The sequence below is a fragment of the Salarias fasciatus genome (genome assembly GCF_902148845.1).
Source record: "Salarias fasciatus chromosome 7 unlocalized genomic scaffold, fSalaFa1.1 super_scaffold_4, whole genome shotgun sequence".
NCBI lineage: Eukaryota > Metazoa > Chordata > Actinopteri > Blenniiformes > Blenniidae > Salarias > Salarias fasciatus.
Window position 1 is genome coordinate 14,170,994 of NW_021941229.1, and position 116,086 is coordinate 14,287,079.

The following is a 116,086-nucleotide window of genomic DNA, read 5'->3' on the forward strand; positions in this document are numbered from 1 at the left end:
CCTGTATTCTGATCAGTTTCCATTTGTGACATCTTAGCAGTTGTTCCACATAGAGATCTTGAATGCCGAGGACCTCGTCCTGCATGACAATTGTTAATCTTACCAAGTTAGTTGCTGCGTGGGAATTGCAGCAGAGGCTCCCCTATGAATCCCGTGATCTGTCCATGTGTCGAAATGTAAGCAGACAAGACAATGAATCTCTTAACTTTCCCAGTGGAGATTGAGCACATCGCATGACAGTCGCTGCCTTTGGTGTGTGTGAGTGTAGATAATGTTTGAATGTGATCCGGCGTGAAGCTTGGACACTGCTGAAATGGTGGAAATGCACCATATCTGTAAAGTCCATTACCATAACACTGATTCCTAAATGTCTGCCTGGTTTTCACATTCTGAGAGATCGACAGACTGGCGTGTGCATGACTCTGATCATCTGTCTCAGCCTTCTGTCTCACTCTCTGACATGATGATAAAATATGGAAAAATATTTTGAATCGCTGCTCTGGTTTGTATTTCAAACATGCACACTTCATACTCCATGTTGGAATCCTAGAAACCAATGGGAAAAATATAGAACTTCACTCATGTTTTTTGTGGGTTGACATGGTTTCAGGACGGGGGTATTAGTTGAGCGATTACTCTGGGAAAATTTTGGCTTGGAAAGTACCGTTTAAATGCTTTACACGCAGAATGACACTGATTAATGAATCCCATCATCTGTCACAGCTCAGTAGAAATTGCTTTAGCATTCAGAAGGAGGGGAAACTCTGCCAAGCAGACAGCTGCGTGTGTTGCTGATGTAAGCAATTGAATTTCACAGCTGGTGACTAAGATTCAGACAAACAGACAGCGGACGCACGCTGCACGCACATGTGGCTGCGCGCTCTCGTCGACGCGCGGCCCCTGTCCTTGATCAACCTCTGTCTCTCGTTCACACACACGCGCACACACACACACACACAAGCACAGATTCAAATCAGCCATCTGTGAGTCTTCCCTCTACTCATTTGCATAATCTATTCATGTATTCATGGATTTGCCCCAGCATAAACCTGGGGGAACCCCAGGCCCCCTGGTTACCAAAACAGTACTTAATAACTAGATCACACAAACAAAAACGCGATGATGTACTGTACATCAGCTTTCCCGGACCACAATCCTCATTCCTGCTCCTTTTCGTCCATATGATGAATTGTTATGAAACTCTTAGCCTGGTGATCTTCAGAATGCTTTTCTAACTGTTCAAGTAATAATTTAGGCTGTGTTTATTGTCCAGATGAGCGCCGTCGGTTCACAGCGCTGTTCAGTTCAGAGACATGATACAAAGATATGATCAGTGAAAGTTGCATAGTGGTTTCACGGAGGGATCAACTCCAGCAGCCCGCATCCTAAAGTTGGATAAAGAGGCATCAAGAAAGAAAAAGTGTGGAAAAGTAAAACATTTTTAAGAAGTTTTTGCTCTCGTCCTGCTCACCGACGTGTCCCCACAACGCCAGACTTTAGAAATGTTCAGATAAATGGATATGAGAAGTTCTCCCCAGGAAACGAGAGGACAGACAAGAATGAAAAGAAATACAGAACAAGTATTTCAAAGTTTAATTTAGTGACAGCCTCTGACTGTCTTTCATAGACTGTACTGCAAATGAGCAAGAAACAGGCGCCTGGATTTCTGTTCTTTCATTGAGATTCACGTACCGTTGGTCAGGGGGAGCTTTATGAGTTCCTTTTAAAAAGGTTTCAGCATTTTCATCTGTCTTCACTCTTCAGTTACTCATGTAAACTGATGCAGCAGCTTGCATTGTTGGTTTTGGTCTTCCAGATTGGCCCAACAGAGCCACAAGAGTTGCTTCAAATGGCATTTAGGTTCTGTCGTTTCACTCAAGAGCATGTGAAAGGAGTAACGGTAAAGGAGTACAGATGTAAAACCAATCCAGAGATTCTCGGGTTGCTGATGTTCTCGCTTGTTGAGATCCCGACTCGAGCTGCAGAATCCTGAGCTGAGCTGAAGTTATCAAGGGGAAAACCAGAGTTCTGACCATTACAACGGTGTAGTGTGACTGTAAAATCTGCTACATTCTTCAATTCTGGGCAAGAAATCAGATAAACAAGCTGCTCACCTCGACAATATGTTCTCCAGCAGAAGTGATAAGAAGATGCTGTGTGTTTCCTGAGATTCTGATCTGTGTGTTTACTGCCTCCTGCTGGCCTCTCTTTACCTCTGCTGTGTTGTATTGCATATTGAGAGCCTTGCTTTATGCTATGTTGAATACATTTAAGGCTCTACTTATTCACCTTCAATCTCCAGACACAAACAACACGCAGGTGTTTTTTTTAAAGGTTATGCAGCTCAGTTTGAAATATGTCTCCTTCACAGTTTGGCTTTCAGATCAATATTTGCAACTTCCTCTCACAGAAACCAGACACACATCTGCAGTGTTTAGTAACAGCAAGATGTACAGCCTGAAGCTGTTTCTCTGACCAAGAATGGGAAATTGCTTTTTAAGATTGCTTGTTTTGTCAATACATGATAAATAAGTTTCATTTTTTTTGCTAGTGCTGAACTTGTAAAAATACATCTTTGGAAGATCATTGCAGTGCCTGTTGTTGGCCTTTTTATCGGTCATTGCCAATTCAAACTGTGCGTAGACGAGACGGTTTTGGCAGCGAGAAGGATGCTCGTATTTGCTCAGCAACACAAGCTGTCCGAGGCATTGTCATGAATAATCACTGTTCTCCAAATTTAATTATTTAACGGTGAAAGTGTCAGAAGCAAATGTTCACTCGCAGGCTGAAGCTCGGCGAGCCAGGTTTGCTCCCGGCTCTCTCGTCTTCTAACTTTTTCTAACATTTTTCTATTTCTCCATGCAGGTGTCAGAGACTCTGGTTGTGCGTAACGGTGACTTCCTGGTTCGGGACTCGCTGACCAGCGTCGGGGACTATGTCCTGACCTGCCGGTGGGATAATGAGGTGCTGCACTTCAAGATCAGCAAAGTTTTGGTCAAATCCAATGAGACAAAGGTACTTTTACTTGGATATCTCACGATATTTTCCATATACTAACACTGACTCTCATCCAGTCACATTTGTTAGAACTGTTGCATAAAACAAATGTGTGAGTCATTATGGAATCTGAGTTTAGCCTTTATGTGTGTCTGTAAGCTAACATGCATCGGTCTGTTTGGAAAAAAAGGCCTATTATTCTTGTTGCCCCTAATGATTGGGGTAATTACTTGCAGAGGCTCATTTGGTGCAGGTGTGCCTCGTTGGCCAGCTGTGCCTCTGTGAGTCCCTCCGTCTCACAGCCTTAATTCCTGCCCGTCTTTCCCATTTCTTATGTGCATCCAGCAGTCCAGATGACTTGAAGAAGCATTTTACGTATTGAATGCAATAAAAGAAAAACACAAAACAACCAGTTAAAAAAAAAACTGACTCCATAAATCTGTTGTAATGTTCTTCACAGGTGCAGTATATGTTGGAGTCCGACAGCTTCGACTCGGTCCAGGAGCTGGTGCGGTTTTACATCGGCCAGCGCAAACCGGTCTCCAGTCCAGCACCGTCCACATCTACTGTCCGGTCAGCAGGACCCTCCCCCTGCGCTACCTGGAGGCCACCTTCGCCCTCGCCAACAGCAAGCAAGGCTCCGCCTACTCGCCGTCCAGCCAGAGAGGGGCGTACATCAAGAGGCGCAGCGTCACCATGACGGACGGGCTGACCACTGAAAAGATGATACCTCACAGGTGAGTTCCCAGTTCCTGACGCAATAAACACCGGGAGCCAGCATTAACAGACTTTTCTTTGCAGTCTTCGTCTAAAATGTCGTTGTTTCATTGTTGCTTTATGTTGCATATATGATCAGTGACTCAGACAGTCCCAGTCCAGTTGAGACTCCAGTGGCAGCACCAGAACCTGAGCCGGATCCTGTTCCCCACTGCAGGTTGTGTGTGTATGCGCGCGTGTGTGTTTTCCACCAGTGTTAATCCCTGAACATCTGCCCTCCTTATTGCTGCAGCTTCCTGCCTTCACAAACACCATCGCACCGCCTTTCCCCTTGTTACTGAGCACCTCGTCCACAGAGCGAAGTCGCACTCGGCTGCTTCGGCACCGGATCACTCAAGTTTCAACAGAACGACGCTGCTTGAAACTTGAAGGTGGATCTGCAAAGTGGGAGCAGAGAAATGTGTCGTGTGTGGTGGGTTTAGGCTCTCATCGGCATGCCAGACAGTATTTTGGCACAATTGCTGAAATTGGATCATATTTCAGAAAAATGTGTTTAAATTCATGCGTAAAGTTAATTTTCTCTGCCATTTAATGTGCGTGTGATTGCTGTGTCACCATGGCTCATTATGACTTCATGTGACCCAAAAACGATCAAAAGAAAAATTAAATCTACATGATTTATCTATAAATCAACACTCATGACTTTTGAATTGGAAGTTTTTATCATCGCAGTAGTTTCTCAAGAGATCACGCTGCGCGACATGTTCCTGCTCCTGCTTTGAAGTCCCACATGTGTTTTTTTTTAGACTAGAAATCCCCGAAATGTGAAACGTGTGTTTATTCTGACAGTCACACCAACGTGAATCTCTCCGCCTTCTCTCACCCTGAAGTAATTCACAGTTACATCCCTGATCACGCCTTTCCTGTCATCCGTTTGACACCCTAGACTTCACTCCTTTCGAGGGGATTCCTTCCCAGAAGCTTGAAAGCTGGACCAAAAACGATTGGTGACATTGTCTAAATTTTTTGTCATTTGCAGCCCATCGACAATCCACCACCATAAAGATGCAATGCGAAACTGTGCGATGAGCATGGACCAGATTCAGGAGTACCGCTGCCCTCTGTCCCCCGTCGGCGAGGCACAAATATCTCCTGCATATTGTGCGAGTAAGTGCCTGATCCTCACGCATACGCCGAGCAAACACTCTCTCAGTCCTCTCTGAGATATTCAGGCTGCGTTTTCTTTCCTCAGTCACCAGACAGCGAGCGCACTCAGGTGGGCGGGTGTTGGCCGTCGTCCCCCCCTCGCCGGTGATGCGCCGCTCCAGCGATCCGCAGCTCAGCCCGTCAGCCGGCAGCAACCCCGCGGAGCACCCGGCGCACGGCTCCCACTCGGCGCACTCGTCGCCCGCCCACCATCAGAGCTACCAGGCACACTCTTCAGAAACCGCGGGGAGCTACTGCGACCTCAGGCCCTGCCCCGCCGGGCCGCCCAAACCCCCCACCAAGAGCTACGTGGAGCGACTGCGGGTGGAGAAGGACGGCAGGAGGCGCGAGGAGGAGGGGGAGGGTGTTCAGCACTCCACAGTGGAGACTGCTTCTTCCTTCAGGCCGGCCAGGTAAGAGACACACATGATGGACGTGACTGTACTTTCAAACGTGTCAGCCTGAACAGATGTCTCAGGTTTTGGGGGAAAAAAAAGCAACTGTCAGGAGAATTTAAATCGGCATGGTGAAGAAAATGTTCAAATGGGCATGTTATCAAAAAATATCATGAAATATCGCCGCTGCACGGAGCTGTGAGGAGAAGAAAACCGGACCATATCAGTTACATCTGCAACTTCCATGTTTCTGTTTTCCCAGCTGTCCCCACGGTTTTCTTCACAGTCATATTTTGTTCGAAAGTCGGTTCCGCTGCCGATATTTCGTCACACGGTGCAAAAAATAAATGTGAGTGAGGTAGTTTTGACAGGCACTGCAGTACAGCTGTGAGTGAACAGAGACCGGGAAAAAAAAAAAAAAAAAGACCTGAGTAAACAACTGATAATCCTGTGGGAAATGGCCCGGGGCAGGCTTTGTGCTGTGGTCAGACACACAGCAGATACTGTATTTTATTGGGCTCACGGCGCCGAGGGAGGACACAGCAGATGAGGCTTGTAAAAGGGAAAAATGGCCAGCGCGGGGAGCTGGCAGCAGCGATAGCGCGGGCGGCACCTTTGGACCGTCGCGCATTTTCTGTGAAATTCTGGTGCAGTGGGGATTATTGCTGAATCGCTGCGAGCTCTGCTGGGGAAATTGGCAGTTAAAGGCAGGGGGGAAAAAAAAAAAAAAGCCACTGATGCTTCGGGCAGCGATGGCTGGCACGTCTCGTCCTGTTTAGCAGCTGATGCTGTGGCGGCGCAAATGGAGCCAGGCTCACTCTCCAGCAAGAGCGATGTTATCTACTGGTGCACTGGGAGCCGCGGTTAGCTAATGGGAAGTAAACGCAGTGGAAATGCAGTTTCTGGTGATTTAGAAACAACTTCATGAATAATTTTTTTTTATCCACTAAAAAACCAGTAGCTGAACAAATGTTTTGTTTTGTTTGAGTTTAACAGCTCAAATCAATAGGAGCCACATTGTCCATTCAGATTCACCAAGTAGAAATTTGTATTATTACTTTGTAAAGTTGCCAGTATTTTCCAGTAAGGGCTTTGTTTTTAATTTTACTTGAAAATCCCCGTCCCGGTGGTCCTCGCCGGTGCTCATGTCCGGTTTTCCATCTAATGCGCTTTAATCTTCCTTGTGCAGGTACGAGTCTTGCCTTATGCCAGCTGAGAATAAGCCCTTGGAGATGTCTGTGCTGAAGCGAGTCAAGGAGCTGCTGGCCGAGGTGGACGCTCGGACTGCGGCGAAACACATCACCATGGCGGACTGCACGGTACGCACCGAAACGCTCCCGTGCACAGGAAAACTGAGCGACAATACTGCTGTGATACACTCAGCTGATCGTATTTCTCTTCGCTCTTTGGGAAAGGTTGCTAGAATATTTGGTGTGACCGCTGAAGTGCAAAGGATGATGGGAGTGTCCTCAGGGCTGGAGTTACTGACACTACCGCATGGACACCAGCTGAGGCTTGACCTGCTCGAGAGGTACGACAGTCCACCTCTGCGCTTTAACACACTCTGTCATTCATTCTTTATATCTACGGTCATCCTTTTAGCAACATTCTAATTCATTTGAAGCCTTTTCTATGAACACTGCTGCTGTTTTCCCCTTCAGATTTTACACCATGTCCATCATGGTGGCCGTGGATCTCCTGGGCTGCACCGGGAGCACAGAGGAGCGGGCGGCCCTGCTCCATAAGACCATCCAGTTAGCAGCAGAGTTAAAAAGCAATATGGGCAACATGTTTGGGTTTGCTGCTGTGATGAGAGCTCTGGATCTTCCTCAGGTGAGACGGACTAAAGATCCCATTATTAGCAGTAGTTTCCATTGTCTGGTTGAGCACGAACTGCTTCTTTTTATATAAATCAGTCATAATGTTTATTATATAGTGTAGGAAATACAAGCTCAGCATAGGATTGAATGTCACTGTGGAGTAACTTGTTCATCAGCTGAGGATTGTGAGGAAGTAATGCATAAATACTAAGCGAAAAGAAACTGGGGGGGGGGGGGGTGGGGGTGGGGGGTTCCTCAGAAACGTAAACCCACAGCAGCAAACTAAGAAATCCACAAAAAGGCCTTTCACTTCTGCGATTGAACTGAAATTGTGAGACATAGCAAGAAACTCGGCATCTTATTCTCTAGACTGTGGAAACTCCTGTATCAGAACCGTGTTTTGCTGAAGTGCGACAAATTTCTGTGTGCATGTTCGCCTTTGCAGATTTCCCGCCTTGAGCAGACGTGGGTCACTTTACGCCAGAGACACACAGAAGGCGCCATCCTGTACGAAAAGAAACTGAAACCCTTCATGAAAAATATGAATGACGGCAAAGGTGAGACCCTCACTGGTGTCACACAGATCTGTGTGTCACTGTGTGATTATTTTCTCTATAAAGCTGGACACCATTTTTCCCCCTCTTCTCTCAGAATCGAGCACCCTGTCCAACACGTCTTTCCCCCACATCCTTCCCGTGCTGTCTTTGCTGGAGCGGGGCTTGGCTGTCGGGGAGACGCTGGAGCCCTGGGAGAGCGCCGAGGTGGGAGTGGATGTGGTCATGTACCACCTGGAGGCAGCTCGTACCATCGCTCATCATGGCGGCATCTACAGAAACAACACAGAGACCAAATTGCAGGGTGAGACGTTCGTGTTTACCTCAGAATGATCTGAAAGCCGATCGATTAAAAAAACAGTCTGTTCCCTCACGAAAATCACACAATTACCCAAAGAAAAGAACATTTTCTAACAACACCATCTTCAGTTTCAAAATCTTCAATTTACAACCAATTGTCACAAATATTTCAACGGAATTTGTCACTTTTTCATCTGAATATTTGGCCGTAACTGCAAAGCTTGGTAAAGATTTTCTATTAAAATACAAACTATTGACTCTTAAAAAGAAATTAGCCATGTAATGTTGTGTTATATAAGAGCTTCAGATGCTCAAGTTATTTTCCTTTGTTTAAATTATATGACTTGTCAACATGGATTTCAAGAAAAGGCTAATTTATGCATAAAAAGGGTGAAAAAGTCTTTAAAAGTCAAAACATCATAGGGAAAACTGCAGTGCTTTTCTCAAACATGCATGAAATAAACAACACGCATCACACTAAAGGTGACTGGTATTCACCATCATGCATTTAGCATTATTCAGTTTTGAGTTTTCCTTGTTAATCGTGGTATTACCCTGAGACGACCACGTGAAAAAATAATTGATATAGTTACTGATGATGTTAACGTGAAGGATTTTTATTGCTATGAGTTTAAATCACTCACCAGCCTGTTGAAAAGTGTCCGTCCAGGGAGGACCTGCGCTCATGTTCCACCACAGTGTTTCACAGAATGTGAAATATCTTCCCTGTGCTCCTGTACAGCACATTAGAGAGCACGCCCATGTGGTGTTTTGCACTATATCTTGGAATATGTGAGCTTTTAGCCATAATAGCTTCTGCTACGATGTGATGACATGACATGATGGACTCCTCCGCAGCCGTCGATGAGTGAAAAATTGCAGAAAAAAATTCAGCAAATTGAATTTTTCAAGTAAACCTTTGCAGACATTGTAGGGTTTCCTTGAATTTGCATTAATTGCTTGACAAGGTTGTAATTTTCTGTCGTGTGTGTGTGGTTTGTGTGTGAACTGTATTGATCCTCAATACTTCACCACTGGTTCTCACTTCGAGGCCATTACTGCTTTATTGAACTGTCTGTCAATAGTTATCAGTTCACGTCTGTGTTTTTTTTGTTGTACTCTGCTATCGACCACTCTGACCTCAGGTTGCCTCTTTTTCAACACGTCCATAAACTAAAGGGCCACTTTTGCCATGTAGTTATAATCCAAATGTCCAGATCTTGCTCGGAAACCGTCTTCTGCGACTGTATTTCTTTTTATGGAGAACTGAGGCGGATTGCTTTGTAGAAAACTTGGGTTGATTTCCCTGCAGGCTTATTGCGATCAGAGCCTAATCGTTATATTTGACCATGAACGATCAGCGTAAGTGGCGCAGTAATCACACCTCAAAGCTCCTTCATCCGGTTCTTCATCTGCTCAGTTGTTATCTCATGTCTTACAAATCGAGTTTCTTAAGTGGCCATAAATGCCAGAGAACATCTATTCTGTGACATTTTTTTTTATTTGTTTTGTTATCTGGTTTGCAGCAGTTTTTTTTTTTAAATAGAATTTGAAATATATACATTTATTATCCGTTCAAGACAAAGTCTTACTGTTAAAATAATGCAGTCATATACTTGTGTGCAGCAACCTGTGTATTGAAATACTTATTAAGCTTGATGTTAAATAATATCTAGCCGACTTCTTTGTTTTCCTGCTCATTGCTGCTTCACAGTGGAGTAAACTTCCCATCTTTTCCCCTGCAGGTTTTCAGGAACGAGCGGAGATACGCGAGATCTTCCAGACAGAGTTCCAGATGCGTCTGCTGTGGGGCAGCCGCGGCTCCGAGGGCAGCCAGTCGGAGCGTTACGAGAAGTTCGACAAGGTCCTCACCGCCCTGTCGCACAAGCTGGAGCCCCCCGTGCGCCACAGCGAGCTATAGCCCCCGCCCCGATGACGGGACTCTTGGCTTTGCACTTACCGCCCGGAGGTGGTATGGTCTTGTTTTCCATCGCGAGGGACGACGGACGAGAGTCCAGCCCGAACACTGACAGAAGCGAGGGGAGACGAAGAAGGCAGCTAAAAGAGGACATTCAGCAAGGAGCGAGAATCCAAATACGAGAGCCTCACTTGAAAACGTGTTGCACTCACTGTAGACTCAGAATCCAGTTTCTTCTGTGGAACTCGACGCTCACTGCTTAAAATATTTAAATGCAAAAAGGAGAGGAGAGAGGCGAAGTGGAACAGATGGTAGGAGAGAGAACGGTGGTCAACTCTTCCAGTACAAGCGCCGACACGTGTACGGTGAGCCCGGAGGGCCGGACGGAGCCGGAGGATCTGACTTTGCTCCTGCAAACCACAGAAAAGCAACTCCTGTCGCACACTGTAGCCGGAAAAACGACAATAACCCCACATAGCTCATCTATAGATGTTTAGTCTGTGTGAGTGAGCGTGTGTGTGTGTGTGTGTGTTGCTCAGTCCATTTACGTTCCTTCATTTTTGTACATCATCAATATTTCTTGTTTTTTGGTTTTCAGTCCTGTTTATTTGTCCCAAATCGAAGAATCTCCACTCATTGCGGACATTGCTACTTAAAACTGGTGAGGATCTGTCAGTGCTCATTGCGAGGGAGCCCTCGCTCATAAAATCTCATTAAATATGTATCGAACAGTCCCATTGAATCTCATTAAAAATGTATCAGGCATGCATTAATAAATGTATCAGAACGAAACATTTGCAGAAGTAATGCATCGACTTCAGTGTGAGGGCTTTGTGAGTTGGTTAAATTGTTAGACCAAATTGCACAAATTGTAGCTTGAAAACAGCAGACAAAATGTGAAATTTGCCCTCTGAAATTGAGCTAAAGCAATGTTTCACTTAGTGTAGAGGCGTTTCTGATCATGGTCTGGTCCGCTCTCAGGTTGAGCATTCGAAGGAATATTTCAAATGGATCGATGCATGGAGCTGTAAATGTTACACCAACTAAAATGTTGCTTTAATGATCATTTAAATAGAAAGCTGTCAAACCGAAGAAAAACGTGCAACAGGCATCTTTTATATTTTGATTTTTTTTTTTTTCTGTTGTCAGATTGAGAATTATTAAAACTGACAGAGATTGTCCTCTGATTGTATGTTCTCGCTTTATGTTCCAGCAATAGAGCTAAAATTGCCAGAATACTTTTTTTTTTTTGTTTCAAGGAATTGCTTTTTGGTTGACCGGTCAGTGTTACTACTGTTGCTGTATTAAGAGCGTAGAAGCCTGAGAGGGCTGAAGCCATCTGTCAGAGATATGCAATCATATCAATAAAGGGGCTGACATCCCCGAGGAGCAGAACACCCATCCAAGATACTGTTGGAATTTCAATTTTTTTGAATTGTGGGTTTGCCTGGGAGCTTCAGGAGGGGCTCATCATTCTTTTTTTTTTTTTTTTTTGAGAAGAAACCTTGATGAAAAGGTGTAAGCGGGTGGTAAAATCTAAACAGTTTTTTATTAAAACTCACATTTTCAGAAATGGATTTACTGTGAAAGGAAACACAAAGAGGAAGACAAAGAGGCAGACAATCCCACACTCTCGTTTAACCTCAAATGCATTCATGGCAAATAGGAAAAATCCGGAGAACTCAGAGACAGCCCATGCATACAAAAGAGGAACATGAAGACACGGACCCTCCGAACTCCGAGAACCTGGGACGTAAACAATACAGTGACGGCTGTGTAAAATATCAAACAGTTCTGAAAATGTTACTTTCTTTGTCAAAGTTGCCCACTGGACATCCTAAAATTAATATTTATAATTTTCCAGCATATTTTTTTCTTGTCTGGGTGTCAGCTGTTAAGGTCAGAGTTCAAGGGAGCAAGGATTCATGTGCCACTTCATGCTGTGGTCCAGCAGGGGGCGTGCTCTGGTCAGCAAAAAAGAAAAAAAATCACTGAATTGTAAAATTGAAGTCTTGAAATGAAGAAAGTGTGTGTTTTGAGACCAAGAGGATGCCTACTGGTTTAGGTTTGATTTCACTGATGGAGATGATGGAGGGATTTGTTTTTACTTGTCCTCTGCTGAGTGATGTACAGAAATGCTCCGACTTTCACAGAACTGTATGAAATGAGTTTGAAAAGCAGAAAAACGTGAAACGCTGAAAGACTGATCTTGTGTTTTTTTTACGTACTGTACATAGCAATTCACTTTTTTTCAAATAAAATGATTGCTTGTGTCAATGAAATTCAGTCTTTTTTTTTAATACGTTGAAAATTGACACCATACACACAACAGTTTTAAAACTGCAAAAAAGAATTCACTAATAATTAAATAATCACTTCATTTTGATTTTTAATTCTAAATATGTTCCAATTTCTTTCAGGAAGTACAACAATAAAAGACTGAAACAAACAGTTTCTTCCCATAAATTACAATGAAGAAAAAAAACAGCAGTGCAGTTCAGTGTCTACTTTTTAAATACTTTTTATTTATTTATTGAAAGATACCTTTTAGGATACAAAGTGAACATTTTACACGAACAGTTAGAGATGTCAATATGAACATGTATCTCATCCATTAAAAAAAAATCTGGTGCAATGTTGACTAATATCCAGTAGGGCGCAGCATTTCGCTATCAAACGCTGAACTGTCACATCTTTAACCTTTCTCCAACAGTCCAGTCAAAGTTCAGTCAGATTAGAATGGTTACCCTCCCAAGTAGACACTCTGCTTTGTTTTTGCATTTGTTGCACAATCTCATGATCTTACTCACTTGATCTGCATCAGTAGTGCTTTAATGTTCAGCATCCTGAACTCACTAAAGATGTGTTTAATCGCTGAAGTGTCTCATGGCTGCACAGAGCATGCGTGTTGTGTGTGAAGCACCTCACATTGTTTTGCAGACAGACCCATGGTGTTGGCAGCAGATAGGAAGAAAGACAGATGGTGTGTGTGTTGTGTGTGTGTGTGTGTGTGTGTGTGTGTGTGTGTGTGTGTGTGTGTGCGCGCACAGATGCTGCAGGAAGACTGCTGTTGCTGCTTACTTCCTGCATGAAGGGAGCAATGTATGTAGCCCAGCAGCTGTTATCCTGAGGGGGGTCAGGTTTATTCCAGGTAAAAAAAAAAAAAAAAAAATTAAAAAGGGGCGGGTGGGTCCTGGGAAGAAAAAGAGAAAACAGCGGAATCTACTTTTGTGATCATACAAAAGCTCCCTTGTTGCTGGACAGAAAGGAAAAAAACAGAGGAGAACACAATAGAGTCAAACAGAATAGAACGTCTCCTCATCCACAACAATAGAAAATTATTAAATGCTCCAGTCTTTGTCTCCTTGTTGCATACAGTTCCACAGGCGTAACATGTCATGGATGTAATCTCTAAGAGGATTCTCCCTGCTTGGTATCATGCTACATGTTAATTTCAGCTCTTTATATTCCTGACTGCAGCACACCCTGGATCTCGGAGGCCTGCCTGCCAGTGAGCCAGCCATCCACCCAACCAGCGTCAATTCACCCCTAATCTCTCCCCCAGTTCTTCCATAGCTAATCCGTTGTGTTGGTCATTGTCATCTGATCATGTGTGACCTTGGCTGCTCTATAGCTGCTCTATATGGTGACGGGCGGCGTCACATCGATATTTGCCGTCCATCTCCAAGCAGATGATGGCAGAGCTGATGGCGAGGGGGGTGTTAAGGATTTAAAAACTCGGTGCTGCGGTTTCTGGAAGAATTCAAAGTTTTAAATGTACCATAGTGTGAGACTTTCTCATCAACCAAAATGACGTCCATGTTTTGTGGGCTATTGGGGACGACTGAATTTTGGATGAAGTTTTACTGACAGAAGATTATCAAAAAGAAAATTCACTTTCAAACTTCACATGTGACCAGCGCAGCACTTCAAATCAAGAATAGTCAAATAGAAATGTTTAACATGAGGTCTTGTTTCTGTTTTTAGTTGGTGTGAAGTTAAAATATTGTAATTGCAATGGTGTACACATTGCGTTTTCACATCAGCTTCACAAAAATATTATTAACTCTGAATGATTCATACACTTTCAATAATTTCCCACACCACATAGATATAGTTTATTTATGTAAACCACAGGAAAAAATGTATTTGTATGTAGTGAACTCATGCGTGGAGCCTGAAAGATCACTCTGATTTGCCACATAATCAAATAAAATCACATTCCATTGACATACAATACAGTTGTGACGCTCCATTCAGACAAGCTTGACCCAAACTTCAGGGAAGCTTAACAAATATAACATGACATGCAGTGGTGGTGCGATCATTCCTGGGTAACTCCCTTTATAACCATGAAACTTATAGCCGGCCTTCGGAATCCCACCCACACCTCATCTCCAGCCTCCCTCTGAGTCCTCCCCACGATTGTTTCCACCAGTGTAGGAACCCCTCGTTCCAGCAGGGGACTCATCACGTCTTCATTATTTTTTCAAAACTTCCACTGCAAGCCTCCTCCGTCACAGAACACCCTCATCTTTTCCCTCTAGCCTCGGCGTGCACCCACGCCTCACGCTTCCCCTTGCACCCGCCAGGCCCCTGGTCGATCCGTCTATCTGCCCCTGCACTGACTCCTCATTAACACATGAATAAAGACAAGGAAAGGCCTGCTACGGCTTGGACGCCAACAGAAGGCAGCAGATTTGCAATTCAAACCTCAGGTCCCTATACCCTCCCACCCCCCACCTCATCCTTCCTCCCGGCCCTGCATAGTGGGACTGGAACTGTCACCAGTATGATTGAGGATGTATGTAAGACGGGGGAGAGAGAGGGATGGAGGGGGACAGATGTGCATTCACACACTCATGTCATGGCTATGCACACTTTTATATAAACACACACTACACAAAGGCAGGCACGCATGCATATGCAGAACCGTACGGGTAACTTTTCACTGTGGTGCATTTTCCAAACATCAGGAGGAAAAGCGCTTTCAGAGAATTTGGCTCAAAAAGCAAGTGCAATGAACTATCTCAATAGTCTTTGAGAGTAATTTAATGAAAACATAGGATAGGTCAAAAAAGAAACTATAGTTAAAATGTCTAATGTGATATGAAACTTCTCTCACAGACATTCAAGTGTCTGCCAGGAAAACTGATCCATTTACTGAACTGCTCAATGAAGATTTTACTAACTTCAACTCATGATAACAACAGTGAAAGGAATAATTTACTCTTTTTTTTGTCAAAAACATTCAATGAATGACAAAATGAGTATTGAGGAACACATAACTGTGAAGATGTTTATATTTAGGTGGAAACATTAAATATAAATGTTTGCTTGATCTGAGTTAAACCAGTATAATTGAAGGACACGTAATTTGTTATCATATGTTTTGGTCCAGAATGTGTAAGCCATCTTTGATGTCAGTCATTTGATTTGCTATTTATTTATTTAATTCCAACATGTGGAAAAAAAGGAAAAGAAAAAGGTGAAATACATTTTAATGAATAAAACAAATACCAAAATTAGACAAATCTAAATTATACATGTGGATTTAGTTGTGAGCAATGTTGTTGTCTTGCCATGTCACAGAGCTTAACAGTGTTTTATCACCTATCTGTCATTATTGCATGATTAGTTATGGTGTTATTCATGTCAGGAAAAAAAACACAAAAAAAAAAACCCATCATCAGTGTAAATATAACTGGAAATCTGAGCTTCTGAAAGAGCCAAGTTCAAATTGAGGTAAGTTAAGACAAATGATCGCCCACATTTATATAAAAGACTAAATTAACCAGAGAATGATCAAACAAACACTATGAAAAAATATGAGTTGTTTTTGGCAAGGCAAGGGAAATTTATTCATGCAGCAATATTCAGATATAAGGTAATTCACAGTACTTTACAAGGGAATACATTAAAAGAAGACAGTTAAGAATATGATTTTTAAGTGTTTAAGATTATGAAGTACATTAAAATGTGATCAATAGAAACATTATGAGAAGAAAAAAGTAAATATTTTAGTAAGATAGTGGTAATAAAATTAATAAAATCTGTTGTTTATTGAAAAGTCTGAGCAAATAATAATGTTTTAAGAATTGATTAAAAATAAGTGAGTGTATCAGCAGTCCTGAGGTGTTCAGAGAGTTTACTTCACAAGTGAGGAGAGCTGCTTCATCTTGTTTGCTTCTGACTCTGAAAACGGAATTATTGTTTCTCAAATTAAAGTCTAACACAAATAAAATACAATAAATATGTGAAAGCATGTTTTTCTTTCTCTTGCATGATTGAATTGGCCATTTAGTCTAATATTATTCATTAAACGAACTATTAAATCAACTATAAACTGTTCTTCACATGCCTGTTTCATTTTGGCGAGATTTAATTAATTCTTACGTCACTTCCGGTTTCTCTGATCACTTCCTGCTTTCGCCGGCAATATGGCAGCGCCCACAGCAATCCGTCTGGAGTTTGGGTGAGCGACTTTGAAAGCGATTCCTGAAACGTTTAGCTTTACCTACACGCACCGGTTTGAGGGCCATACGGGGAGGGGGGCTTTGTGAAAGTATGAAGGCTCGAGACTTCTGGAATTACATGTTTCTTAGACGGACTGCCAGCATCAGTCTGGAGAGAAACACTGAGCCTGCTGGCATTTCTTGACTCATCTGGACAGATTCTGAAAGAAAAACTGGTCAAATGTAAACGTTGTCAGCGTGTAATCATGTTTTCCTGCCCCACAATAAAAGAGAAGATGGATTATTGTGCTGTGATCTCGTTGTTTTGGGTCATTGAGGCAGTTAAAGCTGCATGTGGGTCTTGATCAAAGTTTGGTCTGAGTAGCATCTTTACACAAGTGTTATTGATTGTTTGTGGATCAGCTGTTGACTGTATCTTTTAAATGAGAATACAGGTGGTATAGTCACTAAATAGCAATGGCTGTTTATTGTCAGTCAAACAGAGAATATATTCTATAAATGCTTTACAAAATTAGACGATAATAAAATGCTCATATAGCTATTTAAAAACTTTCCTGACAACAATTTGTTTGGAAGTGTTTATTTGATATGTATTTTATAATATTGTAATTGTATTATATCATGTTGTATTATTTTTGAAGAAAATCAGTAAGAAATGAAGTTTAAAAAAGAAAATATAGATGTGTGGTTTTCAAGTTCTTGGCATGAGTACTAATAACATTATTATTAGTTTACTTCTCTGACACCAGTTCAACTCATGCAGCTTAAAAGTTTCTCCTGTATTAGAATCAAAGGGGAAAATAAAGAGTATTTTTGGAAGAAATGCATACATGTAATTTAGGAAAGTATCAATTCTCAATATTCGGTTACAGGTTGATTTTTTTGTTTTTTTTTAATTCAAGGGCCTGCTGCATTCATTTGCAAATCTGTATTATTATTTTGTTAGAGGAGGAGCCGAGCTGCTTTTTGATGGTGTGAAGGAGCATCAGGTGACACTTCCAGGCCAGTCTGATCCCTGTGAGTATCACCTCTTCATCCATCCATATGTCTTTTCATCAGTTCACAAAGAGGCCGTACATTAGCAACTTCAAAATGAGCCCTGTTTGTGAGATTTATTTGAGCTGTGACGCTGATGACGTCCAAAAATTCATGACATTTTAAGAGGACGCTTGCAGTAATTTAATGATTGGTTTGCTCAAACTCGCCATTATTTTCCATCATTGGTCACCTCTTTTCAGTGAATAAAGACAGTCATTGAGATTTGAGTAACAGAGTCAAACATCTCTGAAATTGTTGTTGTATTCCTTCTTTTTCTGCTGATTCTTTAAACTTGCTGTGAATATCTATTTGGAATGTCTTGATTTATGAAATGTGCAATGTGTAAGTGCTCATGGCCTTTTCAATGTGACACACTTGTGAATCTTGTCTGTGATTGGCTAATACTGTAGAAGATGTAACCACCAGAATTACACACGCAGTAGGTGGGGCAAGCAGTGACCCCCCCCCCCCCCCCCTAAAATTTTCCCTCTTGCAGCAATTTCCTAAAACCATTTAGGTCCTTTTTGCCTCCATAGTGTGCACACAGCACCCGATATTGACAAAAAAACCCACAGATTTATCGAGATTTTTTTCAGATTTAGTAAAAAAAATAAATAACTGAACTAACACAAAGCCATTAGTGTTCATTACTGTAGCTTTGTGCTTCTTTGGAAGTTGAACCTTTGCCCCAGTCTGAGGTCCAGAGCACTCTGGAAAAGGTTTTTGTGCAGGATATCTCTGTATGTGGCTGCATTCATCTTCCCTTCTATTGTAGCCAGTCACCCTGTCCTGTCCGGGCAGTTCCTTCACCCTCATCTTTCTCATCTGTTCTGACATGAGCTGTAAAGTCTTAGATAAAGACAGGTGTGTGTCTTTTCTAATCAAATCCAATCAATTTAATAATTAAACACAGCTGGACTCCTGTGAAGGTGGAGACTCATCTCAAATATGATCAGGAGAAATGAACACCTGAGTTAAATATAGGAGAGTCACAGCAAAGGTTCTGAATTCTCTTGATCATGTGAATTTCTGTTTTTCTTTTTTCATAAATCTGCAAAAACGTATACAATTCTGTTTTTCTGTCAATGTGGGTTGCTACATGTAGATTATTGATTAAAGTACCTAAATGATTTTAGCAAATGTCTAAATATAATTGAGTGAAAGTTTTGAAAGGCAGATCTAAATACTTTATCACTCCCACTGCATATGGAAATGAAACTATTTTACTCTGCTTTCTTAAAGTTTCTGACTTTTTAAATGAATACTAAGGAGTCTTAATGGTCTTGAGAAGCATGCCTGTTTAAACTCGCATCAGTAGCTACACAATACAGTTGCAAGAGTTTAATTAGAAACACTGCTGTGCCTCGGGGTAAAAAAAAGAGAAACATTTTAACCTTCTTAATCTTTCCCAATGTTGGTTTTTCATGCCAAGAAGACATTTGTAAAATTAGCACACAGTTGCAGCTCTGGCCGAGTGTTTCTGAATTGGAACTCAAGTGTAGCTTCCCACAAACCGACGCTCAGATTTTGTACATTTTAAACATTAAACATGTTTCAGACCACAAAGGCTGTGGACTCCGTCGCCATCTTTGATTCTGTAAAACACTTTTTTAAGCAGTCGTTCTCACCAATCAACAGAAACGAGCCTTTAAAGTAAAACCTGTCTGGTGTGCTCTCAAAGATATATTTGAATTTTCATGTGCCAATCTAATTCAGTCTTTTCCTGTGATTCCTGCGTCAAATATTTATATTTTTTACAATGTGGAAAGCTGCATTTTTAACAACTTAACATTTAGAATCACATCTGATCATTGACATGCAGAGTGGTGTAGCGGTTAACACCCTTGCCTCACTATGAGCTTGTCTCTGGTTTGAGTCCAGGCTGTGCTTGCATGTTCTTTTTGTGTCTCACATTTCCTCCTGCAGTCTCCCACTTGCAATTGAGGTTAATTGATGACTTTAAATTACCCATAGGCATGGATGTGAGTGTGTGTATTTTTCTGTCTCTCTGTTTCCTCTTCAGATTGTCGACCTATCTGAGGTGTAGCCTTATTTTGAACGAAGTTGTAATGCACCCCTGAGTTGAATAAAGCGAGAAAGAATGATTGTTAGGCTAAAATTTATGCATACAGCAAGAGACTCTTCCAACCTCCCCACATACTTAACTTGGAAAATAACCTCCACCAGTGAGCATCATGCCACAAAAAGGTTTCGTGACACGTTTGAGCTAATTTGCTTTGTTCAGCAATGTTTTCTTTTGTTGCCTCCGTACATGTATTAACATTTTGTCACGTTGACTAACACGTTAACCTCTATAGTTTTTTCTTGTTTTTTACATTTGAGACACTTTTTGAGGATTGTTCAAAAGGTCTAATATGCCATTTAGATGTACACAGATGTGTTTCAGGCATCTGACTAATCCAAGTGGAGAAAGCAAATATTTTAGCAACAGGACTGTGATTTCATAAAAAGTCACCTTTTTGTCATTGGAAATTCTGTACGTTACATGAAAGCTTTGTCCTGTAACTCACCTGAAATGTATCGGTTTGCTTGGTCACTGTTCAATCCTGATTTTAGGCTTTGCTTGAACACTTCACATGCTGCTGTAGATGAGCCATGCCCACCACTTCCCCGTTCGCCCTCTCTGTATCGTTCTTTCAATCCATCCTTATCTCTAACATCTCTGGCCGCATGCTGCTTCTCTTAATTGACCCTCTTAAGTCTTTTCCGCTTGTAAAAGCTGCCCAGTGGCTTCACTGATGTGAGGAGTAATAAGAGTAAAAGGACATTTATGTGTCTTCTGTGAGTTGCAAGAGAGAAAGGACTGGATGACTAAACTATTTCTGCTGAACTGGCACTTTATTGAAAGAAAAAAAAAAAAAGATGTTTCCCGTCACTGGAGTCAAAGAGTCTTGATTTTATGGAAAACATCTTGAAGAAAATAAAGAAAAGAGAGTGTTGTGAAACACAGCAGCAGTGGGGTTAAAATATATATGTGTGTGTGTGTGTGTGTGTGTGTGTGTGTGTGTGCCACAGTGAGAGAGCACACAATCAAAATATACGTCTTTGGTGTTTGACCACACAAAGGCCGTTCATGCACGGTGCTGACGTTACCACGACTACAAAAAGACAAAAGTTGACCACACCGGGGAATGTCAGCCTGATATGACCTTGCAGCACCAGCTGACCTTTCTCTCTCTCCCTCCCTCTCTCTCCCTGTCTGCGTCGATAGGTCTAGCCATACACTGCCCATATATAATTTCTTTTTTTTTAACGGTCTGTGGACATGCGCGTGGTGAATTACCGTTTCCTGTCGCCGCTTTGCTCATACTGATCTTGATTTGAGTCGCGTGTTGCCCGGCAGGTCTGCTGATCCTGAAAATGTTGCCGTGAACTAATTTAGCCTTACACATCGTCGTGTGTGTGTTTGTCGGACTGTGTGTGTGTGTGTGTGTGTGTGTGTGTGTGTGTGTGTGTGTGTGTGTGTGTGTGTGTGTGTGTGAGGACGGGGGGTGCGGTGTAGGCAGATATAATTGGTTCTGAATCCTTCGTATTTCTTTTTGACCCCAGCCGGTGATTGATGACCCTCGACTGAAAGGCTCCACCCCCTCTCTTTCTCCATCCAGCGCTCCCTCTCTCAGTGACCCCCCTCTCCAACAAACAAAAAAACTCCATGCTCTGAGGATCATGCCATTTTTTCTTTTGCCCCTCACATCACCAGAAAGATGGATAGTTCGTCCCCCTCGCATGAGCGTCATAATTGTGGAGAAGCAAACGAAGGCAGAGGGGGATGAAGAAACGGCTGCACGCACAAAAGGAAAGCGGGAACCGTTTTGAATTGACATCAAAATGGCGCCTTTTCTCTCCCCTCCCTCCATGTCGGCTTTCCTCCCACGCAACGCAGCCATACCCAGCATGCAATAGGATCCAGTGACGCACTTTCCCCTCTTGCCCGTCCGTGTGTTCCCTCATTTTCTTTTCTCTTCCTACCTGGATTCCTAGTAGAACGGCTTCACTTCAGTCCCGCGTCTGTTCTCACACGGCGCCCTCTGCACCTTACGCCCCGACGCTGTTCTCCGAGCGTGACACGGCTCACTTTTATGAAGCCTCCCTCATCAGTTTGTGTCGGTTTACCGTGAAAAGCTCAGCAGTGATTGATGGAAATTTGACTTGATATAAACCTGCGTGTGGCGCCGAGGTGAAATGGTTCTTGTTGCGTGTTTTCAAGGAGAAATTTAAAAGAGGAAGAAAGAGATGAGGGGTGCACAGCAACTTTTATTAGGGAGGGAGAGAAAGAGAGCGAATGAAAGAGTAAATGGTTGGGCAGATGAAAGAGGGAATAAGGGGTAATGGTGGAGAAAAATACCAATAGTCAAAGGCAGCAGCAGTGCAAAGAAAGGAGTCACCACAAAGAAGGAGTTATGACTGCTGGAGTGATTAGTTCTGTTTTTAGCCCCGCAGAGGTGCAGGTCAATATTCACTGCCTCCTAGTGTGTGTGTGTGTGTGTGTGTGTGTGTGTGTGTGTGTGTGTGTGTGTGTGTGTGTGTGTGTGTGTTGTGAGGGGGAGGTGTGTGCCCCTTTTTATATGGAGTCTTGCAACCGTAGACAACTAGCACTATCATTATACCACTGAGCAGGCAGACAGCACTACAATTAACCAGATCACCTCCAGACACACACACACACACACACACACACACACACACACGCCATATCAGTCATTCAAGTAGTTCGTATTGTATCAAATAGCATAATTTGGTTTAAAGCATTACAAGCTCTGACTTACAAAATTCATAAAGTGTCCAAAAGCACACACAGATAATTCAGTTCATGCTGCTATACACAGAATTAAAAGATGGGGGTGTGGTGCTCCTCGGTGCATGTGTTTAGTGCATTGCTATATCACCACGTAATATTATAAACATATTATGGAGACATTAAAAGTCAATTATTGTTTATTTCCTCGCAGATATTTGAGCCCAGCTCTGTGTCTGAAACACTCAGTTAATGTTTTGTGCACAGGTGATATTTTCAGCCCTCTTTACGGGGCTGAAAGACGGTGTTGATGTAGGAAATGAAAATATGGAGTGTAAACCTCTATACATTATAAATTACTGTGCCATGCCCATGACCTACGGGTCGTGCAGCTGAAAAACGTTGGTTCAGAAAACCTCACAATTTACCAGAGATATGTCTGCAGGGATCAAACTTATTTTGTGGGCCTCGTGAAGCAGGTTTTGGACTAATTATAGCAGAAGACAGGACTCTTCTAAACATCCTGAAGAATCCTTGTCATAATGTACATTACAGGCTTATATACAGAGCTATGTAATAATAAAGGTTAAGAACTAAAGCAAAAACAGTGATTTAAAATAATTGTACACCAAAATGTGCAGAATAGGAATCACACAAAGATGGCTACCTTTAAAAATGCAGTCAAAAATGCAAATAAATTGTTGCAAATTTTTTGGTTGAAATAAGTCAGGACTGCAAGCAGTGACAGCTTATATGTTACATCTGAATCGTCTGCACCGTTTTACAAATGATTTTACGAGACACAATATATTTGAAATTGCATCTGCGCTTTGTAAAATTGCTAAATGCACCAACGACAAATCCAGTTCCAGCTGCTCTGTGATCGAGCAGCGTCTCCCTCCGTGCTCGTCCTGAACACGTCGGAGGCGAGACCTGCAGCCTCCGCTCCGCTTTAATGTAATTTTCACTCCGGCTTTTCACGGGGCTGAACCCCGGGGTCTCCGAGCGCCCCGACGCCTACCTGCTCGCGGCTTCCCCGCTCCTCTCACACCTGGCTCAGGAGGACTCGCTGTCGTCCTCTCGCCCTCATATCTGCTCCATCTGCTGTCGCTCTCTTCCTCTAATAATTTACCTTTCCTTTTATTTTCTCTCGTTTCTCACACATTTCTGTCCCTTCTTCGTTCCTGTGTAACCTGCTGAAGGAGGCCTCGTCTGTTCATTTTGTCCGAGTGTGTACGTGCACGAGTGTGTGTGGCTGCAAGCAAACCTGCTGTCGAGTCACGCTGATGTGTATCGAGCAGATAGATGATTTCACCACCAACATATAACCAAGAGGAGTCAGAAGAGCAAACCAGCTCCATGTAATTCATGTCATCTGTTTTTGTTGCTTTCACACAGTATCTTGTTTGCTGCTGTTTTTTTTTTTTAATATGACCTCACACATTAACATGAATACACACACACACACACACACACACACACACACGCTCAAAGGCTCTCACACCACCTTGAATTTCTCCGATAAGCATAACTTTAATATATTCATAGTTAGTTGTTTCGCGGGGATTTATCCTAAAACCCCTCATTGGCGTTGCCTTTGTGGCTGTCAGTCGTCACGAGCGAGGCTCAGCCTATTGTTGAGACAGGGTCAAGCTGACTGTTCAAGAGGTCAGACTCATAGAAAATTCAAACTTTGCTGATATTGAAGCTCAGATGAAAAAGCGGCGCATTTAATGGCCGACAGAAAAATATAATTAAACAAAGGTTTCTTCTAATCCTGCACTGAAATTGAGACTTGATTTTAACACTCTGATTTTCAAGTTTTTTCTTTGATTTTCAGACATATCTGTCCCGCTACTTATATTTTTTTTAACACTCCGACCTTTTAGAATACCACAATCCTCAAGTCCTCGTGTTTTCTTCACATTTCACTCTGTTTATCCATTCATCCAGGCACGTCGCTGCATTTCGTTTCTATTTCAAGGTGAACTCTATCCCGCCTGGCCACTGGCATCAGTCTAGCCTCCCCCAATTTCCAGTGTCCCGTCCCCGCCCCCCCACGCACACACTCATAAATATACATGCATAGACGCACACACTCGTATACACACACCCTGTCCCGCCTGGTGCTTCTGTCGCGTCACATCGACCGAGCAGGGGGCTGGAACCGTGCACCTTGACCCCTGACCCCTGACCTGTGACCTCCGTTGTCTGCCTGCGTATGGGCCGTGTGTGTGTGCGTGTGCGTGTGTGTGTGTGCGTGCGTGCGCGTCTGTGTGCTTGTGTGTGCACGTCGACAAAAGACGTAAATCTGTTTACACAGTCACACTGTGGGGACCTGCTGCCATTTTAAAGAACAAAAAACCTCTTCCTGCTAATGTGTATCAATAAATGTGAGCCTGAAAGCCGGGTTTACGTTAGCGGTCAGCAAGTTTAGGATTTCAAGGAGATGAAGGTAAGCCAGTGTCCTCTGCTTTGTGTGTGTGTGTGTGTGTGTGTGTTTTCCAGGGGACATGAAGCAGCTGCTGGTCTGGATTCAGAGAAACCTGCTGAAGGAACGGCCCGAGCTCTTCGTCCAGGGAGAGTCCGTGTGAGTGCACTTGACACACACTTGATCCGTGCAACAGCAGCATCAGCCCTGCAGGATATGCCGCGCATTATTCTCGTACCTGCAACCAAATCCCAGCAGTCATGCACGCGGGTGATATGTGTCCAAATATCTTAAGCCGTTCTCGATATGTAGAGCTGCGAGTATTTCTCCTGCAGCTAAAACCTGCTGAAAAAAAATAAAAAAATAAATAAAACAAGACTCTCCTTTAGGTTATAGGTTTCGGTAAGATGATTACCTGTGTGTAAGTGTATGTGCGCCTGTGCATGTGTGTGTATGTGGGGGTTCAGGACACACAGCAGCCTTATAGGACTGGCTGACTTTTACGGCTGCCTTTGTGCAGGACTATTTATAGCACCATCTCACCAATGAAAGGAGAAAAAGCCAGCCTACCTATAAACCTTATGGATTAGATGTGTGTATTTGTGTGTACTTTATGTTGGCAGCATGCACGGCTCTTTTTGTGCAAACGATCATCAAGGTGTTGCTTCATTATCTTTTTAAAAGGTGCACCGGCGCGGCGTGTGATTTAGTTTATTATCTTTACCTTGTCCTCTTGTCTTTTGTCTTCTGGGCGTGCATACGCGCTCGCAGGTTCTCTCTCCTGCGCTGCCCTTTCTCATTGACGTCACAGAGCGTCCACGAGCCGGTCAGAGACACTGTTAGGGACATCCGTACACGATTCAGATGCTATCTCACCACTATGGGACTTCGAGTCACCTCCTCTTTGGAAAATAAAGCACGTATATGTATAAGGTGTTCCTCGTAACCCGCTCCTATTATCTCCATTACCCTCCTGCTTTCCGTGTTATTTTTGGTCCCACATTAATTTTCAGTGACAGGGCGTTCAGCTGTTTGGCTTCAGCCGCTCACGTCTCAGAAAAATGTCCTCTTCTCAGTTCTTGTATAAATGATCAGTGTGTATGTGAACGAGGAGGACAGTGACCATTAATTTTCAGATCAAGCAGACCCACAAAAGCACAATTTTTGATGTAAAATGAACTTTAACTTGATATTACTACATATAGCTTTAACAAATATACACAGGTGTCATCTCAATTGTAATCCTTCACTTTAAAATATCAGTTTTTTTTTTTTTTAACTCATGTTTCTGGACTGCAGTTAACAGTGACGAACACACAATGAATTCCAACATTTTCTATAATTATTCTTTAGCAAGCTGTTTGGTTTAAGGAACATACTTTTTTTTTAATAAATTGACAATTTTTAATTAACGACCTTCAATTCAACTTCCAAAACATTTCATATTTTCATTTATCAGCCCAAAATTGTTTTCAGTTGTTTGTTTATTTGGATCAACTTTAACTTTAGATTTATCCAGATATCTTTCCACTCTTCTAAAATTAATTCTTAATAGCTCATCTTGTATTTTTTTTGTTGTTGTTGCTTTAAAGCAACAGGAAAGGTTATCTTGTCATATTTTATGGGTGAAATATGATCCTTAATAATTTTATATGCTTTTTATGCCTTTGTTGCCATTGTTTTTCAAATGTTTATGCAGTGAGTAATTGCACTTGCATCTGTGTGTGTGTGTGTGTGTGTGTGTGTGTGTGTGTGTGTGTGTGTGTGTGTGTGTGTGTGTGTGTGTGTGTGTGTGTGCGTGTGCGTGCTGGGAGACAACTGAAATGGTGTGTTTTCCCACAGGAGGCCGGGGATCCTGGTGCTTATCAACGATGCAGACTGGGAGCTAATGGTGAGAACTGAGAGTCACGTCCACTGTCAGATGGCCTGTGTGTGTGTGTGTGTGTGTGTGTGTGCGTGCGTGTGTGTGGTCTTGCATGTGTGTTTATTCCGAATACAATCAGCTTATTTTAATTTCAAACTCTTTCAATACATATTCTGTGCGTTCGCTGTTGCATGATTTCTGAACATGTTTGCACAGATTAATGAAAACATTTCAACCAGGAGGCCGGCTGTTTATGAGAGAGGGAAGGTTAAACCTGCACGTTCACCGACGCTGCAGCTCTTCATTTTCTCTGACTTAGTTAATGTTTCATATGATGTGGAAGCAGCTGCAAGATAAGTTTGTCCTTGGGGTCTCGTATTTGAGCACATTTTTACACACGCGCACAATCTAAATGCTTCAATTTGAATGGATTGATTCAATTACAGGACTCAACACAGGATGTAAATGAAATGAAAAGTTTGTCATTGATTGGACCCCAGTGGGCGCACAGGAGCAAAACACACATTCATATTAATAAACAGAGATATTTCTCCCTTGACTTGATGCTGGAATATTGTGTTTTGTTTTCTTTTTTTTTTTTTTAACCTCAGGGGGAACTGGACTACCAGCTACAAGACCAGGACTGCATTGTGTTTATTTCTACTCTTCATGGAGGCTAACAAAAAAATAAATAAAATACAAACAACATAACTACAGCATAAAGATGTGGCCCCAGCCTCTCCTCCAAATCCTCTGCACGCTTCCTTATTTCACTCCCCCACATCTCAGCAACACGCCATCCCATTGGACGCTGCTGCAGCGTCAGCCTGCGCTGTGGAGACGCAGAGGATTGATGATACTCCACAAGAAGAAGTGAAAATTCAGAGAAGATCACCAGGAAAAACGTGTGGAAATATGTGAACTGGTCAGGTCATATGTTGTATGTCAGAAGCAGCCTGAAGTGCCCGTGTCAATTTGTAATAGTAGTTTATTTACCTTATCTCCTTAACTTCTGTCAAAATGACTACACATTATTTGAATAGCTTTGTTTTTTATGAAGTAGATAACTATAAAACAATTTTCTTTACCATCCCTCCCACAAAGGATTACTGAAACTGCATGGAAACATTGCATAAATTATTCAATACACACTATCTTTGTGGTTGTAATCTGGGGCAAGTGTGTATTAATGTGTTAATATTGAAACTGCAGAGAAAACTGAATTACAGTAGGGTTATTCTGAAATTATGCTTATAGTAAAACATCAGCTACAGATGTTTACATTGGAAAAACAGTGGCAGTGACAAGAAATGCCTAATTGTCTTTTTTTGTTGCACATTGTAGTATCCTAATTATAGTTATAATTTTCTGTATTGTTTGAATTGGGTAGTTTTCAGTCCTATACATGCCCCCCCCCCCCCCCCCCCCCCCCCCATTTTTTTATTTCTGTTTTTTCTGCATTGAATAAAAAAATATTTTGGAAAAAAAAAGGTTTTTTTTTAACAATTTACACTTTTCATTAGTTTCAGAATGCTTCAGGAATAATAAAATATTTTTATTTTTTGTTTTATGAGAAATTATTTTCATGAAATTTAGGAATAAGCGCGTAATTAAAAGAATTAGCTCGTCCACAAACGCACATAGTATCTGGTATGATCACCACTAATAATAATTTAATTTTGTTGTTGTTGTTGTTGTTATTCCCTGGACAGATACAGTGATACTTTTAAAATAGTTTTTGTTTCTATGAGAAACTGAAGCCTCGTCCTGCTAGATGTCTCCAGCAGCTCTGGCCTGACCAGCCCTGCGTCCTGCCGCGCGCCACGCACGGCCTTCCCAATCTCTCCTAACACAATTAGGATTTTACATCCCGCTCGGATAATTCGTGGTGATGGTTTCTATCTGATCGATTCAGGCGCAGATCTGTGATCACACCGCAGTTTTAGGCTGCTTAGACGAGACTTCAGGGAGATTTTTTTTTTTTTTTGAGCCGTCCTATGGCCACACTCAGCTGGAATATTTATAAGGAAAAGGGGGGTGTGCAGGGTGCGCGCGCTTGTGAGTTTGTGTGTGTGTGTGTGGTGGGTGGGGTGTGATCTACAGGACCACTGCGGGAGGTCGAGGTCTTGCCTCCGGGCTGCCCTCCCCTGAACGCCCGGGGCGACCTAAAACCTTTTCTCGGTTGTGGAGTCCGATTTGCAACGGGAAACCGGCCTATAATGGCGAGCAGAAAGGAAATGCTAATGAGGCCGGGAGGGGGGAGAGGGGTGGGGGGTGGGGGGGAGCACGCAGCTCCATGTCAGCCTGTGCAGGCCCACATCAGGAGAGTGAGTCTCACACATTTCAACAAAGTGAGCAAATCACCAACTTCTCCTGTCTGTTGCATTTTTGCAGGACATCTTCATTTCATTTCTTCTTTTTAATTCTTTTAATGTACCAAAATATCTGAACTTGGTATTATATTGATTTAAAGTTGTAGCTTTTTTGGAGGTATTTTAAAGCATGTGTGCGGAACTTTTTTTTTCAGCTTTTCATTTTACTCATGAATGAAGCCAGATTTTCTTAAATTAACGCCCAAATCTGACTTTTCACTGTCAGGTTTTGCAGCAGGGCTGTGCAGCATCCAGCATTCATAAACACTTTGTACATGTTGTGGTTGAGCCCATGCACACTGAAGCTCAACAGGAGAAATGGTGCATCACGACTGCTCAGTCACAACTGTGGGAATTTTTTTTATTTTTTATTTTTTAAGAAACAAAAACAAAATGTGCACCTGTAGCAATAATACGATTTTATGCATATCTGCGTTTTTGTAACATTAATTTTTTGGTGCTTAAAAGGACCAAAAAGTCGTTACTGTAGCTGTGCACCCGGAAATTTAGTATTGTAGAACTTTTCTTCATATTTCAAGTGTTCTATTTATAGTGCTGGAAAAAAACTGTACTGGTGTTTTTTTCTGCTGCAGCCACAACCTGTTAAAGCTTCAAACAAACCAAGAGTTTGAGACAAATCTACAAGAAACTATTAAAAAAAAGGGAAAAAAAACAAACATAATTTAAGTTAAACATGATAAATAAAATTAATTTTAGGGGGCAGACATGCTGTTATAAGCCCATAATTGAGAGAATATGCCTTTTCGTGGGTATAAGTCACTATCAGTGCATCCAAATAACCTGAATTCTTCTTAAAATGTAAAGAAACGCAATAAGACTGTGGCTCCCCTCTGCACTGCTATCAGTGTGTGGTTGTAATTTCCAAGTCTTTTAATACGAGTATAATAAAATCTTTGTCTTCATGAAGAGAAAAGGACTGCAACGGACACAGAAGCATTTCTGCCAGAGTAAACATGATGCACTAATCCCCTGGATTTAAGAGAGGTTAGCCTTTAATGATCGACAACAATACACACATTGGCTGTGTGTGTGTGTGTGTGTGTGTGTGTGTGTATGTGTGTGTGTGTGTGTGTGTGTGTGTGTTGAATTAATCAGTGCATCACTAAGTGAGAACAAAATGAGAGCAATTAGGAAATTTTAGCGTATTTGAAAGAATTTCAGTTTTATATCAAAAGGCTGATTAATGTCTGATCAACTGTTCAGTAAAGATATTATCTATTTTGGGAGCATTTAAATGATATTATTTCATCCAGTTTTTTTTTCTTAAATAAAAATGGAGTTTCACTGCATCATATGATAAAATTATATTTTGCAAAAACAACAGTGAAAAACTATTGGTAATAAAACTGACCCACTTGGTCTTGAAGTGATGCTCACTGACTCCAGCATCAGTCATCAGTCCATTTTTTTTAAATTAATTCACTAATTGTGCTTCAACACTATTACAGGGTTTAAATCAGGTATTGATTTCGTTTTTGTTCTAAACGAATATGATAATATTTTAAGAGTTTTCCTACAGAAGGACACAAAGTGTACAAAAACCGTATTTTTTTTTCACTCAAATGCAACTTTGACAAAATACATTTTATGCATTAACTGAACCGATTCCATCTCGTTTTCCTGCTCCTCCTATGAGGCGATATACACGATCCAGTGTGCATCATCTCATCCACAGCGAGCCTCTCAGCTGCATGCAGGCCTCAGTCTGTGAGCACTCAACTCACTGCTTTCTACTATTTGCCAAACACAGTCGATACATCAATGCTTCTCGTCGATATTTGCCATTTAAAACAAACACTCTTGATTAGATCTTCGACAAAGTGTAAATACCAATCGGGCCAACCAGGACGCACACCCCGAAAAAACACATTACATGAGGCAGAATAGGGTTTCCTCCACTTTATTGGCCCAAGACGTCCCGCATCCTTATTCCTCCTCTCCATATCATGCAAATCGTGATTTGAGATCTTACCTGAAATGAGACAGTTACAAAACAAAACCCAAAAAAAAAAAAAAAAAAAACGGGAGTGAAAAGGCCTTCCTCTCGCCTCTTTTGTGGTTTGGAGGCCTACAATCTGGATGTGGCGCTCGGCCAAAGACAGCAGTGATGAATGTGAGTCTGCAGCAACAGATGTCCATACACAATTCTTGGGGTTGAATTTGAGTTTACTCAAGAATTGCGTTTGGACAATCAGTCGCTAAAAGACTCTGTACGTCCCCTGCCCGAGATGAAAAGAAGAAAATTAAGCATTTGATTATTTGAATCACAAATGTGGACGCGGGACAGTTATTGTATAGGCCCCTGGGTGCACCTGCTACGGCTGCTCAAATGCCCTTTGACTGTACTGTGCTGAAGCGAAAAACTGTTTTCTTCCTTTACGCCCCCCCCTCCCTGCAAGATAGGTAGTTGCACAGCTCTGCATTATTTCTGACATTCCCACTGCTCAGCACCACCTCTTGGATTCACCTTTCATTTGGAAAAAAAAAGCAGCCTTTCTCCCCCCCTTCTGTGCAGCCGTGCTGCTGCTGCTGCTGCTGCTGCAGGAGGAGATTAAAACCAGAAGATGATTTCTGCGGTGACAAGCTCCCAAAACAACCTGTGCAACTTCCTCTGCCGCACAAATCCTACAATGTCAACTGGAAACTCGTTTCCTCTGTTGATCATCGCATCACAGGCGAGATCACCCTCCTCTTTGGCAAATGTTTGATAAAGCTAGAGAGGAGGCTGATGTGGCCACCGTCACACCGTGACTCGCTCTGTTCCTAAAAAGCATGCATTTTGCCTTTTACTACTTTGTTTCACGGCTGCAGTCTTCTGTCCACGTCTTTGCACTGGTTGCTAGTTGTAAAGTTAGTCTGTCCTTATCTCTAGGCCAAGATGGCTGAATGGCCATTGTCGTTAAAAAAAAAAATGTCATCTTCCCTTTTGGTTTCCCCAAGAATCTCACTTTAAAAGTGTTGGAAAAGGGAGTGTAAATACAGATAAAACACCAAATCTAGACCTCGTTTTTTATCTAAAAGTCCGGAGGTGGAAATGCCGGGAAAACGCCATTTCTGCACCTGTATGGTGTCATCGATTTAGGGGAAGACTCTTCTGGTGCCTCAAGATGCACAATGGCTTTCCACGGATGTTAAATTATAAGAAAAAAAAAAAAACATCTCCCTCCTATAGAACCTCTTAGATCGGTCGAGTTCTTTCCTCTGGAGTTAAATAGCTGACGATGAAATGGGGAGAAGAAAAAAAAAATTAATAAAAGGAAACCCCTTAGTTCCCGGCGGTGCGTCCTTGGTTCAGTTTCCCACCGCGACGCGCGCATCTCCGCTCCGTCCAGAAGCCCCCGGCCGGCCAGCCGCGTCGAGGGGCGACAGCAAAACCAGAAAGAAGCCGCGGAGCATATAAGGGAGCTCCAGTCCGGACAGACGCTCCTGCCTTCCTTCCTCTCATCCTTCCTCCGCGGGTCTCTGGGACCGACTGGCTGCAGGTCTCTCTGCTCTGCTGCCTTTTTCTGCGCGCCGCTCCAACAATAAAGCGCTGCGGCCGCGGCGCGCGGAGGAGTGGAGAGTGGAGAAGGTCCTCGCTTGGTACTGAATTTGAATAACACCACGGGGTGATAAATGTCCATTGTACTGCTTAAGTAATGAATCTCCGCTGTCCTCTATGTCACACACACATGCGGGCGCGCGCGCGCAGCCCGCGCGCACACACACGCATACACACGCGCAAGCCAGCAGCTGCGATGAGGAACCAGCAGCCCCTCTTAAAGACACAACAGCCCTATTTTCTCCCCAAAAAGAGATTACAATCCCGACACTGTTTACTCTCTGACCGCACTGCATGACGTTTAGTGTTTCTCTTGTGCCCCCTCTCTTGTGTGAGCAAACTAGTGCAACGCTGTGACCAGGCACTCGGACATAAAGCGATGCCTTCAGCGCCATGCGCAGCCTTTCTGCCCCAGAGCAGCAGCAGCGGCCGCTTACTGTAGGCCTCTGTGCAAAGTGTTGATGCTCATGTGACAGCCGATTGATGGGGCGACAGAGGGCAGCTTGTCTTACGCGTCAAATATCGTCATTTGTATTGCACATTTTATACAAAAAGAAAAAAAAAAATCAAAAGAGATAACAACACAATGCAGTCATCTTCTTTTTTTTAATGCTGGAGCAATCCAGCGCCTTGCACATAAAACTCCAGTTGTGTTGTAAGAAGCAGTTGCACAAACTTTAGATTATTAAATTCATATTCTTGAATGCATAAACTTAGAGTAACAGACACTGTGACAAATGAGATCAAGTTTGTATTTTTTTAAATCATTTAATTGACACATGGCTTTATAGTCAAATTGCAACACAGGTTTATGTCTTTAAACCATTTGAAAGGTTTATCAGGGGACTTGGGACTTTTTACGTTTATGTGTATAAATTACATAAGTTAAATAGGTAGGATTCACATGGCTGGAGGTCTGGGGCTTCTCACTCTGAATCAGTCCATCCACATGGAGTGCATATCAGCATTTTTAAATCCTGCGTTTGCGCTGCAGCTTTTTGATGCTCACAAACGTTCTCTCTCTCTCTCTCTCTCTCTCTCTCTCTCTCTCTCTCTCTCTCTCTCTCTCTCTCTCTCTCTCTCTCTCTCTCTCTCTCTAATAAATCATCCTGACTGATCCCGCCCCGGGCGCAGGGGGTCCTCCTCTTTAAAGCTCAATCCGTTTTTTCCCTTTTCATCCCTCTGAAGAAGCCGAGTTAACCTCTGCTGATCCACACAGCCAGAGCCCCTCTCAGCCCCAGCCTGCCTCTTATTCATTCAACCAGTCACTCATTCATTGCTCTTTTTTTGGGGGGGTGCTGGTGGTGAAAAGCAAACCCTTTCTATCTCCCCTCTCTCTCTCTCTCTCACTCTCACTCTCACTTTCTCCCTGTTTGCCTTTTCATGCCTTGACTCTTCCAGAGCCTGGAAGAAGTCAAGAGGGCCTACTTTCACCTCTACGTCCCACACTGAAGCTTCACAATGGAGTAGAGCTCTCTCAGTTTGGTCCTGGCACTGTTTTTCCTCCTTGAAAACCTAATTAAATACAACACAAGATCACAGAAACATCTGCAACTGTCGGCTACTCTCAGTTTATACTGTGTATTGCGCTGCCGTGTTGAACAAGTGAAGTGAGCAACATAAGATCACAGAGACATCTGCTACTTTCATATGTGCTGAAAGAACCCGTTGCAAATGATAGGAAGATCCCAGTGGTATGCTCAGACTTTTGAGTTTTAAGGAAGCAAAAGCTTATGCACATGCAGCACTTTTATAAAAAAAAAACAACTATCAACCATCAGCATTTGTTGAATTAAGGCCTTTTAGTGGAGAAGCTTTCATGCTGGATGTTAGTCTTGGTGGTGTATAGTAGGGGTGTGTGTGTACACACAGAAACAGTGGGGGACCGCTGCACTTCATGCCGGGGCCACTGTGCTTCCCTCCATTCACAAATCAATGTTTAACCCGCTGGCTAAAAGGCCTGGCAGGGGAGAGGGAGGCCCAGCCAGCGAGGTGGGCCGTGAAACCATCCCGTCAAGAGATGGAGAGGAGCGAGAGGACAAAGGGAACAGGGGAGTCCTGAAAATAAACCTCCTCTGGTGAAGGCATCTCCTTCCCACTGCTAGGGCACGGCTGCAGAGGATGGAGAGCAGAGCGGAGGGGTTAGAGGGAGAGAGAGGCAGCTCCGAGGCAGGCGATGTCACCGAAATTTATAGTGGGAAGGCTGTTTTAAGGCAAGCCGGGATGAAGAGTCAAATGGACAAAGAGGTAAATGGGGAGCAGAGTTTGTAAAAAAGAACCCCCCCCCCCCTCACTCACCCCTCCATAAATCTACCTGCTGGTGCATTGTATTATCTGAGAGGGACCCTTATGAAGGAGCAGCTAATTTCACTCAGCAAGCATGAAAAAAAAAGCAGCACTTGTTTGTCTTTACTGGATGCTCGCAACATTTAGTGGAGAAAAGGTTACAGATAGATGGGAAATATGCACAACCAAGGGCATTAGAGAGGAGGCAGGAACCCACGGCGAGGCACAGAAATGTTTCCAGTCATGGGGTCGTGGCGCACAAGAGGGACAGTTGTAGCTTTCTGCATTCAGTCAGTATCACACAGCCTTTTATAGACGCATCGATGGATCCTCCACGCACTGAGACTTTACATGCTAATTGAACTCAGTTGGAAATAAGGCTGCCCTATTGATGTTCAGTCAGGAAAACAGAGGAGTCATTTGATATTTGAGTAACTAAAAGTCAGGATAGAAGTTGAGTTGATACATGGCTCTTGTTAATTAGAAGAAAAAAATGTTATTCAAAACAAGTTAAATTGTAAAAACTCAATAAATAGGTCAAATTACTACAAACACCTACGTTCAGTTGCATGAACCTGATTACAAAAGTTTATCTAACGATGATGGTGAATCAGAATTTAACTTTGTTTTATCTTTATTGTAAATTTGACCATGAGTACAAGACAAGTGGAGAATATAAGCATAGTTTTCTCTGGTTCTGGTGTTGAAAAAAGTATCCAAATTCTAAAACAATCCAGCAAAATAAATATGCATATAAAAGAGAACATGTGGACATGATTGAATGTCAAATTACAACAGGTAAACCATTTAAACAAAATGGCGTATTTGTGTTAGAACGGAGAGTGGAGAGTGTTGTGCTAAAACTCAAACATTCAGTGCTCAGACTCACAGTGTGTTACAGTTCTACCAGATTTTGATTGTGAAACAAATACAAAAAAAAAGAGCAACTGGAGTAAAGACCACAAGATTCAAAGACTGTTTTTTCAAACTCTCCACTCAAACGGATACACTCTCCTTGCCCTCTGACACACACACACACACACACACACATAACACGCACACATTTCCCCCCTCTAAGCATGCCACTGCCTAAACATCCCCCTAAATTCTTTGACAGTGGCTGCACTGTTGCTTGGCAACAAAGAGACAGACAGCGTCATCCGGGGGGTAACGGAGAGGATGAGGAGTCTGAGCGAACCTCCACATTACGCCCAGCAGATCAGAGGCTGCTGCATAACATGCTTCCAGCTAACACTTGTGATTGTTCGCTTTTTGCAGAACTGAAATATGAAGACATCAAAACCATATAAGTTATGCAAATTCTCATTTAAAAAGTGCATAACATAAACCTTAAACCATAAAGAAGACGAGTGACAGAAACCTAAATATCTCATTACTGACATTTTTCCTGCTGGAAACACCTCACACCACCCTGAGGTTCACTGTCACTGTCGCTTTGCTCATCCTCTATTGAATATTTCTTAAGCAGGTACTATATTCAACCAAAATATAACAATAAACTCATCAGTTTGTTGATACTTGGTTTAGTATTCATTGCAACAGATGTGGTCATACCTGCATCGCTGACCTCTTCCTCTCATCGTTTCCTTCGTTGGAGCCTGAGCTTCGATTTCTTTGTGCTGACGAGGTCTCGCTGTGTAAAGACTGGACTTGATGTAAAGAGGTCATTTTTTTTTTTACCGAAGCAATTCTGTTTAAGTGCTTGAGTCAAACAGCAATACTGGCCACCTGGGGGATTAAAAAAGAAAGGAGAGAAAACAGCCCACTGTCCTGGAAGTCAATTTATCTATACTGTCAGCCCCACAGCTCCTCTTCACACTGTCAGCGGTGATCAGAAACATGACACCTGTGAGGTCAAGTATTTCAACATGACACTTAGGCATATAGATACTTCTGTGCAAATTTGTCACACAGGCTGCCGAAATTCTTTTCTTAAACGCATTTTTCTGTTTTTGCAATAGCTATTCTTTATAAGCTTCCAATGCATGTTGCTTAAAATCAGTTTTGCCGTGCACTGCTTCAATGTTTGTGTCAAATTGTGATTCCAATTCAAACCACATCTCATGCATTTACTGTTTGATCAAACAAACCTTGACGTGCTGGAGCTTTTAAAATAGAAAAAACAGCATGGATTAAGAAAAACAACAACTCAAATCAGCTGTTAAGTAGCCTAAAAACATGCCTGATTGTTTTTCGGGGTGTGAGTTGCGGAAAGTGGATGGTAGCATCTTCCCTCCTCAGGTTCTTGTATCCCCTCTTCAGCTGAAGAGTTTTTATTATAGACGGGGTCGATCTCCTTCTGAAAGTAAACACTCTTACATGTTTATCTGCAGGGTGAAAGTCATTCATATTTTGGTGGAAGCAATTTTACAACAGATTATTTTTATTCACAGCAAATCCACAGGCAACAAAAACATGATCAGAGGAAAGTGGAAGCCAGGTGAAGCCAGGCTTAAAAATGCAGCCCATCCTGTCATTTTCATCTCCATTCTTATAAATACAGCTACAGTATGTGAAGGCCATGTGCATGTGTTTTAACTCATTTATCTTTCCTTTATCTTTTTCACGAATCACACTCTGGATTGTTTGAAACTAAAGTGAAAATTCTACATAATTAAAAACAGTCTGGAAAGAGTTGATTTTCAGAATCAAAAGATGATTAAATCTGGTTCTAGGGGGATTGAGCTTTGGATGGATTTGCAGAACATGTCCATAAAACTGTGTTTATCAAGAAAAACTTCCAAAAAAAATGTTTAATTTAGCCTTTTTAATGTGGCTTGTTCAGGTTTTCTTGGTATCAATTCATTACAAGCCGACCAAAACTTAAATTTAACAGGTTAAACATTCAGACCATTATTTCAGCAGCTGCTCTACAGGGACTATTATACACAGTAATATGAAACACACAGGTCCTTGATTTGTGAAAACATTACACCCCTGAGATACATGCAGGATGACATGGGGAGGCTGGGGGCGGGCTGCCGGAGCTGCTGAGTAAGAGGGTATGTGCCACGACTCAGACCCTGAGTGACAGGTATTGACCTGCCCAGCCAAAAGACGTCTCTGTGGGAACGCTATTGATTATCGCCACGGCAATAAAGGTCCCGGAAGCTTGTGAGAATGTCACCACTCTCTGCTTTTGCCCACCAGCCCCGGTCCCAAACACATAAACACAAAGACAAGAAACACTCTGGCTCCGTCACATCCTAACCTACAGCCGCTCATTCTCTCACTCGGACTGAAGCGCTCTGAGCGGGTGGAGAACAGATGAAAGAGAGATTGGTGGCTCAGTGGCTGCTGGGACTTGGGTTTGTGTGAGTGTACAGATGCATGAGTTGTGGGCCCCCGATAGACCCCCCACTATGCTTTAGGGGCCAGTTCTCCAGGATTTCAGAAAAAGCAAAAACGTTTACGTCCCTCTGACATTTCTTCTGTCATTCCGGCGCACTGGAGGCAGAGGCCGTTACACTTTTGTGTCTCTGCAATAAAAAACGAAAGGTGCTTTTTCTTGATGAAGTTGGGTTTTATTAAACTTGAAATGAGTGAAGTAAAGCTGCGCACATGCTCCGTCCGTTTTCTCTGCAGCCACGATCTGGTCAAAACAATGCAGGGTTTCCTTTTTGTCTTTTTTCGCTCTCCTTCCTTCTCCCTCTGACCCCGGTTCGCACACCCCCACACACAAACACCGTCCCCACCCTTGACCTCGCAGTGAAAAGTTAGCGCGCCCGAGGTTGAACCTTCCCAGATCAGCTGCAGCCGCAAGCGCTGAGAAAGTGCCCCTGACATACGTCTATGGGTGCGCGCGGGTGTGTGTGTTTGCGTGTGAGCGTGGCAACACTCGGGGTGTCATGAATAGCAGAGATTTGACCCTCAACCCTGTTGACCTGTCCACACAAACGGCCCCTTTAACCCAAGGCCGCCATTGTCAGCCTTGACTGCCTTCGCTCATTCACAAAGCCCGCCAAAAGGCTCAAAATTCATTATATACCACTTTGCTTATTATTTTGCACCCTCTGTTTTCATTCTCTTTCCTCTGTTCCCATCACTCCCCTTTTTTTTTTGCAGCCTGCTTTTTCCAGCTCGACTCCTGATCTTGAATTTCACTTGTGCGTTGAGCTGAATTTGAAAATGGAACCAGCTGAGAAAGAAGTCAGAGCCTTAAACTGGAATACCTCCTGATAGTTTTGAACAACATGATAACTTGCTAAATGGGTTAATGTGAAGGCCTCCAACCCCTGGTGGCTGAAGCAGTGCCTGAGTCCAAAAAAACCCCCAAACTCAGTGCGAGATGATATTATCTTTATGAAGCTTCGACAGCAGCAGAGGTAAAAAGGGTGACGACATGGTGATTAAGTAGAGGGAGAAGTTATCATCACCCTTATCATCCTGGATGTGAAATACTTTGATAAAGGTATGGCAGAAATATGAGGATGTCACATTAAAGGTGTATTATTAAGCAGCAGGGTAATTATGCTGAGTGGTTCCTTCAGGTGCGTTAAATTAACCTCGTAATCGTGCTTAAGTGCAGCGTTTGATAAAAACTAAATGAGCTATATTCCAAAAACCAGAAGATCAGATCAGAGGCCTCAGGGCGAGCCTGAATGAGGATCCTTCTCCTGAATCAAAAGCGCCCCCTGCTGGTGAGACTGAGAAGTGACAGAAAACGATTGATTCAGATAAACTGCAGGATCTCTTTACAACTTGATCTGCTAAAGATATCCTCAAATAATGGAACTGTTTCATCTACGTAGGAATAAAAGGGACACTACTAGGACTCCTTTTCAGACATGTCACATTTGTTTATTTGTTTTTATTTGATGAAAATAAAATACTTTCTTCACTAAGTCATTCACTCATCTGTTAACTGGAATCAAGGTGAATTTTGGGGTATTTGTATTTTTTTGTGAGCATATTAAAATAAGGAACCTTGCTCGTTTTTAAGTCCGATTTACAGCGTGCTCTACATTGCTCCTTTTAAAATGGAAAATGGATACAAATATTTCCGCGATTTGGAGTGATATGTAGTAACTACTTTAACTTATCGTATACTTCATTAAAATGGACATTTATTCACAAAATAAATACTACAAAAAATGTGTTTTATACTTTGTCTGAGGACTGGACTGTGAGCATACAGGTAAGTCCATGCAGTCTTTCCCCACTGGGGGTGCTGGAGAAACCCCAGCTGACTGGATGCAGGGAGCTCAGCACACTGAACCTCAACACACTGCTTCATTTTAGAGTCATGATGGACCTATAGATGCTTGAACTGTCAGAAGAAACGTGCCAATGCTTAGACAGGGAGAATATGCAAAGTCCATCCAGACTCGGACCAGGGGTCTTCTCACTGTAAGGCCAGAGCTAATCACTACACCACCAGGCGACAAGACGTCTGTAATTCCTTGAGCAGTTTTAGTGAGTTGGACACTAGATGTGCACTAGAACTGCAGTTTCATCAGCATTTCTGTTTTTACTGAAGATTTAGACATTATTTATGGATGCAGTTAAGCTTTTTATGTGTTCTCTTGTAACTTTTTATTGTTGGATTAATCCTGATGTGGTTTGCTGATGGGATATTTCCTGCTTTCTTCCCCTGTGATCAAAACTTGGCTCAGTAGTCCATTTCTACACAAGCACTTCAAATCACGCCTCCTTTTCTTTTCTTTCTTTTTTTTTCAAATCGAATCTAAATCTAAATCCGGAAGATGAATCGTAGCAGTGTAGGATCTGGGCTGGATTAGTTGTTGGAGGAAAAACAGGCTGTTCGTGGAGCGAGGGGGGCAGAGGAACTGGGAAAAGCCCTTCTCTTCCTCCCGGACTGCTGACGCGGACGGAGGCGACGCGCTCGAGCTCCGTGGACTCTCTGAGTCTTTTTTTTTTTTTTTTTTTTTTTTTTTGTGCGCACAGTCCTCCACAGCCATGTTGCTCCACTTTCTCCTCGCCTTGGCCTCGTTTTCCCGGGCTGGCTGCTACTTTTCGGAGGAAAAGTTCCCGGAGGAGTCGAAAATGCAGCCTCCCACCGTGGTTATCGCCATCATAGCCCGGAACGCCGCGCACTCCCTGCCCTACTACCTCGGAGCTCTGGAGAGACTCGACTACCCCAAAGACCGCATCTCGCTGTGGTGGGTTTCCTGCCTGCCTGCCTGCATGCCCCGGCAGTCTGTTGTCCCCCTTTTTATCCCGCTATAGCAGCCGTTCAAAAGGTCAATGGCATTTAAATGAGTTTGTGAAAGCGGCGGTGTGCGCCCCCTCCCCTGCGCCCTGTGCGCCCCTCTACCCAGAGAGCACTGCTTTGCATTTTTTTCCCCTTTTTTAGGAGTTTATCTCATACTTTTGGAGCCTCTTTATAACTTCTAAATTCACTAAACTTGTATGTATAAACGCAAGACTTCAATCTGAGCGGCCCTGGTGTGATTTCAGCGGACTGTTCCTCTGTGATGTGTCATGAAGTGAGACTGATCCCACTTGAAATGAAATGCAGGAAATCGATACACAAGATTCTGCTTGAGGTCACGATTCTCCTTTCTGTACTTGGATTCCTGATGTTTGCGTCTATCTAATTATTTGTGAATTGTAAATGTCTCTGTTTATCTTTTGTATTTGTCTTTCATTAGTTCACCTATTTCTGTAAGTATCATATATCATTTATTATTTACTTGTCGCATAAAAGACAAGTGGATATAGGTTTCCATTAATGTCAAACAAAATTTTTATCTTCTATACTGCTTTATCCAAATCAGGCAGATTCCAGGTAAATATGTGAATACATAAAGACTAACAACCACATTTACACCCAAAGGCAATTTAAAATCACCAATTAACCTCAGAGGCATGCTTTGGAACTGTGGGAAGGTACTGGAATAACACAGACACAGGGAGAACATGCACATTGTACACAGTTGGGTCTCCAAGCTCAGAGTCAAAGCAGGGGTTTGAATCCCGCTGCTGACAGGTTACCACTCAAGGCCTTTGACTGCTTCACCTGAAGAACAGCTTTAAATGAGTCACACTTTTAAAGAAAACTCATTGAAACAGTTCAAATTTACTGCATGTTTAATTGAAATGATCTTCCACTGACTGCTGGATAACCAGCTCTTCTTTGTAAGTAAAAAAAAATTGTCTAATGCCAACATGAAATCGAGAGTTGCCTTCAAAAAGTGCAGAACAGAGTAGCAGCTCAATCACACAAACATGTGGTATGTTAAACGGCATGTTAGGGTCAACTAAAGTGAGTAAACATCACAATTCCAGGAGCAGCTGGTGGGTTTTCTATGCTTCTGTTCTCTTGTTGGCTAAAAAGTCAAAGTTAATTACATCTTTTAATCTTTGTGCTCAGTTACTTAGTACTGTAGCATTTCATAAGTATAAGTTGTTGGAAAGAGGTTGATTAGTTTTGATCGCTTTAACATTTTGTTTTCTGTTTCTCCCAGGGCGGCCACCGATCACAACTCAGACAACACCACCGCCATCCTGAAAGAGTGGCTGACTGTCATGCAGAAATATTACCATTACGTTGAGTGGAGACCAATGGATAAACCCATGTAAGTCCAGTAATTCAACAGACTCTATCTAGTCCAACATTTTGCGGGTTTGATCTGGATAAACTGTCCTGATGCAAGAGATTAAATGAAGATACGAGCCAAACTGACCCAGCACTCTTCAGTAGGTGCTCCCATATGAAAGAAAAAACTCCAGTGAGATATTTTTCTAACCTATTTCAGGACCACAGAGATCCTTAGAAGTTGTGCTTTAGTGTTGACAAAATGATTTAACTCCTCGGTTATGCAGTGGACATTTATTCACAAGCACATATCTGCAGCATGCATTCTGAAACTGGTTTTTCACACATCATTATGCTGTCTTTTCATTGGATCTGCCCAACTGAGAGCTGGATTTTATAGAAACGTGAATTGAATTCAACAAAAGTGGTTTAAAAAGTTTGCAGATCGTGTGTTGACTATGATTCAGCACAAAAAATGCAAATGATCTCTGCGAAGTGAGGAACGATGCTGCAAGTCTCCGCTTGATCTGGGGGGATCATCAGTGGAGATAATGTGCTCCTCTCAATTATTCAGTGTGACTGAACTCAGCTACGACTAACGACTGTTAGTCCGTAATTCTACACATTCCACGTATCTGTCTTAGAATTGTTTGCATGGTAACATCAAGCTTATATGATGTATTTTTTAAAACTTCATCTTGTGGATTGGTGGCATGTCCGAGCATCATAAGAATTATGCTTTTACATCTCTTTTTGTGCAGTTTTTTAATACAACAAATTCTGTGTTTTATGTGGTCTGCATTGTGGTCTGCAAGCTTTAGTAGAGATTATATCATTTTAAGAAATGCATCTCCCTTCAGAAATAATGCAGCCTAACTCAGTTATAGGTTTTAAGATGTGAGATAATGGAGTGCTTGATTGATATCTGTGTTGTCTCTTAGATCCTACGCGGGAGAGCTGGGTCCTAAGCACTGGCCCAACAGCAGATATGAATACGTGATGAAGCTGAAGCAGGCGGCACTCAACTTCGCCAGGAAACGCTGGGCTGACTACATCTTGGTACGTTACAACGCAGCCTCTCTTGTGACAGCAGTGTGAGATTCACATCAATGACTTTCTTCATTCAGAAGATGAAAATGGTCCCGTCTTTTCATTTGTTTCCGGCAGCCATTGTTCTGTTGAGAAAAGACTCCGCAATCCCTCTCAAGCTCTGATTTCTTTCTATTGTCTTCTCTGTTTCAGTACGCTGACACAGACAATATCCTCACAAACCCAGACACTCTCAACTTGATGATAGCTGAAAACAAGTCAGTCATCGCTCCCATGTTGGACTCTCAGGGCGCCTACTCCAACTACTGGTGTGGAATCACTCCACAGGTCAGCCAGGCTTCTGAAGCATGAAGGAGTCGTCTTCTGCTGGAAGTGCAGGATAAAAATTGTAATTGAGCAGAAAACACAATAGAAGCTTCATAAAAGTGTTTCCTTTTTTCTGTGTGTGTCTTGTCAGGGATATTACCGCCGTACAGCGGAGTACTTTCCCACCCGTCACCGCCACAGACTGGGCTGCTTCCCGGTGCCGATGGTTCACAGCACCGTGCTGCTGGATCTGAGGAAGGAGGGCATGAAGAAACTGGCTTTCTTCCCCCCTCATGACGACTACTCCTGGCCTTATGACGACATTATCATCTTTGCCTTCTCCTGCCGGGCTGCCGGTGTGTGTTCTGTCTGTCGATGATCGGGCGTCCATGTGGTGTTTCATATTTGCGGTCTCTCTCTGCTCAGAGATCCAGATGTATCTGTGCAACAAGGAACGCTACGGCTACCTGAACGTCCCCGCCAAGCCTCACCAAACCATAGAAGATGACCGCCTCAACTTTGTCCACGTCCACCTTGAGTCCATGAGTAAGTACAGAGAAACAAACTGCACATTTATGAACGTTTTCTCCAGCCGACGCCTGCACGTGTTCATGTTGTGTTGATTTGTGTTGATTTCTCCCCACGCCTGCTCGAAAAGTCGATGGCCCCCCCATGCAGCCGTCCCGCTTCGTCCACATGTTCCCCAAGCAGAGAGACCTGATGGGATTCGACGAGGTGAGAAAAGTGAACTTTCTTTCATCTCAATGTGCCTTTTTTTCCCCATCATGAACTTCACGTTACATTATATAACTTAAAAAGATGAAAGCATTAAAAGTATTCAAGTTATTACTATAGTTCAACCTCAGTTTTTCAACACATTTCATTCCTTCAAAGCCAGATTTGAAACCATGGTGTTGCTTTCAAGCGTCCGTATTATCTCTTTCTCCGCCTCCATTGTTTGTTGTAATTACTTTCCTCTTTGCCGTTTTTGCTTTGACAAACGTTCTAACGCCCGGTGGTGGCTTCCTGAAGGAAATATCCCAAGAAATATCAAAGTTTTTACAATTTGGACAGTATGAAGTGCTCGTTCACAGAGGGTCGCATTGATTGATTTGTGCTGCTGGTTGTTGCTGAGGAACCTGTTTTCAAACTGAATTTCCATTCATGCATTTAAGAGTTTGAACATTGTTTGTGAAACAATTTGCTTGAAACCAAAGTTTGATCTTAACTTCTTTCCATTGCCGTTGTTCATACTGTAAAGTGTTTTTCATGATGGATTTAATTTAAGAAATCCCAGAGTTGATGTTAAACTTGAAGTCCTGAAAGCTTTAATAAATATTTCACATAATTCTTTCTTTCTTTCTCTTCAGATATATCTGATAAACCTGCGGCGCCGTCCTGACCGAAGAGACAGGATGCTGTTCTCCCTGAACGAGCTGGAGATTGATGTCAAGGTGGTCGACGCTGTCGACGGAAAGTGAGTTTATGCTTGGAAAAAAAAAATTATGTTGTCAAATCAGAATTTTAAGTATTTTCATAGCAATATGGAAAGCAAGCATAGTTTTTTTTTTCCATCCCATAATGTAATTACTTGAGTACCACACATTTACCACACTGTTTTTATGCCTTGGTGATACTTGTAAACATAGATTTAGGCATTCTTTTGTTTGTACATTTACTTTCAGTTACTATATGTGGCATTTAAATGCAGTGTATGTCTTATTCCTGCTTCCTCTGTTTTATTGGTGTTGTTTTTACATGTGCTAATTCTACCGTATTCAAAACTGCATTCAGATTTCATTTGAAACTGATTCTAAATGAAGCTAAGTATACTTTATTTGTTAGCACAAAAACAGTTTTCTTTTTTGGGAGCTGGAGTAAATAAGCTTTTTTTTATGTTGGGCACTGGGATTAAGAATACTTCATGTTATATTGTTGTACAGGATTTTACTACATTCTAACCACTGTGCGTTTTTGTGTGTCCGTGTTCTTGCAGTGCGCTGAACAGCAGCGACATTAAGATTTTGGGTGTTGACTTGCTGCCAGGCTACTACGACCCTTTTTCTGGACGCACTCTGACTAAAGGAGAAGTGGGCTGCTTCCTCAGCCACTATTTCATCTGGAAGGAGGTTCGTGGATCTTCATCATCATGAGCATTCATCACTCAGTAGTGACGCATAACGTGGGATTTATTGTCATGATGTGCTCTCATTTGTAAAACAGTTTAGTAGTGTGTATGACTATTTCCTCCCGAATCCTCAGATGGTGGACATGCAGCTGGAAAAGGCGGTCATCTTTGAAGATGACGTTCGCTTCCAGGCCAACTTCAAGCGCCGCCTGACCAGACTGATGGAGGACGTGGAGCAGGTGGAGTTGGACTGGGACATCATGTAAGACGGAACAAATCAGTTCTCAAAAAATGTTTTGACATCACCTGCTCATAGTTTGAAAGTACAGGATTTCACCAAAATTTCACTACCTCACGTCAAACTGTGGTGTCAGTACAGTTGATCCTGATGTGCAGCTGATAAAAGCTCTTATTCACCTCTTTCAATAAGTGAATGAAAATGCTTTATCCCCAGGTGTGTTGAGGGGATAAAACACCCACTTCTGGAAACGCAGTAAATCACACAGCTTCTTCACTGGGTTGAATGGCCTCAGGGTGCAAATTCTTTCTTCTCAGCTTGTGTGTGTGTGTGTGTGTGTGTGTGTGTGTGTGTGTGTGTGTGTGTGTGTGTGTGTGTGTGTGTGTGTGTGTGTGTGTGTGTGTGTGTGGTTTCATTTAAATTCACATTCTCATCACTGAGTCCAAACTTCAGACACATGTCAAACCCGTTTTGTCTCTGCTGTTGGACATTCACTCCAAGTGAAGCAGAAAATAGTTTCAATTAAAATGTACATATTTTTGTTATTCACACGATCTTTGTGTTGCTGCAGCTATTTGGGCAGGAAGCAGGTGAACCCTGGGAATGAGGAGCCGGTGGAGCACGTGCGGAACCTGGTGGTGGCCGACTACTCGTACTGGACTCTGTCCTACATCATCTCCCTGCAGGGAGCCCAGAAGCTGCTCAACGCTGAGCCGCTCTCCAAGATGCTACCTGTTGATGAATTCCTCCCCATCATGTACGACAAGCATCCAAAGTACGTATGAAAACGACAGTACCAACAGAACTGTGCTTCGTTCCTGCTCTTAAACAGGCTTATATGTACACAAAGCCAGTGACTCCCAATGTTCTCTTGTTTGGAAACCCTCGAAAGTTCTTTGAAGAGAGTCTATAAGCTCTGATTTCCCAAAACAACTTCCAGCCCTGTAATGTCCATATAAAGCTAAATACGGACCTCATAATTGCTAAAAACACTCTTTGGAAGAAGCTGTCTAAAGTTGAATGCTCATGCTTTATGTTTAGGTTCAGCTAACTTTTGTGTTGCGATTTTAGATTAAAGACCTTTAGTTTTTTTGAACCGTGGTTTTGTTTTTCCAAAAGAGGCGACTTTATTATGGAGCGCGTGTCAAGCTGAAAATAATTTGCTTTGCTCTCCTTCTTATTTTTGAGCTTCATTGCAGTGTATATGTCTGGAATTGGTTGTTTCGGTTTGTAGACTGACACTTTTTTTAAGCACACACTTAAACATTCGGCGGGGATTTTGATTTGATTGTTGCAGACTTGCGTTGGACTTAAAAATACAATTCTTTTGACATTTTCAGCCACTCTTGCTGTTTAGCAGCACGCACTGCAGCATTGGTGGTTCAACACGCTGCGCCCACTCGGACTCAAATGTTGCTGGATTTCATGTGAAGCTGCAGCAGACGCATCGCTTCATTGTTCTTTATCCATGAGTGTGAATTCATGAGTTTAAAGTGAAGCCAAGAGTTGATCCGTCTCTTGCTCCCCCTTCTCTCATGACGAAAGTATAAAAAAACGATATAATTCACCTGAAATTTCCACTAATCCTACACATTTCTTCTGATGGCGTAAAGAGTCAAAGTGGATATTGTCGTGTTAGTAAGCCAAGAGCAGAGCTGAATAAATGTTGGGCTTTGAAAGACACCGATCTCAGACTTCTGCTGGAAATATTGGCTGAAATATTATATAAAGACCGTTTCCAGACGATGAATCCAAATGATCTTCTCCTTTTCTTTTTGAGGCTTATATTTTTGTCGAAGCTTCTTAAAATGCTTTGATAGCTTCGTGAACACTTGCCATGAAATCTGGACGACACATTCGTGTCTGTCTCGACATCATTCCAGTGATCCATGGTCGTCTGATTTAGTGCCACCATCAGGTCTTCATTTCTGCAGAATTTTAACTTTCCATCAGTTCGTTTTACAGCCTGATACCAGTCCTTTATACGATGCTTTAGCTGCATTTTTAGCTTGATGGTATCATGCAAATTTTTGTCATTAACTATTTACTTTCTAAACACTGTCATGTGTTTTTGAGCACGTTTGCGTTTCAGCGGCGTCAGCAGTGTTACTCAGTCCTGCACTCAGCTACTTTTTTCCCCCCAAAATCCTGAAGTCCTTTTCTTCTTTAATGAAGAACAAACCTTCTTAAAAACAGCAACAGGAAGGATTTTTTTTTTTTTTGCACAAAACTTTCTGAAAAGGTTCACAACTGTTTCCATTTGTCCTCGTCCTCCAATGAAGCCTCTTTTATTTTGAAAATCCTTTAGTTCAGAGAATGTCGTTGTAGGCCTCTGTGTAATTTTTGGTCATTTTTGCTGTGGGTTGTGAAATATTGGCTCATTTCATGGAGGAGACCTTTTATTTCATTTCTAATTTTTATACCCCAAGACCTACATCACTGCCTCACCGGCAAACGGTTCTGGGCTCCACAACTGTAAGAAACGAAACGCACCTTGTGCAGAGAGATCTGCAGACCAGAAGGCTTGGCAGCGTCTCTGTGCTCCATCATGTGTGGAAAACTGGCTTAAAGCCAGCCCACTTTCTCTGTTTTCTCTGTGTGTGTCTCTCACCTCTGTGATTCTAATTTGATATGCTTGACTACACCACTAAGAATGCGCCGAGCCTGCGCCCCACACCCGGGTCCTTCTGTCGCCCCTCATGCTAAGAGTAGCTGAACTCTGCTTCTGTCCCCGATCTATTGTCAAAGCAGTGTGTTCCAGATAAACCAAATAGAATTTATGATTACTTTTTGGGCTGAAAAGCAAAATATGTCAGCGTGTTTCATCTTTAGTGGAGTTTCTATCCAGCACTCAGGAATCTTGACTCTACTCAAGAGATAAAAAAATGTATTTTTTTATTTATTTTTTTGTGATTAGAGCATTGCGTGAGTAAACCCTCCACTTCTCTCTCTGCAGTGAGGACTACATGTCCCACTTCCCCAACAGGAACCTGCAGGCCTTCAGCACGCGCCCCCTCCTGGTGCAGCCGTGCCACTACGCCGGCGACCCCCAGTGGGTGAGCGACACGGAGACGTCGACCCTGTGGGACGACGACTCGGTCAGGACCGACTGGAGGGGCTCCCACAAGACCCTGAAAGGGGCTGCGCCGGCGCCCGAGATGCTGTCGGCCGCCTACAGGGATGAACTCTGACGCGGCGCAGGCGTGGCCGCGGTGCGCCGGCGGGGTCGAAGGGCCAAGAGGTCAGAGAGACAGATGCTGCCTGGAGAAACGGTCTCAGACTTGATTTCAGTGTCACGCCATGCGCCTTCTCTCAGACTGGACTGACTGTTTCATCGGAACGTTGTAGCAAATGTATGGTACAAGATGATTCGTGTGGGCAAAATAAACCCAAGGGACTCTTTTTTATTATTTTTTTTTTACTTTTATTAAGGCTGTCTGTTGGAGATAGTCATACAGATGTCTGAGCATTTCAAAGGCACGAACTTGCACAAAGGAGTTTTCTGAGAACAATCAAACTTTTTTCTCTTTATGCAGAGAAAAGCGGATCCAAACACACGATCATGTGGATCTAAATGTATTCTTGTCGTGGCGATCGTGTGATTGTGATGATTACGTGTTTTGCAATGTTCATCTGTTTTTCCAAAATGAGGCGACGTTTCAGGGACTTTTAGTTTATCTGTTGAATACAGACTGAGGCTCCAGAAGCTGCACTGCTCGCTACACCGAGTTGAATCTCAACAATCTGGACAGCCTGTTTTTAAAGTTTGTTGTTTGTTTTTCTTTCTCTATGCATGTTAATGTTTGTTAATTTTTACAATCCTCAGTGTACGACAGGAGCTGTTAAGCCATGATAGATTGATCATATTTATGTTGACATCAACAGTTTCATTGCTGAACTACCTGTCAGCCATGTTGGATATACAGCAACTGTATAGTCAGTGACACTGACACCTTGAATGTTAGTTTAGCCAAGTGTTTTTTACAATAGTTTATTAACGAATTCAACTTTAACTCTGTAGCTTTAATTTGAAGAGACTCACCATTTTTCAGCATTTCATCGTGATCAATCGTTACATTATAGGAGAGATAAGGGTAGGATGAGGATAAATGTTTTAATTCAACTTTGGTGACCAACTGCTTGATTTGATCTCAAAGCTCTCATAAAGACTGGGCCAGGCCTCCTCTGGGGGGCAACAGAGAGCTGCAGGGGACATGCAGCAGCAGGATAAATCTGCAGCTCATTTCCTACTAGTATTTTTTTTTGTTCGATCAAATCGATTAAACATGAGATAAATTATGGATCCCAGCAGCTGTTAACAATTATCTTGTAATATGCAAAACATGAAGACGTCCAGCATTAACCTATAAGTAGCTATTGAGTGTGAAGCAGTGCAGTCTGTTATCTTCCTTTGAAAACATGTGGATGTTACTTTTTTCCAGTTACTGACAGATGTAGCATTTTTACAAACTCACGTCTGTGAACAGAGCTTTACTGCAAGTTATTTAATAAATTAGTCAAAGGACTAGTTAATTGTTTAGAAGAAAAAATCATCTGGTTGATTGCATTTGTTTAAAATTTTCAGTATAAGAAAATTGACATTTTACTCCATCATAAACTACAATTACACTGACCCACGTGTGTAATAGTTAATACTGAACTTCTAATGCAACGCAGTAGTTATTTGTGGATTTAAGCCACTCCAAACCTCGATTTATCATAAGAATCCTTAACAATCGGTTTTGTTCTGTCTGTTGAATTTTCTAATTTATTTGTTGAGTCTTTGAGACAATTCAGTGATTTGAATTACTCAGTTGAAGCAGTTCTGCCTCTCTGTGTCTTTGAGGAATAAAAATGTAAAACAATGCAACTACTCATCAAACTGTTCCAATGGTAATAAAGAAAGGGTTAACATTATTTTTTTATGATTCCAATGTGCTTGTGGACATTATTTGAGTGAACTACAGATGTTGGAATGACAGTGAACCAACACAAGAGGGGGCCATTTTTATTTTCTAAACAGCCAAGCATCACACTCTCCTCAATTGCTGGCTGCATCATTTGCGGATTTCTTTTAATTGTAAACGTCACAAAGAGTGTTTAACACAGTTTTGACATGACTCTAAACTAGATTAAACAAAGTGTGTTTTCCCGAAACAACGCGTGTAAACAGCTCTTTACATGTAAGCTCGGTGTATTACCCTGAGGAAGACTCGATTGTGTTCTTTGTGAAATTTCACTCAACAAAATACATGTTTGTTTGAATTCGTACTCCTGCTGACATCCTCTATCATGGAACACGGTCGAGTTAAGCCGGTAGAAGCAGCCACGTAAACCAACACCTCCATTAGTTTCTCTGAGGAGATTCACCACTTCCTAATTCCCTTCACACATAATTCCTTTGAGTAAAGGGAGTTTATTGTTTACAAAATGTGCCAAGCATTACATTAACTCAATGTCATGATATATATCCATCTATCCATTGTTTATCTAATTTAGGGTGCTTGACAGGATCCAAAGTCTGACAAATTGAAGGTCACACACTCACATTCACACCAACAGTCCATACAGAAGAAGAAGCAAACTGGGCTAATTTCATGTCTCCACTTCTAATACACATGCACTGACACAAATAAATTGAATATACCCCAAACAAAATCTCTTATACAGTAATTCGGACTGAAAAAACACAATTTATTATCATTTATTATACATTTTTGCATGCAACCACAGTTATCACTACTACCTATTTCGACATGAGTCTGTTTTTTCTTTCATGTTTTTTTTTGCAGCAGTTCTTGTTGACATTATCTTATTGGATGCAATAGTCTGGATAGTTAAAAAGTCTGTTTGGGGTTATTTTTGTCACCTCAGGTGTGTTTCTTTAAGCAGAAGCAGTTCTTTTTCATTTACAACGGTTTCTTTTGTCATGTTTTTTCCATGGCTGTACTGTAATCACTATTTTTAATGTTACTTGATTCTGTGCTTTGTTTTCCTTTTTTCTTACAAGTGAGGAGAAGTGTGAAGTACTGCAGTACAGATACTTCACTGCAGTTCATGTAGGATTTTCATGTTCCTGTTGTGTCCTTTTGGGGGTTTTATGTTTGTATGTATTCCACATTTCAGTTTGATTCCATCCAAGAAGAATTTTTTCAGTTTTGGCTCAAAGAAGAGACGTGTTTAGTAGAAACATCTCTTCAAAACATTCCTTTACCAGGTTTTCTTTTATCTTCCTTTATGTCTACTTCATCCAATCTAATGTTTGAGGGGAATGAGTCCCATCTAAAATGCTTGTCGGTGTGAATGTGAGAGTCCAGCGGTGACTGTTTGCTCTGTGACACACACTCGGGTGAAGTTTTGCACTTACTTATTTTCTTGAATGCAGACAAAAGAGAGATTACTCTGAATCATGCACCCTAAATCTTCACAGCCTGTAGTCTTTCATGTTTGCATGACCTAATATCTCTGAGATATCTTGCCACTGATCAGAATGATTGAACGCTATCTGCAGATAAGACACAGGCTACAATATACTGCTGGTGTTAAAAGTCATGCCGCCTCTGCCTGTGTGTGTGTGTGTGTGTGTGTGTGTGTGTGTGTGTGTAGAAAAAGCTACTACTAGATCTCATAAAAATGTCTTGAGAGAGACAAAGTTCACAGGCTTTTGCAATCCTACTTTTCTTAATCAAAAACCTGAAGGAGGGAGAGAGAGAGAGAGAGAGAGAGAGAGAGAGAGAGAGAGAGAGAGAGAGAGAGAGAGAGATCCAGCATTCATTCAGCCCCAGCCCAGCTCCAGGCTGTGCGAACTAGAAAGAACCTCCTCTCACGGGAGGGTTCGTCAACACCACTGCTATTGGCTGAGGTTAGGAGGTGGGAATCTTTAGGTCAACTGAGAGCTGCAGGGTGCAAGGTTTCATAATGGTTAGAGCTTTCTCTTCTCTTCTCTTCTCTTCTCTTCTCTTCTCTTCTCTTCTCTTCTCTTCTCTTCTCTTCTCTGTCCCGATTCCTGGATCACAACAACTTGCACAAACATGATGCAATCATCTATATAAATCTTATGGTCTGATTCTGCCTGGTTAGGCTGCAGGCCCTCCAAGGGTTTCCACAGCAGATGGGACCACGGCACACCCATCTAATGCTCCATCTCTCAAATGCTTACTCAACAACAAACCGGCATTTTCAGGGTTATACAGTTTTATACTACGTGAACAATTTTTACAGAATATAAAAAGCCATTTTCCTTTATGCAGACTTAATCAATACAGTCCCATTTCTGTACTTAGTGGTTTTACAAGTTCTAGTAACTATTAAAGAGAAATGTTTCCAAATATTTACTGCAGTTGCATGCATGCATGATATAAGACGACAGATGGATGGACAAAGTGATAAATGACTGTTGAAGAGAGCAATGCAACATAAGGGACAATTCCAACCTAAATATAATATTTGCAGTGGGACATGATGGAGTCATTTACTGTATATTTATGCTGTGATGAGCAGAGAAGCGGCTGCTGTGCAGCGGACTGCTGCTCCTATCCTGAATGCATACGTACACATAACCTCAGCTGCAGGAGGAGGAGGGGCGAGCGCAGGAAACTAGTCAGCTCTCCTGATCTGACAGCTCCTGAGCTGAAGCAGAGCTGCCCCTGTTCTCTACCACCTTCTCCCCCCTCGCTGCCAGCAGCGCTCGGTCTTCCTCGCGGACCCCAAACCCACTTTCACTTCCGGGACGCGGCTTTGCGGACGGATCGGACTGTAAGTGAACATGTGTGCAACAATCTACTCTCGCGCTGCGACGCGACGGTTCGACTTGCAGATCTGGTAACTTTTTGCAGATCCTGAACAACCTGCTGTCAGTGGTCGTTTGAAATGTTTTGTCGCTAATTAACTTTGCGATTTAACTTCATGTGAGCGGAAAGTGTCGGCGCGATCAATGCATGTGCTGCTGTTTTGAAGTTTCTTTATCACACATTGTTGACGTTTATTGCCTTTCTTGTCAGGATCCTTCTTTTCAGATGAGTTTATTCAGATAGAGGCTGAGTTCTAACTTTGCAGTGCGCTTTGCAGCCTGATCCAGGTCACATGTTTCAAAACAACTTTTAGGATCCGGTTCTGTTGTCGTCATTCAGGCCTTATAAACACACACACACACACACACACACACACACACACACACACACACACACACACACACACACACACACACACACACACACACACATGGGGCACAAAGAAACAAAACACGGGCACGGGAATTGTTTGTTGATCCATTACGCCACTCTTCTAAAGACGGATATTCTTGAGTTTAAATATAGATTATATTTATACAGCAATGCACTGCAAGCAACACTTTTATTAAATGTCCACTTGTTGTTTTCAGTATCAACATGACTTACTTTGAGGTTCAAGCTGCAAGCAAGTCCAGTTTCAGTGGACCTTTCATTCAGCATTCATTAATATTTCACGTGTAAATCTGATCAAACTCATAAATCTGTTATTGATCACAGCTTCAGAATAGCCTTTCTTGAGTTAATGTTCCTTCTAAACTTATTCTGCTATGAACAAAGGCAACAGGTACATGCAGCAGTGTTTTTATCATTTTGAGTAATGTGCTGCAGAAATGTCCTCTGGTTTAATCCGCTGCACCTGTTGCATTTCAGAAATCTTCCACAAACAGCACTTATCTCAGTTTGCATTCATTGTCTTGGAAGAAGTTCAGGAGTTTCCAGATAAAGTCACCTGGCTGGTGAAGGGTTCTACAGATAGAACATGACCTGAAGGAAAAGCTTTGCAGATATATATATTATAAAGTCTGATTTCTTTTCCATCCAATCTATTATATTTGTAACTAGTAATTTAGCATATTTTTCCAAAAGATCTTACTGGAGCTGACCTGATCTTTTCCTGCTTCACTCCCTTACTGGTTCTACCCTTTGGGACGACTGTTAATAATTGACTAATAATTGTCTCAGCGAGGACAAGGACTGAAGCAGATAACTGAAAGAATAAATAGCGCTGGGGAATGGTCAACATTTGTTTCTGACAATACTCAGTTTGTGCTGAGTCTGTTCTTCTTTCTTTCTTTTTTTTCTTCATGTTCTTTTGAGGTTTTCAAAACTTCAATCAAAAAAACGTAACAATTATAATTATAATAATCGATTGAGAACCGTTGATCAACAGAAAAACATTGTCGTTCCAGCGCCTGGTCCTCTTTATCTCACCAGGAGTATCTGATAAATCTGTGCTAATTTTGATCTTTGAATCTCAATTTGAAAGATTTTCCATGTAAATTTTACCTCGATTATCATGACACTCTGAACAATACCAGATGTGATTATATTGTATCCATCGTTGTGTTCTGTGACCCCTCTCAGAGGCCATGGCCTTTCTTGGGAGTGCAGTTCGGCGAGTGGCGTCGGCGGTGCGGCCCCCTCTCTCACCGCTGTGCCGAACGAGCACTCGGTCCTACAGCTCAGAACACACCAAAGAGAAGAGTGTTCCCTATGAGAAAACACTGAAGCAGGACGCTGGCGCTGCCTCGGGTCCCACCAAGCCTTTACCCAGGTCAGCTTGAAGCCACTGTCCTACAGTTGTATTTTTTTTTTTTAAGGATGCGGCAGTAACCTGTCAGTTCCTGCCGACAGGTCGGCCGATGTGGTGGTGATCGGGGGCGGCAGCCTGGGCTGCCAGACCGTCTACCACCTGGCTAAAATGGGGATGACCAACGTGGTCCTGCTGGAGAGAGACAGACTGACCGCCGGGACCACCTGGCACACTGCAGGTAACACAGGATACCAAGTGAAGACTGAGTCCGTATTTGATTTTTCTCCTGCATGGAAGTCAAATTCCCTTATTCCTGCTGCTGTCCTTGGTGCTAATCTTTGTGTTTCCTGTCCGTGTCCCAGGCCTGCTGTGGCAGCTCCGTCCCAGTGACGTGGAGGTGGAGCTCTTGGGCCACACAAGAAACGTGGTGAGCAGAGACCTGGAGGAGGAGACGGGTCTCCACACGGGCTGGATCCAGAACGGAGGACTCTTCATCGCCTCCAACAAGCAGAGGCTGGACGAGTACAAACGTCTCATGTCGGTAAGGCCGCAGGGAGCGGCCACGAGCTGCTGGAAGGCTTCTGTTTACGTGCACAGGCTGAAGCGTTGAGCGGTTATGAAATGTAAATAAAATAGGAGTTCCTAATGAAAAGGTTTTTCTAGGAGGAGAAGCAGAGAAAGCTGTGCAAAGTACAAAAAGTGATTGAATTCAGAGGAGGCGTGACGGTGAGGCAGAATAAAAGACGAGCTCATTCCACAATGATTTTCCTCATTTCCATTTGATGCCCCTTTGTTCAAACTGCACTCAGCAGCACAAGAGAAAAGTGACTACTTCTGAATCTAACAGTGAAGTCATACCAAATCGATAAAGTAAATGAAAAAAGAAACGCTCCGTATGCGTCTGCCAGTAGATGTACCGACGGTTTCTGTTTCTAAAGCAGAGTAATTTTGTCATTAAGTCAGTGAATCCTGTAGTCACAGTTACCTCAGAACAGGCTCGCCCTGTCAGGTTTTTACGCTTTTGTTTTATTCAGCTACTGAAACCCTGCAGTGTTTTTTTTTTTTTTTTTTTTTTAATAAAAAGTTATTAATGTCTCAACATGAGCGTGAAAGGCTTTGTTGACCTGGCTTACATGTGCTGCAGGTTCAAAGTTCACTCCAGGTATTACTTTTGTACTGTCCAGCCACAAAGCAGCAGCCAAACATTTCCTGTCTCAAAAAAATATTAATTATACGTGACGTAGCTGTTTTTGAATGAGTCAGCTCTCCACCTCCTGCAGCCACACCACGTTTCATTTCAGTTGACATTCAGGTTTTATTGTGAAACATTTGCACCTTCTGCTCTTTTTTTTCACTTTTTTTTTTTTTTTTTTTTGAGGAGAAAATTTTGAATGTAAAATCAACCATGCCTCCTCTTTTGCAGCTGGGCAAAGTTTACGGCATTGAGTCCCATGTCCTGTCCCCGGCGGAGACCAAAGACGTTTATCCTCTGATGAACGTTGACGACCTGTATGGAACGCTGTACGTACCGACAGACGGCACCATGGACCCAGCGGGAACCTGCACCACCCTCACCAGGGCAGCCTCCGCCCGGGGAGCGACGGTAAACTGCACCCGACAGGGCTTCCTGTTCAAGTACAACTGAGCCTCATATCGGTGTAATGAACACAAAAAAATTAAGATTAGAATCACGTTGTAATGCAAACCCATAAATAAGTTTGACAAGTTGAAAGAAAGCATACAGAGTAAAACACAAGATAAGATAAGATAAAACTTTATTAGTCCCACAGGTGGGAAACTGCAGTGTCCCAGTGGGTCCATGACAACTCACTGCTATTTTACCATAGTAGTATAACATGTTTATATGGTTATATAAGAAAAAAACAACTATAGTCAAAAAGAATAATGTGATAGACCAACTTTTGCAAAATTACATCAGGTTGAGATACCCAATGAAACACAACCCCCCCAAAAAAGACCACATTTACATGACCAGTGGGTTTCTGGGCTTCATTTTTTTGGCCAAGCAGCTGCTGGTTGTATTAGTTTAGGCAGAAACAGGTTCTGCATGTTTTTTTGGGGGGAAAACTTGTTGCCTTGATCAGGAACAGATGAGAAGGATCTGGAATGTGGGGATGTGAAGTATTCCTTTTTAGGATGGGAGCATAATGGATGATCCAGATGCTGCATCAATTTGGTGATTAAGCTCTTCTCTTCTTTGTGATTAAACTTGCAAAGAAAACTTGCAAAAACCACTCAGTTTTTCATTATATCTTAATTATTTTAATGAGTATTGAGTTGACAGTATAGTTCATATCTGACAATATGTTAATTGTTCAGATCTATTAAACCTCGTGTATTGAAACAATTTCACTAAATCTGTTTTCAGTAGTTTAGATTTGTCTTTCTGGGTTTCTAATTTTCTCAGTGTGTGACATTATTCAGTAAAAATAACACATTTATCTTAACAGTGGAATTATGTGATTGGTCTGTATATAGAGCGCACGTCTCGGATACTCTGTTTTCCTGGATAAAGGAGGGTTGAGACTACAGATCTGTTGCTGGCGTGTTTTTGGGTGGATCACCATAGTAACCGACTCTGCACGGCAGCTGTGTGATCCTAAAATACAGCCCAAAGAAAGCGAGTGGAAAAAAAATTACTATCATTTGACAATTTTATGAAACCCCTCTAAATGCCATCTGCTGAGATCTTTAGTCTCGAGTTGTGTCTTTAGCATTGCACTGATGTTGCACTATAGTATATCATTTATTGTCTTTATGTACAAAACGTGCATAACATGACTGTTTTAGTGGAAACTGAAGCTTCACTGAGTGGATATTGGAACCGGTTCTGGTCTGATGCTGAAAGATTTTTCTCTATATCAACTACTTCTGTCTTCTTTGAACCAGGTGATCGAGAACTGCCCCGTCACTGGCATTCAAGTGCGGGCAGACGACCTCGGAGTGAAGAGGGTGAAGGCAGTGGAGACCGCTCACGGGACCATCGAGACGCCCTGTGTGGTGAACTGTGCAGGTGAGATTTGATGAAAACAGGAGACTTTTTTTTTTTTTTCAGTCTACGATTCTGCCAAGTCAGATTGAAGGAGGTGTGATAATCACAGCAAACTAACAGTCAGTTGAGAAGAAGGGAAGATCTGGCCGATCGTGAACAAAAGAGCATCCAAAGAACACTGAACTGGAGGAGACACAAAACATAGATTACTGTTATTGCTTGAGATCAAGCAGGAGCAAACTGTGGCTTTGCAGGTTCATTAAATCATCAATAATCATTGATTCATAATTACCCAACAGCTGTGGGAAATAGAAAAAATGTCACTCTCTCCTCCAGGCGGTGACATTATCAGCTCACCGCTCAGCAGGGAGACACGTCGGATTCACACTCTGAACAGAGCGGAGCCCTTCGGAATAAATAAAGAGCTGCATTTGTCTCTTTTCGCATTTGTCGTGTTCGACGGATGTTTTTGCATTTTTCTTATTTTTATATTTGCAAGAACCTACATTGTGGTCTTGGACTGCAGATGCATGTTCCTTTTGTTCGGCTGCTGTATGTGTTTGTTTACCTCCAGTCTTTTTTTGAAAATGGTGTTTAAATTCAAATTGTTCAGGTGAAAGATGAGAATCTTTGCTTTTCTCCAGTTTGAAACTAATCTGAGCTCAAAAGGTAATGAAATGTGTGTAAAATCTTGTTTATTTCCCTTTTCAGTGGTGCCTCATTTGTAATTCGTATTTTATTGGATTCATTTACATTACTGTTAATAACGTTCATCACATGAATGCAGATCTCTTAGTGATGTGGAAAATGAGGAAAAATTAGAAATGAAAATCATCATTCCAGGGATAATTATCTCTGACTGCGATCCCTGGTGTAATTAAAAACAAAAACACAAAGAAGCAATCCAAGGAATCTTTTGTCTCCTGTTTGGTTTGTCTTTTTAAGTTCATAATGTAGAGGTGGTATTTGTAAGATATTTCTTTGAATTTGGTATTCTCTGCAGGTGTGTGGGCCACCAAACTTGGAAAAATGGCTGGAGTCAACGTTCCTCTCGTTGCAATGCATCACGCATATGTGGTGACTGAGAGGATTGAAGGCATACAGGTGAGGACACTTCCTGGAAAGTCTGAGCTGTCTGTGCACACATTTGCTAAAATTTTCTTGGGTTTCTGCGTAAATATGAATGAAAAACGCAATAAAAGTTTATCATTTTAACATGTCTAATAAGGAATGAAAACACAGCTCGGCTCCTTCTGGTGGCGCCTCTGGCGAGGCATTGACCTCGACTGAAGCTTATCAAACCAAACAGTCTGCTGCTATTTTTATCCTGAAAGGAAACTAAAACTCAGGTGGAAACAGGCAATGAAAAAGCTCCTAACAGCAGGAGTTTGTAATTTTAAAGTTTTTGTCAGGAATAAATGTGAAAAAAGACAAATGTATGACTAATGCCATGTCACGTCTGCCTGTTTAACGTCGGACGATTTTACATTTTTGATTCCAGTCTCCTGTTTACCACGGTTATAAAGCTGTGGTTGAGTGAAAGTGGTTACCACATTGCCCCTGGTCCTTCCTTTAAATTAATCCAAGAACCTAAACAAACTTAAAATGCTGCAGCCAAGATCATCAGGCTGTTGAAATCACTTTAAAACAAATTTTATGATTACTATTATTAATATTATTATCAATGTTGTTATCAGAGAATAATAGATGAGTGTGAATCGGTACCACATGACTGTATGAACCATACAGGGAGTGTGTCTGTTTTGTTTTTATGACTGATTTTACTATTCACCTTTGCGTTGTTTTTTTATGAATATGAAAAGTACTCTATAAATAAAGATTGATTGATTGATGCACATCAGAAAAAAAGGTTTATTAGGATCAATGGAACAAATTTTTATGTCGAAAAGTTATTTTTTATCTTTGTGTATCACCAGCGCCCAAGGAATATATGGACAATTCTGCCACAGATACGATTAAACAATGCACTAATCATTTAAAAATACACTCATGTTACACGTCAAATCATCTAAGTCATTTTCACACGCTCCGACCACAACATGAACATCAACCAAGTACAAAAAAAGTATGTGCCGTTACTTTATCAACCCATATTATACATTTTTAATTGTGTTAAACAAATGAAAAAGCAAATATTGACAAGATAAAACTGTATTGTCTTTGTGGAGGAACCTAAAAAAAAAAAGTGGTCAGTGATACTGCTCATTTTAAAAAAACAAACATTGTTTATATTCAGAAAAAAGACTCTGTCTTTATGAATGCAGCGCTCTTTCATACTGGTTCACTCATGCATTTTAATGAATGTCTTGTTTGTCTGTATTACATGCATATGACCAGCAGGAGGCACTCTCTCCAAATAGATTTCTTGCATTGCATTGGCCCTCCCACTGCTGGTGTGTGCCGGACTGGGATGTGTGTGTGTGTGTGTGTGTGTGCCCGTTGTGTGTGTGAGAGAAATGGAAGATTGATCTGTTTCTATCAGTTCATTGCTGATAATACGTGAGGCTTGCCGAGCCGCAGGAGGCCAGAGCCGCCCCGCGCTCGCCGTGGCCTGCCTGGACGGTTCACTGCCGCTCTGGAATTGTGGGTCTTGTGTATGTTGGCTTAGGAAGAGCACACATGAGTGGCTGCGCTCATCCTCCGGAGGCTGGCAGTGTTAGGCTGCCTGTCAGGGCTTCACTGTGTTATGTAGTTTAAGAGCAGCTTAACCAGCATACCTGCTACATCATGCTCACAGACAGCAGCCCACACACACACACACACAACTCTCAGATGTCATTAGAAAATCTGTTCCTACCAGAGTGTGCAACTTGTCAGGTCAAACATTTCACACTGATGGTGTGCGAGTGTGATCAGTGAGGCGTCTTTAAACGATGGCTGCTTGTTTCTGGAAATGTGGGAGTACCTGGTTTGCAGATTGTCAAAAGGAGCATGTTTTTTATCAGTGTGAGTGCGTGAAGGACAGATTGCAGTGCGGCATTCGGCGCTGATCACATGGAGGGAGCTGGCAGATTGTGCTCGGCGCAGAAGAGAGAGGACAGGAGCAGCAGCGAGCCGCTTTGGAAATGTCAGCTTGTTCACTGGTATTTTGGTTTCGTACCCGCAAAACCAATTGACTCGGGAGAGAAAAAGCCCTCCGTCGCAGAGTGAACACAGAAGAGACGACATAATTTAAGTGAAGCCGCCCATTAAGCCAGACCTGGGCGCTGTACGGCCCTTCAGCTGTCCTGCATGAGGGCATCATGAGCATACGAATCAAATTAAAATTCAGCTTACATAATGCACGTTCCCACTTTGAGGCTGTTTACATCATATTTTTGGGAAACCTTTGCCGACTTTTCACAATTCAGCAGCAGCAGAATGTAGTTTTCAACAAGATGTTCAAACAGTTGTGTACTAAAATCAAAGTTACAATGAGTCAAAGTCTCTTAGGATTGCTTCTAGCACCTTCTTAAACGTGAGCCACAAAGAACTGAGGTAGTTTAGAATGACATAATGACATCTGCTGTGGTTCAGTAGCTATCCCATAATATTGGGCTGTAAAATCAGTTTTATGGTTGTTCTGATTTGTCTACCTCCATTTTATTGTCAACTTTAATCTGGGTAGCAATGTGGTGTGCAGACAAAGTTTAGACATTTGTTTTTATTCCAGCTAATTACCTCAAACTTTTTGAAGCCCTCAGTTGTGTCACTGCGAGAAAAGTTCAAATAGTGGCTTGTTTGGGACTGAATTTGAACTTTAACGATTAAAAAAAACATCTTTTGTGTCAGGTTTGAATGTCAAACATCCAAACACTCCGCTCTCTCCTTTGTGTCTTTTCATTGAGAAAGTCTTTAACTCATTTACCTGCCAGACTCATTAATTTTTAATATGAAGACTGAATCCTCAATAACTTACATTGTGTATTTCATGCTTTAAAGGCCAAGTGAATAATGCTAAATTAAAAAAAACAATGAATAAAACCCTTTTACATAAATATCTCCTATCTGGTTGCTCACAAACGGCACAGTGAGCTTTGAATAAATGACGTTTTTTTAATTCACTGTATTCTTCTTCGTTTGCAGAACATGCCAAATGTCAGAGACCACGACGCCTCGGTGTACCTGCGCCTTCAGGGCGACGCTCTGTCTGTGGGCGGCTATGAACCCAACCCCATCTTCTGGGACGACGTAAGCGCCAATATCTTCCTTTCCAATGATTAACCCCGGCGTTTGCAGCCTTCCACCGTGTTGGGAAGGGAGTGCTGGCGTCTCATTAGAGCGGAAAAAATCAAAGCTTCAGCTTAGAAGACAAACTGGATTGCTGTTTACACACTTCTCACACTGTGCCTCTTGACCTCATCCCTTATTAAACAGCCTTCTTTCTGTAGTCTTCATTATTTGCTGCTGCGTCAAACTGTTCTCGTAACGGCGCTCATGAAACTGCCTGTCTTCGCCCATGTTGGTTCATTCGGGATGCAAATCATCTAGATATGTAAAAGTAACATGTAATTCTTTACAGATATGAGTGTTAATGCGCTGCTTTAAAGAACTATGGAATATTTAAGATAGTAACATTTCATCTGTTCTACCGAAACAATAAAACCAACATAATTCTGCGTTTGGTGAATATCTAATCTAATCTTACCTGCGACTGTGTCGTGCAGAGACTCCTGAAACGGGAGGCTGATTGTAGGAATTAATCTTTGTGAAATTATTTTGGACAACAGATGGTCTGACCATCATGCATCTGTGCTTCATTGCGAGCAGATGCTCGTGGCAGCGGCGGGTTTAAGTGGGCTGGCAGGTTCGGTAGCATGTTTCTGTCTTTCCGCTTCTGCCCCGCAGCTCTGCACTTACGTTTCTTGCGGTTCTTTAATTTATTCAGCTATTTCTTTCAGAATTCCAGTCTTAAAATGCCGCCTAATCCCCGACCAGCAGTGTTCACAAGTAATGAAACAGATTGATTTCCTTTGTGCACAGCAGCGACTATATCTTCTTGCCTGTCAGGCTGCCTTCGCAACTTTCCGTCCTTCTGTCTGGCTGCCTGCCTGTCTGCAGACTCCTCAGTGGTTTTACATTTTAGAGGATTCCTTTGTGCAGAAACGGCGTCTTTTGTTCTCGCTCTGTAGCCGAGTGTTGCTTTGATGTCATGAGGCGGATGGGGAAGAAAGAGGAGATACAGAAAGGAGAATTAGCAGGGAGACGAGGAGAATAGAAGACGCCTCGCGAGTGAAGATGAGCAGGATTGATGGCTCGGGAGGGATTGGGGAGAAGTGTGGCGACGAGGACAAAGAGTGCTGCTCCTGAGATACCCGGCTGAGCGTCAGTGCCCGGTAACGGCACAGAACTCGCTCTCTTCCCGTTGAAAGCTGCCTCTGTCAGTCCTGCCTCGCACGTCATTCTGACACTGAAGTCTTCATCAAAACGGAAAGTGTCTTCAGTGACGCTAATTGAAGTCGCGCAAACTCTTCCCACTGTGGACTTTATGTTTAACTTTAAAAATCACGGCTCACATTTTAGGAGGTCCCATTGATGCTGCTGCGCAGTGTGGATTGCCGTGCACGCCTGCCGTGCATCAGAAAAGCTGCCGTATCAAAAAAAAAAAAAAAAAATCCCGCTTTTCTAGGATTTGGACCTTGGATTTTACCATTAGGGAGCGAGGCTGGAGAAGAGTCAAGCTTGAGTGTAGGAATGCCTGGACGGGTGCCAGAATATAGAGAGATTACGTGACTGATAAAACTGCTGCACAGAGCGCGAGCTGGCGAGCTGGACTTCTGGAGTCTGAGTGCCCTGAGTCAGCCGGATTAGTGTAGGAGGGGAGAGTTTTAAGGCAAGGCAATCTGCGCCACTGGGCATGAGTTTGTAGGAGCTAAAGGATGAGGCCCCGGTGACTTCAGAGGGAGCTGCAGGAGTCCAAATGGGAGCAAGTTAAAGCTTGGACAAAGAACTGAAGAAGACAGATGTTTCCTCTGGTGAGGACGGCCGTGGTTGTGGCGCGGCTGCAGTGATCGTCACAGCAATGTCAACCAAATGAGATAAAGAGGATTCTCTTCTCTTTAGAAGTTGTTAGTTATTTAAAATAGTTCATAATCCTAGAGAAACAGAAGGAGAACTTCCTGTTGTTTAGTTCTATCATATCTATCTTGTATCTGTCATTTCAGCCGGTCATGTGGATCTTTACAGATTAAAGTTTAGTATCAAACCCACATTCAGTATTTGTTGTCGTATTTTGAAACGTTATATGGAGTAAACACAGTCGGGATTAGAGCCAGACAGACAATGACTCAGTCATATATTTCAAGGTGGTGTTTACAGAGACCATAGTTTTTATACTGGCAGTCATGATTTGGCAACTTTTCAGTGTGATTGCATCGCTTCTGTCTATGATGACTGTATAAACAGATCTGTGTCCAGTGTGTTTATCACACCAATCATCCAAACGGTTTTTTAATGGCATATGTAAATGATATGTCAATTCACTGTAGCACAATTTGGGGAAAAAAAAGATCTGTCTCAATCAAAAAAAAAAAAAAAAAAAAGTAATCCTCGATATTTTTACTTCTTTTTTTTTCCAATTGAAAAAAGAGAAATTGCATGTGATTTCTGTTGCTAGGTGTCCGACAAGTTCGCCTTCAGCCTGTTTGACCTGGACTGGGACGTCTTCATGACGCATATCGAAGGAGCCATCAACAGAGTTCCTGTTCTGGAGCAGACTGGCATAAAGTCAACTGTGTGTGGACCAGGTACACAAACACACACATACACACACGTTTTCCGTCACCTCATGCTGCAAAAATCCACTGCAGTCATTGCCACGATGACAGTAATCCAAAGAACAAACCCCTGCTTATCTCCGTCCTCTCCGTTGCACAAACAGATTTCCATACAGAAATTTAAATATTTAAGTGTTTACAGATTTGCAGAATTATTCCATCACAGAATGAGCCACAAAAACACACACACACACAGACACACACTCGTCGCTTTACTCGATATCTAGCAAGTTCTTCCTGCATCAGGGAACAAGCTTCAGTGAAACTTCTCACACTCTACACATCCCTATTTAAAAGTCAAATGTTTTCATCTGCGGACATATTTATTCACCGCTTCCATACTGCACTCGCTCATGAATACCTAAAACTAGCAGCCTGTGAGTCATGTTTGGAGAGGAGATAGTTTGATTAGCTGCAGCCTGACATCCAGAGCGGGCAATCTCACTTCGCCAAGCTGCTTGACTGATCCGATCTGAAGCCGCGCCGCGCCGCGTGCTTTCAGGATCCCGTTGGATTTTCCGTCGTGGCGGTGGGATGCAGCTGCTCAGAGAGTCAGAATGATTCGGCGAGGTGAGACAAGTGACACCTGAAATACGGTTTTACACCGAAATACGCACGCACTAACACCAGCGGGCGACCGGCAGGAAGAGAGTTTGTTCAGACCGAACAACGTCAGGCTTTAAATAAATTAAAGAAGGAACTACTGACATTAATAGCGATAAAAATTTGATCAAAAAGTGCAACTATTGATAAAGTCAGAAAACATTGACCTCTAACAGCCAACTGAGCATTTCTGTTGCAAACATATGATAATAGTGACATCTGTAAATATCACCAGATCTGATTAATTTACTTATTTCTTTGGTGTAAAAGGTTTCTTTTGGTTTGTGTTTTCCAGAGTCTTTCACTGCAGACCATAAGCCGCTGATGGGGGAAGCTCCAGAGGTGCGAGGCTTCTTCCTGGGCTGTGGCTTCAACAGTGCCGGTGGGTTCTGCAGATTTTAATCAATCATAAATGAACGGAGAGACAGATATAGCGAGTGTGCAAAGAGTCAGTAAATCCCAGATCAAGGCTCATAAACTTCACTTGAAACAAATGCGAGGTTTGACTGAGTGTTGCATATGTTTCAGTGATAAATTGGTGGAGAGAATTGAAACCTGCTTGAGGTATTGGGACCCAGCTTATTACACTTTTCAAAGAAAACCAATATGAGACGCTTCTGAGACTCAGTGCAGAGCTGTAAATCCTCCTGTTGCCTTCACTCTCAAAGCTGGTGATTTGTGTTTTTACTAAACAGTGTTAGATTCATTTCACTGTAATTGTTTTGGGAAAATCGGAGTGCGTCTGCAGCCTTCCTCTGAGGCAGTCCGGGGGCACTGGCATACAAACTTCTCCTCGAGGTCTGAGGTGACATTTCTAGAAAGATTAAAGAACTCTTCCAAGACGGTAGATGTCAAAACAAGCAGGGCAAAATGACCGAAGAATGTTTTTTTTTTTGCCAGACTTTGACCCATCCTCCAGCGGTCTCTGTGGACACTCTCAAGGCACAAATGAATAATGGAGTGGTTTTCATTTTTCATAGTCTGTGGAGAACATGAAGAAGCACACACACACACACACCACACACAACCACACACACACTGACCACAAACAACTCAAGTCTCTCCATTACTCCGCTGGAAGATGAGCTTACCTTTGACATTAGAGAGGGAGCGGTGCAAGTGTCTCGGCAGGCTGAAAAACAGAGAAGGAGAGGGGGCGTAAAGGGTAAAGTAATCACCAGAACCATTAATAGACAGTTGGGAGAAAGCTTTTTTTTTTTCTGCATAAGAGCAGAAGACGGTGGGGTCGAGCTCTGGCGTTGTCACAGAGGCCGGTGAGGTGCAGCGAGGCGTCTTCCTGACGAAGTGGGCATGCAGCGTTCTCAGCTCCGGCACATAATGCACAGACCTTTCCTCTCCGTCTTTTTATTGCTTCAGAAGCGTGGCCGCATCTCAGCGAATTGTTGACTGATCCCTGCCGTTCACCTCCTCCTTTGCTCTCCTATTCCCCAACCACTTATCCGTGGAGCTTTCCGTCCATCAGTCTGATCGCGCCGCGTCCTGAGATCCACTGATCCGATGTCGGGTTAACAGGGCTGCATGCACGGCCGTCCCTCAGCTGCACTGGAAGTTTTTTTTTTTTGTCCTCTGATTTCTCTCATACACTCACTGAAACGCAGGCATTTGTTCCAGAAAATATTTCCCGTCATTTTATTGATCTATTAGAGCTTTGGTTGAAATTATTTCTGTTGAAATTTAAGCAAATAGCATGTTAATACTTTAGAGATTGTGGAAGAATACTAAATGACTGACTTCAAGAAGTCATGAAAGAATGATGTTAACGAACCATAGTTAATTATTTTTCATGAAATATGTAGGAAAGCGGGAAAACTCATATTTCAGAATTTATAGTTTGTGAAACTCTGTGACGTATTTTCCACAGGATTTCTGTAAAAGGTTTTAAAGTCTTTAGAAACAAACTAACTAAAAAAAAAAATCAGTCTTGATATAAGTTGTTTTGGGTGTAAAAAGCAACATTCGATTTATTCAGTGAAGGAATTAAAGCTGTTTTTCCAGGGCATCAAAAAGTGACACACTGGGCAAAAAAAAAACAAAAACAAAAAACTAAGTTTGCTCATTAGTATGAGAAGGTGTCAGTATGATAGAGGGAGAAGAAGATACTTGTCATTCTTCATGTTTTTTCCGAATAAATTCAAGAAATTTAATGAAACCAGCTCTTGATCAACTCACCGTTCTTATGCTGGTATCAAACCCTCTATGAGCAGTGTGTTTTCAGGGTTTAACAATCTTAATATCAATCACTAAAATGAACAGCGACTTTTGTAGCATTCTGCGTCCGTCTTATCCTCACACTGCAAAGCCTCAGAAAGATCTTTAAATTGAAGATGGGAGCGCTGCAGCCAGACCCCCCCCCTCCCCCCTGGGTGGAGCTGTGGAGCAGCTCTGCTGGGTGCTGAGGAGCTGAATGGCTGGTCAGATGGTGATTTCAGCCTTCAGAAGACATGTTTGAATCATTTAAAGAGAAAATAATAAAAATTTGGGAGGGCGTCTCACCTCTCGCTGAGCAAACTGCGGCGTGAGTTGATTTACAGTCCAGGCTGAGCGTTTCCGGACCGGTAGGGGACCGTTATGTGTCTGCATCTTTTAATTATATTTCCCCACACTGTTTCTTTTTCATTCACTGTGATATATGAAGCCATGACAGGACTCGTTACTGAACATTAGACCCTTCGGTGCAGTTGTCGTGTCTGCGGTCGTCTGTTCTCTCCGGTCCAGACGGGGTTGAGGAAAGCACGAGGGGATTTCTCTTGGTGGATTTATAACTCGCCGTTCTGTACCGACGAGGAAAAACAAATCAGACGTGTTCTTTATGAAAGCTGCCACCGCCCTCAGAAAGACTGTCAGCGTGCCGCAACGAAACGGCGAATTAGAGGCCGAGATAGAAATTCAGATTCACAGATGCAAATCACGCAGCTTTTATTTGTACTGGGCAAGTTCCCAATTGGAGGCACAAACAAACGCAGAATTACAGATGCAAATCACTCATTTATTTGTTACAGTATTTTACTAGTTGTGAGTGAGAAGGACAGATGCAGATAAATTCTTTCTCAAAGCATCAAACATTGCTTTTTATTGTAAAATTATTGTTTAGACCAGAGTCTGAACTGATTTTTGTAAGGTAATAGTGTCACCTTTCTATGTATCAAAGGTCTAAAGCTGGATTGGAAGTGATAACATCGTAGAAGGTGGAGCACTGAATGTGATGCAGGGCAGAATTATTGTTTTCTTTCAGTTTATTTACTCATGTTTTATAGTCTAGCAACAGCTTTTTATTTGCACAATAAGTCAAATCTTTTATTCAGCAGGCCTCCAGGCTTAATATTATACTTCACTACTGTTAAGCAACAACACTGCTCTTGTATTTAACTACGACTTTAGAATTTTTGGCCTCATGACAAGAGTTTTGTCATTATAGATGATTATTGATATTTCTTTTATTGTCATTCAAGAGGTCCTGAAATTAAATGTTAATTTTGTGCACTTTGTGTTAAAATATGTCTATATTTAGCTTGTGTTATCTGGACGTGTGTGTTGTCGCAACAATCCATTTGTCTTAGACTTTCAAGTAAACTGTTAAGCTGCTTACAGCAGTGAAAAATACAAAAATTATCATAATAAAATCACCTGGTTTATCTCCGCCACCAGTCTTATACTGAGCCATGCAAACAATGTCACCACACACACCGCTCTTAACATACACACATTACTTTGACCAAGATTTTCAGATATAAACACGCTGAAGTCGGGAAGACAAACACAACAACTTGAGTTCTTTACTCCATTAAAAGTGTATTGAAGCAGCCGGCGCGTTCTCTGTAAATGTCAGAAAAAGCGGATGAATCTGCAGCTGAGTGATGGATAACAACTTTAAATGGAGCAATATTTGCCCTGCAAAATTAAACTGGTGGGAGAATAACAAATGGGTTCAAAGGGAGAAGGAGAGGGGGGCAAGCGTTCAGTTCACATGTTGAGCCGTCAGCGCACTTATCCCAGGTGACATTTATCAGCGCACCTCGCCCCGCCGGGTGTCTCCGCATTGTCTTGAGAGAACTCGGTCATTCTGCTCTCACCCTCCTCCCCCACCTCCTGCTGTCTGCTGCACCCATCCATCCATCCATCCGTCCGTCCATCCGTCCGTCCGTCCATCCATTCAAATGTCCATCCAGGCTGGAAGTGACAGCGCCCACAGATGAGTGAAGTGATGAGGGACGGAGGGAGAGGGGGATGCTGGGAATGAAGGAACGACACAAGGACACAGTGTTCGTGCTGCTGCATATTGATGCTGTGTTCACATGCACATGTAACACACACAAACACACAGACACACACACACACACACAGCAAATGCAAATTACCAGCAGCACAACACAAGCAGGGGGTTGCCAAAAGGGCCTGGCTCATTAACCCGGCAGTTTTGGGACTGGATGGATGAAATATTGTGTGTTGGACGGCGGGGCTGGAACAAGCAGGGCTGCAGCCCTCGGGTGCAGATGATGAGGTCAGATGGCCCAGAGGCTCCTGTGAGTGAGGGTCAAATGAAGGAATAAAGGTCAAACAACCCTCTGTAGCTCACAGCTGACGTTGTAGAGGCAGTGGTAGAGGAGAGGCATTGCTCCGTCCCGAGGTTTCTCTTCTCCCAATTAATAAGACTTTCTCACTGTCCCTCAGGCAGGAGAGCAACAAGGGAAATACAATGTCCCCACATTTTTTTTTTTTTTCAAGATGTCCTATTTCTCTGTCTCATCTGATCTGTTTACAGTTGACTCACTATTTGTTGAACTGTATTTTGGCATTGAATAGTTGTTTTTTTTTTTTAAGCCGTTTGTATTATCAAATATTGTGATTTTCCATGTGAATAGAATTTAGGAAACACGGAAATATATCCATTTGTTGTTTATCATGCTGTCATTTTGCTGGATCGCACCAAATTGGACTATGAAATGAGTTTGACAGATTTAAAATCAGACTACTGAAACATTTGGACGCTGCAGTAACTTATCAAATAAACCATCCAACGAGTGCAACTTGGCAAAATGGTAATCCAGAGGACGAATGAAGATTTAGATGGTCTAAATTGTAGTTTATGTAAACAGATGTGATCACAAGACGCTTCCTTCATGCCTGTCTCCGTCAGGAATGATGCTGGGAGGAGGCTGTGGCAGGGAGCTGGCTCACTGGGTCATACACGGCCGTCCTGAGAGAGACATGTATGGATATGACATCAGGTACGCTCCAAGTACACAAATACGTAAAGACATCCAGCTGGATTTCACTTGAACGGCGGCAGAAACTGCAGCGATGATGCATTTTAATGAAGCCTGAATGATTGTGACTTCTAATGAGCGTTAATCCTTTTGAGTTGCTATCCTCCTGTCTCAGGCGCTTTCATAACTCGCTGACAGGCAACCAGCGCTGGATCAGAGAGAGGAGCCACGAGTCGTATGCTAACAACTACTCTGTGGTGTTCCCCTTTGATGAGCCGCTGGCCAGCGGAACATGAGGAAGGACCCTTCCATCAGGTAAATGAGCGGTTTGATCTGCGGCGCCGAAGAGTTGAAGGAAGTCGCCCTCGCGTGTCGTCTTTCCAGAACTATTTCAACTGTGGTTCGATGAGTCACGTAGAATTAATTTTAGTAAGCTGAAAAAAACCCAAGAATTAAAGCTTAGGAACAGATAATCTGGTGAAAGACGATCCAGTAAATAATCACTTGCTTTTGAATGCGTGATGGCACCGAGATACGGAACAAGGGATCACAAAGTTCACCTTCATAAATGTAAGGCTGGCAGAAGCTGCGATGTGAAGCAGGGCATGATGATATGCATATATATTTATATTTCCTTGATCTGGGAAACATTAAACCTAACCTTGGCTTCACTCAAGCACTGGCGGTTTGCTGTGTGGGCAGTGTTGTGCATCCCTTAATGACTGGGATGAACACATTTTGACCCGCGTGTGCTTGAAAGGAAAGTTTCTGCTTTAATATCAGGTGGCTTTCCTGACATTATCTCAGGGGCTCAGCCTTTTATATAAATGGAGAATGTCCACCAATAGCTAACCTGGAACAGAACCGATTGCAATGTTCTGTGTGTATTTGTATGCATTTTTTTTTTTTATTCCTCCAACTTGATTCATAACACATTTGTACTGATTTTAGCACGACGATGCATCGCCACATCCCTACTTGTTGCAGTTTAAAACTTCTGTGATTAAAAAGTTCATGTTTATTTTTTGAGATGTTGAATTTTGTCTGTGACTGGATGGTCATGTTGCAGAAAATCTTGGGAGCCATCATAATAACTATTGATATATGTGCTAGTCTTTTTTTACTTTTCCCGATGTCATAAAAGGTGTAAAATTTTGACTTTGGGAATATGCATAGTAGATCTTGTCAGCGTTGAGTTCTTCATATTTTTTGGAGAATCACAATATATTTTCCAGCATTACTGAATTTATTTAAGTTATTGATTGTGCCTGGAAATAAAGATCCAATGTGCAAAACAGGTCAGGAGCAGTCCAACATTAAGCAGATGACCTGAGAGATTAGAATACATCTCTATGATATGTCCCCCAACACATTAAAAACTAATGGAACGAGGAACTATGACAAAAAACAACTTTCATTTTTAAAAGAAAGTGAGGACAGTCTAAGAGGACAGTATGAATAATGCATGATTACAGCCACTTTTCCTTCATAATAGAGCCTCTATGGGTATTATTGTGACTAGTACAATAAACTTTCCATTCCTTTGTTCTCAGTTCTGAATAATGATTCCAAGCTTTGATATGACAACAGAACAAATTCACATTTTAGATGCTGCTGGCATCCGGGGTGTCGACTTCCTGCATGCCTATATATTTATAACAAGCATGCCCGAGTGTTTGCAAAGGAACAATTGTTAGACGCTGATCACATCTCACAGAGAGGTTTCCACTTTTCTCTGTCGTGCATCTTTTTTTTCCCCCCCTTCTCTTTCGCTCACTCCTCTCCCCTCTCTCATTCTGTCTCCTCTGATCAAATCTGAGAGCAGGATGCTGATTCAGGCAGGTCGGAAGCAGTTCGCAGCGTAACTTATCCCAGCCGCTACATTTATTAATGTTACCCATGCCAAATGTCTATAAATGATACACTTTAGCTTTGGTAGCCCGGGTTTTGGATGTCGTTCAGTTCCCTTTTGCTTTTTAGCTTGAAGGGAGAGAAAAAACCCTCCTAATGGGCCCCAGCCGTCGTACTTTATGCATTAATGATCCACTCAGACGTGCTTTCTTCTTCCAGACTAATTTACCTTTAACTGTCGCAGCTTCTACCCCGGCGCTCACATGTGGGGCTTTTTTTTTTTTTTTTCACAGCAGATCCTGTCAGACCGATTCCATTAGCGGCGTTGTCGGTTTGTTTTGTGGCTCTTGTTTGCTGTTTTCTCAGAGGTTGTTTCGTTCTTCTTTCTCGACTCTTCTCATGCATAACCACCAGGTTTGAGGTTGTTTGAGATCAAAGAAGGGAGCCAAACTTTCTAGGGTGTATTCACCTCAATGCGCGGCTTGGCGCGTGGCTGTGGCCTCAAGCGCGATAAAGACAGCAACGTTTTTTGAAGCAAAAGGAAATGGAAAAAACAGAAATGTGGTTGAAGTGTTTGAGGGATATAATTTCCACAGAGATGAACAATATTTTGTTTGCATACTTATGTATTTATTTATGGACAATTGAAGCATTTCCATCACTCAGCTGCAGCATAGGGTTCAAATATAGCTGTTTATGCATACAAATGGAAGATAAAAATCTTGACTGCCCAGCGGTTCCTCGTCCCCTGGTCCATCAGGACGGATGCATTTCCTGGTTGACACCTGTGCCTGATCGCGTCAATTAATAGATCATCCGTCCAAATTTCAGCCCAAAGCCGAATGTCCTAACTGTATTTCAGACCATCTCTGACGCCGCCGCTTTTCTCCGCGTTTTCTTCCACCTCGGTAGCACAGATGGTAATATAGCTCGGTGTGGGAAGCTTTGGCAGGAGACAGCTAGCTGCCTGCTAGGAGTGGGGGGGGGGGAAGAGCATCGCATACAACATACCTACCAACTGTGGGCGACTGTCAGTTTTAACAAGGAGGCTCGAGAGCCCTGAAATATCTCATCTGAACGCCACAAGTCAGGAATTAAGAAACACGCTATTTTTTGCCTCGGGTAGGAAAACAGTGTAAGCAAACTCCTCCGCATATCTTCATATGTAATGTTTTGTTTATTTTTAATTACAGGGTGGTCAATTTCTTACTCTTTGTCAAGCTGCCATATGAATACATATGCTCTAATTGTTCATATGGGAGTGTTTGTTTGAGGAGAGAGTTGTTATCAAAGTTCGACTGTTCTCTTTGGGCAGTGTTCAGTGTGTGTCGACTATAATGAACTCTGGTCCGATTGCTCTGTTAACACAGCTCATGTCTGTCGAGCGCAAAACCATCGAACTGAAACGTCCGGCGAATCGATGATCATTCTTGCTACAGATGAACTCTGGCATCGTTCGATTAAACTGTAAATGCAAATATTGACAGCAGTGGAATCAACCTGGGCAACTACCAAACGCCTGAAACAGCAGAAAAACACGAGCTCATAAAATGTGTGAAAATGGAAAGAATATTAAATGAAAGTGTTGAACTCAAGATAAAAAAATGAATATTTATGAACATGTGTTCACGTGCAAGTCATTACCCTATATACTACAACCAGGATTCAACACCAGGTACACTTTGACTCAAGTTTGGATTTTTGACTTTGTATGAAAACGACGGAAAACGATGGTCCAAGTGTCAACGTCTGTTTGTGCTCGATAAATGAACCGACGCGCTCGTTTCTGCACATGTGAATGAAATGACTGAAATAACAGCAGGTTTTCCCCGCAGTGGAGCACACATGACCTGATTGGGCTTGTTTGTGTGTGTGTGTGTGTGTGTGTGTGTGTGTGTGTGTGTGTGTGTGCGTGTGTGCGTGCGTGCGTGCGTGCGTGCGTGCGTGCGTGCCGCCTGCTGCAGGTGCTGACGGAGCAGGGTCTGCGTCTTCCAGGAGCGGCACGGCTGGGAGCGACCCGGCTGGTTTCAACAAAGACGGACCCGCTCCTGTGAGGCCCGCAATTTACTCCACGCGCAGCCACGTGCATGCTAATGATTTATTTACCTCCACGTATTGACAGAAGGCGTTCGGAAAGACCTGAATAATTAAGTTTTTTTTTTTTTTTTTTATCACATGCCTCTGGAGCAGACTGGCTGCCAATAGAGAATAGCTCACTGTTCTTCTGGCACTTGAAAAACTGTAATAATTAACCATCATTTATTTGTTTTTTTTTTTTGTTACAAAGCTTAAAGACTATGATTATTATGGGTGTTACGATGTGAAGAAGAATGAAAACTACAAATACAACGAGCTGCTGGGCAAAGAGTACACCTTTGACTTCCCTCCACATCACGACGTGGTAAGAAACCAACAGCCTGTGAAGACTTACTGCTAGTCTGTATGGATGAAGTATAAAGAAGTAACTCCTAACTGTAGACAAGCTTGGATTTTTTAAGTTTGCTCTTTTGTTTTTTTGTTTTTTAGCGTCAGGCCACATTTTAGGGTAGTCGGGTGTGAGTGAACCCCTTTCCTTGAGGATAGATCGCATGATGAGGGAGCAATCAGTGAGTCTAATGGTGCTTAAAGGATGTAGAGTGCAAAAAAAAAGCTCAGTTTGAAGGACAGAAACCTTGATGTCTGTACCCTTTTGTTAGCTTTTCATTTGATTTTCTGTCTAATGAATGTAGCCTCAAAGCTTCAGTCTTTTATATACTGTCACCTTGAAAACTTGCGTTTGTGTGTGTGTGTGTTAGCTGAAAGTGTTTTATGTGCGCTCTGCCTTCAGATTAAGGCCGAGTGCCTCTCGTGTCGACACGGCGTGGCTGTGTTCGACATGTCCTACTTCGGGAAGTTCTATCTCACCGGACCGGACGCCAAGAAGGCGGCCGACTGGCTGTTCACCGCCGACGTCAACAAAAAGCCAGGTCGGTCCGACGCCCGGAGAGACGATCGGCTAGCGCCGACAGACGGGAGAAACAATGAGATGAAGGGGAAGAGCAGATACACTGATAGAGCGTCCGCCCCGAAAGATGCCAAAACATGAGCTCAAGGTCTGGGAAGTGGTGAAAAGGGAGCGATCACTGCCGGAACGTGTTCCGCTTTTAGAACTGATTTCTCCAGTGACAGATGTTAAAAGATGTGCTGCTTTGTTCTGTTTAATTTGCGTTGCATTTACCTTTGAGGATTTACCTTTGAGGTTAGTGGTTATTTAGCTGTACAGGATCCGAAAAGGACATGAGTGACTCCCAGCATTATTAGCCACTGATGGAATCATTTAATGTGCGTCACTTTAGGTAAAACAGCGTTCTAATAAAGGTGGAATAATTGTAGGCTGAAAGCACAACGTGATCTTTGTCACCCTATCACATAGAAATGCAGCTATACAGACAAATGCATGGGAAAAAAAAGACTTTTGCAAACTTTCAATGTCACCAAAGATAAGTAATAAAGTGAAATGGCTGGTAAAGGTCAATGAGACGAAAAGTGTCGAGAGAAATTCAAAACACATTATAAACTCTTTTAATTCATACATTAGCTAGAACGTCCTTAAACTTTAATTCTACAAACATTTATGGCTTTGTGAGCCCTGCAGTAAACATGTGACCTTTTTCCAATCTATCCTGTCTTTCTCCAAATGTCAGCCCGCTCCAGCCCCCCTGTGAACATCTTAAAGTTTAAAATGAGTGTAGACGGCAGATGGGAGGACGGATTTAAACGTGCCAATTGTACACACAGACACACCCAAGGGAGAGCAAGATCAAACGATTGGAAAAAAAAATACTAGTCCTTATGTGTGAATTTTATATGTCAGGGTGGCTTACAGAGCATCTGGTACACTTTCTATTTAAAGGGTTTTCTTTCATGCGCGTTGCTCCTCCTGGTTAAGTTAAACTTGCAGTAACCCCATGTGTGGAGTCGGTAGATGCTTGTCTACCCGTGAGCCATTTGAGGAGGACACTTTTTGAAATGTCTCACATGATGATGTTGCACTTGATTCTCACTCGCCGTCTTGCAGATAAGATTTTCTCTCTCCTGTATTTATGAGTAATGGTAAGAAGGAATGGTTTTCTTTTGAGTATCCGTAATTACCTCGGGGCAGAAATAATTACTCCTAGTTGTGAATTGTGGTAATTGTGGCTCCGATGTGGTAAAAATCCATTCGACTCTCATGAAGGAGCAAGGCATCACAATTAAAAGACTGACCTCATATTTCCTTTTGAGATTTCAGTTTTTTTCCTCCACGAGGCCTGATTTCATGCGTGTGTTTGTGTGTGTTTTCAGGCTCCACTGTGTTATACCTGCATGCTGAATAAAAGAGGAGGGGCGGAGGCCGATCCTGACGGTGAGCAGACTGGAGCCCGGTTCCTCCAACCTTCCCCTGGCACCCGAGGTCCAACGGTTGAGACCACACGCACGTTGTGTTTTAGTCACTATTTATTTGCGCCGCTGAGTATATTTTGCTCTCTCTGTCATTTTGTTTTTGTCTGCTTGAACATTTTGTCATTTTAAGTGCTAACATTTTACCTGCCTTCTTTGCATATCCATCATTCTGTTGCATCTCATTTATTTTGCTCTAGTTTTTCTCAGTATTTTTCATTAGTTATTCTGCTGCTTTGACTGTTGTACGCTGTGCACCGTCGTCTTCCGTGCGTTTGAATGCTGGACTGTATCATGTTTCTGTTTCAGTGTCATACCCTTTTTTAATCATTTTAAAATGAACTTTTTTGCAGCTACATTAAAAAAACAACAACATGAATATCAGTGAAGCTGTAAAACTTGTATAAGACAGATTAAGATGAGACATATAAAGACGTCGACATTATGAAAACGTTTTCTCCCTTCGCTTCCTAACTATATGACTCAACTTCACTCCACAGACCTAAAATTAAATATGTGGGACCAGATGGAGGTGAAGATTCATGGGTTTAAATTACCATAATCTCTGTCGAGCTTTTACTATTTATGAATATCACATGGTATAAATGAGTCCAAATAGTTATTAAGTAATTATGATCACATTATGCCAACTGTGGTGGGAGAAGAAATTCTGCCTGGCAAGTGATTAATTATGCAATATGTTCCTTTAGGAAGCAAAACTGAATTATCTTCTTTTTTTTTTCTCACAGTGTTTTACTCCTACAGTGTTTAAAGCTAATTGGAGACACAACTACTTTCTTTCTCTTTCACCTGTCCGTGGTGTAAACTGTCTTCACCCTTGTAATCCCATTGCGTTGGGGAGAAAATCTACAATATTTGTACTTCAACCGCTGTTGTGCTGAGATCTTTCTCATTTTAAAATGAAAGCACAGTTCAAAACACTGGACTGATGCCATATCGTAATCCTCTCAAAAACTACTATAAGTATTAGTTACTTTTCACCATTTGGTTACATGCAGCCCCATAACGAAGTATTTGCCTCCCTATCAAATGCTTATTTTGCTTCCATGTTTTCCCCTCTTTAATGTTGTTTAATGCTCAAATGCTTTTTCATGGCACTGTGCTGTAATAATAAACACATGTACATGGTGTAAGCTGCATGAGAGGGAAAGTGCTCATAGTATTAGTTAACATTCAGTCCTGCTGCTGTGTTTCCCCCTCTTTGCTCCAGGCGATGCCTACTACTTGGCGATTGGCGGCGGAGTCGCAGAGCACAACTGGAACCACATTAGAACGGTTCTCCAGGATCAAGGCTTCCGCTGCCAGCTGACAGACCACTCCGAGGACATGGGAATGATCAGCATCCAGGGACCAAAGAGGGGGGGGGGAAGAGAGGGAAGCGGGGCCATGAGTGATTGTGACTGTGCCATGATTTATGTCCAGGTGAAAAAAAAAAAACTAATATGAGAGAAAGTGGGTCAGAGTCATGGCAGAGAAGGGGGGGGGGGGGGGGGGTTGGAAGCGGCTGATGGTGGGAAGATGTGTCATGATTCTCACATGGACAGAAGAGGTGGGGAAATGAGAAGTCAAGTGGTTCAGTCGATGAGAGGTGAGCAGATTAAGTGGCTGTACTCAGGACCTGGCCTCAGGGGGCGAGCGAGGGGGCCGAAGGCGGGCAGGAGCTGGAAGCCTCAAGGTTCATTCTGCGGTTGGATGAAGCCATCGGTTGTTTAATGAAACCTGTTCACCTTGGAAGAAAAAAAAAAATCTATGTTTCATTTGAGTAAGTGGTAATTGTGATTCGACCAGGTGTTACCTCAATAACGCCTAACTGAGTGGGGATTACGGCTATTCTCATACATTGGGAGGCCTTTGAGGCATTTAGGTCTCAGATCACGACTCTGGCCTCGGCTTGTGGATGAGTTCCACCGTATGGGTACTGAATGGGAGACAAACAATGTGAGAGCATTGATCTATTTATGTTATCAACAGTTTCCACCTCGACGGGTTTTTAAACACGCTTCTTTACATCTCCCTGAAGTGAATCTTCCGTTTGACTCCGCAGTCAGATCAAAGCTGTGCTGATTCCAGTGGGGCTTCTTGATGAACCTGCAGTATGTTGAAGTCATGATTTAGAAATCAATTATTCAAAACATATTTATTTGGCCGGGCTGTTGATGTAGATGTAGTTCACAGTTCTGTAGAAACTGCATGATACTGTTGCAGCGTACAATTTCATTTAATGTGGAGCCTCTGAAATGAGCCCCTTCCACTGTGACCACTGGCCCCCCTCACAGGGGTCTGAGGGAATGAGAGCCGTCCCATGGCAGACCCCTGTCTTGTTCAGCGACGTCCAGACCAGTGAAGCTTCAGTTTTTTGGGGTTTTTTTTGACGCCGACTGGAGCCAGGCGTGTGGATGGCTTCTTCATTATTCTGCCTTCAACTCTTGAAGCGATTCAAACAGCTCGCTGCTTGTTTTTAGTTTTTAAATGCTGCCACGTGTAGAGTTGTACTTACAAAATAAACCAAAAAAGGCTCTCCTCTTTGTCTCTCTGTTGAAAGTAGTTTATTACATTAAGCCTAAAGGCCTTTGTTTTACTTTTTATATTGAAGCGATATCACAAATGTTATTCTCACACCCTTAAATTCTGGCGCTTTTTCTCCAGCAAATTAAAATAGTAGGAGTATCTCCTCTGCCCACAGATGGAGACTGGTTTGCTGTGTCTGTCCATTAGGCCATGTGCCGCCGTGTCCTTGGGCAACAACGCTGAACCATTAGTGGCCTCAGATGGCGTGCGAGGACGGCGAATGTGACAAACAATGTCAGAGACTGCTGGAGTGGAAAATGTCCAGTACGACCAAAAATCCATGTAACAATTACAAGCAACGGGACTGTCAGTGTGAACTGTGAGAGCCATTCAACCTGCATCACATTTGTTTAATCACAAAACACAACTAGTGTTATTCATATGGCAAACTGTATTAACACCTTTGATGGCTTCTGCTGCATCATGTTGTCCTTTATGTGATTAAATAAGAGATTAAACCAGTTTCTGTACAGTCAGGATTAGGATGTCTGTGTTCAAGTGGAGAATGTAAAGTAGAAATTATCAAGAAAAATCATTGCTTGAAGTACAGGATGCTGGAAAAAATGCAATTATGGGCATGAAGAAAGGGTTTTATTTCTCATTAATTACATACCAGCATATTTAAGAGAAGGGAAAACGAGGATGAAATCCACCAGAGTTGGTTTGATCCGTTTCCATGATTAACTTTTCTGCCAGACATATCCCTCTAAAAAGCTGTTACACTTTTATTATTCCACCAAACTTCCCTTTTTCTAGAAATGCAGCTAAACTATCAAATTCTCTGATGTGGAAACGTCGCTGCGCCCCGTTTTTAGCCTGGTGGAAGTTTTCTTCATGCGAGGATGAGAAACGGCGCCCAGCGTCGTGGAAACCGCCGCTGCACATTTGGACACTGGAGCCGGTTGAAGCTTGTCACTTTAATCTCACTTCTTCCACTTTCCCTTTGTTCCTGACTCAAAGAGCAAACCCGGGCACCCTTCACCTCCTCGTCTATCCCTCCCTCCTCTCTTCCTCACCTCAGCGCAGGGCGTCTTGTTCCTCCCTCCACCGGCCAGCGGGGGTCTAGTACACTCTGTTCTCCGTGTGGGTTTTGTCAATATCTTCTCCTCCAGGCTTTCTCATCTCCTCAGTTTTTTTTCCCTCTCTTACTCCCTGTAGGTTCCACCTCTCTCGCTCTCCCCCTTCCCCCTTTTCTTCAGTTGCCTTTTCTCTCTTTTTTTTCCCCTCCTGCTTCGCTCTCATTGCTTACGTCAAATGAGGAACCCGGGACGTCACTGCCAGCAGTGTCTGGGTTTGATTACAGCGGCACGCACACATAATGGGATGTTGATTATGGATCTCATTGAGTTTTTCCCGAGCATCCGGAGAGCACTCAGCTCCTGAACGTTTGGATGTTTATGTGTGTTGACACAAGGTTGGCGTCTGCGCCGTCCGCCCCTCCGCTCGGCACTTCAACGATTTCTGGCTGGTTCCCGTTGTCTCGTCCACGTTTGAGGAACTCACTCCAGTGTTTGGGTTTTGTTTTCTGACGAAGCAAATTGATCTCTTTAAAGCTGGAGGAGGGAGGAGATTACGGCGTTTATGGAAATTCATTTGTGTCTTCCCCCCTCTCTGAGGCTCTCATTCAAATCCTCCTGAGAGAGAGAGAGAGAGAGGAGTCTTTAAACTTGCGGCTCGTCTCTTGGCAGCGAGTTTCGGCGCGGTGGAACTGGTGCTCATCCACTTTGCTTTTGTAATTATGAATGTGATGCATAATAGATGAAATTACGCGACGTCCTTTAGAGCGGCCCGTGTTTGTGTGCATCCTCAGACCCGCAGCTGAGAGCCACCGTTAAGTGGAAAGCCAGAGAAACAAATTGGTTGTTACTAGTTGCACCCCAAACACACACACACACACGAACTAAAGCGATTCGCTATTTATATATAGCTAATTGGCCTTTGCTGTTGGGCTCTTGAGTTCATAGAGGGAGGACCGAGATCCAAGGAGCTGCCTGGAGGAAAAAAAAAAACCTATGCATTAATACTTGTATTGCATTCTTGCTTACAAGCTCGAATATAAGAATATACACATAATCATCCCCATGTTCACACGTCCATCTATGATTGCATCGATTGCTTTGTAGGAAAAAATATTAACCACCCCCGACACGCGAAGACGCATGAGCACGGCCCGAACTGATACCCAGATATCCCGAACCCTGATTTTTCCTGCAGCACCGATGCAAAAATAACTCCCAGTAACAGCCTCACGCGTTGTATTCTCCACCTGCCCACTCACAACCACACAAACAAGCCAAGACAGCTAAACTTAGTGCTTTTCTTTCTGTTGACTCATCTTTATGTAATATTGACTTTCTGAGTGTGTGTGTGTGTGTGTACGTGTGTGTAAAAAGAGAGCTAGTACCTTTTCCGCTACATCCACTTGTGCTCCGAGAAAACACACATGCATGTAAAAATCTGCCAAAATGTGTTTTCTGCATGCATGAAAACACAAAGCGATCTTAAGGGATCCAAGCTCCAACGAGGCAGTATTCATGACACACACATTACACGCCATGTTTTTCAGTTTTTATGTAAAAATGATTAAAATCACACGCAGGTTTTGTGAATTGTATTCAATTTTTTTTAAGATTCATCTGGAGATAGTCGTAATTCTCTTACAAATATAGTAATAAATTCACTCCTAATTTTGAATGCACTGAAGCAACACAACAATTTAAATAAAGAAACGTCTTCAAGGGCAGTTAGCCCATAGATAAATGCACAGTAGCACGCCGTGATTTATTCTGCAGCCAAGAGCACCCTTTATCTCCTCCTCAAGTGGTTTGTGAGCAGTAATCAGTGTTCGACAACACAGCACTTTTAGCTCCCTGTAAAGAGAAAATGCTTTGTCTCATCAGCACCGAGGATCGTTTTGCAAATAGGAAATTCATTGACTCACTTCCGCGCTGTTTTTCATTCTTTTCTCCCCCCGTTTGTTTTATTTGCAGCCGAGAAGTTTTGCAGGAGGTTTTGGACACGGATCTCAGCAATGAAGCGTTCCCCTTCTCAAGCCACAAAGTCGTCAAAGCAGCAGGACATCAGGTGACTGCACACACACGCACGCACGCACGCACACACACACGCACGCTGTGCCTCAACTCACTCCCACAATAATTGGATGTGGTACATTTGTCAGCTTCAAAATAACCCTGTCAAAAGTGCTTAAATGAAAAATGCAGTTAATTAGAAAACACTTCCCGCCTGCAAATCACATCATGTCGAGCGAAACAGGTTTATTATTTCAAAAGGTTCAGTCGCCGGAGATCAGAGGCTGCTGATGGCAGGAGACAGGCGACTTCTCTCAAGGCTTCCTTCTGATTCACTTTACAAGCCAAGTGTGTCCAAATGTTGTGTTTTCTGTTCCTCGTTCCGCATTTCGCCTGTCAGATCCGCCATCCCCGAGGCGTCGTCGCAGAAAACTCACACCACGTTAAGAAAGTTTCAGATTTATCCATTAAACCGCAGCGCTATAAGGTCTTTAGCCTCGACCTCTTGCACTGACCTTTCGGGTGTTTCCAACATCAGATTAAAAAAAAAGAGCGTGTTGTACCGGCACACGCAGCGACACATATGTCCACACACACACTCTCTCTCGCCGTCTTTCCTGCGCTCACATGAATTATGCAACGCTCGCTGCTGATCCCAGTCAGCATCTTCTGGCGGCTCGGCAGGAGCTTTGTGCATGTGTGTGCGAGCGAGCGCGTCGGCTGCGCGGCGTTCCAGCCGGTCGCCGGCCGCGTCCGGGTGACATTTTAATGGCCGCACCGCTGTGAGAGCAGAGTTTCCCCCCTGCCCTCTGCCTCCCTCGGAGCTCATTAGACCCTGAGCTCTCGCTCCCCTCGCTCCCCCCTCCGTCCCGGCTGCGAGCGCGTCGGCGTGCGTGTCGGGTCACGCCGACTCGTGTTTGTGTGCATCGCTGCGCTCCTCCGTGTGAGGCATATTGGGATTGTTTTCGAGCGACGCTGTGCCGTGCGTGGAGCTGTGTGTTTCAGGTTCGTCGTCTGCGTGTCAGTGAGGGCTGTGAAGGAGCCAGGATCGACATGTACTTTCCTCCCCTGAGCTTCGTGCCGTACATATGGGGCCCGGGTGATCCCTTACAGGCCAGATGGCCTGGCTCTCACCGCACACTCTGGGGACTCTGTTGGAAGAAGTTTTTCTCCTCTGCGTTTTCGCTCCCTTCTATGATTTCTTCTTTCATTTTGCTTTGTGTCCGTTTTCCTGCTTTAAATGCACTCATGTCTGTTTCAGGAGAAATGTATCTCACAGTGTTGTTTTTCTTTTTGCTCTAGTTTTTACACATTTTTTTTTCATAAACAGACTGTATAAATCAATAATACTAGAGCACACATAAACCAACAGCAATCTTGAAAAGTTCACGTTGTTCACTGTTTCATCTGCTTTTTTATGGAATATTTATCTCTATAAATGTCAGTTTGTCCATCAAATAATTTTGATTTCGATCACTTTTGATAGTTTTTCCACTCTTGAAGTGACATTTCATCAACACTTTTTATTCCCCCATGACGTTTGTCAATCTTTCCAGTATACTCGACAGAGAATGTTTTGAGTATTTAATATAGAAAGGAGTTTTTAATAATATGGTTTGCATTCTTTCAGAATTGTCTTATGATCCATAAAACGTCATCATCCTGGTTCATGACTCCTCACAGCCTCCAACAGTGTATTGTCTTATAACATTGCTAATGATTCATCAGTCACCATAATGAAGATGTTCCTTTTAGAATAATTTTAATTTCTGCTACAGAAGTTTCACCGTTGAACAAATCTCCAATGTTCATGAACCTATAGATGTCTATGATTTTTTTTTTGTATCAAATATGGGAAACTACTTTTATTTTTCCCTCGAATCCTCTTTTGTGCTTTGATTCATGTCTCTTTCTTCCACCTCTCGTCTGCAGTGCAGTTTCAGTTGATTGACGCGGTATTCATTTCCAAACAGATTACTTTCCTTCTTTGTACGTCTTATCTTTCTCCTGCATCGATTTCCATTCGTTTCCACTGATGTTTAAATCAGTGCTGCTTTTGTCCTGCTGCGGCGTGTAAAAATCCGTCAGTCATTAGAAATGCATTTCCACTGAATTTGGTCCCGGACGTGCAGCGGAAGCGCCTCGGCAGATCGATCCTCCACGTCCCTCACCGTCTCCCCGTCCCGTCTCCCGTCCAGGTGCGAGCGATGCGCCTGTCCTTCGTGGGAGAGCTGGGCTGGGAGCTGCACATTCCCCGAGACGCCTGCCTCCCCGTCTACAATGCCGTCATGGCCGCTGGCGCCAAACACGGCATCATCAACTCCGGCTACAGAGCCATCGACTCCCTCAGTATAGAGAAAGGTAACGCTCAGTCCAGACCCTGATTTATTGAAACAGCCATCTGGCTTCAATGTTACTTGTAAGGAAAATGAGAGATATGGTTGTTTTCCGTGTTTGTATTCCTCAGGGTACAGGCATTGGCACGCTGACCTTCGCCCTGATGACACCCCACTGGAGGCGGGGCTGGCTTTCACCTGCAAACTGAAGATTCGATCCCGTTCCAGGGCCGCGAGACGCTGGAAAAACAGAAGGAGGAGGGCCTGAAGAGGCGCATCGTCTGCTTCACCATCGATGAGTCAGTTCTGCTTGGAAATTAGATTTTCTGATTCCAAAGAAATAAAAAAAAAAAAATTAAATAAGAACAATAACGGACAATAATTGACTGAAGTGAAGCTGAAGGCAGACATTTGCTTCTATGATATTCTCATAAGATGTTTTCATATGTAATAATTTTAATGCATGTTGTACATAAACAGTTAAGACATTAAAACTAGTTTAGAACTGATGATAGATTCCACATAGGATGTTGTTCTCGTATTCCTTATGTTTTTTTTTTTTTATTCAGATATTTTGCATTCAATTCATTAATATTGCTCCAGAGGACTCAGTGGAGTTCTGAATTGTTTTTTTCCAATTTCAACAGTGTTTGGATCTTTTTTTTTTTTTAACCATTCAAAATGCATAAATGTATGTTTGTTCATTTCTTTTCTTTTTTTTTTTTTTTTTTCTCTCTCCTTGTTTCTAGAAAAGTGCCCATGTTTGGCCTGGAGGCTATTTTCCGTAACGGGGTTCCTGTTGGTCACCTGCGCCGATCTGACTACGGCTTTTTATTGATAAAACTATCGGTTATGATGGCTTCATCCGCAACCCCATTGGAGGAGTGGTGAGAACACACACACACACACACACACACACACACACACAGACACACGGTCTCATATTCCACTTGAATTTTGATATTATTTTAGGGTCGATGAGCCATTTTGTCATAGATCTTAGAAAAGGTGGCAGCAGCTTTAAAGGTGGTAATTGAACTAGCCTAATGGTTCCACACAAGCAAACGTGTCTCAAGTTGGATAAGATGGAGTCAAAGTTCATTGAAATAATTTTTTTTAATTAGTTGCTGATTTCAAATGATTGTGTTTCTTGCTGTCTTCTTTTGTAATTTGTGGAAAAGGGAAATCTGATTAAAGCCGAGAGGTAAAAAGTTCAGTTATATGAGTGTTAGACTTTCAGCTCCCATCTCTCACTTTGCATTTAAAATAAGTTTTTTTGACCAATGTTAATTTTTTTTTGCTTGGTGTCTTACTTAATAATCACACTGATGCACAGAATAACAAGGCAACATCATATCAACTGGGCTGAAGATAAGAATTCGAGGTGAGGTGAAGGGGATAACGAAAGTTTAACTGCAGTGGGTGCTTGTCAGGCCCATGTGGCATCCACTTAAATGATGAAAATAAGGCTCAAAATGAAATTCAAAACACCCCTTAAGGACATGTAAATCCGTCTCATACAGTGTCGTATATTACACAATATCCCTCAACACCAGCCAAGCACCCCCCCTTAAACAACAGCTGACCTGTTGTACTCTTGGGTTTTGTTGTGTTTGATCGATGTCTTCCTCCAGTCCAGCACAGATGTTTCACCTCTGTTAACCTCTTGCTCCGGCCAGTAGCATGTTTGTCTAAAGCCATGCAGGCCGGATCGGTTCGGGTTTAATAGTAGCGTGTTTGTGTTTCCACGTGTTCATCGATTCGATCATCCACACAACAAAGTGGACTGAGGTTCTGCTTTGTTGGTGACAAAGGTTTGGAAACACAAAGACACGAGCGGTGATTGCTGAAGCTGCTCTGTGTGACACTGAGTAACCGGATACCTGATCCGGTTTGCTTTCTTGGATAAATCTCTTTGTGATTTGAACCATATCTCCTTTAAATTGAATCTGTAAAGTCACTTTTCATCATAACAGCAACTCTTGACCTAAAATATTCAAATTTGGCTGGAGCTGCAACTCATTTTGAAAAGTGGGACAAAATTGCGCAGAGGAGAAGTTTTTCCTTCAGTAGGTTGATGTTGGAATTGATCCGTTGATTCCGCGATGAATTATTGCAGCGTATGGAGTGGTCACTTATCTAAAGTGAGCTACAGCCTTCCATTCTGCTGGGCGGTTTTTTACTGTAACACAAATAGTGGTAAAGCTGCTGTTTTAAGGTTTCTGAGTGAGTGTGATTGGATCGAGGTTTTGTGTGAAGTCAACAGGATCTCGGTTTATGTTAATTTCGAATGCCACAACACACAATGAACTGATGAATTTTCAGTTTTATTTACATATTTTTTCTGTATAGTACATACGAAGTGTGTTTTCACCAGGGGCTACTGAGAGTTTCCCCTCACGTCGTGGTCGATGCTCATCTCTTCTTAGATTGGTTCCACCACAAAAGGGGAAACCATTGATCTCCCTCTCAGAGCGATTAAAGCTACTTCACCAGCTCGCCGTACACAACCACAAATAAATGCATTTAAAAATCAAACTAAGCAGCTGATGCCTTAAAAGGGAAATCCAATTAACTATGTAATAAACTATAGGCTGTGTTTGAGTCTCCTTCCGGGGCGCAAAAAGCAGCAACAGACGGAGTGACGACTCAGAGAGAAAAGGGAGTCGGTCCGTGAAAATTAGCTCTCGGTGTCTCAGATGTGGATGCTTTGAAATGGTCCGTTCTGCGGCGCCGTTTCTACAAAGACTGGATTAGCGGGTCATTTTCATTTTCCCCTCTCTGTTCTAATCCACATTGTCTTCTTATCGCGCCCAAATTCATATTCCGTCCGACGCCTCGTCCACGTGCGTGCCCTCAGTCACCGTCTCCCTCGCTCTTTTCTTCTTCTTCCCCTCTCTCCCTCAGGTCAGCGCCGATTTCATAAAGAGCGGCGAGTTTACCTTGGAAAGGATGGGAGTCACATACAAGGCCAGAGCCCACCTCAAATCTCCGTTCGACCCTGAGAACAAACGTGTGAAGGGCATCTACGCTTGAGGAGGACCACCAGTGTAAAAAAACAAAAAAGAAAGAAAACGCAGCGGTTAGAGAAAAACGCACATGATGAAATGTACAACTTTATTTTTTTTTCAAATGATGAAATTGTCTTAACATCTCTGTTGTAAACATTAAATGTTGATCATTTATTTGGATAAAGCTGATGTTTACATGATCAAATCAGACCTATTCTGAAATATGACCTTTTTAAGATGTTTTTTTTTTTTTAAAGTTATTAAAATTTGGTACAATTAGTCAGATGCTGAAGCTGATTTTAGCTTTTTTCTTTACTACTATATAAAATGAGCTTTTTTTAGGTAATTTACTGCCCTCTGAGCTGCTCTCCGAACACTTAGGTCTTAAACAGAATATGCTGAAGTGCAATCGACGTCAATATCTGGCATCGTCATCAACCTTTTAATATTTATATTCCCTCTGCGAACTAAAACGGATCCAGACGTCACCCGGCTGGCCGTTCGTCGTCCTCGACTAAATCGAAAGATGCAAATAAACCTTGTTCACCTGAACACAATCCGTCAAATTAACCAGATGTCGTAATGGGCTTATAATCTGTGACTTAACATGTGTCACTGGAGTTTGCGGCGGATGGTTTTTGATGACGGCGGTGAAAGAACAGTCGTGGGTTCACCGCCAGTTCACTCACAGTCTTAATCTTTCCAGCAGCAGGCTTCACAGAGAGCATTTGGACGGCATTCATTATCATGATTATAGGTGTGTGGGTGATGTTTTGCACAAAACACACGCAGCTGCTGCCTTTGTAGCAAAGCAACAAGGAAAATCTGTGCGTATTTGTGTGAGCGGGCTGCTTTTTTCGACTATTTGGGGTCTAAAAACTGAGATTTTGGGTGAACTGGCGTACAATATGGAGCATTTCCTACATTTTCTGAGGTCAAAGGTAACATTTGGTGAAGGTTCAGATCAGAGGCAATGTCTCAATCCATTTTGTCAATGAGAAAACCCCACAAAGATATTACTTACAAGCCTCTATGCGTGTGTGTGTTTTAGTTAAAAGTCAATCCCATAAATTCTTGACTGGTGTCCAGGACCTTTTTTTTTTTTTTTTTTTTTCAGTTTTTTTTTTATACAGGCTAGACATTATTAGAAGCTCTCAGATTTTACCCTCAACCCATTAATTTTAATGTTGTCCTCATTGTGCACTACAATATATAACGTTTTAGTGCTGCATGTTTCATTTGTAATGTCGCCTGTGAGGCCACGGTGCCTTCTGTCAGGGTCACATAATTCCCTGATGATACTGTCTCCCCTACAGGCAGGCGCTGACACTGATAGGGACGGCGAAAATCACTTCTACCTGTTGTATGCTGTCAAAACCCTTAGAGTTTATCAATATTGGAGGTAAAAGGAGAAAAAAAAAAAACACCCAAAAGGCCCGGTGTAGCAAACACAGCTGAAGACAACAGTCATCTCAAAGCAGCTTTGATGGATATAAAGTCTTTTGTTTTGGAATCCGTGTCCCCGACGCCGCTCTCTCAACATTTAATCTGCCGTCGCTGCTGTTTGCAAACTCAGTTCTTCCAGCTTGGTTGTTATTTAGCGTGGCTAACCATATTTTTTTAAGTACCGGCAGGAGCGCTCATGCCACAAATCATAATCAACACTTTGTGCAGTCTGCTCTTCCAGCAGCTTGAGGAGCGTCGTCGCTTTTTTTGTTTCTGCACAGGTGACCTGCGCTGTGAAGCCACGAGCGTTGAAATCCATCTTAGCCTCATCAGTTCATATTAAAAAAAAAAAAAAAAAAGAACAAATACCATCTTATGGTAGCGAGTGAAGCAAGAAATTTACAGGTTTCTATCGGAAAATTGTCTCTTATTTCATTCACATTGTCTTCTCTAATGACAATACATAAGAAGTTTAGATAAAAAAAAAAACTACTTGAAAACTGCATTTGCTGTTAAGTGTAGTAATTACATGAAATTATGAAATTTCTAACTGAATCTATGCAGAATTCTGTGCAGCGCTCTCTTTGTTTACACTAATTTATGGTAATTTCACTTCAGACCGGAGGAAAAACCTACAGTCGTCACTCACACTCTGTGAACTGGCAGCCGAAGCTGCAGCTCGTACGTGACTCCCACTTGCCTCTCAGATGTTTGTTGCTGCACGTTCAGCACAAAATGTTTACTAATGTGGAATGATTCATTGATTCTGCCCAGGAGGCCATTCATCACTGGAACGGTCGTTCTCAGGAGTGGCTCGGCTTAATAACAAAGATTTATATGGGAAATGTGAAACTGTGTGATGAAACACTATAGGTCCTCCTCCTCAGTATGTATGGAGCCATCATTTTTAATACAAGAGTTTATAGAATTTCCTTTCTACTGTTATGTGATGGAAATATTGCTAAAAAAAAAAACTTCTGACATTAATTCTTGAGCATAACAAATTTGATTTCTTAGTGCAAAGCTGTTTTGTGCAGCAGTGTGTGTTCGGACCGTTACTCTGACAGGTCTAAAGAAACTGTGGAAAGGATGTAATGGCCTGTCAAGTAAATGTTCATGCATACTGATTTTTCCTGTCAAAGGCAATTTGTGTATCAATAAATTTATATTTGACCGGCCATGGCTTTTTAACCTTTATTATTCAACATGAAAACTCAAGGCAACACTGGAGCAAGTAATAATGACAAATTACAGATATTTTTCAATGATGTATGTGCAGTTTTTGTATTCATTTAATGCTACAGAGGTGTTCCAGTAAAGAAAGTCACTTTCTCTGATTTAAGGAGATAAGTTATGGTTTGTTTGTTTTTTTTATTTCAGGAGGTCACACAAAATTCAACTTGATATTTTCCACATTTACATGATTTCTGAATGCATTTCAGATGATTTCAGCCTTATAAAAACAGAGCATGTCACACTGGATTATCTGACCCTGGAGAAATGGCGCTATACAGCAGACTGGAGTAAAACATCTTGTTGTAAATTAGATTAATTAGACACTTCTTTCACAGCCTGAAGATAATCATCAAAGCACACAATGCCATCAGTGGCAGAAGTACTCACGCTGTTTACCCCAGTAGAAGTACAGATATTTTTAAGAAACAAATTCTAATAAAAGTACTGACGCTACAGCTTCACTTGAGTAAAAGGTTAAAAAAAAAAAACAACAAAGGATGGCAGTATCACCCTCCAAAGTACTGTTTGGGGTTGATGGGGTCAATTTAAACACACATGTGCGAACATCTGCACAGACAATACACAGAATTACCTAAACAGAACAACTTAATCATCAGAAATAACACAGCTCATTGATCGTAGTTTTGAGTTAGAGATAACACTATTTTCTAAATTTAGAAACCGTTGTTGATGAAAGTTGATTATCAGATGCTTTGATCCTTTCAATGCAACTCTGAATTGATATTGTAGAACTGAACACAAGCATGTACGGAGTACAAGAACAGCGTCAAAAATACTCAAGTACAAATATCTAAAAACTCTTCTGAAGTACAGTTGCTGCTGATTGCCACCTCTGCATAATGCTAGAATTTAACCAGTTAACACAGAAACAAAAGGTTTGGTTGGATCATAACTATCACCCATTAGATCTCAGTAAAGTTAGAAATACAGCACAGACAGCGGTTTGTTAAGATATCATCACATCGAATAGAGAACACCACCGAGTGTTTGAAATAAATGGTTAAAAATCCTCACTGGGGCTCCGACTCTGGTGGGAGGAGATCAGCTGGGGGGAGTTGTGCCTCCCTCGCAGGGGGTAGCGAGGTTTTTCCAGGACAGAGGTGACCGCCGGGAGAGGCTGCTTGTCCCACTCGCCCTGTGGAAACAGATAAATTACACTCCTCACATCTGGAGCGTCATTGTGGCCCAAAAACTCCTCAAAATGACCATCTGCCTTCAGCCACTGGCTTTTACTGAAGCACTGGCAACGATTGTCGCTGCGCAGTGGTGTCGCTCCTAAATGGAACGCTCAACTGCTTTTCTTTGTGTGTGTTTCGGACTTGCGGGGTACGGCTTTCGAGAGTGGAGAAAGGTTTGTGCTCGGTGGTGGTTAGTCTAGTTCCTTGTCTGAGACTCAAAATAAGGAAACCAGCAAGCAGCACCGTGTGAGCCGAGCACAAGCTGATGCACCTCATTTCCTGCAAGTTGAGGAATGCCTATTGTGCTGAAACTGTTGACACAAGTTTACGCTGTTGCACCACGATGCACTGAGAAACGTCTTACTCGTGTGTGTAGAGTTGAGAGTTGTGGCCTGCGGTGAGGCTCTTCAGCTGTTTACCTCAGGCTCCCAGTCACTTTGTTCAGCCGCACATGTTCGCCTCATGTTGAATCCCATCATTTGCTTCATAAAACTCAGATTTATTGCACAAGCTTCTGCCAGCAATTGCTGCAGTGCTCATCATCCCCCTGCAATGTGCCAAACAGCATCCATGCTTTTTATACAGAGTGCTGGCAGCTCAAAGGAAAAAAAAAAAAAAAACTGCGAGGAGATAAACACAGTGCTGAATGAGGGGAAGGTTTTTTTTTTTTTTTTTGGTTTTTGGCTCATCGGTGTTCCCCCAGAAAAATCATATTGAAAATATATGGCTTTCCTTAATGCGATCATTAGTGGATCCACATCGTTTTATTAATAAATGATGAGCTACTGTGGGTTGATTTTAACATCCATAAAAGCACATTGTGAATGACCGGTTAGTCGGTCACTTAGACGCACAAAGAGAAAATGTGCAAAATGCTTTCTGGAAGGACGCCGAACCCAGACTCAGACTGGAATCTTCTCACAGTGAGGTAAAAGTGCAAACCTCTGCACAGCTGTGCAGCCCAGAAATCAAAATGGATGGTAGAATCCTCTCCTCATAGTTACACAAAGTAAAGCAAGTGAGAATTCAGGTATTTTCATAAACATAATTAAAGATGAAAACTTGAGACTAGAAAAGATAAAATGTTTTTTTCAAAGGAGATGCAACCTTCTTACATTTAATCACGGACTGTGCTTTGCTACACTTGTAGTACTTGTAGTTATCAAAAGAATTTCCGTTTGATACATTTTTCATCCCACCTGACAAAAACCTACAGTGACTTTATAGTCTACTTTTTTTATTTGGCAGCTTCTGTTTTCAAATTCAGAAATGATACAATGTTAATATCAGGCTTAAAAAATACAAAATCTGTTTTCATTTGATACTTTGATCACATAACCACATTTTGCTGTTCATACTAAGACCGGGGTTGTGTTGTATGCAGGACTTCCGAATGTAATTGATTACAGCTGCATTACTGGATGCAAATTTATTCCAACATCCACAAAACATGCATCCAATTTAACTGCAGGTTGGAATATGTGGCGCACCCTGCCCTTGCACATGAGATGGGCTCCAGCACCTCGTGACCCTGAACTGGACGAAACGCGTGTGGATCATGGATGAATGGATGAAAAGTAAGTGAATATTTATTGCAGTGCTGGGTGCTTATTATCCAGCACTCTCCATAGCTGCGCTCATTATGCATTCACTAAAACACTGAACTCTGTTTTATGTTTCTGAATTTGATTTGCACTTGCACACAGCTGACGCTGTGCACCAGCGAAAGTCGTATTTTCTGAGAGAAAAGCTTGATCAAGGCCTCTGTGCAGTTTGTAATTGATTTATTCACTCTGATCCAAACATGACGTGTCTGTGTTTATATTGCAAGTTAACAAGCTGTCTGTTCAGCCGGTCTGACTCGCTGGTCCGACTCATGTCTCCCTTTGAACGGGTTTAATTGGTGGCTTGGTCGACTACTGTATATATAGGTATGTGTGGTGTGTGTGTGTGTGTGTGTGTGTGTGTGTGTGTGTGTGTGTGTGTGTGTGTGTGTGTGAGACTACAGCAACTTACAGGAAAGAGACGTGCAGTCGACTGATTGCAGTGCATTGAGATGGGAGCCGTGTTATAAAGGGAGTCCAGCACCTCTCCGGTGAATGGATCCCACTGTAGCTGAGAGTATTGCTCTGTCACGTCAACCTCGCCACACACACACTGGTCATTTCCATGAAACCTGGAGGAAGGAGGGAGAGGAGAGAGAGGAGGAGGAGGAGGAGATTGGAAAAAAAAAAAATCTGTTAGAACAGAGTTTCACTTTGAAACGACGAGGCTCTTCAAGCTTAAACAAAAGCAATCACCACTGAGGTCCCAGAGGGTCTGAAGGACAGAGTGAGGAGGAGGAGGAGGAGGAGGAGGAGGAGGAGAGAGATGCTGAAAAACTGCCTTAGTCACACGGAGATGGAGAAGCAGATGCTAAATGGGGAAGAGGGCGAAAGGAGGAGAGGAGCGAGGTAATGACTTGTGGGGGGCGAGAAGGCTCGTGCATGCTTCACCTGTTAATGAAGTTAAAGTACTTCTGCAGATATCCAGGATCAACGTGGCTCTTGCACAGCTCCAGCTGAGTACGGGGGTAATAGTGAATGTAGTTAACACACATTTCCTCCATGATGCCAAAGCCTCCCTGAGGTAGAAGACCAACGAGCAGAGATGAGAGAGAATTTTAAAAATGTAATACGAAAATCAATTGCAGATATCAAAGGACGAAAGAAGTGTGGTGAGCTTGAAGGATTAAGATTAAAGTTTCATTCAAGGTTATTGAGAGGCGATCAAAGTGAAGTTTGATGACAGTAATCTGCTCACCACTGTAGGCTTGCTCCTATCTTCTGTGTTAAAAGTACACTTTGTTATCAGGACGTCACCCTGCAGGATTGAGAAGAAAAAAAAACCCAAAACAAAACGCCAGCAGTCCACCATTTAGCAAAGAGCACGGACAATAAGGTTACTGAAAGAGAAATAATTACGTAAGAGAGCCAGTGGCCAGTTTGCTGCTAACAAGAACGTTGCTTTGTGGAGCTCAGCTGCTGTTGTCGGGCCTGTCCCCCAGGAATTTTCTATCACAGCAGCACTGATTTTTGCAGCCTGTCCCTATTTCCCCTTTGTTTAAACACCCAACGCTGCGGTGAAGCATGCCGATTCAATACTTTAACTGCAGAGAGAAGACGTGAAAATGCATCTGGGGCACCACCATTCAGACGTAGCCTTCTCAGCTGAGCTTGCAGAATCGTAAACCTCATTCTCATTTCTCGTCTGACTGTTGCAATCATCACAGTGGAGATCTAAAGCAAATTGCAGACCTTGCTTTTGGTATTACATGTTGCAGCCAATGCCATCATTTTGTACTTACAGGTAGAACATTCACCATTTTCCTCAAGACTCGGATTGTCTGTTAAAAAAAGAAGATAAACACAGCACATTAAAGTAATATAAGTGATGCAGGAGGCATGTATATATGAGGTATTTATGTTCTTGTTTCACAAGAAAAATACATGTTGAGATGAAAAAGTTAGTAATTCAGTTATTTGAACTGAAGAGTTTTTTCTTTGAGGTTTTCATAAAAGAATGTCCTGTTCCGTTTCACAATGTCATTTCTCTATTATCTGGATTTGTGCAGTAATTGGATACACACAGTGCATTTATTTCAAGTGCACCAAGATAAGCGGCGGTTGCTTTTTATCTTTTACCTCTGAGTTTTATATTCACTGCCTTTGTGCATCAAAGGGTCCATTAGGTTTGTGTTTTTGATAAAGACTTCATAGACCTAATGAGTCTGCAGGGTTTGAAAGCAACACAACTCAGGTACACTCAGATTAGCCCGCATATAAACAGCAGCTGGAGATTTTATCAGACAGTCAGCAGATGTCCTGCTCCCCGTGTGTGTGTGTGTGTGTGTGTGTGTGTGTGTGTGTCAGACCGCTTGCCTCAGGTTATTGAGCATAAATTAGGCACAACAGATGTCGACTGCTGTCTCTCAACAACGTTAATGCTGTAGTTTGTCAGTTTCGATGTCGAGCTGACAGTCAATACGTTTTTGAGTGTGTGGCGCTCTGTGAGGCTCGGAGACTTCTGTGTTCTGTGTGTTTGATGAGCTCAAAATTCGTGGAACAACTCAGGACCGTGCATCATAAAAGACCTTGAAAGTTCTGGAGAGCGCCTGACTCCTTTGTTACCAAACTCACCGTCTGTGTTGTGTTGCCACCTGGTAATTCACAGTGATGTGCATGTGAGCCAATCCATTTATAAAATCTTGCGAGGAACAATTATTTCACCCTAACAAACACTGTTCTCTGTTCTCTAAAATAATGCACCTAGAACTCCTGTTGATTAGACCCGGTTGTGTTTAATGTCTCAAAGCTGTGTTAAAGAAAGGGTGACGCTAATCATGTGAAAATAAGCTTCTTTCAGAGATGTATAAGCTCCCGGGAAGTAAGAGCAATATTAGTATGCACACATTTTTTTTAATGCTATTTCTTGAGATTTAGAAACCCCGTGAGAACATCGTGCAAGAAACAATAAATTTGCACTAAAACACACTTTCTGCATCTCAGACTTCCACTGTTGTCTTAAAACTAAACAAAGAATATTCCAGTTTGATTCCTATTAAAACTACCTTCAGTGTGTCAACTGTGAAGATCACACTAACCCTGCAGTTTTCTTCTCTATAGAAATGATAGATTCCTTATTCTATACACTTTAAGGAACTGAACTGTGATACCGCTGGCTTTCTGCCCACCTTATGCTTTTACCGTTGAACACACGACATAATCCCAGCTTTCTTTGTGTTTCTAGGTGTCACAAGATTAAAGACCGCCTCTCATGAGACAAAATTTAAAGACAGCGAGTGTAAACACTTAGAGTTTCACAGATATATAAAGGATCTTAGTCCCAGAAGGAACCGGCTCAAGCAGAAATGAGGTAAAACTCACTTTTAGGCAGTCTAATTTAAGATGCATCTTATAAAGTGGAGTTCCTCAGAGTATAAGCTGAGCCTCTCTCTCACCTGATAATGTGTGCTGAAGTGCTGGTCTTCCTGTACCACCTCCACCTCCCTGTCTGACCGCACCAAAACTGTCCTCACCCCGCGGCCAGCCAGGTGGGTGTGCAGCTGGGACGCAAATATATAGATTCCTCCTGGAGGCAGAGCCTGGATACACAAATAGTCAGACAGAGAAACAAACCTTCAGGTCAGGCTCCAACTAAGAGGTCTACAGGGACAGAGGCATGTCAGCTGGAATATTGACCTTGTGTTATTAACATTTCAACCATAAATAGTGCAGTCAATATGTTTTTTTTTCTCTCTCTCCACATACAGTCTGGGTACACTTGGCTGTGCAGTATCCACTCAGGTAGAAGGTCTGTTGCTTGGGTGGAATAGCCATTATAGGAGTATAAACAAGGCCCAGCTCCATGATCCCGGCGTCGTATCGCCTCAGACTGGGCGTGTAGTGCAGTCGTATCCCAGATGAGTCGCGCCGGCCTGTGTGAAAAATACTGAATCATTGATGTATTGAGCATTCGGTAGGTTTACTACTCACTGTGCAATAGCCAAATTCACTGAGCACTCTGCCACACTATGAAATATAGATAAATGAAGGAATTATTCATTTATTATATGTATTACTTGTCACCTAGAGCAAGCAGGGGGAATGATGGGAAAAATATAGGTGTGAGGTTTATAACAGCACTGGATATTTTTTTTTTTTCACAGGTTTGATGAACGTGTAATCCGTCCATCTGGTCGGCGCACATGGCAATGCATTCCCAATCTTTCGTAGTATAGAAACGATAACAGTGAACAACAATAATAAGAAATGGTATTACTGGTGAAAAAACAGTGCTATTACACTCAAGATGCTCAGCGGTGATCGCTCATGGCTGCTTTCCTCCGGGGACTTTTGATGTTTGATTCAACCCACAGTGGTGCCCTAGCGGCAGAGGGATTCAAGCCAGCGAATTTCCAGTTGCATAACTGTTGAGGTTTTTTTTTCAAATGCATTGGCCTTCCTTTGTTCTTTCTAAAATTTCTCAGAGTGGTGCCAGTCACTGGACTGGAGGAAGGCACAAGAGGGCACTAGCAGGCTGAGCATGGTCGGTGTGTCACCTGGTGTGCAGGTGGAGCCTCACTGGGAGGATCAGTGTGCAGGTGTGGCACGCTGCTGGCGAGAGGAGCTGCCAAACTGTTTGCCTCGGCGCATGGACGCCTGCGAAGACGCCCTGCTGCATCTGGATGTTTTATGGATGAAGCTGGTAAGGCCTGAGATATTTATTGTGACTTTATTTAATTTATAAGCTCAGGGTTTGGTTTGACCGCCATGTAGTGAACTTTCTGCACAGAATAGTTGGAATTCTTGCAATTAACCATGAACCCTAAGATTGACTTCCATGCTAAAGGCCACATTGTAGCAAATTATAGAGTAATACAAATAAAATAAGAGGCCAGTGTGGCCAAAAGGACATCATCAGGGTGCAGCTTGCCTGTGGAGATGGGGTGGGATCTAACCCTGCCCCTTCCAGTTGTCATATCCCCTCTTCTGCTGAATTATTTTCATCAAGGCGAAGGGGGATGTGTAGAATCTCTCTCCCTCTCTCAGTGATTAAAGCCGCTTCTCCAGCAGACCAGAAAAAAGCACATTAAATAAATGTATTCTTCAATCCAAGTGTAAGGCAGTGCTGCCAATTCTCAGGCCAAAGAAAAGTGGAAGTCACGCAAATAACCGGACCTGGTGTCTCAAGAAGCAAAACATTTTGGTTTATATTAAACTTCACATTTCGACCTCTATCATAACTTTTCACTTCACTCAATTTTTAGGTCTCTGAATGGTTAGTTTTCTGACAGAAGGCAACAAGAGTACATGAAACTACTTGGAGGCCAAATCAACATCTTAAAAAAGAGATCAAAATGGAGACAAGCTGTAACTGAGACGTGTGTGTATTGTAAGGTCAGATCAGGAGAAGGAAGGCGAAGCATGTACTGACTTGTAAAAGCGAGATCAAAAGTTGGAACTGTATCATTTTAAATGAATCGCTCAGTTTAAGATAAGCCCGGGGCTCCGAGGGGGAGAGATATGGAGAACCACGCTGCTCGTGTGTGCGTAAGAAAGCGAAAGAGACAGAGACAGAGTGTCTGGGTAAACGTCGGGCTCAAGCCTGAATGTACCAGATATAAGGAGAGGGTTATGGTAATGCACTCCAGGCGAAGAAACCTTGAAGAACCGGGTCCTCCCATGGCCAGGCCAGCGTCGGGAGGATAGTAAAAAGCCTGCAAACACCAGCATGCATGGATTATTTCTTCTCACACATATCAGAAATGGTAGCAACAGTTCAGCGAAGGAAACATCTACATGTAAATGAAACAGTTGAAGTGGGTTTTTACAGTGTTGGATCACCCGTACCTAATATATTCCTAGAGGAAGTCAGGAAAAAGAATATTTTGTAAATAACTAATACTTTCACCCTTTCAAAACGTGTTAACTTTCGTTGTTGTTATTCTTGCTTTTTAGTGCTTTTAAGACAATTTCGAATTTAATTCCTGTTTTATTGGGAAGTGCTTTTATTCATGTCTTATGGCCTTTAATTGAAGAATAACGGGGAAACAGGTAAAATTAATTAGCAACACTCCGATAAGGCACAAGACATGCTGCAAGTTCAAATCAGTTTATAGTTTGTTTTATGGCCAATTTAATTTTATATGCTCTTTTAGGGTCTTGTTCTCTTTTAGCTTTAGCCAGTTTAAGGCTGTTGACGTTCCCAGATATTACTGTGAGCTACTGAAGGTGTATATTGAGGAGTTATATACGGTGCTTTTGTGTTTTGCAGCCGGCTCTGACTTTGCTTTTGGGATTGTCAACAAATCCTAAAACAGTTAAAGTGTCAGACCATCCTTCAACGGGATTGTTACACATTAGCTTTCCTGTCAAAAGAAATGATTAAAGAAATGCATGTCTTTTTGCCATTTTTGGACACTTGACAGCTGTTTGATTTCATTGGATGATTTTATAGGATGTCTTCAAATTTCAGTCCAGCGTCATAAACTGCCTCACAAATCACAACTGCAAAGATTCACATTCAGACCTCCAGTCAAATCAGAGCCACCACTTAACTTCTTATGAATGTTTTCTCGCTGTGGGAGGAGCAGCAGGGAAAAACCCCAACATGCACAGCGGGAAAATATGATCGCCGCACAATAAAACCCACTAAGTCTGGACTCAAATCAAGGATGTTCTTGCTGTTAGGCAAAAGTCTACCCATCATCCTCTTGGAAAAGTCTCATTTCTAAGGAGTCATTTACACACATCAAGCTTATCCCACTTACTGCCTACATTTGAAAGATTATGATTTCTCCTGAAGATAAACAGACGCTCCCAAATATGTGAAGCAGTGAATCTGAAATTCATAGCTGCGACAAATTGATTATTTTGCAGAAAACTGAGCATCAGCTCACAGATTGCATCAGCAGTTCCTTTTAGAGCCTTCAAAATGTGTCTGAGGTCTCATGTGGCTCCATGAGTTGGCTCACAACCACATATTGATTATTTCTACACAGACAAAGGTTGTACTCTCACATGGATGTTTCCCCTGAGAAGATGAGAACAGTCTTGCTTTTTTGTAGCCCAAAAGAAAAATATCTTTGACTCATTGCAGTGCAAGATGCATGATCGCCAAACCTGCAGGCACTATTACCCAGGATTTTTTTTTTTTTTTTTTAATTTAATCTGAATTTATTGTCACTACCTTTCCTTATTCTCAAGAGAACCTCATCTAAAAGCACGCCTGTTGATACATGGTTTTTCAATGAAAGAAATACTTGTTTTATCTGTTCTTATTTTCATGTCGCAACAGTAAAATCCCCAGACACACCAAAGGACACACACACACACACACACACACACACCCCTCATTTCCCAGCGCTGTCCTCTCTTCGCATCCTGACAGTGTCATGCATTATCCTTTCACTCCTCTCCCAACTTCCTTCACTCTGCTCGCCTCGTGTTTTTTTTTTTTTTTTTTTTTTGCGCGTCCACGTTTCTCTTCAAACGTGGTGCCGAAGAGAAAGAAACAACACTATTAAGAGGTGATGAAAGAGGCCTGAATATTTCCCACCTAATCTTGTCTTCACAGCTCGCAGCTCACAGAAGGCATCCTGCTTGTTTTTGTTAGGCTGGCAGATAATCCAATCGGAGAGGGGCCAGGCTGGCTGTGATACAGTGGGGAGTAGTGCAGAGAAATATGGTGACAGCCGCACCGTTCCCTGTCCTTTTTGCTTTATGTGGCTAGCAGGCTGCCGGCTTACTCGCACGCTCTCCGCCGGCTGGTTGGTGGCTGTTGTTCCTCGGCGTGGCGCGGCATTTGTCTCACAAATGACTGACAACAGTGGGTAGACTTGTTTAATAAAAGGAAGCAGGGACATTTTCAGGCACATGCTTTTGCACTGAGTGACTGCAGCGATGGTTCCTCGGAAGCAGCAGGAGGTAAAGCTGGAATACCAGCAAACTCAAAGCAGATCCAAAGGAATCGAACAGGCAGCTAATATATATGTGTATCCATATTTAGAGCAAATATTTGAATTAGAGCATTGAATCTGATACTTTTATTGGGATTTTACAGTGTTAGAGCCAAAGTGTTAAAACATACTCAACATTTTCTTTTCTGCCAAAAAGAAATGTTTCCAAAAAAGATATCAATCTTGCCTTTCTGGACACTTTGCAGACTTTTGTAAACCCTCAGTGTGATGTAAATTTCTTTAACTTCAAATTGAGCCTGGCTTCAGCTTGAGTGCTGCTATATTTTGAATCTGCAGTTTCAAATATTTTTGTTTAATTAACCTCAAATAATTAACAGAAGGAATCAGTGGTCATGTAACTATTGCAAGAAGCGATTAGTGTCATGTTTGTTGTTCATAGCTGAGGTTTTCCATCTGCCGACTACTCCTCTGGCCCCTGATGACTGGAAGAACTCTTGTTCTAACATGACAGAATCTGTTGTAAAAAAGCTAATATTTGCTTCCCACCAGCTGTAAAGTTGAATGCAGTGATCACTTGTGAAGTGTAATTTCCTCAAGTTGTAAAACACCAAAGATTTGTTTATTTTGTTAAAGAACATGAAGGTCCTTCATGGTAGCTAATAATAATATGGAAATGTGGTTTTCATTTGTGTATTTGTGCTTCCAGGATGGCAAGTTAATGTGTTTTAGAGTGCTTCCCACATGCAGACTGTCTCCACACTCCTTATTAGACATGTGCTGTGTGTGGGATCATCTTTACTCTCTTTTATGTCTGCAGTTTCAGGCATGTGCATTCCTCACGTGGGAGTTTTTGTTTACTTCTCGTAATAGTCACAATAACTGGCCCAAAGTCAGTCTCTGTGCTCAATCTTTCGTGCATTTCAGAACTCGAGCCATTCCGGATGAGAGTTTTCTGCAGAGTTGAGAGGTAGGTCAGGGACCTAAATATTCAGAAAACTTCGCGCTATGTCAGAATAATTGTCAGAAGTGACGGCGTGTGTGTTTCTCATTATACCTCGGCTCCCATCGCCCAAGCGGCGAGCACGTGGCGGCAGTAGTTGAGCTTGCCCGGCTTCATCTTGTCTTCACAGGAGCCGCTGTACTGGGGGACGTCGCGAATATCCGGGCGCTATTCGAAAACCTCGATGTGATGCACGATGGCCTCGTTACCTGGCGTTATCACTGACTCATACTGACACAGGCAGAGAGGGGAAGAGCACAGGAGATGTTTTATCCGTCACTATTTATGTTAGGCAGCCCTGCCACCTGAGGCATGCGTGTCAAAGAAAAAAATGTCCTGCTGTTGACACTTGTGATGTGTTTCTTCAGTGTAGCCATGACTAAGCGAGCTGATGCTTTGTTTGGCCCTAGCTGGTAAATAAAGAGCAATAAATGCTCTCCGTGCACAGTCTCCATCTGAAACCACCCACTCTGTTATGTGTAAATAGACCCTATAAAAGCATTTTGCTTTAAAGAGGCTTTCATACCATAACAATGTGGTTCTTGGGCATGTTTTCAGGCAGCTTGTGGATGAAGCACCAGTAGGTGGTTTCCTGGTTTGGTATAACGACATTTGGTGAGACGACGTCTAGCGTCTGCACATCTGGAGGCAGAGAAGGCGATGGCGTGTCGGGACGCAGCATCAGAACTCGCTGTACTCCTGTGTGGATCTTGGACAGGTTGAGCTGCTCCAGTGAGGCCAGCGGTTGGTTCAGGAACCCGTAGATGATGTGGATGGTTCCTTCCTAAATCACACACAAATCAAAAAAAAAAAAAAAAAAAGGTGTTTGTTACCCCTCCTCTGCAGCCCTGATTTATCCCATTCTTCCCACTTTCGTCCTTACCCACGCGTTTTCATCCATTCATGCACATCTTGCCATCGATTCATCTCTTTTCCACATTTACACTCCCCTTACTTCATTCATTATTCTCCATCCTGCATCACTACCAAACCAGAGCCTCATTCATCTTTTCATCGCCTTCCTTTCTTTGCGATTCAAACCCATCCCATCGTTCTGTCACTAATCCATTCCTCCACCACATCCGTTGCCAACCCCTGTGTTTTTTTGATCTTTGCATTGAATCTTTCCTGACTTCTCGCCTCTTCTTTTAGGCACCATCTGCAGGCTCCATTGCTGGTTTGATGAATGACCTGCTGAACTCCCACAATGAGAGTCTCTCTGCACAGACAGCCAGTAAGTCGCCAGAAGACTCTCTCACAATCATCTTCATCCAGTAATCTTCTCATTACACTCTTAAGCTCACTTGGTTGAGGTCGAGTTGTTTCTCCCGAGAAGCTATTTGGCTGAAATGCCTTAAAAATCAAATAGAAAGATAACTTTTTATTATGTTGCCATAGTGATGAGTGTTGGTTTTGTGCCTGCAACTTAGAAACCTAATGCAGCACCATGGAAACCATAATCATAGCAATAAGTGCTTCAGAGGGAGCAGCGCTGATCATTCCAACTTTCAGAGCACTTTGTTTGCCCATGAAACCTTGAGGTGTCTTTAATAAGCTGCCGCGCTGCTTTTTATAAGAGGAAAAAGACAGAATGCGCCCCCGAATCCCACACAGACATGGTCACTCCTCCCCTCACAAACTCCCTTCTTCCTGCCGTCCACTCGCGTTATGATCGCCACCTGCTACCCGTCAATCCCGGCCAGTTATGGACTGACAGACATTATTCTGACTTCAGGCCACACTGTGACATGAAGGGCAGCACGTTTTGATTCCACACAAGCTGTAAAGGTCAAGTGGAGACACCGAGGGGTCGTCTGTCCAACGCTGGTGCAGCCGTGTTTGTACATGTTTTCCAAATAGTGAAACAGGACATCCTGCCTTCAGGACTTGAGCTAAAGAGACAGACTTTTGAGCTTTCGTTTACCTAGTTGAAATCGTAGTTTACACAGCAAATAAAGGTTTGAACTATCCTTTATTCCCTGATTATTTAGGAAGTGTTGTCAACATCTTGATCAGTTGGAAATGAAGCGAGAGCAAAACCTTTCGCCTCGAAAGGACCACTCGGTTCATGTCAAAGCATGTTCACTTCGAAGATAGAGCCAGCGGTGGAGAGCCTGAATGCTGGTATTACCAAGCTACGCAAAACAATTTTGTTCCATCTTCACACTCTGAGATGAGAAAAGGATTTTTCACACCTCGATCAGGTAGTCTCTGGGATCGCAGGTACTGAACGGTCTCTTGAACAGCAGGTGGAAGCCCCCGGCTTTCTGCTTGGCTTCAATCAGCTCGTAGTCCTGTTGGCTGTCCAGCGATACGTGGCCGTCACTGTCACTCCAGGCATCCTGAGGGAGAAGGTACACCGTGAAAGCTTTTTGGAAACTTTTAAATGACTGATTGTAAAAAAAAAAAAAAAAAAAAGTAACATGGGTGGGAGAGCAAGGAGGAGAAATTATTTAAATAAATGTCAGATATATTTGATGTAAGGTATCTTAGGATTTATTATCGGTAATTCTCACCTACGTCTGTGAATAGATGGGAAAACAACACAGTTGGAAATAAGCAGCTGCAGTTTACGCTGTGAAACCTTCCCAACCCAATGTACAAGATATTCTTATGCTGCGCCAGAAGGCTTCGCCACTGCTCAGTCTTCTTTCATGTTTCTCACATTCATACCTGTCCAGAATAGCACCTAAGATCTCTCTTTATTTCTGTCTCTCTCTCTCTCTCTCTCTCTCTCTCTGTCCCTCTTATATAACTGTTCTGCAACTGTGAAGATATGGAAGGCAGCGATTCAAAAATAAATGAAAAAAGAAATGAGAACACAAAATATACAAAAAAGAAAAAAAAAAAATCCAAAAGAATTGTGGGCGATATGTGTTATGTGAGTTACGAGTTACAGGCTGTGTTTGACCTTTACGGATCGACGACTGAACAGAAGCAGTCTGTGTTGCAGATGGCTGATATACAGAGCGGCGTCCCGTTTGTGGAAAAAAAAACTCTGCATCTTGACGTCTCTGAGTTAGTACAGCATGTGTTTCCAGGGCTCGCTGACGCTTCTTATCTGAACCAAAACAGAGATCCTACAGGGCCTGTTGGTCGGCGGATGATTGAATGAGGGATGGAAGGCCACATTCGTCCGAGTCAAAACAAGAGTTGCTGGTTCAAATACCCGGAGAATACACAAATGTGAGTTGCAGGTTATTGTTGAGAGCTGCAGTGCAACATTTCATTCTTCCAAACTACAGGAAGTGAAGCCAAAAACATTATCACCAGTGAACAGTCAGCATAAACTAAAACGACTTATTAAAATGGAAATCAGAGACATTTCCAAAGCAGTTGTCAAAAAGAATTTATTTTCATTATGAAATCTTAAAAAAAAAGGGGGGGGGGGGGGCATTTGTCTTTTCATGTATTTTGACAGTTATTCATTATAAAACAAACATGTCATGATTCAAAAAACAGAACAAAGGAAATCTCAAACTTCAGGCATCACAAGTGTCACAAAAACAACTGTCCACTTCTTTGATTAATCCGTCTCATTAAAGTTTGACTGCGTGGAGAATAAAGAACTGTGGAGCAAAGATGGAAACTGCTTTTCATTGTTGGCTGGTAAGTTAGTTAAATTTACATGAAGTACACTTAGAAACGTGAATTGTCATGGTTAAATGTTTGTAATAATTCATCACAATAGAATTATATTTTCATATTAATATTGAAAGCAGCTTCTTATCAATACAGTGACAGCTACAAAACAGTTTTATGCTTAATCTGTGTAACGGCACATGATTAATAGGCAATGTACATCAAAAAAAGATGTCTTTTTCAGTTAAATATCATTCGTTTGTGGTTCTGCTCCAATGTTTCATATTAAAATAAATCTCAAAGTTTCTCTGCAAATTAAAATCATGAACAAACACAAAATTTTGGTTTTAATAAATGAATAAATATTTTAAAAGATTCTTCAGTAATATTCCTGTTGATATTCTGCTCCTGAGCCAGCCTGTCACAGTTAAACACAGAGAAACTGTACACTCCCAAACCAGCAGCACTTCAGCCACTATTGTGTCAAACCTTTTAATTTTTAATCAGTTTTAGTTGTTTCAGATAAGTTATTGTTGATTTACTCTGATGCAGATTTGTGGTTGTATAAAGGAATGGACACATCACCACATTAATGCAGTGTATTGATGAAGATGATGATGAAGATGAGTGTACTAATGTTTGATGATTTGACCAGAGACAAAAAAATCTGTTAGAAGTCATTGTAGCTTGATTTGGTGATGTTGGGCTGTGAGTCTGCAGGATGATGGTTAAGTTGACTTTTACTCATTTTTCCACTTCTGTCTTTGCATTTATTGCAGTGTGTGGGTGTGCGTGTGTGCAGTGTGTGTGTGGTGGTATAACTGTTGCGCAGCAGTGACCTTTGTGGGTGATTTTTCCCTGCTGATTGCAAAAATAAATGAAAGTAGTTGAGAAATAGAGTTGGAAAGGAGTTTTACAGTGAAATATCTGACAAGAGTGACACGCTATTATGGTAAAGCACAGGATGCTGAGCATGGAGAGTTTCGTGGAAGAAGGAAAAAAATATTGCTTCAAAAGTACACGGTTCAAGGAGCTGTGCCATAGGTAGTACAAATGTACTGTAGTGTCATTGGGCAAGACATCGAAAAACCAAGGTTTTTTTTCCCAGCACGCCATCGAACTGATGCGTGAATTGGTGGATTACACAAATCATGTGAAATGCATGGAGAATCTGCGCAGTATGTTGTATAACTAAAGCTCCTTTATCTGTTTGTGAGTGACAGTAATTGCCTTTGTTCAAGGCGTATTGTATTTGTTCTTTTCATTTCCGAAGAGTGGTTATAAAAATGGTGCTGAGTGCACTGCCTGACTGTTCCCCAAGTTGAAAGTAGAAGCCAAGGAAAAAAAGCAAGGAACTGACAAAATGTTTAATTCAGTTTGAATTTCTTACTTTTTGAAGGTCCATCCATCCATCCATCCAATTGAAGGTTTTTGCAGTTGTTTTATATAATAAATACCGGATGATCTTATCAAGACAGGAACCATTTTTTAAAATTCATTTTCTATTAAACAAGTTATTTCCAAAGTCAATCCTATAGTTTTTTTTTGTGTGTGTGTTACTGATGTTACACAAAGTAAAATTCAAGAGCAATTTTTTAAAAAAGGCAATGAGTTTTCACTGCAGTCAGTTTTTATTACCCTCCCTGCTTTCCTCCCATGATTTAATAATGCGTTCAACAGAAGCTCCCATAATGCTACAGATACGATAAGATATTCAATTAAAAAAGGGTAAGTTAAAAAGACTTCTTTATATTTTTAGAAGTAGTTATCAGCAAATTTAAAACAAAAATTCTCATTTTCAAAAGCCTTGTTTCAGGCAAAAAAAAAAAAAGAAAGAAAAAAAGCAGCAGTGTAAACATCTTAATAAGCACAGGCTTCAACTTTGATATGCTAATGCCTGCTAATGATTCCCAGGGGAACCTCAGTTATTTGTGCGGTTTGAGTGATTTCCAATTAGCAGAGGCTGATAATGATATCATGAGGTAAACCGTCCGCTGACTCCTGGAGCGAAAACACCAATCACACACTCCAAAGAGCTGAAAGAGGGAAATCCAGACCCTGTGTGTTTATGAATTGGCAAAAAAAAAAAAAAAGTAAGAAGTCCACCTTTGTGAGCTTTCTCTTTTGTGAAATTTTACCTTTAAATTCTAAAAGTTTAAACATTAAAGCAGACATACTTTGCAGGTTTTCTTACCCCAAAGTAGCTGCTGTCTCCAGAGTCCCACAGCACCACCAGGTCTGCGTTGGTCAGCTCTCCGCGGTCAGACATCCCCAGGACGACGCCGTGCCGGAGCTCTGCCACCGTCAGCTCCATGTAAACCTCCTGGTTGGCGTAGCTGATGTTCCAAGCCAACTGGAGCTCCCCGCGGGGGTCGAGGGGGACGCGGAAAGGCATGGGGAGGTACGGAAGAGGGCTGGAGGGCTTCTGTTTGAGGCTGGACAGGTCGACCGGGTTGCCGGGCGCGTGGTACGAGGCCACCAGGATGACCATCAGAGCGGCCAGGGCGGTGAAATACATGACGGTGATGTCCTGCAGGCGAAGGTTCTTGTTAAAGATCCTCATAGCTGAAGGTGGTCACAGCCAGCTCCAGTACAGAGAGGGACAGATTCTCTCAGCAGAGCTTTCACCTTCCTCCTTTCTTGTCTTCTTTAGTTCCTCCAGTCAGAGTTTTGTTTGTTGTTCTCTTCACAAAAACGCCGTTCAACTTTTGCTTCCGTGACTCTGTTTAAGCTGCAGTTCCTCTGTTTGTCTCCTTTACTTTCAGGCCACAGTAGACTCCTTTATAGAAACCAGGTGGAAATTCTTTATTCTTTCCTCTGCATGTTCTTCCTTCTCTCAGGCTCTCATCTTTGCAGAAGTCTGACTTTCTTTTAAATCTCACCGATTTTCCAGTGGTTAAGTAATCTGTTGTGAAGCGCTGGTGGGTATTGTCTCTTTCCTCTGGGATGCTGCTCTGTCTCCCTCTGTCTCATCCACCTCTCTTCTTTTTAAGAGACTCCTCCCTTGTGAGTTGTCTGTTTTTATCCGGGCTAATGGTATTACATTTATTGCAGAAAATTGGATTGTATTCTTTAAGCCCTAGGGTCAACCATGATTCTGCACATCTGCCAGACCCTAATTGATCCAAATTCAACCATGGACACTATCAATGACAATCAGTTTGGACTAACTAAACTTTATTGGTCGCTCCATCTCCGTCTTTTCTGCTTTGGGGAGTGTGGTTCATGCATTTCCATGTACATTGAAATCTTCACTGTACCTCCTTTTAAATGACTTTTGGGATATTTAATTCCAAAGGATTTGGAGGGCAGCGGGGTTTTGTAGCCACATAAACAAGGCTTTAATGCATTCGGCCCTTTCCTTAAGCCTTCGCCTAAGGCTGCCAAAGACCTAATCAAACTGTCAATTATAGGTTTCAAAAGCAAAAAGGTCATGGTTTTAAAGGTTAGTGACATGCCTGTGGGACAGTGTGTGTGCGTTTGTTCCTGCGTTTACATTTTGTTAAAATGCAGAGAACCAATTGATGTATAAGAGTAAAAACACTGTTCTTTAACCTGTCCTCAATTTCTGTATGTGTGTGTGTGTCTGTGTGTGCAGAAGGTGTGGAAGTGCTGTGTCAAGAGGTCAGGGTTGACAGATCTGACTAACCAGTTTGCAGCCTAAACACGAGATGAAACACACCCAACTCAGAGAGGACATTTAAATAAATGAACTATATGCTCAGTTTGTACCTGGTAACACTGTCAGAGCTGTCAGAATCTGTCAGGGCGCGCAGCTTGGTGAGAGGCAGGCCGGCGCTCACGTACTTGCCGAGAGTGACAGGAAATAGCTCGTTGAAAATCCACACATCCACTCAACACAAATACTTGTCTGTACCGCCTCTTTAGGTGCACTAAAGTTTACATGAAGCACTTTACAGCACACTGAAAAAACAAATGAGGAAAAGCCTTTCACAAAGCAGTGGTTACTCTGTTGAAGCTCTGCCTGAATGACGAGTTCTATACAGGTCCTTCTCAAAAAATTAGCATATTGTGACAAAGTGCATTATTTTCTGTAATGTACTTGATATGGAATAATGCTTTGTTTTCAAAGTTCTCAGGAACACAGTGTGAAGGCCGCTCTGTTTTGTCTGAAGTCACTTGGAAACAGCGTCTGCTAGTCTCGTGAGATCTAGCTATATGACCTGGCATGGCCGGAAGTCATGCCAGAGTCGGGTTGGATTCTCCTCGGAGCAACAGCCTTGCTCTCAATCAGCTGATTTGTGTGTGCTTCCTCTGCAATCCTCAATAAATCCTCCTTGTGCAGCGTCAACACCTTGACTCGTCATCTTTGGCTCTGATTCACCAAAAATTCCACAACAGTTTGGGGGCTCGTCCGGGATCTAAATACAACATAAACGAGGTAAGTGCAAATGTTTCCTCTGTTAAATATTTAACTCAGGAAGTAATGCCTTACCTGTGGGGATGTTTGACTAGATAAAAGAACTATTTCATAGTTGATTGGAATTGTAAATGCAAATTTCTAAACATAAAGAGCCAAAGATGTCCCTAAATTTTTGATTGATTCTTATCAATCAATTGCTAATGATTAGTAACAATTGGGTTGTAATAATAATTTAATTCTAACTTGGAACTGTGGCTGAGAGAGCTTTGGAAGAGTTTCTAGACTTGGAGTCTGGACGGCCCTGGGGGCCACTGGCGTGGAAGGGCTGAGTCCCTGAAGCGACTTTGTTTTCACTCGGATTGGATCCGATCCGAGATTGACGCACCGCAGAGCTTGGGGGGTATCTTAATATAGCCTCTTCACCAGGGCGGGCCTGGTGCATGTAACAGAAGGGTTGATGATTTCCCTAACGGGCTGACCTGCACTGTTGCAACTGTGGGTGGCGTCGCGTGTGGAAGTTTCTACTGGTGAAACTTTTTGAAAACTGGGTGAGTGTGATTCTGCAGGTCACACCTCACGACTCTGACTCTCTCTTTCACGTTAAAAGAAAAGGGGGTAAATAAAGAAGAAGGTCATGATGCTGGGAGGTTGTTTAGGTTTGTAGAGGACATGTGTTGCTGTTTGTTTTGCTGTTTTGTTTGCAGTTATTGTTTGTGCTAAACGTTTGGTAAACACCAAAGTGTTAAACATAGGAAAAGAAGAGACAGGAAGTAGAACAGCACGGCGTGGTCTGATCCCGTTGAAAGTTTTCAGCAACTATTCGATAAGTTCACACCGGTCGGGGTGGTCGGCAGGACCAAGATATTGGAATGTTTAGAAGAGTCACAATCTACGGCCCGAGCGATGATTTCTGGCTGGTTACGCAGACAACCGAGTGATCTGAGAACACCGAGAGAATTAAAGTTTACTTTAATGCATGGTGGTTTTGATTTGCTGGTTCTGTGTAAAACACGGATTGCGACTCCTCACTGGTGCCACAAAACCGGTTGTTGAAGAGAAGTGTGAGGACAGAGAGAGAGAGAGAGAGACAGAACAGAGAGGCAGAGAGAGAGAGAGAGAGAGACAGAACAGAGAGACAGAGAGAGAGAGAGAGAGGCAGAGCAGGTAGAGAGAGAGAGTGAGAGAGACAGGCAGAGAGAGAGAGAAAGAGGTAGAGAGAGAGAGTGAGAGAGACAGGCAGAGAGAGAGAGAAAGAGGTAGAGAGAGAGTGAGAGAGACAGGCAGAGAGAGAGAGAAAGAGGTAGAGAGAGAGAGTGAGAGAGACAGGCAGAGAGAGAGAGAAAGAGGTAGAGAGAGAGAGTGAGAGAGACAGGCAGAGAGAGAGAGAAAGAGGTAGAGAGAGAGAGTGAGAGAGACAGGCAGAGAGAGAGAGAAAGAGGTAGAGAGAGAGAGTGAGAGAGACAGGCAGAGAGAGAGAGAAAGAGGTAGAGAGAGAGAGAGAGAGAGACAGAACAGAGAGACAGAGAGAGAGAGAGAGAGGCAGAGCAGGTAGAGAGAGACAGAGAGAGAGACAGAGAGGGAGAGAGGCAGAGCAGGTAGAGAGAGACAGAACAGAGAGACAGGTAGGGTGAGAGAGAGAGAGACAGAGAGAGAGACAGGGCAGAGAGAAAGACAGGCAGAGAGAGAGAGAGAGGCAGAGAGAGAGCGGCAGAGTGAAGTGAAGAGATGAAGGGTTTGATGAACAGGGAGGAAGAACAGGAAGTTAAGAAAAATAAGCAGGGTTTTAACCAAAGGGAAGGTTTTCAACCTGTTTGTTTTGTTTCCTGTTTTTTACATGTTTAAGATAAGGAATCCATCAATGAGTCAACAAAGTTGCTTGTTGAACATGTAATCTACTCCACTATTTTTAACCTCAAGTCTACTGAGGACACCCAAGATTTGAATTTATATTCAAATCATTGAATCTAATAGCCTGTCTGATCACGACGGGGTTGATTAATCTATGATGTGATTGATGATTGGTTCTCTGAGAGAGATTCACTCTGCAATCTTAAAAATTGATTTATCTAAAAATTGAATTCAACTGCAGATTAAACCAAAATAAAGGAAAAACAGTCACCTTTTCCTAAAGAGAGGGAATACAATAGAAATAGATTCCTGCTTATATCTACATTTGGTCACAAGACAAGCTGTCTTGGCATAGTTTTTCATTATTCCTCTGAGGAACAAACTTTGAATGCAGTATTTTATCAGAAGAATCAAATAAGATGTCTGCTACTGACAACACTAAACATCCATTGGTTAAAAGTAACAATACTTTGAGCAGTTTGTCTAGAGACATGCTTTGCACTCATAAGTATTTTCTGATACTGGTACTTTTACGGGTCATTGAGCATTAATCAATGTAGCAGTATTTGTACTTCAGTGCTAAATTTTCAGAAACCTCTGCCTCTGGAAGTTTGTCAAAATAAGTTTCTTTTCTTTTCCATCTTCAGTAGGTGGGCAGAGGCCAGGAGAGCCACCTGTGAACCGTTTCCTGGATAATGCTGTAGAGCAGTGACTCAGGCCTGTTTGAGAGAAAACTGATTTCTCCAAGACTGCCAGCTGCATGCAGGGTCAGAGGTCACTGCTTGGGTCATTGACAGGTTTGAGGATGGTTCCCTGAGGACAAACTCTCAGGATGATTATTCATGATTGTGTTAAAGAGAAAAGACAACCTGAATTTGCTGAATTTGAGAGGCAGTCTATTTTCTTTGACAAAATTTCCACACTATTTTAAACCCTCCAAAGTGAACTGCAGAAAGCAGTTCTTTCAGTGGTTCCTCCTTATCAGACTGTTGAGGAGCCGAGGACCCTGAACAGAAAACAATCCAGAGAAAATATCAGCACTAGTGAGAGAATGGAGACGAAGGTCCACCAGTCACACTGTTTGATAGACAAATATGATAATATACTAATATGTTTTTCTCTCTTGAGTGTTTGTTTTGTTATAAAGTCCTGTACAGGCACTCGCCGCTCCGATCCACAGCCCCGATCCTCACGGCCAGCTACACTGCGCCAGCCAACCGGGAGGGAGAAGCTCGGTCAGCAGCGGGAAGTGCAGACATACACACGCACACACACAGGAGTGATGAAACTCAGATTTTAGCGAGAAAATTGGTTTTTCTATGATGATGACATGTGTGGTGATTCTCTGTTCTTCTGTTCTGCTGAGACTTTCCATACAGGAGGGGAGATGTTGTGACTGCGAAAGCAGTGGACACATTCTTGGAGACGGCTGCTCCTGGTGGCTGGGTGGCTGGCTGGGAGGAGGCTGTGGAGGCGGTGGGTTTGATTACGATGTGAAAACATCGGACGTGAAAACATCGGACGTGATAACGGCGTACTGCAACGTGATGAAAAATATGAGGCAGCATGACCGCGACAAGGTCAGGCCATGAACACACACACTGGGGGGAAGAGAGATTAGACTTTAAAGAGTTTTAAATTCCTTACTTTTTTAGCTTTTGAATGAATTATGTGTTTTGTTTGTTTTATAAGTCACCAGGACGATATCAGTGGGTCGACGGGCTGAACCGTCCTGATCAGACTGAACCAGAGGCAGCAGGAAGCCTCCATGATGGTCACTTCTCCCCCACATCACTGTAACCTGAACACAGGGTGTGGGGCTTTAGTGAAATGGCTTTAATTATCAACCAATTGCTCAGTTGGGTGAAGAATTAAAGTTAATTAATTAAATGAATTTGTTTCAATACAGTTTCAATGAAATGACTTGGAGGTCACATTCCGGGTTTTCAAACTGAGGGAAGGGGGAGACAGAAGCAACAGGTTTATCTCGACCTTCCCCTTCGACATAACAAAACTAGCATGACAATGTTTTTACATGACTGTGCTACAAGAATTTGTTACTGTCTATGAATCTACATTCCTAACTTTGAAATCTACTGAAATGAATTACATTTGCACCTTTATTTGATTTAGTTGGAGTATTTGTGGACTAACTATAAAGAGATTACTCAGATTTAGCATCGACTAAACCTCACAGAATCACACTGGAGCTAAATGTCTAACTGCTACAGATAGACAATAGAATGTTTGTCCAGAAGTCATGGGAGGTATTGAATGTTTTATGAAGTCATTGAATGATTCAGTGATGTTTAGTACCGACTCTTTCTACACCAAGAAGAGGAGGACCTGATGGGTGGACATTTTTCCAAGATTTTATAGAAATCAACTGAACTGTACTATCTGCTACTTCAAAATCTACTGATTTTAAAATCATTTTGTTTTTTGGACCTCTGACTCATGCTACTGTCCAGTCGTTGACCTGTCTGACCTGTCTGCTGCATTATTTTCACTCAGATTGGATCCTGAAAGGCAATATTTGCCTGCATTCACCTAAAAAGGTAAATAATGCTTCACATTTGGCCCAGGACTTTGTCTCTAGTCTGGGAGTTCGTGCATCGGCAGTGAGGGGATCTGGATCTGGACCTGTCAGGTGGAACTCTGATACAGTATGAGGTTGATGTTTTCGCACCAAAAGGTTGAAGGAAGCTTGAAGAGCCTGACACTGTTCTACTCCTGAACCGTCTTCCTGAGGGAGGCCGCCGAGCATCCTGAGCCCAGCTGCAGCTGAAAGTGACGTTCCTTGGACACGTTCTGGAGGAGAGGATCTGGAGGAGAAGAACCGGTCCTGGTCTTCGGGAAGACCTGAACTGTGGTCTAATCTGCCGCTACAGACTAAAAGAAGAGACGTTGTCTTTTCTAGGTCTGGCAGAATGCTGTCGTCACTGGATTTTTGGTTTGCAGCTGTAGACTCTGTGTTCGAAACAACCACACAAGGATGTTTCTGCAGGACTGGAGTGAACAGAGACAATGTCACGTGAGGGTTAACATCTGGAAGAAGACTAAACATCAGCCTCTGGTCTGGGATTACCTGGCTACGGACCGCCCTGTCATCTCTATTCCAAGAGAAGGGACGGTTCTCTACAGGTATTCTGGTTCAGATCATGGATCACGGTTTCACCCTGATGCTTGTTTCTCTTGCAGACTCCTGACTGTGATCCTGGGCTCCTAAATAGTCTGAGAGCAGCTGATGCTCCAGCAGAGATTATCATTGCAGCAGGTTTTGGTTCGGGGCGACGGATGCGTAGTACATGCGTCACATTCTGCTGCTGGTGAATAAAGCACAGAGTGCCTGTCAGCAGGGGGGTCGGGGTGTGAAGCCATGTTCTGTGGTTTTACTTTTACCTTTGAAATATCTGCTCAATTGAATATGTGTGAATGTGACTATGACTGTGTTACGGCTGACAAACTAACTTACTAACAAACTAACATTGACATTGATGACTGACTTTGAGAACGACCAGATGTTCAGTGTTTTATTGTTGTTCAATGTGTTTGCTAATTTTAAGGGTTTTTCTTTCTTTTCTTAGTTTAGCTTGATTG

The 116,086-nt window shown here is 42.5% G+C and overlaps 4 protein-coding genes, 1 long non-coding RNA gene and 1 pseudogene across 5 annotated transcripts; 5 read left to right on the forward strand and 1 right to left on the reverse strand.

Annotated features, from left to right (window-relative positions):
* LOC115383440 (SH2 domain-containing protein 3C-like) overlaps positions 1-10,141 on the forward strand; it is a 10,190-nt pseudogene extending 49 nt beyond the window's left edge.
* A 6,175-nt stretch (positions 10,142-16,316) lies between these two features.
* Positions 16,317-27,169, forward strand: LOC115383489 (ubiquitin-related modifier 1). The gene is made up of 5 exons (XM_030085679.1): positions 16,317-16,382; positions 17,330-17,400; positions 24,686-24,767; positions 26,451-26,499; positions 27,084-27,169. The coding sequence occupies exons 1-5, from the start codon at positions 16,348-16,350 to the stop codon at positions 27,150-27,152; spliced, it is 306 nt and encodes a 101-aa protein (XP_029941539.1). The 5' UTR covers positions 16,317-16,347; the 3' UTR covers positions 27,153-27,169.
* Positions 27,170-40,632: 13,463 nt separating this feature from the next.
* LOC115383487 (procollagen galactosyltransferase 2-like) lies at positions 40,633-49,230 on the forward strand. The gene is made up of 12 exons (XM_030085676.1): positions 40,633-40,835; positions 42,144-42,254; positions 43,156-43,273; positions 43,457-43,591; positions 43,722-43,926; positions 43,997-44,116; positions 44,229-44,305; positions 44,941-45,047; positions 45,567-45,699; positions 45,833-45,960; positions 46,508-46,711; positions 48,893-49,230. The coding sequence occupies exons 1-12, from the start codon at positions 40,633-40,635 to the stop codon at positions 49,125-49,127; spliced, it is 1,776 nt and encodes a 591-aa protein (XP_029941536.1). The 3' UTR covers positions 49,128-49,230.
* A 4,322-nt stretch (positions 49,231-53,552) lies between these two features.
* Positions 53,553-88,390, forward strand: LOC115382776 (sarcosine dehydrogenase, mitochondrial-like). The gene is given in 29 exon segments (XM_030084665.1): positions 53,553-53,691; positions 55,311-55,500; positions 55,581-55,717; positions 55,842-56,020; positions 56,903-57,082; positions 58,390-58,513; positions 59,496-59,596; positions 62,579-62,683; positions 65,109-65,238; positions 66,167-66,253; positions 71,027-71,117; positions 71,272-71,378; positions 71,381-71,411; positions 74,225-74,239; positions 74,927-74,984; positions 74,986-74,997; positions 75,235-75,348; positions 75,775-75,913; positions 77,271-77,281; positions 77,283-77,324; positions 77,326-77,384; positions 78,596-78,741; positions 82,942-83,039; positions 85,183-85,345; positions 85,452-85,529; positions 85,532-85,619; positions 86,070-86,149; positions 86,152-86,207; positions 88,228-88,390. Coding segments are annotated over 28 exon segments (2,745 nt in total). The 5' UTR covers positions 53,553-53,691; positions 55,311-55,315; the 3' UTR covers positions 88,357-88,390.
* Positions 88,391-92,075: 3,685 nt separating this feature from the next.
* On the reverse strand, positions 92,076-108,817 carry LOC115383175 (dopamine beta-hydroxylase-like). The gene is given in 14 exon segments (XM_030085267.1): positions 92,076-92,108; positions 92,110-92,169; positions 94,229-94,388; positions 94,708-94,835; positions 95,015-95,074; positions 95,559-95,597; positions 97,212-97,355; positions 97,522-97,688; positions 99,369-99,398; positions 99,401-99,470; positions 102,727-102,903; positions 103,199-103,456; positions 104,868-105,014; positions 108,449-108,817. Coding segments are annotated over 14 exon segments (1,842 nt in total).
* LOC115383176 (uncharacterized) lies at positions 98,355-109,943 on the forward strand. The gene is made up of 2 exons (XR_003930648.1): positions 98,355-98,458; positions 103,825-109,943. It is a non-coding gene; the product is annotated as an uncharacterized LOC115383176 (long non-coding RNA).
* Positions 109,944-116,086: the final 6,143 nt, after the last annotated feature.

Bases quoted from the DNA above. Each gene is read 5' to 3' on its own strand.
- LOC115383489 (XM_030085679.1), top strand. From the start codon at position 16,348: ATGGCAGCGCCCACAGCAATCCGTCTGGAGTTTGG. The intron at 16,383-17,329 runs GTGAGCGACTTT...TTATTTTGTTAG, and splicing joins GCAATCCGTCTGGAGTTTGG to AGGAGGAGCCGAGCTGCTTT. The intron at 26,500-27,083 runs GTGAGAACTGAG...TTTTAACCTCAG, and splicing joins ATGCAGACTGGGAGCTAATG to GGGGAACTGGACTACCAGCT.
- LOC115383487 (XM_030085676.1), top strand. From the start codon at position 40,633: ATGTTGCTCCACTTTCTCCTCGCCTTGGCCTCGTTTTCCCGGGCTGGC. The intron at 43,274-43,456 runs GTACGTTACAAC...TCTCTGTTTCAG, and splicing joins GCTGGGCTGACTACATCTTG to TACGCTGACACAGACAATAT. The intron at 44,306-44,940 runs GTGAGAAAAGTG...CTTTCTCTTCAG, and splicing joins ACCTGATGGGATTCGACGAG to ATATATCTGATAAACCTGCG.